This window comes from Nyctereutes procyonoides, unplaced genomic scaffold (assembly GCF_905146905.1).
Source record: "Nyctereutes procyonoides isolate TBG_1078 unplaced genomic scaffold, NYPRO_anot_genome, whole genome shotgun sequence".
In the NCBI taxonomy this organism is placed as follows: domain Eukaryota; kingdom Metazoa; phylum Chordata; class Mammalia; order Carnivora; family Canidae; genus Nyctereutes; species Nyctereutes procyonoides.
Window position 1 is genome coordinate 63,060,789 of NW_026575043.1, and position 137,373 is coordinate 63,198,161.

The 137,373-nt window shown below is 51.6% G+C and overlaps 2 protein-coding genes across 6 annotated transcripts in view; both read left to right on the top strand.

Moving 5' to 3' along the window:
• Positions 1–49,982: 49,982 nt before the first annotated feature.
• Positions 49,983–120,389, top strand: SFSWAP (splicing factor SWAP). 2 transcript variants are annotated; one of them, XM_055323306.1, is made up of 18 exons: positions 49,983–50,325; positions 52,840–53,009; positions 53,591–53,722; positions 58,186–58,271; positions 63,827–64,052; positions 65,014–65,120; positions 65,533–65,665; positions 80,611–80,848; positions 81,952–82,083; positions 82,869–82,962; positions 84,070–84,238; positions 89,843–90,073; positions 91,091–91,281; positions 101,195–101,460; positions 107,946–108,071; positions 118,543–118,707; positions 119,857–119,929; positions 120,067–120,389. In XM_055323306.1, exons 1-18 carry the CDS (start codon positions 50,108–50,110, stop codon positions 120,130–120,132), a joined length of 2,823 nt encoding a protein of 940 aa, XP_055179281.1. In that variant the 5' UTR covers positions 49,983–50,107; the 3' UTR covers positions 120,133–120,389. The 2 variants fall into 2 exon arrangements, with proteins under 2 accessions (XP_055179281.1, XP_055179282.1); XM_055323307.1 differs by having other exon boundaries at positions 50,187–50,325; positions 52,840–52,962.
• A 7,075-nt stretch (positions 120,390–127,464) lies between these two features.
• Positions 127,465–137,373, top strand: part of MMP17 (matrix metallopeptidase 17) — a 22,643-nt gene continuing 12,734 nt past the window's right edge. The window contains exons 1-2 of one of the 4 annotated variants that reach the window (XM_055322720.1): positions 130,896–130,947; positions 136,658–137,373. The exon at positions 136,658–137,373 is cut by the window's right edge and continues 2,180 nt beyond it. Coding sequence is in view for 2 of the 4 variants with exons in the window: in XM_055322718.1 (XP_055178693.1) it covers positions 130,798–130,947 (150 nt within the window). In the remaining 2 variants the exon portion in view is untranslated. Of the gene's footprint in view, positions 127,473–130,750; positions 130,948–136,564 lie in introns of those variants that run through there. The other 3 variants (XM_055322719.1, XM_055322718.1, XM_055322721.1) reach the window with 3 other exon arrangements.

Consider the following 137,373-nt stretch of genomic DNA (forward strand, 5'->3'; position numbering starts at 1 on the left):
GGAATGCCCTGCCCAATTTTAGTAATTCATATAAGGTCCCAGTAATCAACGGAGTATGTACTGACAAAAAGCAGAAACATAAGGGAACAAAAGATTCGATCCAGAAGGAGCCCCGTGACACTGTGCAAACTGACTTTTCACAAAGCTGAAGGGCACGTCAGCAGAACGAGCATAGTCATTGGAACTAATGGTGTTGGAAAGATTGGACATTCACAGAAGAGATCAAACATCAGCCAGAAACCTCGTACCTTATACAAAAATACCGCAAGAGTAGACCACAGACCAAACGTTCCCCAATTGGACGGAATTTACTAAAAACCATGGAATTGTAGGCTCCGGTAAGTCAACGTGCGGTACGCAGTTTGTACGTCAAACAGTACGTAGAAGTACCAGGGCAGACCTGCGAGAATGGCCAACATTTCCGACCTGTGCCACAGGGAGCTGCGTGGCTGCGAGCGGCCCGGAACTCTCATGCCCTGCTAGTGATCCTGAGAGACGGTACGATTCCAGAAAAGTACTGGTGGCTCCTTAAACAGGCACACACGTCCATGCGACCCAGCCAACTCACTCCTAGATTCTCACCCAAGGAAAACGAAAGCAAATGCCTAAATAAAACCAGGTCCCCGGATGTGCACGGCAGCTTCATCCGCAACGAGCCACACCGGAAAGGCCTGAACGTCCGCCCACAGCTGCACAGATCTACAGGCTGTGGCACACCCATATGCAGACTTGCACAGCACGGGAAGGGGGAACCACTGACACACAAGTACATGGATGAGGCCACAACCATTATTTTGAGGAAAAGAAGCCCGAGTGAGGACTGATCGCAGGCTTCTGCTTATTTAAAAAGAAACCCTAGAAAGTGAAATGTGTGATAGCGACGGCACCCAGAGTGCTCGTCGCCAGGCAGCAGGCAGGGGTGGGAAAGGGGAACAAGGGCAGACGGAGGTGATGACGATGCTCATCAGGCGGACTGTGGGGATGGTTTCACACGAACACACACATGCCGGAGTTCTCAGCGTGACTTTTGTTTCATGCCCGGGGTAACCCAACAGAGCCGTGAGAAACGAGGACAGAGGCAACATGGAAGATTCAGGGCTTTTCTCAGCAAAGCCGAGTGCCAAAGTCCAGCCTGCGTGAACCGAAGAAGCCCGCGCTGGGCCTGGGTGTCCGGCCGGTGAGCTCTAGGCAGACGCTGAGGGTGGAGGGCCACACCGAGGGCATCTGGGCCTGCCGGAGCCACGGCTGTCCCCCGCGACTGCTGCGGGGGGCACTGATACCTTCCAGCGGCGACCAGACCTTCCAGCTGGGAACAGGCTGCTGGGGGCTCGGCCTCTGCAGTGTGGACAGCTGGGGGGTCCGCGGGCCTGAGCATCTGCAAGTAGGACGAGCAAACCCATCGTTCCCACATCCGGGTCGTCCAGCTGTGGACTCTGCCGAGTGCCCGCCCCAGGAGAAAAGCCTCTGGAAGGGCGACTGGTTTTATTTCATGCGGGAGGCCTAGTCCGTGGGTCTCAGGCCGGAGAGCTGTCACTCAGGGCTTTCTCCCTGGCAGGGGCAGCTGGTCCGGGCTTCCAGGGAGGCCATTTCCGGCTCAGCCCTGACAGCTCATCATCCTGAAGGCAGGAGCTCTGAGCTGAGGGCAGGTGGCCTCCAGGCCGTGGCCGCAGAGAAGTCATAGCTGGAGGGGCACAGGTTGATGCTCCCAGGGAGCTCAGCAGGGCGCACCCCGGTGAGCTGGGTGGGATGGACGTGGCTAAGCCAGGTGAGGCCCCTGGTGATCAAGGGGAGCACCCCCTTAGCCCGAAGGCCCGGGGTCAGCTCTGCACGTCTCCTGACCTCTCGGACCAGTGCGCGGCGGGCAGGCTCCTTTCACAGTTCATCAGGGAGTGTTTTCCTAGATGTGGTGACATCCTTCTGCAATGGGCCCAAACACATCGTGCCTCCGCCCAGTGTCAGGGGCAGCAGGGCACACGCCTGGCCGGCTGTGTCGGGGGGGGGACAGAATACTTGTGAATCCCTCCGAAGTCCTCTAGCCTCCTCCCTAACGCGGCATGTGTGGGCCTGGGGCCGCAGGCAGCGCTCACAGCCCAGTCCTGCCTGTCCCCCCCGCGGCCTGGAGGCCCTGGCTCTCACTGTCCCTTTGAGGGGACGCGATGACTCCTGATCCACTTAGGAGATTGTGCTGCTTCCTTCCTATGACGATCGGATGAGCACAAAGCATTTTTGCCAGCTCCTTACAACCTGCCACAGGCTCTGCTGCCTCAGGGGTCCCCAAAATCAGTTCAGAGCTGGTGGTGAGGATTAGGAGTCTCCTCACCAGAAGCGCGGTGACTTCTCCCACGTCTGACATGTCACCAGCTTGATCAGATCATCCCACTGAGGACGGTTTTCTGGGTATGCCCTGCATCCGAACAGAAAGCTCGCTATACCCTGATCCCTCCCGGAGGACAGGCAGCGCCCATTCTGTCCAGGAGCCTGGGCTGGAGACTGCTCTCTCCCGCCAACCCCGGAGCAAACCAGGTCTTTCCTATAACACAGTCACAGAACCTCCGTAAGCAATGATGATGTGTTTACTACACGGCTCGCAAATTAAGCGTCCGAAGAGCAGGGTGGCCCCTGCATGGCTGGTGTCCTGGGGAACGCGGCAGACGCGAGGCTCCACCACCTGCCTCGGAGTTGCCGTCCCAGTGGGATGCGGGGCCCAGGTCCTGGCAGGACAGGCTCGCCCATGTGTTCCTGGGTGCCCAGACTGAGGGCGAACCTTGTAGGTCAGCTGTTGCCGCAGAGCGCTGGGTGACACATCGCCCTCAAACAGAGGCCGAAGCCAGCAGCCCCGTGTCCTCACAGGTCGGGCGGCACACACAGATCTCACCACACACCCCAGTTAGCGGCGGCTGCCTCTGGCCTGGCCTGGTCTGAACCTGCTCCGGAGTCCCTGTGCCACGCGTCTCCTATCCCCGGGGACCGGCGAGGGAGCCCAGGTATGTCCTTCTCCTGACAAGAGCGGGCACGTGTGTGGGTCCAGGACACATCGGTGGCTCTTCTGTCCGAAGCAGGGAGCCGGCCCCATCCCTTCAGACTCCGTGTCCTGGTCCAAGCACCGCACATGTGCCCCCTCAACGTCCGGGCACAGGTAGGACGCACAAGGGAGGAAGATGAGGGGAGCATGCAACCTGCCATGCACTCGACCCTGCACCTCCGACCTTTTCCCCAGGTGGGCTGGGTCCTGCTACGAGGACACGGACAGGACTGAAGGAGAGGAGGGCATCACAGACGCAGACCATCCCACGCTGTTCTGAGCCGGGCCGCCCACCCTGTCCTGGGAGTCGGGTGCGCGAGCATGAGGTAGGGGGCCTGCAGTTGTCGCGTGCTTGGACCAACTAGATCTTCATTCCACTTCTGAGCGAGGAATGAGCCACAGGAGTCTTTGAGGGAAGGAAGGGGTTTTCTTTTTGGTTATGATTTACTACACGCAGGACAAGGGAGCAACGTTTTCCCCTACAGACAAAATCACACTGTCACACCTGCCAAAGACGTTTAATGTCCTAATCCAGTGTGTTGTCATCCAGATTACACTTCAACTTTCCCCGAATGTCGACAGAAGTTTTCTGTGTCGGCGTCATACACAGGGCCCAGCCAGGCCCACCAGTACTGTGAAAGCTGATGATTCAAGGGACAGGACTCCCCCTGGGCCTGTCCTCCCACACATGGCAGCAGAATGAAGCCACTGGGGGTGGGGGCGGGGGGGTAGGCGCGAATGGACGTCCTTGTTTCACAGCCTCGGTGGAACTGAATCCCTGAGCCAGGCCAGCTTTTCAACCACGGATGAGCCGACAGGTGGCCCTGAAAGGGCAATATTGCCTTCATGAAATCACAGACACCTCCGCTAGCCCCAGAGAGGACTCCTCAGTTGTGTGAAGTTGTCCCACTTGGGAAATTTTGCTCATCGGCTTCTCCCCACGCCTGGCAACTTCTAGCACAGAAATCAGCAGCAAATCCACCAAAACCGGCGAGTATGGGGTGTGGCGGGTGTGGCTTATGGTTGTTAATTCTAGGGATCCCTGGGTGGCGCAGCGGTTTGGCGCCTGCCTTTGGCCCAGGGCGCGATCCTGGAGACCCGGGATTGAATCCCCCGTCGGGCTCCCGGTGCATGGAGCCTGCTTCTCCCTCTGCCTGTGTCTCTGCCTCTCTCTCTCTCTCTCTCTCTCTGTGACTATCATAAATAAATAAAAATTAAAAAAAAAATTCTAAGCAAACAGACTCGGACCCGCAGAGCAGTTGAGCCACCCCCAACCTCCCACATGAGGGCTCCTCTGGCAGAAGCATCCTTCTCAGCAAGTGCTGCCCCAGGACACCCCCCTTTCCCAGGCCTCACGGTGTCAGCCCCATCCCTGCCTAACCTGGAGACTCACAGGCCCCCCTGAGCAAGACCCAAATATAGATGCTGCACAGGTGAGAATATATTTATTGACCTGATCTCCAGAAGCAAAGGCCCGCAGAGGATGGTGGACGGTAGAGGGACCACACTGGGTGGCAGGGAGCTCTCGCTGATGACTCGGGCCTCCCGCAGGACAGCTTCCCAGGGGAGGAGGACACAGTTCTTGAGGGATAGGTCTCCTGCCCCATGGGACTCCAGGTGGGTCTGCAGCTGAGCAAAGGGCTCACCTGCAGCCAGGCCCTTTCTGACCTCAGGGAACATTCCAGCAGCCAGCACCGGATTTCTTGCAGAACTGCAGACACAGAATCTGAGACCGGATGAGGGGCATCTGTTTCCTTGCTGTGTCCACGTGAGGCCCGCTCCCCCGGGAGTTTCTCCAGGGCAGATCTCACCACGTGCCAAGCTCAGAGGCCCCGAGGGGAGCTGATCAGAGCCAGACTCAGCCCGACCCTTCAGGGGGATGAGCTGGAGCTTACTGGGCCCCTGATACGTGCCAGGGCCTCACGGGCACTTCAGGTGGGAGCCAGCAGGAAGCAGCCCGCCCCGAGACCAGGCAAACAGGAGTGACGTGAACAGCTGACAGGCACCCAGGAGTCAGCACGTAGTTACTGGGGCCCCGTGTGGACCCAGCTTTGTGGGAAAAACAAGACCGAGGCCCAGATTGAAACATTCCGCAGATACACATTATGTTGTAGGGCTGGTGGAGTCTGCAAGTGCTAGTTTTTAAAGCAGTAACAAATAACCTCGGATCTCAGTAGTTTACAAAACAGGGGCTTCTTCCTCATGCTTCATGTCCATTTCTTCTTGGCTGTGGATTGATCCATATCATCACCACTCCACAACCCAGGCTGATGAGGCAGTGTCTATTTGAAAGAGTGCTGCTCACTGTGCAGGCACAAAAAGAGATGTGGCAAATGACACACCGGCTCCTACAGCCTCTATGCTAAGGGACACCCACACTGCCTCTCACCTTTTCTGGAGCAAATCCAGGACAGAGGCAGGAGACCTCCTTGGGCCTGAAGCTAACAGAGTGCGAGGTCTGGAGACACTGCAGCCACTCTGCAGCCCTGAAGGGAGTCTGACAAATGGAGCTGATTCCAGACAGGAAATGAGACAGTGACACAGAGAAAGAGGTCAGGCCCGACGGTACCACTGCGTCTGAATCCAGCTTTGCAGAGGCCAATCTAGCCCTGGACTTCAGAGTTCTAGCTGCAGCCAACATTCAGGGATCTGCCTGGACAGTCTCCAGACACAGGACAGGCAAGTGAAGGAGCCTCTGATACAAGATGATCTCCTCACAGGCAGAGACTGTGGACCAGCACAGAGATTAGGGGCTCTGGCCTGGATTTAGTTGGCCTGGGGTGAAACCTGGTTTCTTCACTTGCTACAGGCAAACCTCCACCTCGTGTTCTCTAAGCCAGAGATATAATAGAGCAGACCTCACAGGACTGCTATAGGATGAAGGCGATCAGACAGGTAAATGCCTTGTGCCTTTAAGTGCTCAGGAAAGGTCAGTTTGGCATGTCCCTGGGTCCCTAACACTCAGCCCGGGGTCCAGAGTGAGTGGTTTCTAAAGAAATGTACAAGGCAGCAGGTCACTTACGTGCTATGACCAACGTGAGGAGTGGGACCTCAGAGAACACGTGAGCATGTCTCCTGGAAGAGGCAGATCAGGACCTGATGACCAAGAAACAGTGGGATTCAGATGGGAAAAGGGAGATGGGGCAGGGTCTTATCCCTCTGAGCAGTGATGAGGACAGATGGAAAGGCTTCCTGGGATCCGGTGTGCGAGCTCCATGTCACAAAGTACAGGTGGAAGGGTAAGAGCATGAACTATTTTGGCATCATTCAGTGGAAGAAGCTGGTTATGGAATACCATGTACTGTATTATCCCATGTCTATTAGAAAAAATATGTTTTACCTATCTTTGCAAAAAACAAAAAGGAAACCATCTAAGTACTACTACTGACCATAAATTACTAGTTGTTTTATTCCACAACATAATTAGTTTTATTTTCACAATATAAGGAGAGTTATTGCTGGCTCCCTTGTGACTCTCTCTTGATCATCACAGCCATGTAGTTTCTGTGAGCTATGCCGTGGACATTGAGAGACCAGGAATTTCAGGTGATAGACACCTCCTGTGGCTTAAAGCCCACTGTCAGGGCCACTGCGGGACCAAAACAGGCTGTCTCCAGTTGTCCTAGAGAGATGCTCAGGACACTCAACTGGGAAAGTCTACCCAGCTGGAGGCTCATCTTCTGGATCTTCAGGACTGTGCTGCAGGTGGTTCATGTCAAGATGAGACAGCAGCAGTGCTGTGAGCTGCTGGAGAGAGATGCTAGAAGGAGCTTCATGAGGTGAACAGGAAGGGAGCCTGAAGGATGAGTGTGTTGACAAAGGCCTGGGGGTGGGAGGTGGCATTCTGGGGATAGCCAGGTGACGACAGAACCCTAGTGACGAGGACCAGGGTTATCCATGGAGATCAGGGGGGTGCTGTGCATCAGAGAATGGCAAAGCACAAGGACTTGGGGCCAAGCTGTGGGCATGTGTCTAGGTTCTGCAGCTCACTACAGAGTGAGCTATGCAACAGGGGGTGACCCTTTTAACCTCTCTTGCCTCAACTTCTTCATTCAAATGGGACGGCAAAGGAAGAGATGCAAAACTGAATAGGAAAATTCAGTGAGGGAGACAATCCACGAGAGACCCTTGATTCCGGAAAACAAACTGAGGGTTGCCTGACGCGAAGGAAGTGGGGGGTGGGGTAACTAGATGATGGGCATTGGGAGGGCATGTGGTGTGATTAGCACTGGGTGTTACACACAACTGATGAATTCCTGAAATCTACATCTGAAACTAATAATATATATTAGCTAACTGAATTTAAATTTTAAAAAATGGGGATGGCAGGGACATTATCTTATGGACCAATGATGACGACAAAGGAAAAATACACTGAAGCACTTAGAGCAATGCCTGGGCCATGGTAAGCACCACTTCAGTGATGGCTGTGACAGTGCTGGTGATGTGCCAACACTGATTAGGAAGATAGTGATAACAGTAATGATGGGGACTGTGATGATGACGATGGCAACATGACAATGACAGTAACACTGACGAACGGTGTTACTGATCCAGGACAGATGTCCTGTCCTTCCAGAGTCGCCCTCCAGGACAAACACTGAGACTCCCAGAGTCACCTAGAAGGCCCCGAGGGTGCTGCTTACTTCCAGATGCAACAAAACAAAAACAATCTCAATAAATAAGACAGATGTCTTTACAAAACAGTATTCCTTGTAAGGGCAACAGGAAATGTAGTTTAAAAACAGAATTTCTTTTAGTCAAGACAAAAATAATGAGATCCCACAGAATTATAATTTAAAGTGTATTACACAATCCTCTCAAACCTGACTTCCTTCCCTTGTAATTGACTCATAGCTTAGACTTGCCTGCGAATAAATAGTATTTATAGTTAATTATGAAAAAAACTAATGCCCCCACTAGCTCTGTCAGAAACCCCTGCTAACGGACAATAACACTGCCATATCACAAACCTAGGGTCACAGCACATGGCAGCCCACTCTGCCCGGAGGACAAACATGCCAATGCCAGTACACAGTGCCCTGGGTTCAATGCTTGTCACACCAGCCCCAGCCAAAAACCCATTAGCATTCGACCCTTACTGTAGGGCAGCCTGGGAAACTGGGCCCAGGGACCCTCCCAGGCAGAAGCAGCAGCTCCAGCACCCATCCGGCCTGGGGCAGTGACTGCTCCTTACAGGGTCCTTCTCCCGAACCGGCCTCCACTGGCTGGAGGGTGTTTAATTCAGTTCAAAGGTTTCGTGCAGCACCGGAGACCAAAGTCGGGCAGGCTGGGTTCATGTGTGCAGCTCCAGGGAAACTCGGGGTCCAAGTCGCCCCGTCTCTGCCTCTGCAGGTGTGCGTGAACGTATGACTCTGGATTTGCGCGTGTGAGGCCCGTGTGTGCCCCGGGGCCCAAGCGTGCAGGGTGTGCCCGGGCACTTGCACGGGCCATGTGCGTGCTGGCGCAACCTCCGGACCACGCGGGTTTTCTCTGGACGGGTCCTGACCGCCCGCCCTCCCCGCCGCCCCTCTGAGCCCGCGGCAGGAGGGACCCGCTGAGCATCTTCCGGCTCCCCGCTCCCCAGCAGTCCCTCCCGCGGCCTCTGCGTCGTCAGGTCCCACCTGCACCGACAGGGCCCGGGGCTGGACCAGCGGACACAGCACAGGGCAGGCGCCCCCAGGCGACCGTGCACGCACCACACCCGCACCCGCACCCGCACCCGCACCTGCTGCACACGCGGCCCCGGACGCCCGAGGGCGGGGTGGTCCGAGCAGGCGCATTTGCAACACGCTCCAGGAGGCCGACCCGGGCGGGCGGTGTGGACGGCCCGACGCTGTGGGGCCCGTAGCGGGCAGAGACTCGCGCTCGGCGCTTTGGAAGGCCGCTCTGCCAGCCCCCGAGCTGCGGCCGCGTCCCCGCCCCAGGGCCAAGGCCCCCGGCGCCAGGGCCCCGCTGGGCTCCCTTCAGGCCTGGAGGCTCACAGGAGGCGTTGGTGGGCGGGGCTGGGTGCCAGGGAGGCCGGGAGCAGCGGGAGCTCTCCCACCTGGGTGCTCACTCAGCATCAGGGACGTGTCCACTGTCCACGTGGGAAGGGAGCCCCGGGAACGGGCTGGGCCCCCTCTACGCGGGTCCTCCCACAGGCCGAGCTGGGACAGGACCTGGGGGCCCCGCCTTGCACCTAGCGCACACACGGTCCCGCCCCAGCGCACCAGGCCCACCCCACCTGCGTTTCTGGAACATTCTGTCCCACATCTCCATCCCTGCCCGGCTCCGTGTCACACCCTCAGGGAGGCTCCGACGTCCTGAGCGGGCACCTCCAGCCCCCATTCCAGGACCCCTCACCAGGCCCTGAGCGCCGACCACACTGCACACGTGGGTCCCCACTGCCCTGCCTCCTTCAACACTGTTGTGCCCAAGATGGGGAATCCGAGAAACCGATGCAATGACTCGAGGGTTTATTTACAAGCTCGAGCCTGCGTCCAAGTGGACCCGACGCAGCGGAGCAGGGACTTGGACCCCGAGACTAAGAGGCTCAGCAGCTTTATAGGGGCCAGTGGCCCATGGGATACGCAGAAAGTTGCAGTCATGCTGGTCCACTCGCAGGTGGCCGACTGAATTACGTGTTACCTTAAAGTACCCATTTGAGCTGGCCTATCACTGAGCCGGATTTCCGGTTGGGGTGTGCCCTGGGCTTGACTGGGGCGGGGCAGTGCCCTAAGTGATAAGCAGGTCAGCGCAAGGCGGGTGCAGCCCAAAATAGAGTCAGTCCTGCTCTGCTTGTCCAGGGGCAGGGGATTTTGTCCAATTTCCTGGGTCCCACAACACAACATCGGAGACAGGACGAGTCCTCCCTCACCCTGACCTCAGGGCCCCAGCAGACCCCCCCAGATCCCCACCTCGGAGGCTCGGGTGCATCTGGTGCATCTTCCACACAGACCGCGGCTCCTCGGGGAAGCTGTCCTGCATTTCCCCAGCAGGTCCTGCCCGCAGGCTCCCGACCTCAGAGCCTGGCCTCTCATGGCTGCCTGGGGGGGGGGGGGGGCAGGGCCGGTGGTGACGGCAGCTGCGCAGACTGGTGACCGGTCCATGGCCTCTGAGGGCAATAGAGCGTCCTCTGAGACCGCTGGGGCAGCTGGTGATGCTTATGCTGGTTTGTCCCCAGGAAGGCCTGGGGCGGGGGGTCTCTGGCAGGACGTGTCCAGTGGGGGGTCGAGCCCGCTTCCTCCCTTGTGTGGGATGAGGGGGCAGCAAGGAGAGAGGACGGCGAGACACCTGCATCCTGGGGTGCTGTGAACATCCCGGGAACATTGAAGCTTTTCACCTGGGTCAGCTCCTCACCTTGGGGAGTTCCAGCATGTTCTATTGATCACCTGGTTCCCTTCTGAGCTTGGCGCCAAGGCACTACATTATCCAATTTCTCATCCACCTGAGCCACCTGAGGCTGAGCTGCAGTCATTCCAGCAGCTGTAATAAATGGGCCTGGTGGAGGATGGTTATAGGAGTGCACAGGGAGCCATAGGAAGCCCAAGGATGGTGAGCACGTTGCTATAAATAATAGTGCTTTCCACAGACCTTGTCTAGAGGGACAGATTTGCAGGGGTTTCCTGAGGTCTTCTAGAAAGCAATATTCTGAATCTACAAAATAAACCCTAAGGTGTTATCTGCATGCCACCGGCCAATGCGTGGGTTTATAGAATATGTCCTCTATGCAGGTCACCTGGGGCTCAGTCAGTTGCACACCCAACTCTTGGTGTAGGCTCAGGTCATGATCTCATGAGTTGTGAGACTGAGCCCCACCTCAGGTTCTGAACACAGCAGGAAATTTCCTTGAAAATTCTCTCCCTTGGCCCCTCCCCCCACTCGCTCACACATGCTCTAAGAAGAAAATAAATCTTTAAAAAATAAAGAATATGTCCTCTATGCACGTCTATTTAGGCGGTGGGGTTTGATTGACTGATTACACACGGGAGTCATCAATCAAACTGCTAGGGTGCTGAATCCAGACCTCCAAACTGCTTTACTTGGACTCAGCATGGTCTGAACTTTTTTTTTTGTAATTCACATGCTTTCAGGTGGGTCATGTGTTGCCCCCCCCCCCACAGCGTATTCTCCTACACCTAGCCGTTTCACAGGTGTATGTGTCCTGCCTGGTCTCTGTGGACATGTGGGTTTGCAACCACTTATTAAGAGTCCTTGAGAGGGGAAATAGGGAGCCCTCATCAAGAGCACATCTATTGCAAAAGAGAAGATTCACATTTTTTTTTGACAATTAATTGTGCAGCCTTTCCCACTTGTCTATTTTTTATTCAGGTATAATTAAGTGTTATGTTTCAGGTGTGCCATGATTCAACAGTTCTCAGTTTGCATCACGGTAAGTGTTAAGCTTTTATGTGGGGTTTGTTTGTTTGTTTGTTTGTTTGAGAGAGAGAGTGAGAGCACGGGAGAGAGGGGCAGAGGGAGAATCTCCAGCCGACTCCACTCTGAGCACAGAGACCAACCTGGGGCTGAACTTCATGACCCTGAGATCATGACCTGAGATGAAATCAAGAGTCAGACGCTTACCTGACTGAGCCCCCCAGGTGCCCCCAATAAGTGTGCTCTTAATCGCCATCACCTAGTTCCCCATTTCAATAAAAGATATAAAAAGTTGAGTTTGTACTGCAGGATAGGGAGAACACAGTTTGCCAACCAGCATCCCTGTGGTGGCCCCTTCTTCAGGAACCCCCCAACACCCCCCACACACACACTTGCTCTCTAGCTGCCCCTGAAGTCCAACGTCTCCCTCTCCCACCCTCCAGGGGACTAATGAAGCCATGCACGCCAAGAAACCGGAAGTGGGGTGTTTATTTTACCTCCACTTCCTCTTCTAAGAAATTATATTTGCCAGCTCAAAGCACAAAACATTATCTTCATGTGCAATGAGAACCATGAATGTTAAATCAATTCAGAGAAACTCAGAAACGAGTATCAAATGTCTAGTGTCTGGTAGATGCCTTATGGCAAATGCAAGAACTCTAGGGGTCACCTACACAGCCTAACCCTCAGGCAGGAAACAGGGCTTCATCTCACCAGAACTCCTCAGTGTGGACAAGAGCAAAGTTAAATAAACCAAGAGGTCTTTGCCACCATTGTCTGATGTTCCCTTCCTACTCTCCCCCAGGGTGCCAAGAAGGATGACGGACAGACATAGCCACCTACCCCCTTCTACCCCATCCCATCTCCACATGTCCCATCCCATCCCCCTACCCTCACCTGCCGATCCCCCACATGCCCCCTCCTATTCCCCTACCCCTACCTGCCCCCTCCCATCCCATCCCATCCCTCCTACCACCACCTGCCCCCTCCCATCCCTGCCCATCCCGCCCACCCTCTTACCCCCTCCCACCCCCACCTACCCCATCCTATCCCATAGTAGTAGCGGTGCTTGCTGTTCTCCGAACCAAAGACCTTGATGACCATGCTGTAGAGATGCAGCCCTTCCACCAGCATCCACGCAAAGGCACTCAGGAAGAAGTAGTGCAGGAGCATGGCCATCACCCGGCAGGGCACCTGGGATCAAAGACACAGAGGGGACCCCTCCCTCGGGGTGAGCGTGGGCTGTGCGGGGCATCTCTGGCCTCTGTCCTCCTGCCCCACCCCAGGGGACCGGAGGGGAGGCGGAGGGAAGGGCCCCCCCCCCCCCGCGGCTCAGGCGGGGCACGTGACTCCCACACACTGATTGGTTCAGGAGAGCGTGGGCAATCAGGCCTGGCCAATCAGCATGAAGGCTCCTGCCCTCTGCAGCCGGGTTGGCCGGGGCTGGGCACCACGTGAGCACAGCAGCCCAATGGGTGGGCTCCGGGGGAATGGGCGGAGCCTGGGCTCTGTGGACACGTGGGGGCAGCAGCTGCCCCAGGTCCCTAAGCTGGACCTGCTCCCAGTCTGGCGGCTCTCTGGCCATGTCCTTGTGGGGCCGGGAACGGGGTGGGGTAGAGGGAGGAAAAATAAGAAGTTTAAACATCACCTTCAAAAATTACAGTAAAGAGGGGAAAATAAGAAGAATTAAAGACAGGGTCGGGGAGGGTGTGATATCTGTCGGGCACCCCAAGCTCTGCAGTCACGGTGCTACTCCCCGACATCAGCTCATTCTAGGGAAGGCATCGTGTCCCCGGCATCTGGCTTCCCAGACAGGGCAGAACGTGCCCAGTCCGCCCCAGGTGCGCACAGAGGAGGCAGGTGTCACAGGTGCAGCGCTCGTCCCCATGGCCCCTTCCCGGGGGCGTCGCTCACCCACCCACCGCTCCGGACCGACCCGGGGGTCACCCCCAGTCCCCCGCGGGCTCATCCCACAGGCCTGTCCCTCCAGCAGGACCTCGGAGCCCTCCCCCGGGGCTTCAGACAGGCGGGCCAGGGGTGACGGGAGCCCGGAGCCCGCAGACCTGCTTCCCTTCCGTGGCCTCGCCCCTCCGGGGGGTGAGTGGGGGGCTTGCACAGGCAGCCTTGGCGTCACTAGACGCCTGATCAAAATTCGGAATTCCAGGCCCCACCCAGAGCTACAAACCCAAACCTGTGTTCTTTTTTTTTTTAATTTTTTTTTATTTTTTATTTATTTATGATAGTCACAGAGAGAGAGAGAGAGAGAGAGAGAGAGAGAGAGGCAGAGACATAGGCAGAGGGAGAAGCAGGCTCCATGCACCAGGAGCCTGACGTGGGATTCGATCCCGGGTCTCCAGGATCGCGCCCTGGGCCAAAGGCAGGCACCAAACCGCTGCGCCACCCAGGGATCCCCCCCAAACCTGTGTTCTAAGAAAACCCTGAGTGTTGACGCCTCCAGAGAATGAGGCTGGTTCATGCCTGGTCCCCCTATGGCACCTGCGGGGCTTTTCAGCGGCCCCTCCGCTCCCCTAAACCTGCGAGGGAGGACCCCGAAGCCCAGTAGGGTGGAGCTCTCCCTGGCAGCAGCCACAGGACAGGCAGGAGGTAGCCAAGGACCCTGCTGGGTCCCTGTGATAGGTGTGTGCCCTGACAGATGGTACCACAGGCAGGCAGAGGAGACAGAGCTGGGGCATCCTGGGCTAGCTCCCCAGGGGGCCTGTCCCTGTGGGAGATGGCCCCAGACCTCTGCCAAGAAGACAGCATGATGCCTGGGTACCACTCCCGTCAGGGAGGAGCCCCAGTCAGCCTGATTTTACCAGAATCCAGGGCCTTCTGACCCGCTCTTGTGGGGAACAGCTAGTCTTGCCTAATAATTGTGTTCTGAGAAATTCTGAAGAAGGAATGGGGCCATCCCATTGAGTTTCCCATATATGTAATCCCATTAGTGAAGACACAGAGGGCAGGTGTATGGCTGCAGAAATGATTCTTTATTCCTCTTTCAAGTTAACTCCTGGGCACCTTACTGAAAGGGATTTCAGGCAGCATCACATGGCTCTGTCTTTTCCAGCTCAACGAATCTACATCAACAAGCAGTTCAACCTTTCTAGAATCTTCCCTGACTTTCCGGCTTAAGGATTTTCATAACTGGCTCCTACCCTGGCTCTCTGTTCTTTTTGTTTTCCTCCCTCTCCTACTGGATTTCCTTTGGGAGAAAAGACCATTGTCCCTAGACATGGCTCAGAGGTGTTGTTCTTAATGTCCCCACCCCAAACCAAGAGGTGGGCATGTGGCTCAGACTGTCGCTCACTCACATTACTTACTGTTCATGAAATGTTCATTTTTAGCATGGATAACTTCAAACCACTTTCAAATAAACCTTTCCTGGCAATGAATAGATGCGATTTGCTGCCACAAAGACACCCACAGCGTGTCTAATTCTGGTGTCTTCTACATTGAGTGGTGACAGATTTGGGGGAAAAGATATATTTAATCATAAATACCTCTGCGACTTCATTTTTTTAAATTGATTGACTGAGCTGCCTCCCTTCTTCCCTCTCCCATACACTCACACACAGAACTACCTGCTGAACATTTTCCCCCTTTGCTTGTGCCACCACCCAGCAGATCCTCCCACATCACAGAGGAGTACAGCTTGAATTTATTTCTCCATACCCAAGGGGCCGAGAGGAGGAAGCCCTGCTCACAGGCCATCCAGGGTCATGGCTGCTGTCATGCAAGGGCATAATGTTACCTGAGTGTTCAGGAGGTAAATGACATCATGCATGAGGGACCCGAAACATCCTGTAGTCACCAGCCCTCCAGATGAGTAACAGGAATGTTCCAGAATAACAGCTGCAGAACCTGACTGAAACTCAGTCTCTAGACACTATGTTGGTGCTAAGCCCGCACCTACACTCAGAGCCTGGCACTTTGTGGATGCTGACATCTCACAAGGGATGTGATAGAGGAGCCCCAGCCCTTTTCTAGAGTAAGACAGGGGTGGGCTCAGTCAGGTCACTACCAGAGTGGCCCTCTGTGTGGACGTGCCTGAGCCTTCCCAGGACTGGTTCCCCCCGTCCCTCAACAGCCTGGGAGTACCAAACAGTTGCAGCAACTCAAAAACATCTTTGTGATGAGAGGCTCTGGTTGGGGCCTGGGCAACAGCTCCCCTCAAGCCTGGGAAGGGTGTCACTCAGAGGGATGCTCAGCCCGTGACTCCTCATGGGGACAAGACCCACCCCCACCACACCCAGGGGCCCATTCTATCCTGTGTCTCCACCTGACAGGCCACCTGACAAGGAGCCAAGCCTGCCACTGCCTATGGATATGGAGCATGGGGGGAGCCGTGGACCCCCCCCAGGAATGCTCAGCACCAGTGAGGGGTGAACACTGTTCCTTGTGACCCTGTGTGTGCCTTTCTGCACACAGCCCACATGGGCCCTAAGACCCACACTCCCTGGGTTGCTCACTTTTCCAGGGAAAACCATAAGCAGAGTTCCCCTAGGGCTCCAGGCAGGGTGTCACCTACACCCTGAATCCTCCCTGATATGTCTCTGCTCACGAATTCCGCCAGCTGCTCCCTAGGGGTGTCCCCCATGGCCACCTCCTGCACTCTCCCTCTGCATAAAGCCCCATAGGCTGGGTGTGCAGCATGATATTAGGAGGGAGACTGACAGATGTTGTTTCAGCATAACCTGGGAGTAATGGAGAAGCAGTTCCATCGCTCCCTGCCCTCTCCTCCCTTCCCTGATGGAGTGCTCATGGAGGTCAGCCTCCAGGATGAGTCTCTATTTCCCACACAAATAGGCCCTTGAAGGGAGCACACACTGGATGCTCAGCTCAGCCCTTGAGTCCTGCATACCCAGGGCAGACCATCCACACTCGGGTGCTCAGATGCCAAGTGGGCTCTGGACATTTGGACAGCAGTGGTGGGACAAGAAAACCCCATGTCTGACCCACTAAATGGAGTATCACAGTTCTAAAAAAAGGAAACCCAGAAAAATTCCTAAGTTGAACACAGTCACATGTGGACCATATGTGAGTGGTGGAGAGGTGGGCAGCACGGGGACACTGAGGACATGCCTGAGTGCTGTGCTCACATGCACACAAGGTCCCCTCCACCCCAGGCTGCATCTGGACCACAGGCACCCTCGTTCAAGGCATCAGTCAGGTCATCCGAGGACACCCTCAAGACCCTGACACAGGCCCCTCACCCCTTCCCCGTCCAAATGTCGCCTGAACCTCCACCTCCCCCAGCCCTTCCAGGCCAGAGGCCCCTTTGAGCTGGACTCAGCTGGACGTGGGTCTGTCCTGTCCAGGGACACATCGGGAGCACACGATGCAGACGTGTGGTGCCTGCAGGAGCTCATGTCTGTCTTCAGGTGACAGCCCAACCTCCCCACCTGCCTCTTCCGTCCACCTGCAGCTGAGCACGGCCTGGAGGTCAGCACGTACCATGGCCAGCCCGGACCAGGTCAGAGATGCGCACTGAGCCCTGGGGACCAGGGGCCGTGGGAACGTGGGGCTCGCACAGTCCAAAAATGAGTTTCCCTGTTTTTTTCCGCTGCCCTGTGGGATTCTGGGACACTCCAGAGGGAACTGAACTCCCAGTGCGATCCTGCAGGGCCTCCCCCATCCCCTGTCCTGAGGACTTGGGACCCCCAGTGGGGAGCTCACGGTCAGCACGTCTGCCGGCACCTGGGGGAGGGGGCGCACATGGGGGACGGTGCTGGCAAGTCCCACATGGTCTGCAGCCCACCTCGAGTCATCCCTGGCCCTGGTGACACCGAGTCCTGAAGCTTTCAGGGAAAAAGGTGCCAGACGGGGCCAGACGGGACCCTGTGTGTAGCATGGAGCAAACCAGGGGAGCCAAAGTGGGCAGGAACGTGGAGGTGAAGGCAGCTGTGCGTGCACTCTTGTGTCGGGGCATGACCGCCCCAGGGACAGCCACATCCCTGGACATGCTGTAAAACCTTTCATGGTGCCTTCTGCCAGCTCCTCCCCTGCTCAAAATAAATTCCGGGACCATCTTGAAGATACGGGACCATCATTTCAGGCACAGGTGTCCACTGCACTTGCTGCTCCCGCTGGTGGTGGCACTAGGGTCACTGTGATGTGGCCAGTGAACACCATGTGGGGACCTGCCAGCAGGAGAGAAGCCCTGGGTGTTCTCCACAGAGACAACAGGGAGGCCTCACCCACCCTCAGCTGGCCCCAACCCCTCGTTTGGCCCCACCTCCTCTCATGGTGACCCTTGCCCCACCTCAGGTCACAGAACCCCTCCACTCCAGTTCTGCTCCTCCTGATGGTGCTGTCCGCCCACCTGCATGTCCGGGCCCTGGCCACAGTCCCCTGCCCATGCTCAGGCCCACTGTGACCCTGGAGCACTTCTCAACCCCTGATGCTCCCATCACCCCGGTACCAAAGCCTGATTCTCCAGTAAGTCCCCATCCCAACTCACTATCACCCATGTGGATTTCCACATGAATTTTAGAATCAGCTTCTCCATTTCTGCAAGAAGGCAGCTGGAAGTTTAATAGACACTGCACTGAATTTGTAGATTACTTTGGGGACTGTTGCCGTCCTAACAATGGTAGATTCCAGAACAAAGCAGCCTTCTCTCTCTCTGGATACTAATAGCAGAAGAAATGTTCCAGCAGCAATGATATGGCCCTCACTTACAATAAAGAATGGGCCTTTTGGGAGGCCCAGGGACTCGTTTCCTGGAGAGAGTGCTTTATGCAGATGGCTAGGCATCTGGCTCTGAAGAATCTATATATTAAGGGGAACTTTAGGATTTAAAATAAACACAGACCTGACCCACCTTCCTTATACTCCCCAATCTTTCCTGCAGTTTTCTCCGCACAGACAATGGATCAGGTCTACAGTGTACTGAAGGGTGCAAAACTAATAATCAGGAAGGAATGGAGTGCAGAGAGGTGATGGAGATGGGTTTCCACTCTAATGAGATGGCTCCTGTCTGGACTGTATTCACTGAGGCACTGGCCCATCAGAACGGAGTAAGGCCAATCAGGTCATCTCTCAAGAACTCGGCACAGACAGAACAGTATGTCCAGCTGAGGATCTGTCCTTGTGCCACAACTCCTGGCCACCCTGTTGATCCCTCCACCCCAAGAAGGTGGGTCAGGAGGCAGAGGTGCCTGGAGGTGCCAGTACCACACCCACTTCTGCCTGCACGACTGGACACCCACTTTGAGCCAGGGCAGTGTGCTGGTACAGGAGCCCAGGGATGCGCTGCGTCTTTGCAGGAGTGTCAAGGCTTCCAGGTCAGCGTCTGCCCTCCTCTGACTGGGGTTTACTCCAGGACTAGCTGAAGCTTCAGCCACAGAGTGATGCAGCTATGCCTGAAAGACCTGACCATATAAGCTGGGGGGTTAATTTTTAATAGTCAATTGATGCTTATTGTAAAAGATGATCAGTCCTCACTGTTCACTATGTGTCTCATCCTTGAGATTTTGGAAAGAACATCATTTTAGTTACATAGAGTATGAGTTTCCTGAAAACTTTGAGCTCTGTATTTAAGGTTAGCATCTGGGGATAAGTTTATAGCATTGCTTGCTGACTCCTGGCTGTATTGGGCTCCTTGCCCCGCTCTGGGTAAAGAAGAGAATGGGGAGGGCCCCTGGGGAACGTCCTTCATGCCCTAAGCTGCTTTCAGGCTGACGTGGGGCTCAGAGCCCTGATGCATGCCCAGGACAGTGCAGCAAGTGGTCAGAGCCCAGCCGGACAGGTGGGGTCCCAAGGCTGGTGCTGGCACAAGAGCTGTGGTCCTCCAGGGGTCCTGGAGGTGTCCTCACTGCCAGAGCCGTGGCCTTCTTTTTCGTAAAGCAGGTGAACTGTCTGTTCTGGGGGGTGGGGGGGTATTTTCAACCATTCATCCAGTTCCTATAATGGATCCGTGAGGTTCTGTCTCTAGCAGGTCGCAGGCCACGCCGTTGGGGACTTCCTCCATCCCAGAGGTAGCGCACAAGGCCAGGCCCCAGCCAATCAGCGCCTTGCCCTCACCGGACTGATGATTGGCTGAGACGCAGGGGTGTGGCTCCCTCAGGACCAATCAGGAGCGAAGACACTTGGCAGCTGAGTCCCTGACCCCTCTGTGCCTCCTGCCCCCTCTGCTCCCTCTGTCCTCCCAACCTCCTCCCTGCTCCCCATCCTTTCCTCCTGCTCCCTGGACCCTTATATCTGCGAGGCCACCACCGCCCCCATGGCATCGGAGCCAGATGTCCCTGCCCTCTCTTCCTGGCCACCAGCCCCTCGCCATACCCACTTCAGTAATCCCACATCCACTTTCGCGCGTGACCCTCCAAAGGAGCACAGCCCCCGACCTCGATGACCTGCTCGCTGCCACACACCAGGGCGAGTCCGCGGCCCTTCTCTGTTCCCCGCCTACCGAGCTCTGCTGTGCAAAGAAGAAATGCGCTTCCCAGGCCTTGCCACAAGCCGTGAGATGGCAAGTGGGTGCTGCTGCCAGTGCGGGGTGTGTGGAAGCTGTTGCATGCCCTGGAGCCTGAGCAGCCGCTGGGAAGAGAAGCAGGGATGTGGGAACCGTCCCTCCGCAGTTCACAGCCCATTGGCCAGAGCGGGTCACGTGGCACAGCCCCTGGCTGGAGCCTGAAGCACATGGCCCTGGCCTGCGGATTGGTTCCTTGGGCCCGGAGGGTTACTGTGGTCAGTGTCCAGCTGTGGTCCAGATCCTCCGTGTAGAGAGGCAAGGTTGGAATGTACACGGCCCGCATCCCCCAGATGGTCAGGACCAGGCCCTTTTTGCCCGACTGCCCCCCACTACTGCAGCCTGGTTGCTTGTCCTACATGCTCCTGCCCATCATGGCTCTCAGGGTTCCCTTTGAATTTACATCCCCGCACAGTTAGAACCCAAAGCCATGACACTCTGCGTTCTCCTAATGGTAGATGAAATCTCCCCATGACCCTACAAGGGCACGTTGCAACCTATCTCCACTCACGGAGGGAATTCCAGACTGTGCTTACCTGGGCCTCCATGGGCTCTCCCAGCTCCAGCCATGCTCTGAACACCTGGGAGGTTACCCAAGGGCAGTGGGGGTGGGCTCTGCTGGGGCCCAAGGAGAGGAGGCGCAAAAGGAGCGGGGAGAGCCCTGGGAGACTTCACAGATTCACTGGGATGGGTGAGGAAGCCCTGGGAGGCCACCAACGGAGGAGAGCGTTCCCCTACTCCCGGCAGCAGATGTGAGTTCCTGCTCCAGCATCCACAGTACTCCCATTCTGCAGGTCCAGAAACTGAGACACAGAGAGGTTAAATATCCCTCCTGAGGGCACCTAGCAAATGGGCAGAATGAGGATTTGAGCATGGAGCAGCCTCTTCAGGAATTCCCACCCTCCCACTCACTGTGTTTGGAGTCACAGACTCTGTGGAGGACAACTCAGAATGGAGGGGACAGGGTGCAATCCAGAGGAGCAGGGTAGGGAGACGGGAGGGGGGAGAGGAGGAGAGACAAAGCCGTGGCCACCTCACAGGCTATCTGTACTATCATCTGGGTGGCTGCACAACTCCCTTCCTTGTGTGTAAGGGAACATCGCTCTTCAGACACCCCTGTGAGGATGCGGGGGCAGTTTACATGCACACACGGAAGTCCAGAGAGGTGCGGTGATGTGGTTGGTGCACAGGGCAGAAAGATGGACAGGGCCTACATGGACACTGGGCTCTGCGACACTGAGCACTGGCCACTACATAAAATTACTTACAGTGAATGCTCCTCAGTCGCACCGCTGCATTTTAGTTTCTCAGTAGCACACATGTCTGTGGCTACACTCTGGACCGCACAGTTATGTAGGGTAAGTGGAGATCCCGGGGAGTCTGAGCAGGGAGGGCTTGGGTGACATATGCTGGGAAGGGCCCCTTCAGACTGCTGCGGAGAAGCGGGAGCCGGTGTACCTCACACAGGACCCAAGACTGGGCATGAGAGAAGTCCAAGGTAAGATTATTACTATCTTAATTGGATGAGTGATCAAATTTAATTTTTTATTTTAATGATATGTTAATTAATGAATCATCTATGACAGTAAATAGACCCCCTTGATGGAGACTTCCCTAATGGCCATTAACCACCGGTGACTGGGGAGCCAGCAGCAGGGATGGGAGGAATCTCATGACAGGCATCATTTAATCACATCTCATTATAAATAATTCACTGGCTGGGGCCACTTCTCCGGGCTGGGGCAGAGTTACTTTTGCTACATGTAGAGTCTATTTACCGGGTGTGCTGGAGACACAGATGAAGCAGAAAAGCAGGAGCCAGGAGGAGCGGTGCAGGCATAAGGTCCTGCTGTCCAAGCTCTGTCTGCAGGCCGAGCCACGCCCCTCTGACCATCCTAGGAGGATTGGGTGATCTTTTTAAACAGTTGGGCCCACATAGAGCTGGAAGTACATTCACTCCACCTCCCCTTTGCTAAGCTGGGTGCATGCATTCGAGGCATCTCACTGCTTTTGCTATTATACAAATGTTGGCAAACTAGCTATGGGGAATTCTAGGTGGTTTTGTTTTCAAAAGTAGTCAAACAAAATAAGTATATATTATGCTTGGCCCATGGCTAACTTTCTAATTAATAGACAGCAGTTGAATCATCAAAAGCAAGTAAATAGATCAATAAATATGCATGTGCACATGTGTTCAGAGATGAAAAGCAGGAGCTGAGATGGGACCCAGCAGAGTGATTGCCAGCCAGGAAATGAGCACAGGGCCAAGGGTGCAGGTCCTAGAAGCAATGAGGATGCAGGAAGTGGAGCTAGGTTAATATTCCTGCCATGGCCCCCAGAAGGGCAGTGAACAGAGAGAGAGGTCTTGAGTCTTGTAGGAGGCAGGGGTTTGTCTCAGGCATCCTCTGCCCTACATTGGGAGGTAATGTTTCTTCTCTGTCCTCTTCAGGTTACAATGGGTCAGTGCACATTTAGGTCCATGCAGGGGGGCACGAGGGCAGGGGGAGGGGGCCCTATGGAGCCTGCCTATGAGCTGGCAGCAGGGTGGGAGGTGGCAGCGGCCTTGGAGAAATCTGCCCACATGACCTCAGCCAAGTTGTGCCCTGGGTAATCAGGGATGAGCCACCTAGAGTGTATGTTAGGTGAGGTTCCCCAGGTGGTGGCACTCAGCCACTTCCCCCTCCAGGACGCTCTTGATCCTCCCAGCTCCCTCAGAAGTTTCTGCAGACCTCAGACCTATTTCCCCTTTGAGTCCCCAGATGGAATCTTCTCAGCAGCTCCCTCCCAGGCAGGCGGGCCAGCAGAGTAGCTTCCAGGGCCAGGCTGGGCGTTCTGTGCTGTCAAGGGTTCCGAAAGCCGCTGGGACAGCAGGGTGGAGATGGTCCTCCCGACCCACAGTGAGCACATGCCCGGGATACAGTGGCGGAACCAGATGTCATTTTAGTGATTCCTTTCAAGAGCTTGAAAGTACACAACCGAGCGATTTTTCTCACTAAAAAGATGCTTCTGAGCTTAAGTGTGAGGAGATAGGACCTTTATCTTGAATGTCCTCAGAGATGGCACAGATTCGGAGGCACAGACTCACAAGGCTGCAGACTGTAAGATCAACAGCAGTGGAAATAATGTTAATATAACTATGAGCCAACTCAGCAAACGTTTATCAGCCCCTCCCCATCATAACACTGTGCTGGGCATTCAGGGGCTTGTGAAGACGTGTAAGGTGAGGTGTTCGAAGGGTGATAGATAATAGTGAGTCAACATTCGATATAGAATGTGAAAGATAAGGTAATATGTATTACAATGCTGTCCCCAACTAGCTGGTAAATTTAGGAAGTAACTGGTCTTGTCAGAAACTGACTTTCTGAGAGCTCCCTGCCATCCCCTATCTAGGCGGAATTTGGGGTTGACAGGTATTAGCAGGACACCTTCGTGTTAGGCATAGTCTCCTATCATGATCCCACATCTCCATGAAGTTTAACCTAAGAGTTACTTTTGTTACTGGAGCTTTGGAAGAGAGTCATCTGTGAGCAATAGAAAACTCGAAGAAATGAAATTGTGTTATACCAGTTTTGGTTTCAAGAAGCAACCATTCTCTGGGTATGTGTCTCTCTGCCTCTGTCACATACATGCAATCTTCTCTTTCTTTCTTTGTCCAAATTTCAGCATCTTCTACCTCACACTGGCTCTTCCCCATGAACCCCAGCCACTGACTTCCGTAGAGACTCATTCTTCCAACATAAGGCATAAACATCAAATAGGTAACATCTTTCCCTCTGGATTTGAGTTCAGAGTTCTCTATTTGGTCCAGTGGGTGTTGGCGGTCCCACTCTAGGTAATTACCACGGCGAGGAAAAGGAGTCTATTGAAAAGATAGAAACTACCTAAATAGGAGAAGCATCGTCCAGAATGAAATGATATGGTGCTTACTATTTCAGGGACACTATGATAAACAGTGGCTGCATGAGTGAGACATTGCTGAGTGCCCCCATGTGGCCCCATCTCACTTGGCCCTGTCCTGGCAATTCTATGTGTGAGATGCTGTTTCATTCTTAAAACATCATTGCAGGGCAGCCCAGGTGGCTTAGTGGTTTAGCACCACCTTCAGCCTAGGGCATGATCCTGGAGGCCCGGGATCGAGTCCCACGTCGGGCTCCCTGCTTGGAGCCTGCTTCTCCCTCTGCCTACATCTCTGCCTCTCTCTGTGTGTCTGTGTCTCTAATAAATGAATAGAATATGTTTTTTAAAAAAATCATTGCAAGGTGCCCTAATTTGCAAGTGACTCTTATCCAGAGAGAAACAGTTGATTTTTCCATGCTGCTTCGCCTGCTAGGTGGTGGGACTGAGATTCTCATCCAGGCCATCTGCCTGCTATGCCAGCAGGGATGACAGGCACGGTTATTAAACTTCTGCCTTTAATGGTCTTCCTAGGACGCTCACAAGTTCTTCTTCTCCATGACGACATCTCCTAACTGCACTCAAAGGTCTCTCTTAACACTTTTCACCTGTTTTCTCATGCACACTCATTATTGGCTTCAGATACTTCTACATGTTTTCATGGGCAGAGGAGGAGTAAACAGTGTCAGCCACCTCTGATGAACAGTGTATGTTCCTGCCACAAGGAGAAACAAAGTGTGACTCCTGACCTTTGGGAGGAAAGATGAGCAAGCACACACATACACACTCACACCCAAACACATACATACCAACGCACACTCACACATGCACCCATGTGCACTCAACACACACATATACACTCACATGTGTGCATGCATATGTGTGCACGTGCACGCCGAGCACACTCAGACATGCACGCATACACTCCCACATGTACATATGTGCACGCATTTACACTCAGTGTGCATACTCACGCATGCACACATAATCACTCACACAAATACACCATCAACTTTGAGGAGTCACCTGAGTATTTTAGGTTCCCCTTCCTTTTGCACACACATCTTCCTCCCCTTGTGTCTCATGCAGCCTGAGCTCAGGCACTATGTCACATTTCTTCCTGGAGGAAGGGAGCCAGTACACTCTGGCACACTGAGATGGACATGCTGCATGCTTTATTAATCAATGCTTAGCTCAAAGGAATGGCACCCCTAATAGCCAAAGGCCACTAAATATATGAAAACAAGATAATATTGGTCAGGAACCAGGTCTTCTCCTGTCCAGCACCACTTACATTGGTGATGACTGTGTCCCCTATCTAGGGTTGGTCCTGCATACCTGATGACACTTTAAAAGCAGCATGACATCCATGTGCATAATGTGAGTGAAGAGGAAATTCCAAGTCCTGCTAGCCCCCAGCTCTCCAGGACCAGGGGGTGGCCACTGATGAGTTGAGGGCTATGGCACCACGCCATCCATCCACCCAGCCATCCTTCCATCCATCCATACTAATCAAGCTCCCACTATGTGCAAGGAAACGCTCCATCCTGGTGTGCAAAGAAGGATAAGAACTGGAGGTGTGATGGTCAGAGGCCAGACTGTTACAGGAACAGATCTTTGACTTATTTATAGCTCATGTGAATGTCATCAAGGTCATGCATAAGGAGAAACCACTATGTTGAATGCTGCCAGCTGCTGTGCCAGAAGGAAAAGAGTCTCTAGGAGTCTTGCATGGCAATTCAGTGCTTTAACTAGATACGACAAGTGTCATTTGCATTCAAAACTCTTTGGCAGTGTATGTTCTCACTCATTTGGGGAATATGAATAATAGTGAAGGGGAATATAAGGGAAGGGAGAAGAAATGTGTGGGAAATATCAGAAAGGGAGACAGAACATAAAGACTTCTAACTCTGGGAAATGAACTAGGGGTGGTGGAAGGGGAGGAGGGCGGGGGGTGGGGGTGAATGGGTGACGGGCACGGAGGGGGACACTTGACGGGATGAGCACTGGGTGTTATTCTGTATGTTGGTAAATTGAACACCAATAAAAATTAATTTATAAAAAAAAAAAAAACTCCTTGGCCAGAACCAGTCACTGTCCCCGCCCAATCACAAGGGACTTGGAAGTGCAGTCCTTCTATGTTAACAGAAGGTGAGAACCAGGCATACCTGGCAACTACCACTGCTATGCCACCTGGAGGAAGTGGGCTGTTTTATCGTGGTTTCTCCTCTATGCTTTCCAGGGCTTGTACCTCACTCAGACCTGGAGCTCAGACTACCTTTCTTTGCCAATAGTTTGGTCCCAGGGTTCTCTCAACGGAGAATGGGAGTCCTGCATTGCTACTTCCCTGTATGCGCAGTCCTGTAAGGACCAGAAATGAGTACTTATTGATGATCTATACCTATGGGCCACCCACTGTGATGAAGACTTTGACAATTCCTCACCCCACAGTCCTGTGCTGGATGACTTCCCAAGATGCCCATGAGTGACTTTTTTCCTGGGGGACACAGATGGTATGAGGTGACTAGGATGAATGTATGCAAAGGTCTTCCAATGACTGCGGACTTGCCTGAGACAGGCAGCTCATCTGCTGTGAGAGACTTGAATGTGGAAACCTGAAGATTTTACAGGAATTATCTTTAATTCAAATCCTAACACTTGGTTTCTTGTTTCTCTGAAACACTAGGTTGAAATGTGTCACTCACTATTTCACAAAAGAGGAGGCAGACTTGTGATTGAATATCATGGAACCACCCTTCTGTCTTTTTTTTTTAATTTAATTTTATTTTTTAAGAGTTTATTTTTTTAATTTTTTATTTATGATAGTCACACAGAGAGAGAGAGAGAGAGACGCAGAGACACAGGCAGAGGGAGAAGCAGGCTCCACGCACCGGGAGCCCGACGTGGGATTCGATCCCGGGTCTCCAGGATTGCGCCCTGGGCCAAAGGCAGGCGCCAAACCGCTGCGCCACCCAGGGATCCCCACCCTTCTGTCTTAATTCTCTCCACTATTTTGGTGGAGATCTTTGGTCCTCAGGTTCAGTGTGGGGTCTCCTCCTGGGGGTGGGGATGGCAAAGGAGCTTCTAAGCCCATGGCCTCTAGATGATATACTTTACCTCTTGGCTGCAATTCCCAGGTATGAATGAATGAACCAAATGACCTCTGTTTAGGGTTAGTTATTTTATTTTATTCATAACGCCAATTTATTTTTCACAAATGCCATCAGTAGTTCACATTCCTCGCTGTCTATTACATTGCAGTGGGAAGAACCGCGGTCCAGACAGGTATATGCCCCACCTCTAGATCTCACTGGCCAACTGTCTCACTCCTCTTGAGACTCAGGGACCTCCTCTGCTCAGTGACATCATCACACTTGGCTCTCAGGGCAGAGATGAGGGTTAGGGAGGATGTCAGCTGATCAGTGTTGGGTGGATTTCCATTTGTGGCTCTAGCCTGAGAGTTATGGGGCCTCTAGAAACTCAAAGGTAAGCCAGGGTGTCTTTAATTCGTTTCCCCCAAGAGATAAGGTGTTCTTTACCTTCTTTACTTGCCCAGAGTGAGGAACATAGTTGGGATGCTTTGGGCAGCAGCTCTGGTTGACTTTATTCCAATATCCTTTTAATCTGTTCAGAAATTGGATATATCGTTTTTAAAACCTTTCACGACACTGACCAAGAATACTAACCAGGGTCTTATAAACTTGCAATATTCAAGTAGAAGCTCATTTTTTGCCATATTCATGAAAAGGATCAGAAGTGCCCACTGGGTGTGCCTGGGTGACTCAGTCAGTTAAGCGTCCAGCTCTTGGTTTCAGCTCAGGTTGTGATCTCAGGGTCATGAGACGGAGCCCTGCATGAGGCTCTGCATTCAGCACAGAATCGCCTGAGAACCTCTCCCTCTGACCCTCCCCTCTGCTCTCTGTGTGTGTCTCTCTCTCATAAATAAATAAATAAATAAATAAATAAATAAATAAATAAATACAATCTTTTAAGGAAAGAAGGAGCCATCCCACTGAAGTCAAGAACCTAGTAAAGATGCTTGATATCACTGTGATGAGCAGAATTCATTGGAGACTGGGGATAACACATGAGATAAGAACAAAATGTGTAAATATTGAAAAAAGAGACATGATCGTCCATATTTACAGAACATATGATTGTGTACATAGAAAACCCAATTAACCAACATCACAAATCATTAGGACTTAAAGAAAAATCAAAATACTAAAATAAAATCTGCCTTCGTGATCAAAACTTACCAGTTAGACAATTCAACAGAAAAAGTAAGTTTCGCTTTCCAATGGCAGTGAGACCTTCAACATCCATCAGCAAGCCTGATGAACACATGAGAACTTGACAAAGGTGCCTGTAAAACAGCCCTGACAAAAGGATGCTGACATTTTCTGTGTTTCTAAGCAGAAAGCCTCAAAACTATATCACTGACCGTTCTTCCCATTTTAATTTGCATCTCCAGTGCAACACCAGTCAAAACCTCAAGACAAAGTTTCAGGGATGTTGACAAATGGATTCTAAAATAAAATGAAATTAGTCATCAACCTCACATCATTTCCAAAAGTAATTTAGAGGGATCCCTGGGTGGCGCAGCGGTTTGGCGCCTGCCTTTGGCCCAGGGCGCGATCCTGGGGACCCGGGATCGAATCCCACATCGGGCTCCCGGTGCATGGAGCCTGCTTCTCCCTCTGCCTGTGTCTCTGCCTCTCTCTATATATATATGACTATTGTAAATAAAAAAATAAAAATTAAAAAAATAATAATAAAAAACAAAAGTAATTTAGATAGATTGAAGACCTAAATATAAAACAAAACTGTAAAAAAAAATCATTGGACAAAAATATAAGAAAATGTAACTTAGAAAAAAAAGAAAATGTAACTTAGACAAAAAAACATTGAACAAGAAAAAATGCAGAAAAAGACTCAACTCTAGGAAACAAACTGAGAGTCACTGGAGGGGGGGGTACCTAGGTGATGGGCATGAAAGAGGGCACGGCACGTGATGTGATAAGCACTGGTGTTACACACCAGTGTTACACACTGATGAATCACTAATTTCTACTTCTGGAAATAATAATAATACAGTGTATGTTAATTAAATTGAACTTAAACTTTTAAAAATACAGAAAGGTAAAATAAAGAACATATAAACTTGACTACACTAGAATTCCACATTTCTGTATGACTGAAGACAAAGCTGGGAGATTAACCACAAACTAAGAGAAAACATTCACGCAACATGGAAGGAGGGGTTCCTGCACATAAGCAGCCCAGCAGAAACTCCGGAAAGGACATATGCACACAATTCATGGGAAGGAAATTACAAACAGACATTTAAAGTGGTCAACTCGGGATCCCTGGGTGGCGCAGCGGTTTGGCACCTGCCTTTAGCCCAGGGCGCAATCCTGGAGACCCGGGATCGAATCCCAAATCGGGCTCCCGGTGCATGGAGCCTGCTTCTCCCTCTGCCTGTGTCTCTGCCTCTCTCTCTCTCTGTGTGTGACTATCATAAATAAATAAAAATTAAAAAAATAAATAAAGTGGTCAACTCAGGGGGCACCTGGGTGGCTCAGTCGGTGAAGCATCTGCCTCCTCAGGTCATGATCTCAGGGTCCTTGGGATCGAGCCCTGCATCAGGCTCCCTGCTCAGTGGGGAGTCTGCTTCTCCCTCTCCCTCTGCCCACCCTAACCTCCCCTCATGCTCTTTCTCTCTCTCCACTTTTCGAATGAATAAATAAATAGGAAAATAGAAATAAAATGGTCGACTCGGTATTAATGACGGAAAACAAGTTAAAACAAAAAGTTTTTTTCACCTGTTTGGCAAAAACAGAAATAATAATATTATCAAGAATTTGAAAAGAAGTGTGGAAACAGGATTCTTTTGTTGTCAGTGAGAACGTTTAAGGTTGAAGAGCCTTTCGTAGGGAGCGATCTGGCCACGTGTATTAGAATAGAAGCCACAGGCGCCACGTGGTTCACCAATTCTGCTTCTCAGAATCCACCCTGGAGAAATGTTCACACGCAGGCAGAGGAGGCAAGGATTAGGGTATCCACAATGATGTTGACAGAAATAATGACAGCCTGGAGGGAAAAAACAGAATTACACATCTTGCAAGGGTTCACCGCAAGATTTGGTTATATGATGATGAGTCTGGGTAGATCACGTTCACGCTACGGGGACTAGATGGCCCTGGGAGCTCGGGGTCGCCCCACCGTGTGTGGGATGGTATGATCACAGAAGGAGGGACAGAGGGGAAGCTGCCCGCGTCACTGCAGTGCTGCGGCTGGATCTGGATCGGGGTCAGTGAGTCCTTCCGTGATGTAGGGGGCTGAATCCCAGGAAAGCATCTTGCCCTGGCTCGGCCAGGACAGCACAGCAGGCAGCAACCTGACACCGCTGTGTTGGCAGAGCTCCAATTGCTGTGGAACTAGCATTTCGGGTGGTCTGTCCCATGTCAACGGGGATTGGCCGCCACTTGCGGGGATGAGTGGGGAAATGTAGGGCATCCTTTTCACTGTGGTTCCATCCTTCCCCATATTGTCTGCACACTGCAGGCATACAGTTCGTGCCCAGAATGCCACCTGGGCCCTCTGCCCGCATATTGGGCCCACTGTCTTCGCATGCCCATGCTGAGACTCAGATTCATTCCCCACTGAAGTGTGAGGCAGAGGGATTGGGGAGGATTACAGGTTCCGCTCTTTGAGCACATTTTGAAATTGTAATGAGCAGGCTTGGAGATGCATTGAGTGTATTTGATGTCGACAAGAGAAATCACCCCTTTCCAAGCCAGCCCTGTACTTTCATAACATGCATCAGATCAATGTCTGGAAAACAAACAGTCACCAGGAGACCCGAGAACCATCCTGGGGAGGGGGGAGCCACCAGGGGAAATGCTGTGCTAATTAGCTGAGCGAATTGCACAGTTCTGTCCTCCGGGGTCAACCAGAAGGCTCTGCAGAGTACACTCGAGTACTGAAGACTTACAGGACTAAATGGGAACCTCCCACAGCCTCAGCAGGTGCCCCCCACAGGAAAAGAACACAGTGATGTCTGAGCCCCTAGAACTTTGCTAAAAGACGGGGGTCTGTGGACCAGCAGCATCAAATCACCAGGAACTTGGAAGTGCAGAATCCAACCTCTTCCCTCCATATATACCCCCTTGGGGATTAGAACCCCACTGGGGTCAGGGCATGTGGTTGACCAGAACAAGTCTTCATTTCCCGGCCACCATTGCTGGTGAAAATGTGACCAGTGCTGGCTAATGCAGTGTGAGTAGAGGCCATGAGAGGAACTTCCAGGTCACACCCTGAAAGGAGTCAGGTGAGCCCTCCCTCCCAGCATCATGATCAGTGGCATTCCTGTTATGCTTTATTAAAGTCCAGAATTGACGTCAGAGGGCAGACCCATATTAATTGTTCACGAGCCACTGCTGTTTCCACCTCCTGGGGCGTTTCTGGGGGGACCCAGGAGCTGCCCCCGCAAGGGAGGTGGGTCTGGTGTCCCGGGCTCCTATCTACACTCCGACTATAACAGTGTGGACGGGGAGGGCAGAAAGGTCGGAGCCTGCTGGTTACTAGGAAGCTGAGGCGTCTTTCCTCAAGTTCCACAGGCCTTTCTCACCTTTTCCCACACATCCCTGGTCCTGATGCCTGGGCCCTTCCCCGTCCGGTGTGCGTGGGGCTGGGCGCGGGGGCTCCGCACACAGCGCACACACCTCGCCTCCTCGGTCACACACCGGGCGGGCCTCCTGCTTGTGCGCCCTTCGTCCTCTCCCCTCCCTGCGCCCTGCCCTGCGGAGCCCACAGTGAACCCAAGGCCCTGAAACCACGTTCTGTCCCGCGTGTGCGCTCTGCTGCCCCCAACAACCAGGGGACCCTTCTCTGCCGCATCAACTTCAGGACAAAGCTTTGTAAAACCAGACGCCCAGCAGGAGAGAGGAAGTGTAAAGAAAGTCATTTCCTGGCAGAGTTTCCACTGGGACGCCCTGCCCAGGAGATGGAGTCAAGCCGGAGGGAGGCCTTTGTGACCAGGCCCGACTTCTTTTTTTTTTTTCCCCATCAATTTTCTTTCTTTTTTTTTTAAATATTTTTATTTATTTATGATAGTCACACAGAGAGAGAGAGAGAGAGAGAGGCAGAGGCACAGGCAGAGGGAGAAGCAGGCTCCATGCACTGGGACCCCGATGTGGGATTCGATCCTGGGTCTCCAGGATCGCGCCCTGGGCCAAAGGCAGGCACTAAACCGCTGAGCCACCGAGGGATCCCTCCCCATCAATTTTCTTTTTTCTTTTCTTTTCTTTTTTTAATAATAAATTTATTTTTTATTGGTGTTCAATTTGCCAACATACAAAATAACACCCAGTGCTCATCCCGTCAAGTGCCCCCCTCAGTGCCCGTCACCCATTCACCCCCAGCCCCCACCCTCCTCCCCCTCCACCACCCCCAGTTCGTTTCCCAGAGTTAGGAGTCTTCATGTTCTGTGTCCCTTTCGGATATTTCCCACACATTTTTTCTCCCTTCCCTTCTATTCCCTTTCACTATTATTCATATTCCCCAAATGAATGAGAACATACACGGTTTGTCCTTCTCCGATTGACTTACTTCTGCCCAGAGGTCAGGGGTGGGGTGGCCGTCACCGCGGGGGGCCGTCACCTGGGGCCAGCTCTTCCCAGGGTGCGGGAGGGGCAGGGGGGCCGGCGCTGGGGGACGTCCCTGAAGAACCCACAGGGCACAGGGCAGCATCGAGAGGGGGTGCATTTAGAGGAGGATGCCGCTTGGGGGGGCTCCCTCTGCTCCGAGCTGCCCTCCCCCGAGCCCCCGCAGCCTGGTCAGCGTCTGGGTCCGGGCGGGGCAGCCGTGCACGCGGGGGACCTTCCCTCCCCAGGCTGGGCCGCCGTCTTGGTCAGAGGATGGCACGTTCCCCCAGAGCCAGGGGTGGCTACGGAGGCAGAGCATCCGGCCCGACCGGTGAGGGGGCATTTGCTCTGCACTTGCCGTCAGCAAAGCCCTGATGAGCAGTGGGGAGCTGGGCTCCTGTGCCTGGTGCCCACTCCCCAGAGGCCAGCTCTGCTGCCTGTGGTGGGAGCTCCTGTAGGTCACTGGGGGAAAGCTCTGCGGTTTGGGGCTCCTTCGGCCCCCAGGGAGGTGAAGGGGCCTGAGATCGGGGGTGACTGGGGGTCTTGGGACATGGGGTGGGCACACCTGGGGCCCTTCCGGCACCCGCTCCTCGTGCCGAGGCCTTCGTGGGGCCCCGGGACTGCAGGCTGCGGACAGGTTCCTGCAGGAGGCTGGGGAGGCTCCAGGAGGTCCCCCGCCCGCGACACCCCGTCCCCAACAGCCCTTTGAGCCGAGGGCAGCGCTGAGCCCGGGTCTGTGGACACAGGCGAGCAGAGCAGCTGGGATCTTGTCTGTCCAGGACGGCACCTTCCCGCCCCACCCTCCGTCCCGCTCTCTGTCCCCACCACGGCCACTCACGGACAAATTGGGATAATCACCACGGTCATTCTCACAGGGGCCACCCTCCCCAGCGTCGTGCTAATCACACACGGTTTGAAAACAAATCCATGAATTAAAACCTTTTGACAGGCGGGAGGAATGCACATGGCACCCAGGGAATTAAAAAAGAAACGGGGAAAACGTAGGCCTTATTTCATCCCGTGTCACAAGATGAACGTGTTGCTCAGGCTCATACATTTTGGGAAGGAGTTTTTGTAAAAATATTGCGAGCTTCAGCACGTTCTCTGCCTGCACAGCCGGACGCCAGATCACAGCCCCCTCAGGCCCAGAGAAAGCCCTCTGGGCCCCTGGATGCAGGGACGCGCTCCCTGTGACGTGAGCGGGACCCTCGGCGCTGGGTGTCCTGATGGGCCCGCGCCGGGACGCGTGGACTCGAGACGTTTCCCAGCAGCCCGTGACTCAGGGGGGAGCTCGTCCCTTCTGGGAGAAGCTGACACAAAGGCCACGAAGGATCGCAGTGCTGACGGATGGCGGAGAGGTATCATGCTCCAGGGGAGACGTCCAGAGACGGGCGGAGGCAGGGGGCTGCGCCAGTCTCCCCTGTCAGTCCTTCCCACCCCAGCACCGTCCAGGCCGTCCCCTGATCGGACGAGGCCCACCCTTGGGCGGGGGTGGGGGCAACGTGCTTTACTGATTGCCACTGACGTCACAGGCAGCCTCATCCGGAAACAGCCACGGGGACATCGACCGCATGTCTGGGCACACAGCCCAGCCAGGTCGACACGTCAACTGTCCACCAAGACCCCGCCCTGTTTGCAGAGGCCACCGTGTCTCAACTCTCTGCTGGGGAGTCCGTACCTGATGGGAAGCTCAGGACAGGGAGTCCGGCAGGACGCAGAGGGCACGGCTGCTCCTGGCTCGGGCTGTGGGCAAAGCCAGGTCCCGGCAGAGCCATGTCCCCGCGGAGGTCAGCCCCGTGTAGACACGGCTGGAGATGGTGGCGGGGAGCCACGTGGGAGCCGTCTGCCTGTCTGTCCATGTGTCTGTCCATCTGCCCATCTGCCCAACTGCCCGCCTGTCCTTCTGCTCGTCTGCCCATCTTTCTGTCCATCTGTCTTCTTGTCTGCCCATCTGCCCGTCTGCCCATCTGTCTGCCAGTCTGCCCGTCTGCCTGTCTGTCTGCAGGGCCCCCGTCCTCACCCCCTGGATGCACTGGCAGCAGCCGCTCCCCGCGGGGGCCCCGGTGTCCTACTTACTCACTGACACGGAGGCGAAAGTCCCAGTACCCTCGTGCGTGCCAGTGCCAGTGGCACATCACAGATTAGGAGGAGCCGTGTCTGCAGCTCAGAGACGGTGGCTCCACCTCTGGCCCCGGGGGCAGCGGACGCTCGGGCCTGGGATGGTGCAGGGACCGAGGGCCCGTCCCTCTGTCCCAGCCGGCCCCCTCCCCACCCCGTCCCCCGTCCTCTCTGGGGAGCGTGCCTCCGAGTGGGGGGGGGGGACACGGTCGGGCAGGAAACGGTCCCAGCGTGAGGGCGTCGGGAAGCCAGAGCATCTGGAAGCCCTGGACGCCGGGACGAGGTGCAGACAGGACGGGGCAGCAAGGTAACGGCACAGAGGAATTTCAGACCGTACAACGCGCACCAGAACAGCTACACCAGTACTCACCGAGGGGCGCCCCCACGCGTCCACACTGCTCCCTGGGCGTCACCCAGGTCGTCAGGGCTACCCAGCGTGTGGCTGTGTCCGTGGCTCAGGGGGGGCAGGCTGAGAGCCCAGCGCCGGCCTCGTTGCCCCGGGTCCCAGGGCCACCGACCCCTGAGCCTCGCTGTTGGCCTCCTCCTGCCCCAGGCCCGGAGAGGGAAAATGAGGGCCTGCCCCGCCTGCCGCCCCGCGGATTGGGCCCTGCGTGCCAGTGCCCGGGACACACAGAAGCTCCGTCAGGAACCCGCCCAGGAGCCGCCCCTCCACCCCCACGTCCTCCTGCAGGAAAGGCCTCAGCTGTGGCTCGGGCACCAGCTAGACCAGGGCTCCCAGCCTTCTGCCAGGGCGCGCGCTGGAGGATGCTGTTCCCGGGCTCCCCACATTCTCTCCTGGGCCAACGAGGGTCTGAGGAGCCCAGAGAGGTCATGCGGGGTGGGGTGGGGGTGGGGTGCAGCAGGAGGCCCTGAGTGCCAGGCAGCCTCAGGAAATGTCACTCTCCACAGCTGGTATTTGAGCTCTTCCTTTTCAGCACTCCTGTCCCTTCTAGTGATAGCCTTCCGTTTGGGGGTGAACCCCTCCCTGCTGTGGGTCCCTCTGGTCTAGGTAGGGCCCTTGCTGTTTCCTACGTGTGAATTTTTCGACCTGGATCACAGAATAATTCATAGCAGTCCTGACCACAGTATGGTTTGGGTTTAGGCACATGACCTAAGAGTCCTACTAGGGCACTGGCAGGAGCTATTGAAGATGTCAGTGCTTTTTCTTGAGAGCATGTGAGGTTGGAGGTCCTGCAGTACTGGGGAGGTCACAGTGCGGGGTGGGGGTGTGCAGGGAGGGGGGCCCTGTGTGGCCTGAGGCAGAGGCCCATGCAGAGGAGGGCGAAGCAAAGGAGAGAGGGTAGCTTCCTGATGGCTCACCCAGGGCCAGCCAGAGCATGTAGATTCCTTCGCAGTGTGCAGCCAGTCCCCTTCACATGTGGACGGGGAGCCAGCCCAACACACTATCCATGAAGGGCCAACCAGGAGCCTCAGGATGGTGGCACTCCCCGCCCCCGCTCTGCTTCTGACCCCCACAGTCACCGCAGGAATGAAGTCACCAAGAGCAACTACCCCAGCAAATCCCCTCACTTGTCAAAAACCCAAAGTTCCCAAACTTTCCCACTTGGTGATTTATAAATAATTGCTCATGAGACCCCCACATTGGGTCTGAGCAGCAGGACAGAGCCAGGTCCATGTGGGCCTGCCCCTGCCCAGCACAGCCCACCTGTGGGAGGCAGCAGTGTCCCCGGGGGAAGGGCTGGCTCCGCCACAGGCTAAGCTTTGGGTGGGAGCGTAAGTGAGAAGTCTCTTCCCTGAAGGAGGGGTCTTCCCTGGGAGGATCCTGTGCCACCTCCTCTGTCCTGCTGCCAATGACAAGAGGGAACTCCCTGGGGTGGTGGCGATGACATCACAGCCTGCAGGCAGAGGGGGTCGGGTTCCTGTGTGACCTGGCCGGGCCCTTCTTGTAGGTAGATGTGTGCCTGCCAGTTGGCCTGTGCCCGTTTCTAGCACTTTTCACTGAGGAAGCTTGATGGATGCACCCGGGCTTAATCACCGGGAGGCAGGCCACGTGCTCCTACATGGAGACCACCGGGTAGGCAGCAGGAGGGTCACTGCGTGAGAGCGCCAACAGGAACAGTTAAGTCCTCCGGTTCACTAAAACCCGCAAACTACATCTATCGACGTGGGTCATTGGGAAGGGAGTCTCCTCCGTCCCTGCAAAGGGGAACACAGGAAACCCCACACATGAGCGTGTCCTCCAGGTCCTTGCTGCCTGGTGAGCATGGAAGCCATGTTCACCTACAGTGCACTTGAAATAAAGCTTAGAATGTGTCCAATTGGGAAAATATTTATCCATGATCAAAGAAATGTCACATAAAAATCTGTTCAATCGCAGAAAATGGCTCTGTCCTTGGCACTGACCCCAGAAGGCAGGAGGGCCTGCCCAGAGCAATGGAGCTGTTAGTCTCCATCCTGCTCACTGGTCATTTATTGCTTCCTCCCCTGCCTTTGAGGTCATGTCCTGGTGGGTGGAGGGTGGGGGGTGCTTCCTCCCCTCTGTGTAGAGTCCCTGCCAAGTGATGGCAGAGAGGAGCAGTTTGGGGAGGCGTGGCCACAACCCTACCGGGGCCCCATCCCCTTGAACATCAGCACACTGGCCACAGGGGACAGCACAGACAGGGTGGGTGTTCTCTGGAGGGACCTGACAGGGAAGGGTGGAGGGCGGGTCTGGGGACAAGTGGGGTATTTGGGGAGGAGGAGCCTTTCCCTCTGCCTATGCTCAGGCATTAAGCCACTCAGGAGAAGGCCCTGTGACCTTCCCGAGACGGCTCCCCCCTAGGCATGCTGTGACACCCAGAGCCTGGTCTGTGTCCACATCTCATGGTGAGCTAGACACCTCGACCCCCGCCCCACCGTGTCCAGAGGCTATGAGGCAGCTCTCACTGGGAGCCCTCAGTCAGAGGACACAGAGAGGTACCTGTGGGAGGAGTGGGTGCTGTGGATCTCCCAGGACTCCAGGGAGGCCAGAGGGAACAAGAGGAGAGGTGGGAGGTGGAGCCTGGATGCCCGAAGCAACTGGGAATTAGGACGAGCCATCCCTGGAGGGAACTCGATCCAGAATTTGAGATCTAAGGCTCATCTGATCTTCTATAAACTCATTAAACTTCCATTTTAGCCACATACAGCAAGTGGTGCTCATGGGCCAGCATGCTGTGTCCTAGTCCTCCTCCACATTGTCATGTGGCCTCACATCCACAAACCCACTCAGAGGCGACAGAGCAGGGCTTGGCCTCAGTCTCTCCGACCCCAAAGTCACTGATGTGCCACTTCCCTCATGGGGCAGGAAGGAGGGACTGGGGACATGTGTCCATCAGTCCATGAGGACAAGCAGCCAGGGCTCCTGGAGGAATGGCCAACTTGAGGCCTGGGTGGGAAACAGGTGAGTGGGGTGTATCTTGTGGGCCTGGCCGGGCTGGTCGTGTACCCAGGAGGTCAAGATGTTTGTATGTTAGCTTATGTTGGGTTTACTTTCTCCCCAAGTCAAGTCTCCTGATTATAAAGAGTCCACGGGACCTGGAGCAGGGACTTTAGCCACCAACCAGCAGTGGTCTGAACATGAACACGCTTATACATCCTCATGTGCATCTGCACATCGTGTTTCTACAGACAGCTGCACGCTTCTAGACATTTCATAAACCTCTCAGTGCCCTTGCTACGGGGAGACAGCAGAGTCCCATTGCACAGATGCCCCACGATTCAGGTGTTTATTTATCAGCCTTTTGTTACAACAAATAAGCCTACGATGGATGTCCTTGCACAGACGTCCTTGTGCACATTTCAGCATTATGTGTAAAGCACGCGTGGAATGCTCTGAGAGTATTGCACAACAATTTACTTAAAGGATCCCTATTTTTAAAAATTACCTCCAATTTTTCCACCATTATAAACAACATGGCTATGATCATAAATCTTGCACACACTCCTGATTACTTCCCTGGGATGAATTTCTAGAAGGAAGCCCTGGAGTGCTTTCAACCTGAAGCTGCTTCCAAACCATATCGCAAGGGATGAGTCAGGGCTGCCCTGCTTGGTAGCACAGGTTGTGCACTGCTCAGGATGCCCCAGGCAGGGGGGTGTGGTGAGGAGGAGTCCATGGCACCCTTGGCAGGTATCTAGGTCCCCTGGAGCAGGTCCTTTTCGTAGTCTGCATGGAGGTGCTGGCAGGGCCCAAGCTGAGTTGTCAGAGGCAGAGTCTGAGGTTACAGGACCCCCTGACAGAGACCACCGCCCTCAGGCACCAGAGAGCCAGGGGGTGGGTCAGCTCCAAGGACTGTCCAGTCTCATTCAGGTGACTCTGTGCACTGCCCAGGGTGAGAGCAGTGTCACCTCCCCTCTGTCACCATCCCCTGGACTGTCCCCCACCAGTCACCAGCTAACTCTGACGCTTCACCGTGAAGGCAGGGCCCATTGGTAGTGACAGTGGTCATCACGGGCCTACGGAGCAGGTCCTGGTGGGTGAAGACAGGCTTTAGGCAGGGGCTCTTCCAGGACGATGCTCTGGACCCAGGGGCTGCCCAGTCCGCGTGACCGTGGACAAGGTGGTGGGGCCCTGGGCCCCTGTGTTTGGAGACTGGGTGTGCCGACCTCATGCAACCTCACAGCCCCGTCTGGGTCCGAGGTGGCTCTTTGGAGATGATGGGCTTTTAATGATCACCTTTGGCCCTAACAGCTCAGTGACTAAATCTCTGAGCAAGAGAGAGACAGAGAGACAATGACACGGAGAGAGACAGAGACAGACAAGAGAGAGTCAGAGATAGAGATGGAGACAGAGAGAAGAGCCAGCACCAGGATTGTCCTCAGGAGGCTCAGGGGGACCTGCCAGTCCCTCTGGCCTGGGGAGGTGGGGCCTGGCAGGCAGATGATCTTGCATTTTCGTACTTCCTTCCTCTGCACAGAGACCAAGACCAAAGCCAGAGAGAAGGGAGGAGGGAAGGAGGAGAAGCCGCCGGGGGTCTGCTCTAGGGACTCTGAGGCCCTTGGACCTAATGAGGGCATCAGACCCGTGAGAGGCCAGAGTGAGAACCGCTGAGTGGGTAGGCCTGGGATGCAGTCTGCTACCCCCACCACCGATCCCCCCCACACCCAGCTTCCCCAGGGGCTCTGAGCTATCACAGTGGTTAGAGTATAAAGACCTGAAGTATGCCTCTAGCATTTGATAATGGGCACTGCCCCTTGCCCCCTAAGTGCCATGCACCTGACCTCTCCTGGACTCCTCCACAGACCCCTCAGGACTTGGCCCAGCAATGCTGAGTGGGGTGACAGGGGGTTGGGGGTAGAGCTGCAGTGTCCACAGGGATAGCCACACCCCTGCCCAGAACAATATCTCCATGCCAGATTCCTATTCTTCAACATAAGTTTCCAAATACGTAAATATTGCTTCAGATTTTTTTTTTAAATCCTCTATGGGCTTTGAGCCATCCTAGACTGAATACAAAATTCAGGGAGTTTACAAGTAGACATCTCTACTCTCAAATCCACCCATGTCCATGCCCACAAAATTCTGCAGACCTCCCTTAGAGCTTTGTCAGGTCCCTGGATCCACCAATTTTCTCTATTTACACATCAGGTACCCTGGGGGTTCTGGGTGGGCTGGGTGGAGCCCAGGCACATGAGGACCTGGACCAGGGAGTGCTCAGATGGGGTTTGTCCCAGTAAATCCCCACTTGCTCAGATGACCCTGACGCCCAGCTTATAGGGAGGCGGGCAGAGCCGTACCAGCCCCGGAGGGGAGGTTTACCCCCAGCATGTAGAAAAAAATGGGATCCAGAGAAGGCTCAACTCTCCATGAAGAGTGTTTCCTGGGTACTGGTGCAGGAAACAACCCCTATCAGCCACCATTTACATGGTAATCAGCCTCTCAAAGGCGGACCACCCCCTGCACACCTGCGTCTAGTTCCAGTACACGAATCCTGCAGGCCCTTGGCAGCCAGATTTTCCTGATTCTGGCCCCGGCCCCATTGCCTCTTTATCTCTTAGGTGGGAGTTAGCCTGTGGTGGGGGATGGGACACCCCTCTTACCGTGGAGCACATCCCTGCAAGGACGCCCTTCTCAGGGGACACCCCAGGACAGTGAGAGGGGCGGGTGCTCAGGTTTTCCTTGGGGTCTGAGAAGTGCAGAGCTCCCCCAGGTCTCTCCGCCAGAGCCCCCACTCTGAAATGCTATTCTGTGGGCTCAACCCCCTTAAAGCACTCAGAGCAGAGGCTGCAAAGTGCTGGCCTGGAGGAAAGGTGCTTTATTCGGTCTACTTCTTCCAACTTAAAAAAAGGTGGGGGGGTGTCACATAAAAACCAGACTTTCGGCTTCTCCCAGAGCTTATGGGCATGACGAGGGTCCTCTTCTAGAGGAAGGCACCATCCACTCCCAATCCCCCTTCCAGCACCAAGGTGACCCCACGTTCATTGTAGGCCTGGCCCCTGCAGGCCTCTCGGTTTAATACCCCTGACTGAGGGGAGAGGACAATTTGCTGGACTTTAAAAACAATCGGGTTGTTTCAGGAAGATGTAAGGACATAGAGCTCGTCCACAACTGGGCTGTCACATCTGCTCCCTATGGAAGGAAACCGTTCAAGTGTTGGGCTCAGTGCTTCAATGCTTTATTTGTCCCTGGTTTGGAGGAGGATTTTTTGTGTAGTATGGGCTCGTCTGAGGATGCCCCCAAACACATGCAGTTTGAGGCCACCAAAATTTCAACTGATCCCCTTCAGGGTCCATTGACAGCAAAGATTGTAACCTGCTACCATGCCATTCTACAAATGTCTTGATTCCCCACCCTCTGAGATGGTACTCTGTGGCCCTAAAGTAAACTCCCCAGCAGCATCTGAGGCCAGATGCTCTCTGCAACGGGGCTGCACCCAGAGTCGGCACCGTCATCTCTACACCGACCCTGGGTCTCACCCCATCCCCAGTCCTAGTTTCTGATCTTGACACTTGCCTATGCCGCCACAGCTCCAAGATGACCATGTCAGCTGCCCTGTTCAGCAGCAGGGGCACCTGGGTGCAGCTCCCAACATGTGACTAGGAAGTGCCCAGTGACAGAACAACCTGGTCCAGAACCACGGAAAAGTCTGGCGGTATCTATGCCAGCTGACCACCCTACAGCCCATCCATTCCATCTGGAGGCGAATACCAGTATAGCTCTGTGCACCAAAACGCAGGCATAAGCATGGCCATAGCAACAGTACCTGTAATAGCCCCCAAGCGAAAACCAGTCAGATGCCCATAAACAGCGCGGTGGATAAATAAAATGACGCTATGATCACAATCAGATATTATTCAGTGGTGAGAATGAATCAACTGGAGAGGAACCTGATATAGATGACCCACAAATGTCATAATGAACAAGACACCAGATACGGAAGAGCACATGCTATATAATTCCACTTATCTAAAGTATAAAAACAGGCAAAACTTCTCTACCATGAGAAAAACCATGGGAATAATCGACTTTAACAAGGAAACAAATCAGTATACCACGGTATGTGGAAAATACCATATAATTTTTAAAAGAGTTTAATAAATACTTCACCAGAAAATACATCTGGAGGCCTACTAAGCACAGAAAAGATGCTCAGCATCATTCGTCATCGAGGAAACACAAAACAAATCCACAGCACAATACACACCCACTAAAATGGCTAAAACCACCAGGACTGGCCACCGCGCCTGCCATGCGGACGGATGACAGTACAGCCATTTGGAAAGCAGTTTGGCAGTTCCCCAGAAAGTTAAACATGGAGTTACCACACGGATTCATTTTCGAAGGCTGCTGTAACAGATGACCACAAACTCAGTGGCTTAATGCAACACAAATATACTTTCTTATAGTTCTGGAGACCAGAGGTCCAAAGTGAGTCCTAAAGGGGCTAAAATCCGGTGTGAGCGGGGCTAGTTCCATCGGGGCCTCTCCTTTTAGAGGCCACGGCATTACCCCAACCTGTTTGCGTATTCCCAGGGTCTGCTCTCCTGACTTGGACATTCCCACCTTCCTCTTTTTTTTTTTTCTTAACAATTTTTTTTATTTGAGAGAGAGAGAGCGCGCATGCACGTGAGCATACGCAGGGGGAGCAGCAGAGGGAGAAGAAGACTTCCCACTGAGTAGGGAGCCCAACACGGGACGGGGCTCAATCCCAGGACCCTGGGATCATGACCTGAGCTGAAGGCAGACACCTCATCGACTGAGCCCCCCAGGTGCCCTTGCCTCCCTATTCTGAGGACCCTTGTGATCACATCGAGCCCACCCATATAATCCAGGCTCGTCTCGCCATCTCTAGACCTAACTTCATCACGTCTGCCAAGTCCCCTTGGTGGTCTGAGGCCATGGTCACAGCGCACATGTGCACACCGATACAGCAGCATGTTTAACGGGAAAAGATGCAGCAGGAGCTCACAATAGAAGACATGGGGCAGTGATAACCAGGAATCTGTGGACCACACAGAGGTAACCTGAAGTCCCACAGGGCACCTCAGGCCCAGGTAACATCTGACCCCAAATTTATCACGATGGTTCAACTGAAATGCTGCCTCACAAACGATGCCTCAGGTTCAACCCAGATACAAGACCAACAGCAACTGGTAGGTGAAATGATGACTGGAACAATATGGCGAGTAAAATAGTCTCCTATCTTTAAATGGTGAATTTGTGCAGAAGGTGACCAAGGTCTCGGGCATAACATGGCTGAGCCACACCAAGCCCCAGAGCCACCTAACCTGCCACACACCCGAGCCAAGCGCCAGCCCACGCAGGGAAGAATATGTTTCCTGATCCGCTTATCCACAATGGTCCGGAGACTCAATGGTCCAAAAACTAGATTTCAGGAGAACAGAAATCCTAGACTAGGGATACATTAGGGATGAAATGGGCCGTTGCGGGGGAAATCGGAGCCTATGCTGCTGACCTTGTGGTGGTTTCCGAACTGAGCAAACAGTACTAGTGGAGAGAGAAAAACAGAAAAGAAGGGCGTTGTGTTTGGACTTCGGGGTGTTGTCATTCTTGTTTTGAAAGAGTACTTATTCTTCCTGAGCTTTCAAAGCTTCTGGAAAGAACATGAAGGGAGAAGGCTGGGCAAAACAAGCATTGGTTATTAAGGGCTGAGCATGTGACACGTTCTTTGTCTTGACAACAAAACGTCACCAGCTGACGCACACACTGCCGTATTGGGCACAACCCTAGTCCATCTTCATTCTCGGTGGTTACAATACCTGCTTGAAGATGAGGCTGGATCACACTGTGACTGTCGCGGTCATAATGACAGTTTCGGAAGGAGAAAACGTCCTCCGAGAAAGCCCTCCCTCTGCGGTGCGGGTCTCCCAGCTGCGTGCCTCCCAGACGGGGGGGGGGGCCCTGCTCCCAGCGCCAAGCCTGGCAGCCAAGGCTCACCACTGTGGGCAGGAGCAAGGCTCGGGGAGGCCGCCCGCGATCTGCAGTGGTGGATGCTCACGAACGCCATGTGGCACCTCCTTCGTGAGGAGGCTGCTAACAAAATTCAACTGACCGAATTCTTAAAGTCTTTCTGGCTTTATTCAACGATCCATGAATCAGGCAGCATCCCTCCAGCAAACAGGAGCTCGGAGGAGCTTCCACAGGAGCAGGGAGCAGGAACAGGCCATTACACCACACAGAGAAGTGGGTTGGTGGGGCGCCTGGACACTCAGCGGGTTAAGCATCGGACTCTTCAGTTCAGGTCATGATCTCCCCACGGCAGGCTGTGCACTCAGTGGTCTGCTGGGATTTTCTCTGCCCCTCCCGCTCATGTACTCACTCTCTCTAAATAACTAAAATTTTAAAAATATATAAAAATACAAATAAAAGTGGGTTGGCTATTGTGACGTCACTCCCCCTCAGGGGCAGGCAGGGGTCTGAGACAGATGACCTAACTACAGCCGACCAGATGGGGCCTGACTCCCTGGTTGACGATTCCATTTCTGGAGATCTGTCATTGCCCTGGTTTGGGGACCCGAGGCTTAGTGTACATGGCTGTACCCGAGGCCTGTCACCTTCTTTGTAACGGGGCCTCGTAAGGACCAACTGGGGGACACATGTGCGGGGCAGTTAGTGGGGTGAGGGTGCTGGGGGGTGATGGTGGTGGTAGTGTGCCTACCTGCCTTGGGGTCAGGTTACAAAGGGTACTGCCTGAAGGCTGTCTCCAGGCCCCTATTCCAGCCAATGGAGGCCCTGCGTGGGTGCCGGAGGGTGGGAGGCCCCCCCCCCCGGCTACCGTGTCTCTCCCGCAGGTGTTGAAAGCACCTCTGGGTCCCAGCGTTCCGGAGCCCTCTCTCTCTGTGGTCCCAGCCTCGGGTCCCTGCTAGTGCCCCCACAGACCTGTTCCTCTCCCGCAGAGCGTGGCTGGGGCTCTGGGCTGCCTGGGCCAGCTGTTTGCAGCTCTCCCCAGGACTTTATTATTTGTTCAGGTTACTGACTTCTTTCCCCGATTGAAACCTGATTGACAAAGAGGCTCCTCAATAATAGGAGCCTCTATTTTTTTAAAAGATTTTATTTATTAGAGACGATGTGGGGGGCAGAAAGAGAAGCAGGCTCCAAGCAGGGAGCCTGAGAGAGAGAGAGAGAGAGAGAGAGAGAGAGAGAGAGAGAGAGAGAGGCAGAGACACAGGCAGAGGGAGAAGCAGGCTCCAAGCAGGGAGCCTGACGTGGGACTCGATCCCGGGACTCCAGGATCACACCCTGGGCAGAAGGTGATGCTAAACCACTAAGCCACCGGGACTGCCCAGGAGCCTATATTTTTAAACTGAGCATTTTCAGATTTGCAGATTTAATGCCCCTTTACAGTAATTCTATGTTTATGTGCGTTCTCCTCCCATTTGATTACATATTGAGCAGGAATAATGTAAAACATGGCTGCTATGGCTCGTTGGGCCTCCCAATACCCATTCTTTGTTAGTAAGAGAATCTTCCTTTTATTCAAGGAGGCAATGCATCTCACTAAAAACACAGCTCTCCACTCTATCTGGCTCCTGGAGGATGCCATGTTTTCTGCCACTGAACAAAATTTCCAACTGACAAAGGGTCATTTATTCTTGTGGACGTTGGGATACAAATCCATGTTTTCTATTACCCAGGAGTTTGGTCCTGCAAAAGGCACGCATGAGCCTGACACATAGTGGGTGCTCAGGCAAGATGGAGTGAGGGATTCACTTTTCATAACCCTGGATCCCAACTGGGACCCATTGCCCATCACCTTGATTTACTGCATTATTCACGGGAACTCTTAACAAATGTAGAAGATCAGATCACATTTAGTTGAAAAGAACAAAACTGCAAGAAAATGGACCTGGAAATCTAGACATATAAACCCGTTTCCTGTGACTATTCACTCCCTGCCTCTGCCTATCACTACAGGTGGTTTTAGGTCAGAGGCATGTGACTAGCTGGCACGCAGACAGGAACTCTACTACCTAGATTCTTAGTCCCACTTGACAGATGAGTAACGAGATCAAAGAGCTCATTTGGCTGGACGGAGCCAACGTCCACAGCAATGGAAAGGGCTGCTATCCTTCTGCCATCACCTCGGCCAAAACCCACCCTCCCTGTATGACTCTGGGCCAAGCAACGTAGTCCTCGGTGGGTGGGAGGCAGACAGAGAAAATCTCAAGTAGATACCCTGCTAAGCGTAGGGCCCCATCTCACGACCCTGAGATCATGACCTGAGCCAAAACCAAGACTCTGACACTTAACAGAGCCACCCAGGTGCCCCTCATCCATTTTAAAATTATTTTTCTTATTGATTCGTACAAGCTCCTTAAATATTCTCCACTTCTCCCACTATCAACAACAAAGAATCCTAAACAAAATGTTAGCAAATCAAATCCAGCAATGTATATATAGAAAAAAAAATCTATGACCAAGGTGAGATGATCTGAGAAATCCAAGGTTATTTTAACATTAGAAAATCAATGTAGGGGTGCCTGGGTGGCTCAGTCAGTGAAGCATCTGCCTTGGCTAAAGTTGTGATTCCAGGGTCCTGGGATCGAGCCCTGCATTAGGCTCCCTGCTGAGCAGGGAGCCTGCTTCTCCCTCTCCCTTTGCTGCTCCCCCTACTTGTGAGCTCTTGAAAGAACAAATAAATTTTTTTTTTTGAAAAAGGGAAATCAATGTTAATTCACTTATCAGATTAAAAGAAAAATCAGGGATCCCTGGGTGGCTCAGCAGTTTAGCACCTGCCTTCGGCCCAGGGCGTGATCCTGGAGTCTCAGGATCAAGTCCCACATCGGGCTCCCTGCATGGAACCTGCTTTTTCCTCTGCCTGTGTCTCTGCCCCCCTCTCTCTCTCTCTCTCTCTCTCTGTGTGTGTGTGTGTGTCTCTCATGAATAAATAAATAAAATCTTTAAAAAAATCAAATAGTCATCTCAATGCAAAAAGGGCATTTGATAAGATTCTACTTCCATGATTGTCTAGGTTAGAAATCCAAACCAACCTGCAGATAAAGAACAAGAAATAATGAAGCTGGGATGCCTGAGTGGCTCAGCCATTGGACATCTGCCATCGGCTCAGGTTGTGATCCTGGAGTCCTGGGATCAAGTCCTGCATCAGGCTCCCCACAGGGTGCCTGCTTCTCTCTCTGCCTATGTCTCTGCCTCTCTGTGTATATCATGAATAAAATCAAAAGAAGAAAAAAGAAAGAAAAGAAAAGAAAGAAAAGAAAAGAAAAGAAGCCAAGCCAGGCAGCTGAACACAAAATCACGGTTTAAAGACGGTCTTCCCAGCAATAATCAATCTGCAAAGTGGGACTTAAAAGGGATAATGGCATCAAAAAGTGACCTATCTAGGAACATATCTAACATGCTTAAGATTGTTATGGAGAAAAGCGAACACGATGAGACTTTTAAATAGATTTATGCCAGTGAACTAGAGGAGCAAACACTGCGATCAATGTGTGAAGGCTTCTGGGAAGAAGTGGACAGGCCAACTCTAGGATTCACCTGGAAATGCAGAGAACCAACTGAGATTTTTTTTCTTCCCGTTTTCATGCTGTCATGAGCCCCTAAACCGATCCCATAGGCAGCGGTGGACTGTAGCCCACAGTTCAAACACCACTGAGCCAGTTCAGCACCTGACACCCCCTCCCCCCAACACACACATGCTTCAGTGCTTCCTTTGAAAACGCTTGAGGAGGAACGGACACCCTTGGGTATCAGCTCTAAGATATCCAGCAGCTTTCTGAAGGACAGAGTTGTCTCCCGTCCCATCTCCGTTTTACAGAGAAGAGAGGCTCGGAAAGGGATCAGGACTAGCTGAACCCAGAGTTAGGAGCACACCCCAGCTCTTCAAAACCCCATGCCCAGCTGTAAAAGTCACCCGCGCAGGGTCTGGAGGTCCTTCCAGAATCCCTGTAAAGTCAGAGGAGCAGTGGAGTTGGGCTCTGAGTGTTAGGCCCTCCCAGTTCCCTGAACCCCAGGAAAAGCTCCAAGCAAACCCAGCATCCCCCCCGCTGCCCGGGACCTGCATGTGCCCGGAGCAATCAGGTGGGGCTTTCCAAGCAGTGGAAGAGCTGTGGCCCACCCCTCAGTGGGAGCAGTGCAGCCCGCCAGAGCCACATAGGACAATGGCTTGGTCACGTTCATTCTTCACATACGAATCTATACGTAAGCCAACTGTGTGCCAGGCACCGTCCCAGGCACTGGGAATGCTCAGGTGAAGCCATGAAAACTCTGCTCTCCTGAAGCTAATACTGGAGTAGGGGAAGATGGTGCTACGTATGGGACCTGGTGTCAGGTGGTGGGGAGTGCTCCGAAGAAGGGCCCAGCAGTGCAGGACATGCTGCCGTCAGGCGGCACACGCACCTCCAGCCAGGCTGACAACGGGACAGAGCTGAGACCTGCAGGGGAGGGAGACCTGTCACATAAAAACCAAGGGAGCGGGATCCCTGGGTGGCGCAGCGGTTTGGTGCCCGCCTTTGGCCCAGGGCGCGATCCCGGAGACCCGGGATCGAATCCCACGTCGGGCTCCCGGTGCATGGAGCCTGCTTCTCCCTCTGCCTGTGTCTCTGCCTCTCTCTCTCTCTCTCTCGCTGTGACTATCATAAATAAAAAAATTAAAAAAAAAGAAAAGTAAAATAGAAATAATCCAATTGAAAAATAGGCAAAGGATCTGATAGACATTTCTCCAAAGAAGATATACAAATGGTCAATGAATGCATGAAAAGATGCTCAATATCATTAGCCCTCAGGGAAATGCAAATCCAAAGTGCAATGAGTAATTGCTTCATACCTACCAGCATGTCAAGAATTAAAAAAAAAAGGGATCCCTGGGTGGCGCAGCCTTTGGTTTAGCGCCCGCCTTTGGCCCAGGGCGCGATCCTGGAGACCCGGGATCGAATCCCACGTCGGGCTCCCGGTGCATGGAGCCTGCTTCTCCCTCCGCCTGGGTCTCTGCCTCTCTCTCTCTCTCTCTGTGTGTGACTATCATAAATAAAAATTCCAAAAAAAAAAAAAAAAGAAACCAAGGGAGCGACGCAGCCAAGGACATCACAAGAGCAAAGGTCCTCAGGTAGAAACTGCTTGTGGCTCCGTGTTTAAACCCTAGGACCACTCCTGCACACCCCCCCACCTGAACCTTACTAGCAGGAGTCGGGATCCTACGCAGGGATGTGGGCCGGAAACCGCGACTTCACTGCCAGGTTTCAGCCCGGCCAGAGAGAGCTCTGGGCCCCGAAGACCGTGCTTCTGCCCTCCAGGCACCAGGCCGTCAGGCCGGAAACTCCAGGTTGGACGAGAAGGTGCCGCTGTCCTGCGGGAAACACCGGTGGGGAACCAAGGCCCAGGGGCAGCTATTCGGGTGGCCGTCACCCCACGTCCAGGTGGCCAGTCTAGGGCCAGGCCCCCTTCTCTCCCACAGAGGCCCAGGACCCCGGCGCCCGGGGGGGGGGGGGGGAGGGGGTGACCCCCAGGACCCGAGTTACCAGGGCCTCAGATCCGTGAAGACACTGCCCTGGGCAGGGCCTGGCCCTCCGACCTCGGAGGTCCCCAGCCTCCGGCCTCCGGCCCCAGAGCTCCTCAGCCCCGCAATCCCCTAGTCTCCCAGGCCCAGCCCCAGAGCTCCCGGGTCCCGACCCCCGGGCCCGGGGAGGTCTCGCCCGGAGCCACCGCACCCGCGCAGACAGGTGGGGCCCCCGCGAGCCGCGCATCTACCTGCGCATCCCCCGCCCTCCCCCTGCCCCCCCCCCGCTCCCCCCCGCCCCGCGCCCGGCTCGCCCGGTGCAGGTAGCGCGCAATCCGGAGCCGCGCTTTCGCCACCGCTCTGCCCAACCGTCTGAGAAAACGGACGCTACACTTGCGCCGCCCCCTAATCACATCCCCTCCTACCGTGGCGACGCCTCCGAGTGCAAGCAGCGAAAGCCAAAATCCTTTCCGGCGCCTCATACAGCTCCGAGGACTGGCGAATCGGCCGAACCTGCTCGCCGGAAGTGGGGCCGCCTCTCGCCGGAAGTTGCGCTTCCTCCATTTTGTCGCCCGCTATGGCGGCGATGTCGAGTTTGGGGCCGGGATTCGGCGCTCTTGACTGAGGGGGTAGGCCGGGCGGAGGCACTGGGGACATCCGCACGGCGCAGAAGAGGACCAGCCTGGACACCGGCGACGCTGTCATGTACGGCGCGAGCGGAGGCCGTGCCAAAGCCGAGAGGAAAAGCGGCACGAAGGAGGAGGCCGGGCCCGGCGGTGCCGGTGGTGGGGGGAGCAGAGTGGAGTTGCTGGTCTTCGGCTATGCCTGCAAGCTGTTCCGGGATGACGAGCGGGCCCTGGCCCAGGAGCAGGGACAGCACCTCATCCCCTGGATGGGGGACCACAAGATCCTCATCGACAGGTCGGTTCCTCCCCCCACCCGTCGGTCCTCCCCTTCCCTCGCCCGCTTAATTTCGTCTGATGTTGACTTGATGGCCAGGACTAAGACGGGGTACGGTGGAGCCAGCGGGGATGTGGGGGAGCCCTCCTCTGTCCTTACGTCCCCCTGGCCTTGGAGGGGGGGGGACGATGAAACCCGCCCTAAGGCACTGGCTGGAGTTGCGCGCCGCGCCTGTCGCCGGAGGGACCGTCTCTGCTCCTGCAGCCCCTCGCGACCCCTCGCCCCGGTCGCTGGCTCCAGCTGGCCCCTCCACGCGGTGGAAGCTGCGCCTGCCCTGGCCCCTCCCGACCGGCGTCCCCACGACTCGCGTGGGGCACGCTGAGGCCGCGCCGCTGAGAAGCCATTGGGCCCCTGAGTGTGCCCCCGGGGGCGCCCTCCCCTGCGGAGCGCCTGTGTCTTGCCGGCTTGACCCTTGGTTCCGCCCGCCCTCCGCCCCCACCCGGGACAAGCTGACCGACCTGACGCGGCTCAGCCCCCGGGGTCAGGTTGCCGGTCCGCGGGAAGCCGGGGGACCTCAGGCAGATACACCGGCCCTCTCTTAGAGGTAGTGCTCTTAGGGCTGGTTTCGATGTCCCTTAAAACCGAAGGGTGGAACCGGGGCGCAGACGTGTTTCTTCTCAAATCAGACATGCTTTAGGTAATCCCCCCGGAGCGTGTTTAGCCGCTGTGGGCGGAAGGGTCCTGGAATTGGGGATTCCTGAGGACGTCTGATTCGAAAAGGAGGATGGCATTACATGGTGTAGGTCGTTTGCTCCCCTCCCGTGTTTTCAGTTCCCCCTTTTCTTCCCCTCCTTGGGGTTCTTGTTTTGTTGCTCGGTTTGGTTTTTTGCGGGCTTGGCAACTCTGCTTCTGGGGCCTGGACTGAAAAGCAGACGATGACCTGCCATTTATCTGTGGGATAGTCTCCCTGAGTGATCAGTCTGCCTGCCATTTGATTAAAAGCTGGATTCTACAAAGCCCTGGAACATGACCGTAGGGATGACCCCTGAGCTGGCCGGAATGGACATGTTAATGACCGAATAGGCCTTTTTACATCCCCGACGTTTCTGTTTGGAGTTAGATCTAGACAGCAGTGACTCTTGAAGGGAGGGTTGCCAGATCAGGCCTGGACCTGACACACCCCCGCTCTGCTCAAACGTGCCGTGCCTTTAAGTTCTGACTTTCATTGACCGATGTTGCCGGTGTTGTCAGGCAGCTCGCTTTTCCAAAGTGTTACTCTCGATAGTTGTCATTACTCAAGTCTGGTGAGCAGTGGAGTCTGAGCTTTTTATACAGTTTTCCATATCATTCTGTATGCGATTGGGAGTTAGGTTTTCCAGAACTAACGGGGAGCAAACGCTACACATGTACATGTGCAATATTTTCAAATAATGATCTACATTTGTAAGTTAAGGAGGTTTACATCAAAGTAGAAATAATTTTGGAATTTAATAAAGTGCAGTAACTTGGCTACTCTGGAATTGTGAATTCTGGCCTTTTTTCTTTTAATGTCTTTTTTTTTTTTTTTTTTAGTTAATTTTTCAGCGTCATTACAAAAGTCAGCATTAAAAAAATCAGGCAGACTTTTGTTTGTCTTGTTTGTTTTTGTTTTCACAGCCTTAAAGTCTGAGTGTTTCTAACTCACTCGTTTACTATTTGATATTGCACATTGACAGCAGCTTCACTGAATCTTTTTGTCAAAAGCATAACAAAAAGTGCTCTTCTTATTCCTAATTTGGCTGATGTGCCTATTGGTCCATGCAAGTAAACATGGATGTGTCTTAACGTATGTTATTTTTGGGGGTATAAAGTTTAGAAGAAGATGTTTATACTGCACCTTCTAATAGTTTTGCTCTGTTTCCAGTGAACCTCCTTAAACTGCATGTATATGTCACTGTTCCTTTGTATGTGTGTCTCTCTATCACATAACCCAGCACTTATTTCCTCAGCCAAGTGGCTAGGGGGCGAGCCTAGCCAAGATTTTACCTCCAATGGACGCAAGTTTCTTTGGTGAAGATCTCTCCTGAGAGTTCGGGACTAGCAGAAAGAAGCGAGGAAATTTCGACCGTTGGGTTCTTTCGGATAGGTATTTATGTATTCGGTTTGTGTGAATGTAAGCTATGATATTTGACTTTTCAGAAATTTTTTTTTTATTTTTTATTTTTTTGCAAATGGCATTGAATGGTTGACCAAACCATAAACGGTAAGCACTGCCAGTGAAGTGGGCACCATTTATGCTATTAAAGGATTGTTTACCTTTAATGATAAGTTTTATCATATTATACAAAGGAATTTAGACTTTGTTAAGATAACTTGAGATTAAAAGTAGGTGAGATATGACTAGCCAAATTAAATATAAATCTGAGAAGATTTTTTTATGTTTGTTTTGATATTTTTATTTCTTTATTTTAATCGGTAAGTATGTATATAAAACATCACACACAAACCAACCTAGAGGTTAACTTCTTTCCTTTGACCAGTGTGTTCATATTACAGATATGATGGGCGCGGTCACCTGCATGACCTTTCTGAGTACGATGCTGAGTATTCCACATGGAACCGAGATTACCAGCTCTCTGAAGAGGAGGCACGAATAGATGCCCTGTGTGATGAAGAGAGGTATTTAGCCTTGCATACGGACTTGCTTGAGGAGGAGGCAAGGCAAGGTACTGCTCAAGAAAAACTTACTTAAGCAACAAACTTTTTAAAAATTTTTTAAGTATTTAAAATTTACTCCCATTCATTTTTTTATACTCACTCTTTCTGATATTATCTTGACAGTACCCAGTGGATTGGAAAAACAGGAGTCTTTGCGTTCTGAGAGGACCTCAGGATAGTTTATATATAGAGCCACAAAGAATTTTCCCAGCTTTTGAGGGCAGACTGGGATTTGAAAAAACAAAAACCAAACTCTTTAACTGTTCTTCTTTAACAGTATCGTATAAACTAAAATTGATGTTCTTGTCTTTGCCTTAACAATCTTTAATACAGTTCTTAATCCCCAAATTTCTCAGCAGGAAGAAATTTTCCACAAAAGACGTGTATTCTGCTATCTGTGGTAAACATGTACTGGCAAAAGTACATATTAATAGATGTGAGGTGTGAATTTTTAAAAGACATTTTTGCCTCAAAAAGAGGTTGAGAAAAGTGTGTTGTATGCTTTACTGATAGCTACAACTTTAGAAATATATAAAATTTTCTCAGTTAATTTCCATTTCTGTTAATAAAATTCTCATTTTTATTCAAGAGGAAGAATACAAGCGATTGAGCGAAGCACTGGCAGAGGATGGGAGCTATAATGCAGTGGGATTCACTTATGGTAGTGATTATTATGACCCCTCAGAACCGACAGAGGAGGAGGAGCCTTCTAAACAGAGAGGTAAGGGAGGAAAGCTGCCCCGCAGTGACATATACTGTTGGAGGTATATACTGCATACATAACAGTGGCATCTTCAGATGATAAGTGTGGACATTAAGTAATTGTAACGTTGCTGTACACAGAGCATTAGCAATACTCCTTAGGGTAGAACAAAGCTGGATATTAGAAAACAAAGTGTTTGTGGAGGTGGAAATTGAATGCAGGCTGTTATCTGCCTTTCATTTATCTCTCTTTAACTTGGATAACTGGAAATTACTCAGTGTGGGTTCTTTGTTTCTTAGCTGGTAATACGTGCATTGATATCTATGGCAATTTGTTCTTGGGGCATTGAGAAGATAGGTGTTAACTACCCTCGTGTGAACCTGATTCTTCACATCCTCTCCACAAATAAAATAAAGACAGGGCTCAGTAGAAGGACGCCTTTGGGGTCACCTGCTGCTCAACAGAAGAGCACAAGACGTCGTCCCACTTAGGCTTTGTAGGAGCCGTGACGTGCACTGTGTCGTACGGTAATATTTATATGAAATTGAAGATTTTAAATTCTTCTCTGGATCGACTCTAGAGACCTTGAATGTGAAAAAAAAGTCGTGCTCCCAAAGTATCTGTGTAGTACAGGAACGAATATTCTCAGTCACTTTGGTAAGCTCTGAGAGCACCATTATTATAAGCCTGCATAATGATCAGACGTTAAGTATCAATAATGATAACACGAACCAGAAACTTCAAGGCTAGAGCACTACACTCAGGCATTCTGTTTAAGGGGAAGGAGAACTTTATGGGGCACCTGGTTGGCTCAGTTGGTAGAGCACATAGTCATGTGATCTCAGTCTTGATCTCAGGGTCATGGGTTGTAGCTGTACGTTGGGTGTGGAGCTAACTTAAATAAAAATATTAAAGAGAACTTTAGAAACTATTCAGATGTTTAAAATATTAAAGTCACACATACAGGGATTTCATTTTAGAGCTAACACTCCATTATTTGGGACTTAATTGGTTTCTCCTTAAGTTGCAGACTGGGCAGGTGTCACCTTGACAGGATGTAGGACAGTCTTGACAGGGGCTTCCTTGTTGTCCTTCCCCTCCTCCTGCTCCTTAGGTCGTGGGCAGACATCCCTGCTGTGAAGCTCTGTCCCAGGAACTTGTGAAAAGACTTCTCAAATGTCATTGGAACTATGTTCAGTTAAAGCCTTGTTAAGGCATTTCACACCTTCAGAAGTTAGGACTCAGTGGAGATGTTCTTGTAGGTCCAGCCAGTAAGCGCTCCTTCCTTTATCCACAGTGAGTCACTCATGTTAGGGTTCTGGATAGTTTAGAGCCTGTTGTCTAAACAACCACGTACATTATGTCTGTTTTATTTTATTTTTTTATTTTTTTAAAGATTTTATTTATTCATGAGAGAGAGAGAAGCAGAGACACAGGCAGAGGGAGAAGCAGGCTCCATGCAGGGAGCCCGATTTGGGACTCGATCCCAAGACTCCAGGACCACGCCCTGTGCGGAAGGCAGGCGCTAAACCGCTGAGCCACCCAGGGATTCCCCCATTATGTCTGTTTTAAATATGTAGTATTTTTTTTTTGAATTTTTATTTATTTACGATAGTCACAGAGAGACAGAGAGAGAGAGAGAGAGGCAGAGACACAGGCAGAGGGAGAAGCAGGCTCCATGCACCGGGAGCCCGACGTGGGATTCGATCCTGGGTCTCCAGGATCGCGCCCTGGGCCAAAGGCAGGCGCTAAACCGCTGCACCACCCAGGGATCCCAAATATGTAGTATTTTTGATCAGAAGGAAGGAAGACATACTAGAACTTTGTATGTGAATCATTGAAATTTTTAAAGGCCAGATGTCTTTTGCAAGATAGAGTGATAATCTTTGGGAAAACCTTAATATTAGTTTCTTTTTCTTTTTTTTTTTTTAATTTTTATTTATTTATGATAGTCACATAGAATGAGAGAGAGAGATGCAGAGACACAGGCAGAGGGAGAAGCAGGCTCCATGCACCGGGAGCCCGACGTGGGATTCGATCCCGGGTCTCCAGGATCGCGCCCTGGGCCAAAGGCAGGCGCCAAACCGCTGCGCCACCCAGGGATCCCTTAATATTAGTTTCTTAAGAATGTTAAGATAAGGGATCAGCAGACTACCACTGTAGGCCCAACCAGCAGGTTTTTGTAAATGAAGTTTCGCAGATGCACAGCCACACTCATTTGTTCACACAGTGTCTGTGCAGCCTTTGTGGCTCAACAGCAGAATTGAATAGTTGGCCCAGAGGCATTGTGGCCAGAGATGCTTACCTTCTGGCCTTGTCCATTGTCCGGAAAGTTGCCAACTTGTTACACGTGTCAGAGTGTCTCAGTATAATTAAACTTTGTCATAATTACTGCAGTTTAAGAATTTCAATGTGACTTAGTTTCTCTTTGAAGTTTTACTATGCTTTCTCTTTACCATAAAGTTCTCTTTAGTGTTTTGTAACTTTTCTCTTCCTATAATCACGTTCTCAGTACTTGGCTTTATATGCTGATTAATTTTTTTTGAAGATTTATTTATTTGAGAGAGAAAAAACGTGAGCAGGGGAAGGGGCAGGAGGAGAGGGAGGATCTGAAGCAGACTCCCTACTGAGTGTGGAATCCCAAAGTGGGGGTGGATCCCAGGACTCTGTGACCTGAGCTGAAAAGAAGAGCAGGACATTCAACTGACTGAGCCACCCAGGTGCCCTGCTGATTAATTTGTTTTTTTTTTTTTAATAAAAGTTGGGCCCATGTGAAACTTATGTCTTGGCTCATAACAGTTTATGCAAACTTCGATGAAATGCCACGTGTATGTGTAAAACACATGTACACACGTAGTCTTAGAAGTCAGTCTGGTGCCTAGTACACTAACAACAAAGTTTTACTTCAGTGTTGCATTACTTTAAAAAAAAAAAGGTTTTTTTTTTTTTTTGTTTTCCAGTGCCATCAACAGGTCTAAATATTCCTTAATTTTCAAAGTTACTCTATTGTCTTGGCATGTTTGTACATTTTAAGCTTTGTATTTCAAGCAGGCAGTATGGTGCCCTTGCATCTGTGAATCACCCCCTCTTCCTTTTGCATGTCAGAGTCTCTTGATTCTTTTTATCATTATTAAATACCCTTTTTATGAAAAAATAAAATTTGAATTTATTTGAATTGCGGTGGTTGTATTTCATTCTGTGCCACTAACAGCATCTTTTCTGTAAATTAAGGTGTAAGGATGGAGCAGCTGTGTATAACCCACCTGTTCCAAACAGCTCTTGATTTAGGCGCCTCTACTTCATGAGCAGCGTCACATTACAGAAAGGCGGTTTAAGAGAAAAATTGCCATCATTCTATCATTTTAGGGAGATACAATAAAGTCGTACTTTCATACATACACCTTTGGCGCCACGCCCAAAGAGACTGAAATTCGAAGTTGCTGCTTGATGTATTGTAAACTGATGTCTCTGGTGTCCTCTAGTCACACCTTGGCATTTGGTCACTGGAGCTGGATAGTGGGGCTGCTGATCACAGGAAGCTGTTAGACCCTACTGGATCCCTGGTTCTTAGGGGAGAGTAAGGGTGCATAAGCAGAAACAGGCGGGGCAGGGTTGAGTAATTATTACTTAGCAGTAATATATAATCTGCCTGTATCTCATCAGATGAGAATACCCAGGTTTTCAGGTACAGTGAAACTTGCTTAGAATTCCTTCTGGCTTCGTCCAAGAATTAGGTTTGATAGGAACCTTGAAAATTGTTCATCAGGAAACTACATACTTGGTGGAAACATTTGATGATTTAATATTTACTTAATGTCATTTTTTAACAGAAAAACTTAAAGTAGATCTTGAAATGCTAGGTTTTTGTACATTTTACTATGTCCTTGTAAGTAGATAATGACCTGCGTGATTGCAAGGTGATGTGCAGGTCCTGTCTAACAGCCAGCAGACAGGCGTGTGTGGAATGAAGTGTTTATAGATGGAAATGGGAAAGAAGCATCTGATTATTTGTGGTAGGGAGGTGTAGTTTGTATGAATGGAGGAGTCCTGGCAGATATACTTAAGGACCTGACAACTTCATGGTGAAATTAGCCCACCATCTGGGGATTGAGCACCCGAGCTGTGCCTCCCCGCTGGCGATCCCGCAGAAACAGCTTGAGAGGGTCTTTGTGCAGGTTGAACACACATGCATATCAAAGAGCTGGGGGCTGGGCACTGCTCACCATGGTCTAAGTGCCTGCTAGCAGGGCACATTGTAGGGAGACGCCCACTGCCAGGTCTCCTTTTTTGGTGGCAGGTGGTAAAATCACTCACCTGGCATATGCTAGAGTAGAAGAGAAGATGGGAAAGTGTGTGTGATGATGGGAAGATGAAGAACCGGGTAATGCCACTCGCTGCTGTCCCTCCATTGTTGCTCACTCTGGGTGGCTGCCTTCATTCCTCCTCATTGTTCTGAAGTTTTATCTTTTCTTTTTATACAGAAAAAAATGAGGCTGAAAACCTAGAGGAAAACGAGGAGCCTTTCATTGCCCCTTTGGGGCTGAATGTGCCGCCTGACGTGGAGCTGGTATGTATGCTTCCTGTTCACGGTATTGCTGTCGTTATCACTGGGTTGGGGCTCTACTTGTGCAAGAGCCCAGGCGTAGCTATGACAGCTTTGCAAGTTCCTGATGCTTTCAGATGATTTGTGGGGACAAAACCACACCTCACCCACTATTTTCCTCTTATGGGAGGAATTCCAGCAGAATCGGTAGACCAGAGCATCGGGGACTCAAGGAAATGGCTCTCAGAGATCATAGGGTTGAGTGCCCACGTTTAGCAGCATGGAGAAACTGAATCCAAGTTAGCAGTGAGGACACTGTTAGCCACATTTAGGCATACAAACAGTCTTGATCAAGGCAGCATGGCTTTCAGGGCAATTGCTTTGTCCTGGTTTTGCCAGGGTGGCTTTTGTGGGCACCTACATTAAGTGTCTTAACCTTAGATTTCCTTGGTAGTCTTTCACCGGGACTTCCTGGCCCTTGTGATTAAGGCCCAGCAGCATGTCCAGGCCACCCAGCACCCTGTGAAAACCTGGATGCGACCCCTCTTGGCCTGAGTGCTCTCCCGCTAGAGCCTGGCATAGCTGAGTGGTTCATGCTCCCCTTGCACCAGTACTTGAGCTGCGTGAGGTTGAGGCTGAGTTCTTGGGAGGGGGGGGGGGGCCTGTCTCCTACACTCCCCCACTGTGCTAGCTGCTCTGTATCTCCAGTGTCATGTAATGCCCACAGTCCCCATATGATAGCTGCTAGGACCATCCTCCTTTCACAGGCCAGAAGAAGGGAAGACAGTGGCTCTGTGGGTGGCAGGCCAAAGCTCACGCCCGTGGCTGGGCCATTAAGCCTTCAGAGTCCCCGTGCTTCATGGAATGTTTGCATGTTTCTTGGGGACAAGTAGAGTATTTGTGTTGCACATGCACACTCAGGCAGGGGGAGATGTTGGCCCTTGGTGTGGTTCACCTGTGTTGTCTTCCTAACTGAATTTCCAGGGCCACGGATGGGGGGGGGGCACTCGTGGAAAGAGCCTCCACCCTGTTTGCATTTATACCCTCACACCTCTCCTTCCTTCACTTTCTCTTTGTGCAAGTACACGTAAGAATGTCTGGGTATTGCTGGAAATTATTTACTGCTTATATATGCTTCCCCATTTCTAGCATTCAGTTAAATCTGAGGGTGGCATCTGAGCATTTGATATTCTAAGACTTGTGCTAATATACTTTCAGTGTGTTGTTCAGAGTTATATTCCTACTTGTTCTGGAATGCGCTATTTAGTCTGCATGAGAGACCCATTAAAAATCGGGTTGCTCAGGGCAGCCCCGGTGGCAGTGGCGCAGCGGTTTAGCACCACCTACAGCCCAGGGCGTGATCCTGGAGACCCTGGATTGAGTCCCACGTCAGGCTCTCTGTATGATGCCTGCTTCTCCCTCTGCCTGTGTCTCTGCCTCTCTCTCTGTCTCTATAAATAAATAAAATCTTAAAAAAAAAAAAAATCAGGTTGCTCCCTTATCTATATTTAACGTTAAAAGTTTTTATTTAAGGTTAACTATATAGAATCTTATCTATTTTTATGTGAAAATTATTTTTAAGCTTTTATGCAGATATAAACTTGGAAGTATAATAGATTTTATTGCATTGTTTACTTTCTATTAAAATATTTAATGGCTGTGTATTCTCAGCCAGAGAATCACTAGAGTGTTTAATGGTCTGCCGGAGCTAAAAATAGTCACTACCCATTGGAGAGCAAAATAGTAATTTGCTTTCTTAATGTTAAAGAGTTTCTTGTGATATTATTACAGAGCGGCCTCTTGAGTAGGAAATTGTCTGATTATGTGGAAACTGTCTGAATGCCTGTTGGGGCGCTGGTGTGCAGGCCTCTTTCCTTTGTGCTGTTGTCAGAGCTTGGGGGCAGCAGTTCCTTGTCTGTGATTGACAGAGCGATGTCTGTTATGGTGGGGGTATAGAACACAGGGGTGCTTGCCTCAGGACTTTCGTGTTGGTGATTAGATGCTGAAATTGCTGGCTTGTAGGTAGAGGGGGGATTGTTGCCTCCATGCGCAGGGGTTGCCCTCACTCGGTAAAGAAAGCAGGCACCTTAGGGAATTCTTGATGTTTAAACTAGGCTTTTGGCTTAGAGCCTGGTGATTACAGGTCTGTGGGGTTTGTGTGAAGAGTACAGAGTAGTTAGAAATCATGGCACTCGGGGAGGATGTTGGCAGGTGCTAGAGATGGGGCACCGCTGGTGCCGTCTTCCTCGATAAGACCCCAGCAGCTCTCCTGACTCCATATCCCACTGGACCCTTCAAGTAACCTCACAGCTTTGTTTTAGCTTTTCACAGTAATTCTGTGTATGTTTTCTTGTTTCACAAGAAGTAAGGACCTGTCTCCCTGTGTAGCCTGGCATCATTTGTCCCAGCATTGTATTTTCAGCCATCTGTTCTCTTCTCAGGCACCTGGCCCGTCTTGGTCACCTCCTGAGTTCTACATATGCCTGGTCCCATTTCTGGGTGTCCTGTGCTCTGTGCCAGTTTGTGTTATGTCGTGTTGGCATCCTCACACCTGGTGCATACCTGGAGTACCACTAGGAAGGTGGAGGAAGTGTCACTCGGCCCCCAAGCCACCGCAGGTGCACCCTGTCTGGTCAGCCATGGGACTGGAAGTGCTGCTGCCCCATAGACCCTATTAGAAGTTTTTCTGAGGGAAACATGCTCATTTGAACATACTCGATGAACCAAAGGAAAAGCAGGGAAAGATTCAGTGTGTGATTGCCATCGTGGCAACATTTCTGTCTCTTGGATTAGTAACACCACACAGGTTTGCTGAATGAGTGCTGTGTACCAGGCCCTGTGCACGGTGCTCTGCTTCTGTTCTCGCTCAGTCCTCATAGTACCTAAGGGAGCAGGTGCCCTCCTTGAGGTTTAGAGAGGTCAGAGTAGTTGCCCAGGGTAAGCACGTGAGGCCTGCAGCTCCAGCCCGGGCCTGGCTCCAGAGCTCTAAGCCACAGAGTTAGGCCTGACTGATTGTTGTTCAGATTAGAGTGTTATTTTCATCATAATTCAGAGGTTCTGTTGCCAGAGTTTGGAGGTGGGAAGCAAAAAGAAATGTGACTTATTTCTGCATTCCTGTGGAGTTCTTGCCTCCTCTTTGGGACTCGGAAGGACATCGCCTGTGTGATGAGCATGTCCTGCGTGTGCCATGCATGCTTGTTCTCTAGACGCCTTGTCTTTTACCATCTCTTTGCTTGCAGGATGCAGATCATATTTATGGAGTCAACATGTATCACTGTATCCCATTGTAGCACCAGGATTTTGAATTTTGTTTTGGAACTCCCTTCCCACCCCTAAGATTTTAAAAATATTTTCCTGTTTCCTACTGTTGTTTATCGTTTTTTGGTTTTTTTTTTTCTTTCTTTACTGTTGAATTGTGACTTGATGTGATATTTATTTTGGGCTGTGTGTGAAGTGGGTATTTAATCTCTCCTCCCCTGATCATGATGGAGGAGAGGGCTGGCCCACCTACTCCAGGTGTTCCTCCCTCATTCACCCTGCCTTGCACTCCTGTGCCACCCTGTCCTGCCCCCTCCCGCCTCTGGGGTCTGAGCTCCAGCATTTTCCAGAGCTCTGAAGAGACCTTAGATTGGAGTGGGCTTTCTCACCTCCTACACTACTCTCCCATTTCCCAGCATCTACACAGGTTTTAGAGCTATGTCAGTGTAATTTGGGAGGACCAAGGAGGCATTAGTCTGCCTTGGGCTCAGTCACTTTCTTAAACCAAGGTTTCCCTGTGTAAGTAAGCCAAGCGTTGCCCCTTTATCATCAGTCTTTCTAACACGTGTATATATGTATATGTCCTTGAAGTGTCACTTTATAGTGGGGATAAGCTTGATAGTAAATAGAAAAAAAATCTATGTAAAAGTCGTATGATTAAAAAAAAAAAAACAGTCGTCTGATTAAGAGCAAACGCTCTTTCCACAGCAGGTGCTTGTATGTTATCCACTTGCTCTGGGAGCAGGTCCAGAAGTATACTCGTCACGTGTTCTGTTTCTCCATGGTAACCAATGCTTTGGAGCTGCTTTTTAGCATTGGTGTTGTATCATAAATAGGCCTCCTTTTAGATTTTAAACCAGCAGGTTAGTTTGGTCAGCAGAGAATGCCTGTCATGGAGGTGATTTTAGTTTCCTTTTAAGGTCACTATTCTGAATTCACTGTTAATGATTGATGTGTGCCTGGAACACAGTTTCAAAGATTAATCTTGCTATTAGCCTGAGCCATTGAAAATCTGCCTCAGGATCCATACTCCAGGCACAGTGGGCCTTTGACGTAGAATCTAGTTTATTTTGGGATCAGTAAATTTTTGGAGCGGGGTGGGGGGGGGAAATCAGTAAATAACTTTAATTGTATGTACTTATCGTATTTTAGTGTGAAGGACTTTATTAGTTCAGGAATTAAATTTGAGAATTAAGGTGTTTATATTTTATGAGGGATATGGTTCTGGAATTACAGAAAGCATTGTGAATATTTAACCACCCATTTTTAATGAATAATTTCCCACTTTATTCGCCTGTAATTTCCAAGTGTTAATCACTTTGTTATTACTAAAGGCATTTTTCGGAGCATGGCTTCCAGTGTCTGGTCTGACAGGCTCGATTTGTGGGTGGGAAGTGCCAAGCATGTCATGTAGTGGAAGTAACTTAGCAGCAGCATGGACAGGAAACCAGCAGGGTCTGATTCCTATGGTAACCTCACTTGGAGCCAGTGCTATGATTCACTCTGTTCCTGTGAGCAAGCCCCTCCCTGTTCTGGCCAGACCACACCCACCTGGTGTGGAGGTGAGTTAGGGGCAGGAGCAGGTGAGAGCAGGTGACTTTCCTCAGATGTCCAAAAAGGCTATTTTCCAAACTATGAAAACTAGTCCCAGCTAAGAAGGAAAGAGGAATGATGTGTAGACCATTGAGAAACTAGGTGAACGTGTACCCCCTCCCTAGAAAAATGCAGGTGTACCTAATTTGCATACAGCTTCTGAGGGTTCACAGCCTCCAGCCACATCACAGAACCTTGTTAAGGACTCGTGTTAACATGGAGGTACAGTGACTTGGTGTAAAAAAGATTGCCTCAAGTCGGTTCTGCTCAAAGCTGCAGTGCCCGGCCTTGGTCCATGAATTTTCTTGCCATAAAATACTGCAGAATCCAAAAATAGACCCAAGTGTCATGGATCCAGGGGCTATCCCAAGGTCTGTTCAAACTGGGCTATTCTAATTGAAATGTTTCTCTCTCTTTCTCTCTTTCTTAAAGATTCTCCTCACTTATTTGAGAAAGAGAAAGCTCAGGTAGTGGTGAGCAGAGGGAGAGAGACAAACATAACTCCCCAGTGTGGGGGGAGGGCTCGATCCCAGGACCCTGAGATCATGACCTGAGCCAAAAATCGAGAGTCCACTGCTTAACCGACTGAGCCATTCAGGCAGGCACCCCTTGAAATGACTATTTCATATAGTCAACAGTAAAATCAGATTATTTTTCTGTGTTTTAAGTCATGTGGCCAGTGGAAAAGATGAAAAATTGATCACGTGAATGTGTGTGTTTTTTCATAGCCACCAACAGCCAAAATGCATGCTATCATTGAGCGCACAGCCAATTTCGTGTGCAAACAGGGAGCACAGTTTGAAATAATGCTGAAAGCCAAGCAGGCCCGAAACTCTCAGTTCGACTTTCTACGTTTTGATCACTACCTCAACCCCTACTACAAATTCATCCAGAAAGCCATGAAAGAAGGACGCTATACGGTGCTGGCAGAAAACAGAAACGAAGAAAAAAAGAGTATGTGAGACTGTGTGTCCTGTGTGGACGCAGGGCATGTGCGGGATAGCCTCGGGGAGGGGATAGCCTGCACTGCAGGACTTCCAGAATGCTCATGCAGCCCCATCACTACATCATGCTAATTAACCCTGCTGGTGCACCCAGAGGATGGGTAAAGCTCTTCCTGAGTGAGTCTGGAAAGTACACCAGGTTCTTAATTAATATTTCCAGAGATAGTGAAATGGAATTAAATATTGATGCTATCAGAACATAATCCTCTGGCTTAGAAATTTTTCCTCTCATTTTGGCTGTTTACCATTTCCTGGAGAAAGGAATAATCTCCTGCTCCGTGGGATGGGTGCAGTGGTCCGTGCATGTGGATTTAGGGCCAGGGTTAAGTATATGTACACAAAAAATGGAACAGTTAATTTCTCTCTACCTCTTTTATTCATTTCTACATTCAGGTTGTTTTTATTAAATATCTAAATTTGGAATTCTTACTACAAAGGCCAGTGAATGATTTCGAATAATGTGCAGGGACGACAGTTTGTAGTACCTGCTGTTGATTTTTTTCTTTTGAGCTGAAACCTGATTTTTCAAATCATTTGTACGAATCTTGCTTACAGATCTCATTTTCTCCACATGTTCGTTTTTTAAACTATCTGTTCCCATTGTCTACCTTTCATCAGTCAGGCCTTTGTCCTTTTTCTAAACAGTTAAAACACAGTGGTTCCAGACTAGGGGTGCCAGAAGGGTGTGCTGGTCGGGCGGAGGGCACGCGTGTTCTTGTGGCCCCTGCTTTCTGCTGAGCGCCTTGGGCCACTGTGCCCGGGAGCTGTTTTCCAGAGGTGCCTTTGGGGCAGATAACCACCAAGTGGTAATCTGCAGCCCTGCCTTTGTCTGCTTCTCAGTATTTACATCATGTATTTGTGCCCTCTCTCTCCCCCACACCAGAATCTTGAAACACGCTTTTGCTTTCCAGAGTCGGGGGTCAGCTCTGATGATGATGATGATGAAGAAGATGGAAGTTACCTGCACCCGTCTCTTTTTGCTTCCAAGAAGTGTAACCGCCTGGAGGAGCTGATGAAGGTTTTGATTCTCTGTGTTTTTTATGCTGTAACAAAACTTCTGCTAATCTAGTTTTGGGAAATCTTTAAGCGGCTATTCTTTTGTATCTTATCACTGACATCTGTTGTGCATTTTCGTTGTTGACTTGGTGACTGACACTTTTATTGGTGGCAGTTTAGTCCTGCCCAGCCTTCCTTCCTTTCCTGAGTGGTTACTAGGAAGATGGAAGCCGTCTATTCACTCACTTCCTCTGGGAGTGGAGTACAGCACAGTAGTGCAGGCCCTCTGTGTGTGTGTGCCAAGGGGTTTCCTGGAGCATGTCCACCGTGCCCTGATATACCATGTTCTGTGGTTGAGTTGAGCCTTCTTGGCCACAAGCATTCTCCGTGACTCAGAACAGGAATGGTGTGATCATGATCCTCTCTGTCTGCAGCCTTTGAAGGTGGTGGACCCAGATCACCCCCTGGCCATGCTGGTCCGTAAAGCCCAGGCTGACAGCCCCGCTCCTACCCCCACCACAGCAGACGGCACTGCGCAACCCTCCCAGGTGGAGTACGCCACGGACTGTGAGTACCTCTCTGCGTGTCTCCTGGCCTGCACCCAGCTGTAGAGCTCAGCCAGTCGGGCAGCGTGATGGGTATACATGCAGTGCGGGTCTGCTAGAGGTGCTGGGGGGACTCGATCCCTCAGGTCTTCACGTTTAGTCATCTTCGGCATGTGGCCTCATCCTTTAGCTTGTTACCTAATGTTGACAAATGCCAGCTCTGTCTCCAACACTAGCTGTGCCTTCCAGGAAGGATAAAGAAGGGCAAGGGCAGAAAGCAGACTGTGCTCATGACTTTGCCCTTCTTCGAAGGACTCCCCCTTCCCCCCACCCAAGAAGCTATGCCTGGTGCCTCCCTATAACCCTCACAGAAAGGATGGTGTTGTGTGGTCCACCTGGCCTGCACTGGGGACTGGAATTGGCCATGTTGCAGCCCTAAACAGAGTCAAGTTCTGTTAAGAAGCACAAGGAGAGCAGACTTTGGTTGGCTTGGGGTGCTGTCATGGTTGCTTTCCCGCAAAGGCCATGGCTCAAGCTAGCATGTGACATGCACTATGGAATCACAACTGATTACACTTCCTGCCTTTTCTGGCTGATTGCTAGCCTTTTGTGTTTTTAATTACTGAAAGATTATGGACAGAAGGTAAATCTTGAGGTTCTAGTCAAGTAATCATTTCAAAGTATTTGATCTCAGTCTCGTTGTCCAATCTTTTTTAAGTTACTTTACTTAGAAGTTAAACATTGAGCAGGAGAACAGCCTCTAGGATGCCTGCAGGGATTTGTCTGTTGTCCTTCACCGGCAGACCTGATCAGATGATCCACCCATAAAGTCGTCACTGTCAGAAGGCAGAAAATCAGCCCGAAATTAATTCTTTTAGGACGTAGGCTGCTCATTATGGGAGTGTCTGTCAGAAATGGTGCCATGACTCCCCCACCTCTCTCCCAGTGCAGCATGTAGCAGCACATGACTCTGATGTGCTGAAGTCACATTTGCAGACTTTAAAAGTCAGCTACTTTAGTGAACTTAATGTGCATATCCTGAAAAAGCCTCTTAACGGACTTGGGGTTCGAAGTGCTCAGACAGGGAGTGCTGTGTGGATGCTCAGCCGCACAGGTGAATTGGGAGTCGTGAGGGAGCAGTGGAAGTTTGCTGAGTGGGATGTCCCTGAGTGTCCTCGTTTTCCTGTTTTAGACCTGTCATTGAGTTTTTGCGTGTTTAGTGCCTTGTCCGTGTGCATCCAATAGATCCGTGAAGCTATTACTGTCTTGCACAGGAGAGGAGAGGAAATTCAGGGGCAGGGTGACCATTACCCAATCATTCGCTCCGTTTATCATGGGTGCACATACCTTTAAACTCGAGGGCAGCAGCAATGAGGCGTGTCCCAGCCCCCACAGCACTGGGTGGGAGGGGGGTGCGTCCCTGCTCTGTGACTCAGGCTCTCTGCGGTGTCCAGAGCCCCATTTACACCAGTCCCTCCATGGACAGACATCAGGTGCACCAGGTTTGACTTCTACCTGGACCCCTGCCCACCTGCCCCCAGAAGTGCTCCGTCAGGGGGTGCCAGTTAGTGACAACTTCTCCTCCACATGCTGTTGTTTTGACAGCTCTCTGGTACCCCACATAGTGCAAGAGTGATAGGCAAGTGTGCTTGGTGTCACAGCCTCACAGCTGAACTGTCTAACCCAACAGAGACAAAAGAATCCATGCTGACAGAACCCATGGCTGCATACTCATGGATTGCTACTGTGCCAGAGGCAGGGACCAGATTGCAGATTTTGCAGAGAAGCAAAAAATGTAAAATGTTTAGGTGAAATATCTCAATTTACAAGTGTCAGCAATGAATTTGTATTTTGTAAAAATATAAGGCAGTCAAAGGAAAGCACATGACAAAGTCAGTGCTGCTTGTAGGCATCCCCCTGCATCCAGCCTCTGCTGTGCATGTGGAAGGGGGCATGGGCGTGAGGGCAGTGAGGTAGAGGGCTGTCACATAGTTTTTCTGTGGAGACTGCTCAGCAGTGCTCAGTGCTGCCTAGAGGCTAGGGAAGGGGGCTGTGAGGTGTCCAGATTTCACATAGATACCTCGTTACCAGAAGTGAGCACTGTTTCACGGACGTGGGGAAGACAGAGGCTGGACTGCAGTGGGGCAAGAAGGAAACAGGGTATGGAAATGGACGCCTGAGCGCAGACCCTCTGAAGCTTGGCTGTGCAGGGGAAGAGGGGCCATGCCTAATGAGGAGTGAATGTCCCTCTGAAAGCACCAGCCCTGGGGTCACTGCAACAGCCACGTGTCCAGGGCTCATGAGGTGGGAGGCCTGGATGGTTAGACACATACTGATCCGGTTTCCAGGAAGAACCCCGAGCTTGAACTTTGAATCCAAATCAGAATAGTGCCTGGCCCAACAAGCGCATGAGAAAATGCTCTGCATCACTGACCATCAGGGAAATACAAATCAAAACCACAATGAAATCCCACCTCACACCAGGGAGAATGGGGAAAATTTACAAGACAGGAAACAACAAATGTTGGAGAGGATGCGGAGAAAAGGGAACCCTCCTGCACTGTTGGTGGGAATGTGAACTGGTGCAGCCACTCTGGGAAACTGTGTGGAGGTTCCTCAAAGAGTTAAAAATAGACCTTCCCTACGACCCAGCAATTGCACTGCTGGGGATTTACCCCAAGGGTACAGATGCAGTGAAACAGCAGGACAACTGCACCCCTATGTTTCTAGCAGCAATGGCCACAATAGCCAAACTGTGGAAGGAGCCTCGGTGCCCATCGAAAGATGATGGATAAAGAAGATGTGGTTTATGTATACAATGGAATATTACTCAGCCATTAGAAATGACAAATACCCACCATTTGCTTCAACGTGGATGGACCTGGAGGGTATTATGCTGAGTGAAGTAAGTCAGTCGGAGAAGAACAAACATTATATGGTCTCATTCATTTGGGGAATATTAAAATTAGTGAAAGGGGGGCAGCCCGGGTGGCTCAGCGGTTTAGCGCCGCCTTCGGCCCAGGGCCTGATCCTGGAGACCCGGGATTGAGTTCCACATCGGGCTCCCTGCATGGAGCCTGCTTCTCCCTCTGCCTGTGTCTCTGCCTCTCTCTCTGGGTCTCTTAAGAATAAATAAATAAAATCTTTAAAAAAAAAAAATTAGTGAAAGGGAATAAAGGGAAAGGAGAGAAAAAGTGAAAGTATCAATGAGGGTGACAAAACATGAGAGACACCTAACTCTGGGAAATGAACAAGGGGTAGTGGAAGGGGAGGTGGGTGGGGGGTTGGGGCGACTGGGTGATGGGCACTGAGGGGGGCACTTGGCGTAATGAGCACTGGGTGTTACGCTAAATGTTGTACGCAAATTGTACTCCAATTAAAAAAAAAAAGAATAGTGCCTGGCACAAATAGAGCAGAGCACCTGTCTTCACGGTTTCAGAGATGTTTGATTTCATCTGTGGGTACATTCTGTGGTTACCTAAGAAAAAGCAGCAAGGATGTGAAAAGTTTGAAAAGAAGGCACAGTAAAGGGAAATAAGCGGTAACAGGTAGTAAGTGAAATCTTAGAAGACATCCCAGGGCCTGACTAGTTTAGTTGGTGGTTTAAGCAAAATCTCTGGTAAGAACAGATCTGAAACATCTCGTAACTTAAACACAGTGTGTGCTGTTGACTAGTCGCATAACGTGTCTTTACCCACCCTGTGCATCGTGCAAAGCTGCCTCTCTGCTCTGGGTGCTGTGCAGTCAGGGGAGTGCTGACGCCCCAGAGCAGACGTTGGGTTGCAGTCTGTGACTTCATGACTCTCACACCCACTTCCCCTCCCTGTTCCACATAGTCTTGTAAGCCGTTGACCTTTTGTCCATTTGCATAAAATTTAATTAAATATGTGATTACAGAAGTTTAATTGGAAAAAAACATTTCAGAGAAGAGCTCTGCTATAAGAGCAAACAGGCCCATCCTGCTGAAGAGGAGCCTCACTGCTGGCGCCCAGCAGGAAAACCAGGAGCATCTTTGGAGGGAATGTGAATGAGAGCCCTGAGGCAAAGGCACGTTTGGAAGTGGGTAGGAAAGGAAACATGGCAAAGTAGCAAGGAATGGAGACTCCAGGAAAGAGCCATGGATCACAGGCCCTGGTAGAGCCTCGCCTTTTACCCTGCAGGACTGTGGCTTCCAGGCAGCGGTGCCGGGTGGGGCAGCGCTCAGCAAAGGAAGGAGACTTTAACTGGTGAAGAACTATCTCCTTTAAGCTCACAGACAACATTATATTCTGCTAATAGAATAAAAAAAATTTATCAAGCAGAAGAAATGCCTAACACACCAACAGCTTTTATAGTCAAATGGGGGTGGGGGGGAACTCCAGCAGAAACACAAGCTCTACACTGTGAATAATTCAGAAAGGTACAAATGGCCATGCAGTTTTTTTCAAAGGTTTCCCTTCACTGCTCACCCGAATGGCTTTTTATTTGCTGGCCTTACAGCCTGATTCCTGGAGAGCGCGGGCCAGTGTCACAGCACACGTGTGAGGGTACACAAGACTGTGTCATAGTCGGGAGGCCCACCCTGGCTGGCACATAAGAACACTTGAGAATTTTATTTTTAAATTTTTATTTTTTTAATTTTTTTTAAGATTTTTGATTTATTTGTTCACGAGAGACACGGAGAGATAGGCAGAGGGAGAAGCAGGCTCCCTCGGGGAGCCCGACGCAGGACTTAATCCCAGGACACCAGGATCACGACCTGAGCCAAAGGCAGGCACTCAACCACTGAGCCACCCATGTGCCCCACACTTGAGGATTTTAAATCTTGGAATAAAATCAAGGTTTCTGGATTGTTGAAAATGTTATTCATGTTAAGTTTTAATTCCTTGATAATTACAGAGGTTAAAGGAAAGCAGCACAGGTGGAACCTACCGTGCCATGTGATTTTCAGCTGCGTCACAGGCAGAGAGGGAGAAGGCTGAGAGGCATGCCCTTCCTGCTGGTGGGAGCGTGTGTGGCTGTCAGAACTCAGTATGCACGTGCCTATGGCCCAGGATTTCCTACTGTAATCTGCAAACACGTAAGGAAGGAGCTACAGGAATACTCATCACAAGGGAGATTTCTAGTGCTGGTGGGAGACTGAGATCCCCTTGTGCCCTTAGGAGAGAGGACGGAGGGGGCAGTGGGGACAGCTGTCCGTCCGCACAAGGCGGGACCAGTTGCAGAGGGGCAGGTGTCAGTGGAGACCTTCATGTTGGGTTCGGATGTGGGATAGATGTGGAGGGATATGTCTCCACCTGGTCATGTGAGAGACAGCCTGCAGGAATGGGACTCTGTGGCAGGGGGGCCACTCCATCACCTGCCTGTCTGCGCCGCTTGGACCATGTATGTGGGTGACTATCTCTTTCCAGAAAAAGTGCAATCAATGGGATGCTTCTGACACTGCTCAAGTATTCTGAAGCGGCTCTTGGAGGGTTGTGATGTGAACACATGGTTTCCTGACCATCTGTTAGCCACCCCCATCCCAGCTCTTCCCCGAGAGAGCCTGGCACCCGCTGGGGTCACCAAGCTTTTCCAGCTCTTTTTATTAGCGAGTGGTTAAGAATTACTTCAGGATGCACATGGCCATTCTTTGTGATTCTTTCTGATGAGAGATTTTCCTGGATATAGGCAGCCTCAGAAGAAAAGCATGTGTTTAGTTTGAAAGAATTTTTTTCTAAAATCTCCTTAAATACAGATGTGTAAAACTAACAGTTTCTTCCTTTTATTAGCCTGACGGTGATTTTTTGTTGCTTGGTTGTCTCCTGCTGTTTGGCTCTAAATCTTTGCCGAAGAGGGTCATAAATGCAGTTAATTATGCAGGAAAGCATAATACTGAAATACTGCCCACTGGTAGAGCATGCAGTTTTTTAAAAATAAAACGCCAACCCAGTTTTTAAAAATGTTTTATTCTATAAATAGCTGAAGTGAAATCAAATTGTGTCGTGTGGCTAGACTGGATATTTTCTGGCTTCTGCTCTGGTGTTTTTTAAAATGTGATTTTTGCTGCTGTTGTCATGGCATTCCTTTTTTTCTGCAAAATCATGACCTTCAAGTGCTTTGCTTACCTTCTAAACCGCTTCTTAAAAAAAAAATGTCTTTATTGTAAGTGAAGTAGAAGGAAGAAAGTAAAATATTACCCAAGATTGCACCACCTAGAAACAGACATTTTTAGCACTGGGTGAGCATCCCTGACTCAGTGGGAATCACTGACATGATTGAAGAGGCAGGGGAGAGCAGGAAACTCCGGGCCAGGGGTACAAGGTAGTGTTTATGCAGAATAGGCAGTAGAAGGTTGGGTGTACAGATGGAAATATTTGTGTAAAGCAGAAGTCTTTTTAAGTTTTACTTGAATTCAGCAGAAGAACCTATAATCAAAAATCAAAGAAAGGTAATTGCTGATCTTCAGATAAAAGTTTCTTCCATACCTCAGGAATTCAGTTCTATAGATTAGAATGTTAAAGATGTTGAGATGATTATTTTTTAAAGCTCTGTTTTTATCCTAGACACCATTAACTGAAACTGGAGGAAATTACTCATAAGATGCCGCCAGTAACTCCTGATTTTTAGGAATTAGTATGTCTGTTGTAAGAGTGTGAGTGATACTGACGTTGGGTCTATCCCACGCCCCCCCAGCTAGCTGGCCTCCGTCCTGGGGGTGAGGGCTATACCAGAGTGCCTCTGCTCCACTCTCGTGGACCTGTGTTGTGAGGCTTCTACTCATGCATCCTTGTGTGCTGGGAACTGCCTGCCTTCCCCACTGTGCGGAAAGGGGTAAATCTTTCTCTGAGGTGTTTGTAAGCTGCTGTCCAGCCTGCCTGGTCTCTCCTGTGCAAAGAAGCCTGGCTCGGCCGGCTGCTGCCCACAACCAGTTGTGTGGGGCTGCTTGGCTTTCGCTCATTGCTGTTAGGTGCTGTTCGCTGAGCTCCCCCATGTGGGCAAGCACCCAGGTGAACGGTACTGTTAGGCGGTCGCATGCCAGGTTGAGTTCTGGACTTGGCGCTTGCTGTGAAGAGGAAGGGGCCACTTCACTTTCCCCGCCCCCACATTCAGGCAGGATGCCTGGTGACCTGGGGCGTTTCCCAGTCATCCTGGGGCATGTCCTGCACCCTTTCAGAAGTTCGGCTCTCATTCTGGGAAACTTTCCTCATGTGCCTCTCGTTGCCAGTTCTCTTCTAGTTGTGAGCTTCTCTGCTTAAAAGATATCAGTGTCCTTTTGTTTCATTTTTTTCTTCTGTACCATTTTCTGTTTTGTTGTGCCCTGGTTCTCCTTGGTGTTTGGCGTGTGTCTGTCCATCTTCTTCCATGTCACTGCTTTCTTAGTCACATTTGTCCGCTGCAGTTTAAAGTGTGTTGGTTCCATAAAAGTGTGATTTGGGGGCCTCTGTTCTCTCAGGGCTGCAGCGGGCTCTGCAGACTTGCTGGAAGGTCCCGATGACCTGTCAACGCCTCTGCCATTGCAGCTGGACAGGTGTCTTGGACAGGTGGTCGCAAGGGGGTGTGGCCAGGCTGCATGAACACCGAAACTTGAATTTCCCAGAACGTTTATGTCATGAAATGTGTTGTTCCCTCCTGTATAAACATGTCAGACCCTCTTTGGGCTCTTCCAGACTGCACAGAGACAGGCATCAAGTGCAGTCACCACACAGCATAGCTCGGCCCCCTCTGTCTCAGTGGTGGCTTTCTTTCCTTTTCTTTGTGCTTGATAGAACTGTCTCACTCGGTTCATCTGTGGCTCCCAAAATTCAAGGTTGCTTGCATTCCGTTTCCATCCAGACTGTGGTCTTGGCTGCCTTGCCTGGCTGTGGGGGCCTGCATGGCTCTGCGCCCTTTCCTGGTCATCTCCCAATCCTTTGCTCTGGGTGCTTCCTCCTTATCCCTGTTCCTGCTGCCTTGGAGATCCTAGAACCTGTGTTTATGTAACAGGCCTCCAAACCTAATACAGTACTAAAAACTTGAAACTTTTTACATGAATCACTGATAAAGACTTTAAGTAATGGGTAGAGACAGGCCTTCTAAAAGAAGGTTTTATTTGCCAGAAAGAGAGCAATTGCCAGTGGGCTAGTGGGATCCCTGGGTGGCTCAGCGGTTTAGAGCCTGCCTTTGGCCCAGGGTATGATCCTGGAGTCCCTGCATGGGCCTGCTTCTCCCTCTTCCTGTGTCTCTACCTCTCTCTTTCTCTCTCTCTCTCTGTGTGTGTGTGTGTCTCTCATGAATAACGAAATAAAATCTTTTAAAAATAAAAAAATAAACACTGGGCTAAAGTCCCTGAGTCCTGTGTTTGTAGATATAAAACTGATTGGTTTGTGCAGTTTCCTAGCTTTATAGATGACATTCTGCATCACTGCAGAAGCTGTTCAGATTTTCCTAGTCTACTTTGGTGACTGAGACAAGGCTTCTTTTGTGGGAGATTTTTTTTTTTTTTTTTTTTTTTTAACACTGGGTTGTCTGGAGGTCATAGGGAGTAATTAAAAGGTGACTGGGAGGAGCTTTGTGGTAACAAGTAATGAGTTTGGACATATTCAGATACATTGTGAGATGATCCAAATAATAAAAACTTTCAAGTATTTGGGGAGATGGGCAGGGCATTAATACTCTTTTACTTAAAAACTGTCAACTTTGAATCACTTTTTTTTTTTTTTTTTTAAGATTTATGTATTTGAGAGAGAACACAAGCAGGGGGAGGGACAGAGGGGGAAATGCAGACTCCTCACTGAGCAGGGAGCCCAATGCAGGGCTCCATCCCAGGATGCCAGGATCATGACCTGAGCCAAAGGCAGATGTTTAACTAACTGAGCCATCCAGGCACCCAGATCATTATGTTGTACACCTGAAATTAATTTTTAAAAAAATTTTTTACACCTGAAATTAATTTATATTGTGTCAAGTGTACTAAAAAATTTTTTTTGCTTTAAAAACACAACTGTAGGGGAGGTGGGCCGGGGGTGGGGGTGACTGGGTGACGGGCACTGAGGTGGGCACTTGACGGGATGAGCACTGGGTGTTATTCTATATGTTGACAAATTGAACACCAATAAAAAGTAAATTTATAAAAAAAAATTAAAAATAAAAACACAACTGTGAACTTAGCATTGTAGGGATTGTTGGCTTGACTGTGGTTTCCCCAGGACATGAGATTCTATATTCTGGAGAGCCAGCAGATCAGCACCCTGCCTGAAACACAGTGGTCAGAGGGGCCCTTCAGGAACTCGCACAGATGGTCCAAGTCCATGAGGCAAAGCTGGAAGTCTTGGGGCTGGGGTGAGCAGTCATCGAGTGAATGAGAGGAATACAAACCTCAGTAATATTAGAAATCACTGTTGAATTATGTTCTTGGGGCCTAGTGTTTGACTTCTCCTGGAGTAAAGGTCCTCAGTGTGAAGAGAGCATAGCTTTTTTAAGTGTGAGCAGAAGAAAGTCTCCAGTCAAGTAGGCTGCCTGTGAGATTGATACTGACCAGGATCTGAATCTTTAGATGCTGATGAAAACCTTTGTTAAGGTTTATTTTCAGCAGAAGGGATAGTCTTACAGAGTCTTATGTTACATAGCGAAATCACCACGAAAGTGACTTATTCCACTGGTCTGTCAGCAGGTGACTACCCGGGAAGGGCGCTCTGGCTGTGGTCCTGCTGTGGTGGTGAAGAGTGGGGCGTTTACAGGGAAATCAGGCCCTCCCACCCCAGTGTTCGGGAATATGCATACCATCCTCTCCATGGAATCCACCCATGTCAGAAATCTCTCATCATATGGTCACAGAAGGGAAGGGAATACAGGAAAGCCCACATAATGGTGGGGAGTGAGGACCAGTGTTACTCCTGTGACTTTTTCATAGGCTTGAAAATAGTTTTGAAGTTATTAAGCATTGAGGTTGTAAGAGCATCTCTAAACAGCCCTTCAGAAAAGTTTGACTTTTGGAAAACAGAAACGTTCCAGTTTGTGGAGAGGAGGGGCTGGCATAGCCAGGGTGACCAGAAGCTGCCAGGTGGGCAGTACATGGAGTCGGGGGGGACACACTGCATTCTTCATGAAGAGTGCCATTCTTGCCATTCATATACTTGTATTCATCTCCTTCTCCCAAAAGCCCACTCAGATATTTTTATTATATTTGAAATTTCATCCAAAATTCATTTAAAAATGCGTGGGAATTAGTTTTTTCTTATTCTCTGAGTATCTATATCATGCCCCCACAAAGAGTAGTAACATACTTACCGTCTGGCTCTTTTTGGAAACACCTGCAAGCCCCTGCTCTATCCCAGAGTTGGTGAGAGACTTTACTTGAATATGAATGTCCTCATTTTGTTGATTTTTTTTTTATAGAAGCCCTACGGGCTTTAAAGTTAGTTATAGCAAAGACCAGTTTTAAAATCCAGCTCTTAAATATGTTGTTGTTTGCATTCTTAGGAAATGTTCCCACATCCTGTCAATACAGATCTGCGTCTATAGCCCCAGCCTCCCTGCCTACTTGACATCGCCCCTGGGCTATACGGTGCAGGTCTCGAATCCACACAAATATTTTAGTTCTAGAATGTTTGACAATGCCCTCATTCTGCTCTTGCATATGGTAGGTAGTTTGAACAGGCCTACAGTTGTGCACTGAATACTGTCCCTGGGACTTTGGAAGGTTTGGGCCACTAGGACATGGTGGCCCTTGCTGCTGCAGAGAAGCCTTCCACCATTCCACTTCTTATCCTTGTGCATGTAACTCATAGTCACTAGCAGATTGGCATTGTGCTTGTGCCATGCTGGGACAAGGCTCCTTCCATCATGGACATAGGGAGGTCCTCCAAGCCAGGGGCCTGAGGAGAATGGGACACAGGAGCGGTGGGACAGGAGGCAGGGAACTTGGCTTGGGCCCTGGGTGGGGAGAGATAAGAGGGTTCCAGGCAGGAGCAGCTCTGTCTGGTCCAGGCAGGGCTCCTGGAGCCTTAGAGCAGGGGTCTGGGAGGGAGTGTACAGTGCAGCTGACCCACCAGGAGGAGGCATGGCACAGCCACCTCCTGAGCCAGCAGGTGTGTGAGGAGGAGGCAGGGATCCTGATCTGGACCGAGCCCATGTGAATCGTTTAGGAGATGGCCCGGTGGGGGTGTGGAATGGTCAGTTCATTGTGGATAAGTTCAGCTCAGCTAGAGATAGGACTTCTGGAATCCTCAAGCACAGAGAGGACTTAAAGCCATTAAGCTGACGGAAGGTCCCTCAGGTGCATGGGGAGGGCCATTTGCTAGTCCGGTGGAGGCAGCCCAGAGGCCAGGTGCTCACCTGGGCTTGGACAGGTAGGGCAGCAACATGCAGGCCCGGCAGCTGTCTCATTCATGGCTGCCGCTCACAGACGCTCCATTGGTCACATTCCCTCGTTGTGACATCTTGTATGAATAAAATAGATTGGTTTTTTAAGATAAATTGTTTGCTCCACAGCATTTGCTAAAGGCATTTTCATGCTTTTTTTTTTTTAATTTATTTATGATAGTCACACACACACAGAGAGAGAGAGAGAGGCAGAGACATAGGCAGAGGGAGAAGCAGGCTCCATGCACCGGGAGCCCGACGTGGGATTCGATCCCGGGTCCCCAGGATCGCGCCCTGGGCCAAAGGCAGGTGCTAAACCGCTGCACCACCCAGGGATCCCCCGGCATTTTCATTCTTAATAGAGACACATATTTGTCTTCTCCAAACTGGCTCTTTACACAGAAGGGATTGCTCACCAGCCTCCTGATCTACGAGAACCCTTTAAACACCAGGATTCCCTTCTTGGAGTTAAATTTATATGAGATTAAGATCGCATGAAATGTCAGCAAATTGGCTCTGATTTTTGTGGAAAGCCAGTTGAATAGAAGGGGTTTGGACGGTAATTAGGCATGTTTATCTGACCTTGTGTTACGTCGCTCTGTATGTTTCTGAGCAGGTGCAGAACTGAGAAGGAGGTGCACTCGGATGTGCTTTACACTCTGAAGCAGCTTGATTTTTTTCATAACAGCTACAGTTGCCCTTACAAAAACATAGGTGCCTATTGGAACTTCCTTCTTGGATTCATCTGGAGTAGGTATTTGTGGTGCTCATGATGCCAGTAACGCCATTGGCATTCAACTTTCTTGTAAAACCCACTCATCTTTCAAAAATTCAACCTAAAATCCGGAGTACAGCAACCCTAGTAAGGTGTGTTATGTCACGGAAGCCCAGTGGTAAAGAGAGTGGGAGGAGCCCTTTGGGACTTTGCACCCTGTCATGAAGATGTGATGATGAGCTTAAGGAAGCACAAAACTTGGTGTTCGTGGGAATCGCTGAGTGACTGCACTCTAATGGTCATTTTAAAGGGTCTGTGGCTTCAAGTGCATTCACTCTATAATAAGAGTGATGAGTCAGTGAGCCCGCATATCTTAGCACAAGGGTGTTTGGGAAGGCTCACAGGCCTTGCTGGCAGCTGGCTTCACTTACTAATGCTGGGCAATTGCCGGCCATACACTGGAAACCTCAGATGCTAGCAGTGCCATGGCACTGCTGTTTACAGGGAAGCGCCCTGTGCAAGCAGGGGCCCCTGGAATGGACAGACCTTAGGTGGGGGAGGTACTGGCAGTCAAACTTCGGGAGCTGGAGGGGGAGGGGGAGGACACGTCATATAGAAGATACTGTGTGGATGTGCTGGCGTCAAAAGTGAGGGAGCAAGGTGACCCAGAGTGGGAGTGAAGCCCAGAGGCTCTGGGAAAGGCGAGGCATGGGTGACGGGCTGTGGTTCACCGTCACTGTCACACCCGGGCCCCAGAGTAACCCATTGTGCTACTACCTGCATTCCATAGCAACAAGTCTGCTGGCCATTGAGCCTCCTCACATCTCACTAGACAGTGACATTGGGTGGCTGTCAGCATTGTTTTTTAGATAAATGGAAATTATGAAATTTCCTGTTTGCCTTTGTGAAGTGTGATGAAGACTCTGCTAGAAGCTCGCTGCATGTCTGAGAGGGTGGAGTGGGCTGCCTGTGCAGGCCTGCTGGGGATGCCAGGTCAGGGTCTCCCACTGCGTGCAACCTCCTGCTTTGGTCCTGGCACAGCCTAGGTCTGGGGTGCATTCAGGTTCAGGTGTGTGCAGTCTTATTTTCATACCTGGCAACAAAGCCTTCTGTTTTTTAAGCTCAGCACTCAGAGTTTCTGCTCTGTCTTAGCCAGTGCCCCTCAGCCAGTATTCTGAGGGTGGATTCCTGAGATAATCTGCCATCTTGCCAGGAGTGCTGTCTTTAACACTGTTTTGATTTAGCATGATGGTCACTTCAGGAAAGTCCTATGAACTGATGGTTAATCTGCGTATGAATATTTTCAAAGGGACAATGCTTGGTTTTGAAAACCATTTATTCTGTTACATGAAGAATGCGTTACATTGCAATTGCCTGACATACACTCTTAGTCAAAACCTCTAAGCTGTTTTGTTCTTGTGAGTTCACATGGCTCACTGGTTGTGGCTGTGATTTAAAGTGTATTCTGGCTTGATGTCAGACTGACTATCTGGACTGACAGGAGTGGAGTGTCCTTCCACTGAGATGTGACACCCTGGACTAGGCAGTAACAGGAGTCCCACCCCCTCTCCCAGAGACGCTGGACTACATACATGTTGTTCTCCAAGGCAGGTCAGGGTTAGTATGCTCTGTTCTCACCGAGGCCACATCGTCTCCCTATCTGTGGGGTGGCTCTGCCTAGGGACTGAGAAGAAGGACTCTGGTAGCCTGATTGCTTAAAGGCGGGTACATGGGAACTGCAGTTCCATTCCTACAAGGAGGATGCTGTACGTCACAGGCATAGGCTGTGTGTGAACGCCTCGCTTGGTGAGGAAAAGCTTCCATTGGAAACGGTGCATCCATCTGTCCATCCGACTAACGCTGCGTGCTACATGCTATAGAGCGAACATACCTTCCCTGCCATCCCCACTGCCTCAGCCTCCGCCTCCAGCCAGCAGCTTCAGGTGGTCCCCGCCCTCCTGCAGCAATGTGATTGAGAACTCTGTGGGGACCTTGTGTCTTACCATAAACTCTCAGGATGCCATTGTGAATATGTAGCCATGGCTGGTATGTGACATTGAGAGAGAACAAGCTGGGAGTTCACACATGCAGGTAACAAGGAGCGAGCTGTTAGCAGCTGTGGGTGGGCCTGCAGCCACTTCACTGGTCCCTGGTTCCAGCCTCAGGTGGTAAGGCTGGGGCCTCGCTGCTCATACTGCTGTCCCACTGCTGTTTGCCAGTGTAGCACACATTGTTGGGAGCCAGGGTCAGGGTGAAGCATCTGCTCTTGCTAAATGTTCTTGTTTTAAAGTTAACTAATTGAAAATCAAAATAAAATTCATTAATTGGAAAGATTTTTTCATTCTCCAACAAAAAGGAAATTAAATCTCAATGTAGTCAGAACCATTTGCATATCCACAATTCTTAATTGGATCATTGGTTCTCCCATGATTTAGCTGGTTTTGAATTTTTCCAAAAAAAAAAGAAAAATAAGCTTATAGGACTTTTAATTATTGAAACAGTGGGCTGCTGCCCTGCAGATACTTGCATGTGCCCAAACTACACAGGAAGCTGTTGTACATTGCTGTCTGTGACGGCAAAGCCACCCAATGACCTGTGTCCGTGAGGATGTGGTAAATACACTGCCACACATTGGGGGGCCAGGATGCTGGTTACAGATGCACGCACACAAGGGAAGTGTCACCCAAAGGAAGTGCAGCGCCCAGAAGATAACTGGGAAAGGAGCAGAGCGCTATAGCTGCATGCGTGCTCATCAGCACGGTGGCCAGCTGCTGCTGGAGAAGACTTTTTTCCTGTCTGCATGTTTACTGCTATTGTCCCCAGGGGTGCCCCAACATTGCCTGGCTCCTCCACATCACGTGTCCGGTGGGCAGCCCTTTCTTGTATCAAAAATATAGAACACAGTGTAGTTGCAGATGCACAGAAGTGACATTGCACGTGTCTTTCCACAGCGACCGTGGCTGCCATGTATTACAGCTACTACATGCTGCCAGATGGCACCTACTGCCTGGCACCCCCCCCACCGGGGGTCGACGTGGCCACTTACTACAGCACCCTGCCTGCTGGTGTGGCTGTGCCCAGCTCTGCTGGGGTGACGGCCACTGCCCCACCGCCCCCTGGGACCACACCCCCACCGCCGCCAACCACAGCAGAGACGAGTAGTGGGGTGACCTCCACCATCACCACAAGGTATGCTCACTTCTTCCCATCGCCTGGCACTTCTCTACTCTCATTCAGGGTCTTCAGTTTGCGTTTCGTGGAGGGTCTCTGTTTCCTGAGGGCTTAAGTATCCAGATACCCAAGTTACAGAGTTGATGGTGCAACAGAAATTGTCATGACATGAACACTTAGAAAATTAATTCCCACTCAGCACCCCCATGTCACCCCCAACTCCTGCATCCTCAGCACCCCACTACCACCCATAACCCCCACGTCTTAGCGTCCTGCACCCCCCATAATCCCCATGTCCTTAGTGCCCCACAACCCCCATATAACCCCTGCATCCTTAGCACCCCATGCCGCCTGACCCCCCTACATCTGGACTTTCTGACGTGCTGATATCTCAGTTGGGCACTACTGGGTAAAATCAGGGTAAAATGAAGCTGCAGTTACTTGTAGGAAACATAGAATTTTATAAAGTCCGTAGAATTGACTCCCAGAAGCCATGGGCAGATGGGGGCTGGCCACCAGACCAGCTGAATGTCGAACAAAAACCACAGTGGGGCAGGGATGGACCCCAGCATCCAGAGGTCTGTGGGGTAGGTATGTTGTCGGCACTTTGTTAGGGGCTCTGGATGCCTGTGGTTGATATCTGACAGAACACATGGGTGTTCTGCATGGTGACCCACCTTCTGACCGTGCTGAGAAACGGGACATGAGGTGAGGATGTTGAGCTGCACTGCCCACGTTCTCTGTTTTAACGTGAAAAAGAATCAACAAGTAACTTATTCTTGGTTGCTTCTAAGAATTGGCTTATAACTGGAGGGAAACATTAGGGGGAAAATAAACCTGTTTCCACGGTTTTAAGTCTCATTTTCCATGAAACCCCATTTTCACTGTTGGCAATAATATTTTGGTGCTTGTTCAAGGAACTGACTTTGATGAGCTATTTGTAGTTGAAGACATGCTCAGAGCCTCCTTGCATGTGTGTGCGTGTATGTGTATGTGTGCGCGCGTGCGTGTTGGGGTGGCCTGGGACACCCAGAGCCCTCTTGTAGCGTGCTCCACTGGTGCACCTGCTGGCAGTCTCAGGAGGTCCCTGCCTGTGAGTGTGATGAAGCCCTTCTCTGCAGTGCACTTGCTCCCGTGGCGGCCATCATCCCCCCGCCCCCCGACATTCAGCCTGTGATTGACAAGCTCGCAGAATACGTGGCTCGGAATGGCCTTAAGTTTGAGACCAGCGTTCGCGCCAAAAATGACCAAAGGTGAGAACAGAATGTGGGTGTGTGGGTACGCATATGCATTGTACTAAGCTTGTTTGTAGTCTAGCTACGTAGTTCTTTATCATTTTTACTCCCTGTTTATGTCAGCACAGCTTATATGGTGAATTGCTTACAGTTGTGTGGTGTGTTTTTGTTGGTTTTGTTTTGTTGAAGTAAGAATGATGAAGCTATCTAAAACAAGGCTGGGGTTCATGCTTTTCAAGAATCTGCCATTTGGGGGGGTGGGGACGGGTGAAGCAGGTGATGGGGATGAAGGCGTGCACCTGTTGTGACGAGCACTTGGTGGTATGTGGAAGTGTTCAATCATTACACTGTACTCCTGAAACTAAGATGACACTGTATGTTCACCAAGTGAGCTGAAAATAAAAACTTAAATGTATATGATATATATGTCAGATAGAAAAATAGTTTAAAAAAATACATACGTGTTTATAAACAAACACAAAACAAAGAAGCAAGGGGAGAAAAGTCTGCCATGTAATCAGCGCTCCATGCATCAGGTATAAGACATCCAGCAGTTGCATGGATCCCTGTGACCACCAACAAACGGTTTAACCTCCCCATGCTTCAGTCTCCCTTGCCCAAGGAGTGGGTAGGATCCAGCCATCCTACTGCGCACACAGCTCTTGTGGTAATGGGGCTTGAGTCTGTCATTGGAGAGCGTGTGTACGGTGTCTGCTTGCAGCAAGCTGTCAGTAGTAGCCCTGGTTGCTACTCTTGGCACATGCGTGTCTGCGCTAATGATTCGTCCTCATCTCTGCTCCTAGGTTCGAGTTCCTGCAGCCCTGGCACCAGTATAATGCCTACTATGAGTTCAAGAAGCAGTTCTTCCTCCAGAAGGAAGGGGGTGAGAGTGCACAGGTATCTGTCTGCAGGGATCTGGGAGACCAGGATCCTCAGTATTGTCTGGTGTATAGGTGTAAGAATAGTTTGTACTTATTCTCAGGACATAGCAAACAGTTCATTGGTTCTACTCTGTCTTGGAGGGATGTGCCCAGCAGATGCTCTCTATAACTTTTCGTACCTCTCAGAGTTGAAGCCTGGTTTTGGGGTTTATTGAAAATTTTATCCCTATTCATAACTAATTGATGATCAGCATGTTCTAAACAAAGAATCCTATCTCTTTAAGCATTTGATGTTTCGGGGCTATTATTTTTATCTTTAAAATTTTATTTATTCATGGGAGACACAGAGGCAGAGACATAGGCAGAAGGAGAAGCAGAAGCAGAATCCCTGTGAGGAGCCCGATATGAGACTCAATCCCAGGATGCCAGGATCACAACCTGAGCCGAAGGCAGATGCTCATCCACTGAGCCACCCAGGCATCCCTGGTTGTCTATTATTTTTAACAGCTTTTAGTGGAGGCCATGTACCATACTTCTTTTGCATTAAGATTTACATCTGTACATAAATCAGAAGTGTGTGTGCTCACAACTAACACTGGCGCCACACAGCGCTGTGCGCTGTCCATGGTGTGGCTTTTATCCTGGGGGCAGACCGCCCCCATGCAGCGCTCCCACATAGGACTCTTAACACCTGCTGGATGCTGCTCCTCCTGTCCTTGTAATACTTTCTCCTGCTCCACTCCCTTCAGGGGCCTGACATTTTGTTCAAACCTATTCTGGTAGATGTTGTAGGCCTTGCTTATCAGTGGCTTTCTTCAGACTGTTATCTGTAATTGCTCAGACTAAATAAAAATGATTCATGTGCAGGCAATGGGCATGATCTGATATTCTGAAAGGATTCTCAGGCATCTGTCTCCAAAGAAAAGACAGTGAGTGGTTGGTCCCCAAGACGGTGTTAGAGCCTTTAGAAGCATTCTGTCCTTCCAGAGGGGAAACCTCCTTGTGCTCCTCTCTGTTGTCTTATATCAGAAGGTGGCAAGCCTGAGTTTCAAAGTGAAGTCTGTCTGTGACATACCCCATGCAGTTTCTAACAGAGCCATTGATAGTCACGTTTAATCTCTAGGCTGTGTCAGCACCAGAAGAGTCTCCTGCAGAATCTGCTCCCGAAAAGCCAAGTGATGGTGGGGAGGAAGGTGCTTGTGAAGATTCATCTGACGCAGGAAGAGGCGGCCCCACAGGGAAGAAGGAGGCGTCATCCAGTAAGACTGTCGCAGATGGGAAGCTGGTCAAAGGTACGCCATTGCCCATCTCATCCTCACAGATGTTATGTCAGGTCATGGAGGAGGGCGCCCCTAACCACAGGAAGCGGAGTTGCCACTTCTGTGAGGTTGCTGTGATAAAGCTTCCCTCATGATACTTTCCTAATTTGGAATTTGGGTCCGTTTGGATATGAGCTCGTCGTATACCTTTGTCTCATGGTCTGTTCTACCAAGTTTAATGGAAACGTTCAACACATTGCACAGGATGTTTCATACCTCCTAGGATGCCTGAAGCCACAGTCATGTGCAGAGAGTCACCAGTGAGATAGTTGTCTTTCTGTGTCCTGAGGCCCTTGACCAGGCTGTGCTCTGCTGCCTCCACTTTGTCACCTTTATGTTCTCTGAAGGGGTTTTTCATCTGTTAGGACCGGTATACACAGAAAGAGCCAATACAGTAAAATAAAACCGGTGGTGGGGATAGGGGAGCTGCCATGGGGCACATTAGCGGGGAAGTCAGTTTGGATCATACATATGAAGCTGCAGTGAGTCCCACATGGTGGGGATGAGAAACTATGGAGAGGAGGGATGCATGGTGGTATTGAGAGTGTCCCAGACACCCCAAGACAGGGCTGCAATCCCAGGCAGAGCCTGCGCGGCTGGAGCTGCATGCAGGCGCACACAGGAAGTGTGGTCAGAGTAGTAGGGGGGTGGGGGCCTGCGGGGAACAGCCTGGAAGGCAGCCAGGACCAGGTCGTGGGGCTCAGGGTCTTTGGTCCTCTTCAGGTGCCAGGTCAGAGAAGTGACTGTATCCAGCTGGTGACTTTGTAAGGACACCCCACAGAGGACCACCTAGAGTTGTTGCTGGGACTGATGGGAGCACATAGAGCTGTAGGAGAAGGGAGGCAGAGGCAAGCAAGTACAGGGTAGAAGGAGGTAGTGACTGTAGAAGTGCCGGTGCTTTCCATCGAGGGGCCTTGCTTTGTAGGGTGGTGATGTGGAGTAACCAGACCAGCCCCATGGATGACTGACCTGGGAAACTCTTCAGATCAGAAGACCACAAAAGAATCTTTGAGCCTCCCATTCCAGGACTTACCTAAGCGCACCTATGAAACTCTTCGCCCTTCCTGGACACTTGCAGACTCTCAATGAAATAAAGGAACATCATAAATAGAGAATAAAATCAGTTGCTGCAGATGTAAGGGAGGTACTTACAATCTGTGTTTGAGAAGAACAAGCAGCTCACCTGGAATTTCAGTTGTAGGGAAGAGAAGGACACTTTGGGACTCAGTGGTAGTGACCCCCAAACAGCAACAGAGGGACAGGTGGGAGGCCAGAGCAGCGGGAGCACCCAGGGGGCAGCATGTGGGTTGCCCGTCAGCCAGGGCCACCTCCACACTGCCACAATCATCTGGCAACAACGGCAGCTGAGACAACACAACCACCTTCCCTCCTGCTCCGCTCAGAGCCTGAGATTCGGCAGCAGCATGCCATCTCGCCTGATCTGGCCCGCGGTTCTGGACAATTGCCACACCTGGGACAGTCCAGAGTTGAACCTCCAAGCACATGGGTGCCTGGGAAACAGCGTGACTGAGTGCCAGGACCTGCAGCTGATAGTCTAACATGTACACAGGTTGCTTAGGAACAGCCTCCAGATGGTCAAATACAGCGAAAGCCTGAAAATCACACCAAAAGAGGAGACAAGTTGAAGATTGCTCTCAGATTCCAGGGGAGGAGATAGAGGTGACGGGGAAGCATCCAGGGAGAAAAATGGGCAGGTTGTCCCCCAGCTGGAGAAAAGGCAGATTGGCAAATCAGACCCACCTTTGTAGCATAAAGTAGCTATCTATAGTAATAGATAATTAAGGTGTTTCTGAAATTCTGAATGAAAAGTACTCTGGATGCTCTGGGCACAGACATTTACGATGCATCAACATTCCAAAATAATTAGAAAAAGTGAGATTAATGAGTATTTCTCCTCCTCTATTTTATTTTTAAGTAAGCTGTACATGCAACATGAGGTTCGCACTCAACCCTGAGGTCAGGAGTCAGACACTTACCTGATTGGGCTGGCCTGACACTCCTAGTGAGAATATTTCACGTCAAAAAATTATCAAATGCAGTGAAAACAAACAAAAACTTACCTAGCCTTGTATGCTTATGTGTAAAATGCGTCTGAGGAACACAGGAGAGGGTGAACAGCGCATGTCAAAGCAGGAACCAGCAGGGATGTAGGAAGAGGCCTATGGCACATTATGTTGTGCAGACTGGATCCAGAAAGAAGCACAGGGAAATATATAGCATACAATGGGTGAGGAAAATCAGATTTTCCAAGTCCACGAGAACAATACACATAACCCTAAATTTGTATGATTTTGAAAATAACTGAAAAATTGGGAAAGTATAAATTGATAAAACTATGTCAGGAAGAGGTAGCATGACAGATGTTAGGTCTGGAAGAACTTAGCATGCACTGCTCAGCGACATCCTGGGACACAGGCGGCAGGCAGGACTGTGTCGGGTCGAGGTTGTTCCTGAGAGAAAGAGGAGCCCGTGCCACCAAAGCCCCTTGGGAACACAAGGCAGCCTCGGGCCCCAGGCTTAGCAGCAGTCTTTGGGCACCACCCCTGGCAGGAGCAGACAAACCACCCGTCTCTCTAGCAGCGGACATCCAGCAGGCGCCAGTGTGTCCACAGCGTGGGTGGTGAAGCTTCTCCAGGGCAACAGTAACTGGCCCTCCCTTATGGAGGACAAATAAATTCGGACTTCTACCTCACATCCGACAACAACAGTTCCAGACAGGTTATGTATTTAAACGTAAAAAGAAACATGAAGGGTCGCCTGGTCTCAGTCAGTTCAACTTCCAACTCGATTTCAGCTCAGGTTGTGATCTCAGGGTCCTGGGATTGAGCCCCACATGGGGCTCTGTGCTGAGTGCGTGGTCTGCTTGTCCTCCCCTCTGCTCCTCCCGCTGCTCACGATCACTGGTGCGTGCTGGCTCGCTCTCTCTCTCTCTCTCTCAGATAAATAAAATCTTTTTTTAAAAGCCCACAAAGTGGGAATCCCTGGGTGGCTCAGCGATTTAGCGCCTGCCTTTGGCCCAGGGCGTGATCCTGGAGTCCCAGGATTGAGTCCTATGTCGGGCTCCCTGCATGGAGCCTGCTTCTCCCTCTCTCTGCCTCTCATGAATAAAATAAAATCTTTAAAAAAAAAAAATAAAAGTACCACAAAGATAGAAGAAAATAAAGGTAATTTTTTTGTAAGAATTGAAGCCATAAATCCCAAGGAAAGAGTAGGAGGTCTGACGGGGGCAGAATCTGAATGAAATTAAATGACGAATGTCAAAACGTTGGTGACTGCTCACATGCAGGAGGAGGGGGAGTGTCCACACTGTAGGAAGAGCTCTCTGGCTGATGAGAAAAGACAGTGCAGCAGAAAAGTAGTAGACCCAGGACACAGGAAGATCCCTTACAAAGGAAGAAAGTAAATGCAGTTTTAAAGTCTCTTCATTAACAAAATGCTGGGGTTTTGCCTCTCAACTTGGTAAAGTTCAACATAATGCTCAGTGAGGTAGAAGCTCAGGGCAGCAAGGACTCTCACTGTCTTTACAAGCATAGGACGCGGTCCCTAGAAGACTGGCCGCTACACGTGGATGCCCTCACTCCCGGACCCATGTGGCCCAGCCCGGCGTCCAGCCCAGTACTCACCGCAGGGCTCAAGGACTCCTAGAAATAAACCCTCAGCAATAGTCGTGGAAAACAAATAAATTGGAAGTTACTTGGCCTTGTAGCCTTGGTTCCCAGTCTGCAAGCAGGGGGCCTGACAGCATCCCTGGTGAGGCTGCAGATTGGGTGAGGTGAGGCCCGTGGGTTATCCTGTTAGTCTGTTCCATTACCAAATTGCTTTAGAGTCTGCATCATGTAACTGTTCTTTGGCTTTGTGTTTTGCATAATGCCAAATGTCCATATGGGTGTTGTGTTATCACAGCTAACATGCTTTTGTTTTAAATGATGCATTTATTGATGCCTGATTTTCCCAATTTGGAGGAAGAGATGCTTTGAGAATGATTCAAGTTGTGTTGAGCTATAATACTGTAGCCCCAAATCCATGAGCTATTTTAATGAACATTTAAGTGAATTTTTTCACCTTTAAGTTCAGTTGATCCTGTGTTCATTAAAGAGTTCATATTACTATGAGCAATAAAGGGTTAATATTAATTCTTTTTCCTCATAGAAAATTTGAAGTGCAAAAGCAGTGTGCTGTGATGAGCACACTACCCCACTCCACCAGCCAGCCCCAGGACTGAGCTTGAGTCCACCCCCAGAGTCCCCAACCTTGTAGCATTTCATCCACAGATGTTTTAGTGTATCTGCAGAAGATAGGACTGCTTTTAACATAAGCGCAGTACGGTGGTTAATGTGGACTCTCCTGACTGTGTTGTGACCCTTGTGTGGTCTCTGGGCAGAGCTTGTTGTGCAGCAGCGCACAACACTGTGCAGGCAATACAGAGCTGATCTTCCGTTTGACTTTCCAGCTCTGCCCTTCCCAGCATTTAGCATCTGGGTGTCCCAAGTTTGACCTGATTGTGGACAGACGTCGTTGTATGTCAGGGGTCTGGAGTGGGGACCTACTACAAGGCTTGCATGGCTGTGGTGCCATACAGTGCTGATAGTAGGACCCTCGAGGGCCAGCTGGGCCATACCCCTCCCCACGTGCGGTCACCCACAGAGCTGCCGTTCTTAGGGACAGTTTCAAACATGTACAAAAACTGCGTCGTGTGATGAGCACACCTACCCAGAACCTACTTCCTACATTCTCAGAGTTAGCTGATTTGCGCTGCACTTTAAAATTTCTTTTCACTATATTTTACTTGAATATCCTTCGTAAACAGTAATTCATGGTTTTTAACAGTAAAATATTGTAATATAATCAATTAGGTATCATTACCAACTACCTTTACCATCGTGTCTATAGGAGTGAGTGACTCAGGAGTGAGTGTTGAGCGGATGAAGGGTTGGGGAAGAAGATTGTTTCCCCTTGGGCCTTTGTATTTCTCTTAAAATTTCCAAATATTCTTGAGAACATGGAACCACCTAAAAGTTTGTGACAGCCATAAAGTAGTCTGACACGATGCCCCACAGAAGTGGATGCCCCTTAAAATGTTTGCTGAATGAAGGAGTGGATCCTGTAACTTCTCCTTTGTTTGAAAAGAGTATTTACAGAGTTGGGATTTTTTAGAAATACCTTTTCATTAGTGGAGTTGCATCATATGCCTGTTTGACCTATGCAAATTCAGCCATATGCTAAGCCCAGAAAAAGAAGGAAAACCCCAATGAAAATTGACCCTTTACAAATGTAGCAACCCTGACTCGCACTCAGCACCTGCGTTCCTGGCAAGGCTTGCATGGGGTCCCTCAGTGAGCCAGCCCAGCCTCCCTGCATGCAGCGTGCATTTAAAACAGCCCACTTCGACAGCACAGGTGTTGCTCACTTTGTCTAGAACCTCCTCTGCGTGACATGTGGCTCGCCTCAGGACATTACCTCGCCAACTGATGATCCTGTGTGTGGTGGGGCCTGTGAGAGTTTCTGCTTTGTGCTTCCACATATTTAAAACTGTATCACCATTTTCACTCTTTTCAGCTTCATTTGCTCCAATAAGCTTTGCAATCAAGGCCAAAGAAAATGATCTGCTTCCCCTGGAAAAAAATCGTGTTAAGCTAGATGATGACAGTGATGATGATGAAGAAGGCAAAGAAGGCCAAGAAAGTTGTAGTAGTACTACAAACACTAACCTGGCAGTCGCCCCACCCTGTGTGGTAATTGAGGAGAAGCGGCCTCAACTTACCCAGGAGGAGCTGGAAGCAAAACAAGGTTTGTCAATACATTTTCACCTTCTTGAAAGAACAACAGAGCGTAAACACAAGATTAACACATTAAGCCAGCAGCACAGGGACTGAACTGGCCCCAGCCTTTGGACATCAGGACCATGGGGGTTCAGGCAAAGTTCTCTATTAGAGCAGCGAGCACTGCTCTTCCTTAAGCATCAGATGCAGTGACACTGGCATGTGGTTTCTACAGAAACGAGTCTGCCGAGAGTGCCTTCATCGAGGGTGGGGGCCTTTGTACTCTGACAGCAGCCTTGGGGGGAGTGCTCAGCGTGTGTTCCTGGCTCAGATCCTGTACCAGACAAGGACATGCCCTTTTGTGAGCCATCAGACCCTGCAAGGTAACACGGGCAGAGGCTGGTTTCCAGGCTGGGTCTCTCCTCATGGGTCCTGGCCAGCCCACCATTTGCCCCAGCACCACCAGCGGTATGTGCACAGGCGCCCCATAGTCTCCCTCCCCTCCCCCAGAACATATTCTGTTCTGCACTAAAGTAGTTCATTAACTCCAGCCTCAGCCGCTCACGTCTGTTCTCCCTGGGTCTGTATGTGCACGCATGGATGAAGCAGCATTTATAGATGGATGCCTTACTCAGGCCTGGCATTGTGCAGAGTTGCCCTCTCAGCAGGCTCAGCTCTGTGCATGAGTCTAAACTGAGCAATGTGTCGAATGATCTGGAGTCGACACTTGTAGCACAGCATTCCTTGTCAGAGAGGAGTACTTGTGCCGCATGTCGATGAGCACCACCCTGAGGTTTCCATGATTCCAGCTCTTCCTGGTATGGAATCCCATCAACCTTCTGACTGATTTTGAAGGTGAAATATTAAAAATACTAATAATATACATTTTGAACTAATTCTCTCAAATTTCACTTTGATTATCCTGAAATTTTAGAACTGCATCATATTTCATGACCCTTTTATGCCTGTGAAAATTAAGACAGCAAGGTGTTTATAAAATACCACGTGTTCTAAACCTCACTTTCTTCTGTGTTTATTCCTGAAGCAAAGCAAAAGCTGGAGGACCGACTCGCGGCTGCTGCCAGAGAGAAGCTAGCTCAGGCATCTAAGGAATCCAAGGAGAAACAGCTTCAGGCTGAACGTAAAAGGAAAGCAGCTTTATTTTTACAAACCTTAAAAAATCCTCTGCCAGAAGCAGAAATCGGAAAAGTTGAGGAAAATCCTTTCAATGTAGAGGTGAGTTGAAAATCCACATCAGCATTCCAGGTAAAAGCGAGTGAGGGTGGGTGCCTCTGGCCCAGGTGCAGGATGTTGGCAGGCCCTGCTCTTCCCCCATGGGGCTGGCATGCTTCTCCTGCCCCATGGCAGCCTCTGAGGGCTTCCCTGGAAGGAACGTGCATCCGCCTGGGGACATGCTCTGCCAGAGCACTGATATCTTGGGTCCGTATGAACATCAGTAATTAACTTAAAAAGCAAAGTAAGATGTGTTCACAGGGAAAAAATTAAAAAAAAAAAAAATGCGTTCACGGCCACGTTCTCTGACAAGGAACCAGCCTTCCCAGCTCCTTACTGAGCAAGGGAGTCCACTTAGCCCCACACACGTTTCCTCCCATACCCCTGGGCTCAGGACAGGGCCTCTCCATGGTCCCCAGCTTGCCCTGCAGTGGTCTTGCCCTGTAACTTAGAAGGGGCTATGCTCTTTCACTTTTGATCACAGTGATGATTCTGAGAGTCTGGGACCATCACTCATTGCGGATTTGGGCTGTAGGTGGCCACTAGGTCTGTTTGTTAGGTAGGAACCAGCACCCTGCATGTCGGGCTCCTGCCTCCTGCTGCAGGCCAAGCTTGCTGTCTCCCATCTCAGGTTGGTCTGGAGCTCCATCAGGGACAGGCAGAGTCAGACACACCTCCAAGGGAATGCACGTGGCTCTTGGGGGCAGGGGGGCTCTGAGTGGGTGGTGTGTGTCCCTGCACTATTCTGATGCCGTCTGTGCGCTGAGAGGTGTAGGTAGTGGACATCTGCATATGGACGTATGTAACCATTATATTATGTGGTCACATCTGTATTTCTTAACAGTGTTGTGTTTTGTTTTGGTTTTTTTTTTAAGATTTTATTTATTTATTCATGATAGACACAGAGAAAGAAAGAGAGGCAGAGACACAGGCAGAGGGAGAAGCAGGCTCCATGCCAGGAGCCTGATGCGGGACTCGATCCCGGGACTCCAGGATCACGCCCTGGGCCAAAGGCAGGCACTAAACCGCTGAGCCACCCAAGGATCTCCAACAGTGTTGTGTTTGAATGAAAACTCGGTCACAACCAGAATTGTTCATCGTTAATATGCAGTTTTCCCCAGTCTACTGTGTTACCCCTCACAGCTACCAGAATTATTTCCCTATAAACATCAGATAGGCTGCAACTTCACTTTTTCCCTGTTGATACGTAGATGGCACCTCCCGTCCTTGTTGGGTTTTGTTTTTTTTTTTTTAAGGTTTTATTTATTTATGAGAGACACAGAGAGAGAGAGGCAGAGACATAGGCAGAGGGAGAAGCAGGCTCCATGCAGGGAGCCTGATGTGGGACTCAATCCTGAGACTCTGGGATCACGACCTGAGCCAAAGGCAGACGCTTAACCGCTGAACTACCCAGGCATCCCACTGTCTTTGTTTTCAGGCATGTGTTCTGAATCTGTAATATGTAGAAATGAGTGTGTATGCTTCTTGTTGAAGTCACTGGATCAGTCTTCTTGCATATCTAGTGGGAAAGATTGTAGCCCCTAAACTATTTCAACAAAAACACGATAGTGTTAACAGATGGTAATAAATGTCTTTGATTGCTTTGAAACAAAAATACTTTTAATTACATTGGCAATTGTCATAAATGAGATTCAGCCTCCGAGTATTTTAGCCTAAAGCAGCTTCTGGAGACAGGTTACCCAGCCTTCGTGGAATGTTTTGTGCGCACTTCACTTGCGGGTGTTGAATCCTGGCATGCATGGGGCTGTGAGAGCTTTTGGGGCTTGGCCTCCACGTGCCCAGCATGAGGAAAGGGGGGGTCAGTCAACAGAAATGGGTGACACCCTGGGTCTGTGTGAGCAGCTGTATGTATGGAGGGCAGCGTGGGGACACCCCTCAAAAGGCCTGGCCCAAATCCTGGCAGGACTTGCTGCAGTTCATCTGCCCCAGGGTGCCGCATTATCTGCTTTCACTTCTGTTAATGCAGTGCATGCACATGATATAAAACGTTCACATGTGAGGGAGAGGCAGTTTTCCCTGCTTGTATGTTCTTGTTTTACAATTCCTATGGAAATACCAATATCTTACTTATTTTAGGGCTTTTCGTGTAAAATAAACATACGTATGCTTTATCATTTTAAGCCTTTTTGAGCACATAGTTCAGTGACACTGAATACACTCCCATCATGTGCAGCCACCACCATCCCCCTCCGGGACATCTTCATCCTCCCAATGAGGTGCTGCCCCCTGAATTGCTGATGACCCAGCGCCTGGCGCCCACACCCATGCTATCCATCCGATCAGCCTGGCTGCTCTCAGGGCCCCGTGGATGAGGAGCCTGACAGTATTGGTTCCTCTGGGACCAGCTTACATCACTTCTCACTACATCCTTTAAGCTAAAGAATGCTCCATTGTATGTGAATGCTGCCTCTTATTTCTGGGGTATTCTCAAGGGAAAACCATCAGTTTCTATGGGTAGACTTAAATATCACAATAATAGGATCACATCCTGTGCGTTATTCTGGCATACGGGTCTTCTCACCTCCTACAGAGCCCATTCCTATCCGTGCTGGGGTTGTGCTTGATGAGTGTTTATTGAGTAAGTAGCTGTCAGCCCTGTGCCAGCCAGTCTGTGGTGGGCATGCAAGCTGTTCCTGGGTCTTAACCACTAGAACCATGCTGCTTTAGTCTGTTCCTGTGTCCTGTGCACTGACTTCAGTGTGTGTGTCCATTTGGTAAATCCCTGACCGTGGAAATGCTTTTAAAATTTCATGCGCTGCTAAATTAGCCCCTAAAACGATCATAGAAGTTTTTGTCTGTCTCCGGGGGGCCATGAAACCCCTACCAGCCCCATTTGTCAGCAGCCTTTGATTCTTGTCGGTCTGACAGGTTGGGAAGTTTGGTGTTGCCTCTATTTTTAGCTGTTGGTGACACTGACTGACTTCATGGGCTGCATGGCATCCTGGCCCCTGCCCCCCGAGGGCTAGCTACCCTTGTAGCCACCCTCACTTCCCCTGGCTGTCTACCTGACTCTCCTGTGACCAGTATCATAGAAGCTTTTCCTTTTTGTCTGTTGTGGCTTATCCCACTTGCAGCTGGTTCAGCTTGAGGAGCATGTACCAAACCACCTGATCCCTCACCTTTACCCTTGTATTAAAGGCTACCTGGCGAATACACCAGCCTCCACCTGCACCTTGACCCTTTCTGTCCCCTCTGCCCACTGAATGTGAGGAGAGGGCATCTTATAATCAGGCACAAGCTTATGTGACGCCTTAAAGCGTGTTCATCAACATGGACAGGTACTGACCATACGTTGTTAAGCAGTGTGTGAGATACAGAAAAGCATGTATGTGAGTACTACTTAGAAATCCGTGTACACATTGTGCTTTTGGTGTGTGTTCTTGATCCAAAATGAAGAGAAACGAGAGGTCTTAAATTTGAGCCCCTTTGAGTTATCATGTGGTCATTTGTACAGGAACAGCTCATTTAAAAAAAATAATAAAAATAAAGTAAATAAATAATAAAAAGGAACAGCTCATTTCAGGACACCCTTTAAACACCAGCAATTTGTTGAGGTTAACAATCCATAATGATGCCAAGTTTATAGGCCCAGCAAGAGTTCGCAAGGAAACGAGAACAAAGATCATTCTGGCCTCTGTTGTATTTAAGGTGCCAGGACACTTTGGAAGACAGATTAGAAGCCTGTTTCTTATCCAGTGACTACACGATCACGTGTCCACCAGCATGGTCTTGCAGCACACACAGCAGCTGTGACTAGATGGGAGTGTGGGTGATGCCCTGGGGCCTTGGGAGGTGGAGAGGGGATCTGGGCAGGGCTTTGAGGAACCTTGATAATGCTGAGAGGTGACAGAATAGAGGGGGCCTTCCAGGGCCAAGGACCTCTGATTGGTGGAGGTGGGCACAGCCCTGTACCCAGGTGTCTGGAGGAGAAGGCACAGTTGGCATGGTGATGCAGCAGCTGTCTGCTGGAACCAGAGTGGGACACAAATGAGGAAGAGCATTTCCATAGGAAGACTGCATTCTGTGTGGACATAGATGACTGGGTAAGACCAAGGTGCCCACCCACAGAATATGCAGAGTCGTCTTAGGAAAAGCATGGGCACTCTGCTCCTGGCTGTGGGCTCGCTTCAGAAGAGGAGCTGCCATGCAGGCAGGACACGTTGCTGACGGGCAGTATTAGAGGGTGCGCTTCAAAGTCTGAAATCTCAGACTTATAGTAAAATCTGGAGACTTATGCAGAACTGCCTCATTTTTATAGTTAATGTAGTATCATTTCACAAATGAGATTGTGTTTTAAAGTACGTGCTCATCTGCTTTGAGCAATTCATTTTCCCCCAGCAGGCCACAATAGTTGTCAGTTTTGTGCTAATTTGTTGGCAAATACTTCATTGTGATCAAAGGACTGACTAGTGTCATTTCCCAATATCCGTAAGTTAGGGAGAGTAAGTTTTCAAATACTCTCATAATTTTCCAAAATTTCACCTTTGATTTCTCCCAAACGCCACTCAGATCAAGTCTGTGTCCTCCCCTCTCCCGTGGTGGTTTGTACTTTGATCATTTTTGCTGGGATATTAATATTCCATCCCAGAAAGGCAGCTCTGCTCGTTTGGTGCTGGTCAGCATGCACGCCAGTGGCTATGCCTCCTGAAGGCATTTCCTTTATTTTGTTTTATTTTTATTTTATTTTATTTTATTTATTTTATTTTTTATTTTATTTTTATTTTTTATTTTATTTTATTTTATTTTATTTTATTTTATTTTATTTTATTTTATTTAAGACACAGAGAGAGAGAGGCAGAGACACACGCAGAGGGAGAAGCAGGCTCCATGCTGGGAGCCTGATGTGGGACTCAGTCCCGGGACTCCAGGATCATGCCCTGGGCCAGAGGCAGGCACTAAACCACTGATCCCCCCAAAGACATTTCCATCAGCCTCTCATTGATGACATGTACAGAGGGTTCGGCCAGGTACCTTCAGACACAGAGCAAGAGGTGTGGAGCCGCAGGCAAACTCTCTTCCAGGGTCCTTGTGTGTGCCATTCATGTTAGCAAGGCACTAGGGACTCTGGTGAAGCCAGAAATAGCATTTATGTGGAGTTGTTTTCAAGGTGCACTGTCCATTATGGTAGCCTCCAGCTACCCATGGTTAATTTAAATGTAACTTAATAAAGATTAAATAGGGGTGCCTGGGTGGCTCATTTGGTTAAATGCCTGCCTTCGGCTCAGGTCATGATATCGGGGTCCTAGGTTCAGCCCCGCATTGGATTGGGCTCCCTGCCCAGCGGGGAGTCTGCTTCTCCCTCTGCCTCTCCCACTCCAGCTTGTGCATGTGCATGCACACTCTTTCTCTCTCTCTAAAATAAATAGGTAAAATCTTTTTTAATTACATAAAATTCAAAATTCAGGTCCTTAGTCATACTAGCCACATTTCGGGTGCCCCAGGAGCCACTTGTGCCCAGTAGCTAACTGCAGTGGACAGACAGCACAGGCACAGAATGCTTCCATTGTTGCCACAAAGTACAGAGTAAATAGTGAATTGGGTATTAATTTTATTTTCTAGTGCTTTGAAAGTCTGGATTGCTGTACTGGTCAGGCTTTGATTTCACAAGTCAGTTTCCTCCCCCACATGGCTTAAGGAAAACCAGTAGAGACAGGGGCTTACATTCTGAGTTCTGAGGGTGGTATAGCTCACTCGGGGCTCAAAAGGTGTCTCAAGGATTCATCTCCAGGCACAGCTTCCCCTGGCCAGCTGTGTCCTCCCACTGTGCTGCCTGCAGCCCCTGACTCCCTTCATCACCCACTAAGAAGGAAGTCCTGGACAGCTTGCTTCTTCCTGAATGTGGCATGATGACCAGGGAGGTGACACAGCCTGGTCTGTCTCCTGCTCAGATAGAGGGCACTTCCTCTGGAATTCATGGATTAAGGGGGCAGACAGGGCCATTGCCCCCACAGATAGTATTTACACAAGTAGGGAAGCAGGTTTCCACTGCACTTGTCCAGACATCTTATTTCCGTTAATAGTTTGGCAGCTCAGTTGTTATCATGGGTCCACAAGACATACTTCTCTCTATAGTCCTTGAATCCTGTCTTGCCGTGTAGCAGGAAGCCCTCCATGGTAGTTGGAGAGGCTGGTGATGTGCTCTTGTCCCTTAGCGAGCGATAGGAGCACCTGCCCTTCTGTTCGCAATGACTAGAGCCTCAGGCCTCTGCCTAGACCTTCCGAACCACCCCTTCATCACCATCATCCTGTTCATGCAGAACAGCCATGGCCCATAAATCTCTCGAGATGGTGCATCTTTGAGCTTGGTACTAGCACTTGGTTGCAGGGGGAGGCATAACTGTGGCTTAATTCAGCTCCTTCCCAGGCTGCTGGTGACCTGCATGAGGGTCATACCAAGCCTACTCCTTCCCTGCAGAACACAGCTCATCGCATGGTGATGTGGTTGTGGGAAGGTCAGGGCCTCTTTACCTTCCCAAGTACGTGGCAGCCACTCAGCTTCAAAAGTGGTGGAGATGTGGAGGGAGGGCACCAGGCACTTGTGCCCTGGGACTAGCTGCTGGACAGCAGTAACTGGGCAGGTGGTATTTGTTACCTTTTGTTTTGTTTGTTAAGTCTAATTGCTGAATTTTTAAGTATTCTCTTGGTACTTTAAGCTGGGGTCATCACAACCCTTAGTTCATTTGGGGAAAGCCCCCCCATTGTTGCTGATTTTCTCTTTAATGGTGAACAATAATCATCAGAATAAATAGATCCCATGACTCGATTACAATTTCTGTTTTGAAAATGTTGCTTTAGGGACACCTGGGTGGCTCAGTGGTTGAGCATCTGCCTTCAGCTCAGGTCATGAGTCCCAGAATTCCGGGATCGAGTCCCACATTGGGCTTCCTGCATGGAGCCTGCTTCTCCCTCTGCCTCTCTCTGCGTGTCTCTCATGAATAAATAAATAAAATCTTAAAAAAAAAAAAAAAAGTTGGTTTAATTACCCGTTGCCTCAAATGGAGTACTAAACTTCACCCACTGTGAAGCATCGCTAATGACAGGCAGTATGTTGAGATGAAGACAGAGAAGCAGTACTAAGTTCAGAGATGGGAGCTGCCAGGTTGGCAGTAAAAACGTAAAGAGAAATTCAGCCCATGGGGTGCCTGGGTAGCTTCGTTGGTGAAGCCTCTGCCTTCAGCTCAGGTCATGATCCTGGGATTGAGTCCTGCATCTGGCTCCCTGCTCCCCCTTCTCCCTCTGCCCCTCCCTCGCTTGTGTTTGCATGCACACATGCTCTGCCTCTCAAATAAGTGAATAAAATCTTGTTTAAAAAAAAAGGAAAGAAACAAACTCAGCTTGAGAGCCACGGCACACACTTTGTGCCTCAGGCTGCACTGCAGCCCTTTCCCTCATTTCAGTGGCCAATGGCCATGTCCCTAGTGAGTGCCATGGCTCTGTCCCGTAGAAGTACAGAGGGAGAGTCCTGAGAGAGATGCAGCCCTGGGTTTCCCTGGGAGTCCCAGGGCCTCCTTTGCTGGTCTCAGGAAGGACCGGAGGTGGCTCCACTGCACTCCTTCCTCTGTCTGTGGCGTCAACACTCACTTGGCTTTCACAGGGGCCTTGTATGCCATCTCTGGGTGCTAGGTTTGTCCCCAGCTTCAGTCTTGCCTTTCTTGCAACATGAGTCCCTAATTCATTGGGAGTTTTTAAAACTACCCCAAGCTGATTTTCCTGCTGCGCAGCAGCTGAGTTCTCCCGCACTCTGCACACCTGTACCGTGCCCACAGCACCAGGCGGGGGCTGGGTGGCCTCCCTTTCCCCAGCCTCTATAAAGCTGCAGAGCTTCCTGCACTGGGTTGGGGTATCGTGTAATCTGTCACGGACAAGTCTTGACCACTGCCTGAGCCCAAGTGAGTGTTCTCAGACATGGAGGTCAATTTCCTGTCTAGGGTTGAAATGGGCACCCTGAGCCAGTTTAGGCCAAGCTTTAGAGACAAGCCCACAGTGCTGCTGCCATGGAAGGTGGGGAGTGAGGACCAGAACAGGTGCCATGCAAGGTCTTTGCCCTCCTCCTGCTGGCTTCCGTTACTGCGTTACCGTAGGTGGAAGAAACTGCTTGGGACAGGGCACTTTGTGAACAGGACATGTTCTCGAGCATCTCAGTCTTGCTGGCTTGTACATATGCCCCCTTTGGGCCTCTGTTCACAGAAGGGCAGGTGGGAGAGAGTGACATGAACATCAGCAGGAAGTGGGGACATGGCCAAGGGGTGAGCACATCTCCATTTGATGAGCACCTTGCTTTTTTTTCTCAAAGCCAAAAAATGTATAGCTTTAGCAGGAAGCACTGTCCCCTCATCCAATAGGCCTTGTCCACATGAACCACAGGAACCCAGGGAAAGGAAGGGAGCAGTTGCACAATCCCACAGACCCTGTCCCACAGGCACACCCCTCCCTCTGGTTCAGCACCGGCCTTGAGCTATTCCAAATGCAGAGTCTCAGTGTGTCTTGCAGTGTGTAGTGTTTAATGGCTGCTGGTAAAGCTCACTTAAAGTGAATTGAGGAGTGACCTTCTTAGGGACAACAGGCAGACAGCATGTGGGATGGTGTTGGGGGTTCGGGTTTTGGTGGGGTTTGAGGTTTTTTGGTTTTCTGTAAACTCATTATTTTATGATGTGATGTGGGCAAATGTTAATGTCAGTGGAGGTCGGATTACCACCTCATTTTTAAAGGTTGAGCACTCTTTCACTGTCCAGATGCACCCTGTGAAACCGCCTTTGACGGTCATTTGGGTGGTTTGAAGGTCTTGGTCATTACAGAGTAGTGTAGCACAGGACCTCGGGCATGCATCCTGCACACTTTGGATGAATGCTCTTCAGAAGAAATTCTCGGAACTGGCATTGCCCTGGATAATGCTCACAGCTGACCAGCTACCCACCTCTGAGTCTGTGTGCTGGAGTTCCCACTGTGGGGATTCAGGGTGAGTGGCCCCTCTGTGTGTTTCCTGTGGATGAAGGGGTTTATGGTGAACGATCATTGAGTGCAGAAGTGTGCAGTGTGCTAAATCAGCACATGCAGACTGGGTCGTGGCCATGGACTCACCTAGTTAAGGACTGCCACGTGTGCATTGTTTTCCCTGACGATACTGAGCTGTGACGGGCGCGCAGCACCATGTGCATGAGATCCACGACATGATTACTTCACTTAGGTGTATTGCAAAGAGATGACCACAGGGTTTAGTTAATATCCCTCAACTCACACAGGTACAGGAAGGAAAGAAGGAAGGTTTTTCCTTTTGACAAAGTTTTTATTTTTTTTTTTAATTTTTATTTATTTATGATAGTCACAGAGAGAGAGAGAGAGGCAGAGACACAGGCAGAGGGAGAAGCAGGCTCCATGCACCGGGAGCCCGATGTGGGATTCGATCCCGGGTCTCCAGGATTGCGCCCTGGGCCAAAGGCAGGCGCCAAACCGTTGCACCACCCAGGGATCCCTTTGACAAAGTTTTTAAAATCAAACAGGAACCTCTTCTGGTTCAAGGCTTTTTTAAAAAATTATTTTCAGATTGATAGATTCATAAAAGCATAATGCTGGAGGTTTGAAAATGTCTCTATCCCTGGAAAGTCACAATTATTTTTGAAGGAACAAGCACGGCTTTTTTCCTGACACCGTGTCCCTGGTACCATGTTCGCTTCATCAGGTCGAGCGCTGCCGGCGGGGGAAATCGTCATGTATACTCCTGGTATCTGCAAAGCCACCACTTCTGCAGAGATACGAGGGCAGTATTTTAGAGATGTGGTCCTAAGACACGTTGGTGCATTAAAGTGTGTGAAGGCCCCAAAGTAGAAATTGTATGTATGTGCATTTTAAAATGTCCTAGTTTCCCTCTTAATGTTCAGATGTTTGCTTCTGTTCCCAGGAAGCCAGTGTTGTGCCCTGTCCTCTACTGGCTGGAGGCAGACCTCAGCCAGCTTCAGATGTTAAAGCCCCAGAAGGACCCTCCAGCAAAAGTAAAGACCCACCAAGAGAAGAGGAGAAAGAGAGAAAGAAAAAGAAGCATAAAAAGCGTTCTCGAACAAGGTCACGCTCCCCCAAGTACCACTCGTCATCCAAGTCCAGGCCCAGGTCCCACTCAAAAGCAAAGCACTGTCTCCCCAGCGCCTATCGGACAGCACGGCGCTCCAGGTGGGTGTGCGGGGCGCCCGTGGTACAGGCCTGACGTGGGTGCTGGGCCCTCCTTCCCCGGCGAGGTGGGGGCAAGTGCAGACCTTGGGAATGCTTCCATGCAGATGCAGCTTGCAGACCCAAATGGCGTCTTTCAGGTTGTCTTTTATTTTCATTTCATTTCCTTTTTTTCTTATTTATTCATTCATTCGTTCATTCATGAGAGACAGGCAGAGACATAGGCAGAGGGAGAAGCAGGCTCCCTGCGGGGAGCTGATGGAGGACTTGATCCCAGGACCCCCGATCACTCCCTGAACCGAAGGCAGATGCTCAACCACTGAGCCTCACAGGTGTCCCTATTTTCATTTCTAAGGCTCATCAATTATGGTCCAATTTTTTAAAAACAAAATATGTTTTAATAGATCTTGGAGGCAAGTCTAGCACACGTGTTCACTATCTGACTCACAAGGGTGGCATGTCCTGTCTTGTTGGAGTGGCCTTTCCCGTGCACATTCCCTTTACATGCATGCACATTGTGACAGAAGAAAGTGTGATCATGTGGGCTGTGTGCAGCTCCTCTGCACAGTGTCCATGGCAGCACCCACCTGTTCCCTCCATCGATTTCCCCTATGGCCTCCCGTAGGAGGGCTGTTAGTGCCTGCCTGAGAGAGCAGATGAAGACTTGAGGCCACAGATACAAACACATCCCCTAAAGGATAACAGAGTTCACTGCTCAGTGAGGCAATTCCTTTTTGTTTCAGGTAACTGGCTTGCAGGAAGTTTGAAAAGTAAACATCTCGTTTTAAAACCTGCATCATGCATTGGGATCTATTACTAAGTATTGAGTGTACTCTGCCGGCTTTCTCTCTGGTGCATCACTTGGACTCCTGGGATCCCGTGTTTCCTCTGTAATTGGTGCTGGTTCCCATTTCCCTGGGAAAGTGCAGATACCCTGCACTTTCTGTATTTAAAACGCATTCATCTATGAATATATCCTAAAAACAACAGGCTTTCCCTGTTTTTACCCAGACTGGACCTCAAAGGCTTTACAAGTATTGACACTTACCTATCAATAGTGAAATTGGATTTGCCTCCACGTAAAAACACTTGATCCTTGAGTGTCTGCAATTTTAACACTTTAGAAGTTCCATCATGACAGGCACACACCCCACACAGACACATACATGTGCACATACCATACATATGCACATGCAGACACACACCCATACACCTTGCTGTTTTGGGGTTGTTGGGTTTTTTTTTTTTTTAAGATTTTATTTATTTATTCATGAGAGACAGAGAGAGAGAGAGGCAGAGACACAGGCAGAGGGAGAAGCAGGCTCCATGCAGGGAGCCCAATGTGAGACTCGATCCCGGGTCTCCAGGATCACACCCTGGGCTGAAGGCGTCGCTAAACTGCTGAGCCACCGGGGCTGCCCCACCTTGCTGTTTTTTAATTAAATGAGCAACTTTGCTGATATAGTTTCAGTTTTTGGAAGCTCCCAGGAATTTATATATAAACATCAAAACATTTTAAAGTTTCTTTTTTGATAGTTTCTTATGCTATCATGTAATGGACATAAGTAACATAGGCCCACATGAGCCCTCTGAGCAATAACGTGCACAGTAAACTCCAGCCAGCTGTCCTTCACTGCAGGACTCTAGCAAAAGAGACCATAATTCCCTCCTAATCCCTAGTCTGGGGCCTGGCAACGATGAAAGCTCCTCACCTCACATCTTCAGTGTGATAGGGGTTCTGTTCTGACATTGATGTTCAACAGGTACAGTGTGAAGTATGGCCCATCCCCAGGGTTGAGGAGGACAGCATACTGGCCACAAACGTTTCCCCATATTGTTCTCTTTTCAAGTGGAATGCTCGTCTAACACTTTGAATTTTAAGATTCTAGGTTTTATGTTCTTTTTATTGACTATAACAGAGTAAGTCATTTTATGTGTTAAGACTTTTTAAATTATTGGGGGGGGGGTTGTTTGTTTTTTAAGATTTTATTCATGAGAGACACAGAGAGAGAGGCAGATAAACAGGCAGAGGGAGAAGCAGGCTCCCTGCAAGGGAGGATCCGGATCCCAGGATCATGCCCTGAGCCAAAGGCAGACGCTCAACCCCTGAGCTACCCAGGTGTCCCTTGTTTTTGTTTTTTGAGAGAGGAAGAGGAGGAACAGAGGGAAAGAGAAAGAGAATCCCAAGCAGCTCCGTACCCAGAGCAGGCCCCACAAGGGGCGTGACCTCACAACCCCTGCCCCACATCATGACCTGGGCTGACTGAGCCACCCAGGCATCCCTAAATGTTTTTAAAAAGATTCAGAGCTATGTATTTTATACACAAATAATATTTTATATTTTTCTGTATGTTCAGTACTGACAAATGCCAGAAGCAAAATTCTCATCTTTAGTGTGTAACCTTGAGTTACAAGAAGAAATTAAGTTTAAAATGTTCTGTGTATGAGTTCTGTGGTGGCAAACCGCCAGCTTCACCCTAATTTGACCTACAGTTAAAATTAGCTGTCAGGGAATGGGTGACGGGCACTGAGGGGGGCACTAGATGGGATGAGCACTGGGTGTTATTCTGTATGTGGGTAAATTGAACACCAATAAAAAATAAGTTTATTATAAAAAAAATAAAATGAAAAAAAAAAATTACCTGTCAGGAGAGCTGAGTTTATAACTCTCAAAGTGTTTCAGTCCCAGGGGCTGACTGTAGTTACGAAAGCTACTTCTCAGTTCACTGGCAGTCAGATCTCCGGTATCCGATGTTGCCGTTCATGTAGGATATCAAGCCAAAGTGCAACTTCATCATAAGATAATAAAAATTATGACACAAACCTTCAAAGTGTTTGGTCTTCCATGATGTTTTGCCTTGAAAGCTCATATGTAGCGATGCTTTTTGAAGCCAGAGCCTGGGACTGAAAGGAGAAACCAGATGGCCTTTGGCCCAGGGACGGCTCCTTCTACCGGTCGTGGCTCAGAACAGCATGTCTGCTTTGTTTGGTAACGCTGCGTGTTTTCCTAAGCAGCTGTAGACCTGCTTTCTCAGTCTAGGCTCTGCCAGTGCTGATAACTTCCTGGGCCCCAGTGGACTTACCCTGCAGCAGGTTCAAACCGAGAGGGGTTGGTATTCTCGGCAAATGAATAGTTGACATGTGAAAAATTTGGTTTTAACCAAACATTGAAGTTGCTAATGATGCTGTTATAAATTTTTCTTTAACTCTGTCTTTTCAGATGGAATTACCCATTACAGACGTAATATGTACATAGGTCCTAATGAGATTTGTTTCTTAGGCCTGACACACAACTTAAATCAATTGTTTTAAAAAAGACTCCTGCCAGCTCCAAGCAAAATGCACATTTGTTAATATTTGTACTTGTAGGGTTCTGTGTTTGAAATGTATATTCTTTTATGTGTTAAATTACTGAAGTGCCTTGTAGGATGTAGAAAGTTAGGGTTAGAACACCCTTTCCTAGCAGAAGTGATCTCCCTGTGAACATAGGTAATGTCTGCGTGTCTGCAGTCCAAGAAGCCAGTTTGTCCGAGGTGTAGGTTGGTGACTCTAGGTCTCCAGAGGTGACCTGGTCATAGACGAACCTTCAGTTCTAGAAATCAGTATGGTGCTTCTCAGAAAGCACAGTGATTACCACACAGTGTTTAGTGTCTTTTAAATCAATATTAAAGTGTAAGACTTTTTCTCCTCTGTTTTTTTTTTCTTTTTCTTTTTTCTTTTTTTTAAGATTAATTTATTAGAACGGACGTGCAAGGCAGGGAGGGGCAGAGAGAGAGGGAGAGAAACTCGCACAGAGCCTGACTCAGGGCTCAATCTCATGACCCTGAGATCAGGACTTAAACCAAAATCAAGAATTGAACGTTCAACCTACTGAGCCACCCCAGGGCCCCACTCTGTGTTTTATGTTTATATCTCACTAGGTTCTGTGCCATAAATGGAATGAAGAAGTATTTATGCCGTTCGTTATCACCTAAAAATTCAGCTTTAATAGTTCAGGTCTTTTTAAAATCTTGTAAGACTAAAGCTTGAAATTAAGTTTGCTTTAAGAATATTTTATAAGGTCGCAGACAGCCCCAGTGGCGCAGCGGTTTGGCGCCGCCTGCAGCCTGGAGTGTGATCCTGGAGACCTGGGATCGAGTCCCACATCGGGCTTCCTGTATGATGCCTGCTCCTCCCTCTGCCTGTGTCTCTGCCTCTCTCTCTCTCTGTGTGTGTCTATGAATAAATAAAATCTTTTTTTAAAAAAAAGAATATTTTATAAGGTCGCCTTTCATGTTTGTTTCATTGGCTAGCTAGTGTTTAAGGGGTATCAAAATGGAGGGAGATTCCAGGTAGAATTCTGGCCTCCCCACCCCCCCACCTCGTTTTCAGGATCTGCACAGTCCCCAGCTCCCTCGGGATTTCTGCGTAGGGAAGAGCTGGAGATCAGAATGATGTTTTCTAAGTTATAGTAAACATTCAAAAACAGCTTAAGCCAGCAAAATTGGGGTAATGACCATCATTAATTTAATCTCCTCATCCTACATAAGATTCCCAAGAGGTGATGCTGAGCACTTAGTGTGCTGGTGAGGGCCAACTGTTCTTGTTCTGTGGAGCTGACCCTAACCCAGCCCTGCTGCTGCATGCCCACCAGGTGCTAATCTGGAGTGATAGAGGGGCAGGGATGGAGGAAGTGGGGTGGCTCTGGTGGTTAAATGTTGGAGGGAAGAAGGCTCATTCTGCCTTTATTTGAAAGCAAACTGTTATGACTATTCAATAAAAAGTATCTGTCTCATCATACAGATGATTTACTTATAAAATGAAACTCCTGTTTCTTGCATATGTTGTGGTAGCATTATTAACCACCTAATTAGCAGAATGAAAGCATTAGTGCTTCTTTAATTAAAATAAAACCTAAGTATTATTTGATGAAGCTTACAGCTGCCAAAAGTAGAATCAAGATGACCTCAGATCTACTGGTGACAGCCACTTCACCTCAGAGCCCTCTCATAGTCACTGCAGAGTAATGTTGCATCAGAATTATGAATTTACAGGCCTTAAAAACTTTCACTTTTCCTGATTATCAGATTTATTGTAGAACTCTCTGTGTAAGCATTCCACGGTGTAGAGGTCTGATTAAACAGAGCTTTCTCCCGGGCTCTGGGGACTCTGAGCCTGGAGCTCAGGCTGGGCCATTTACCAGGGGCAACAGAGTTGACTCCCAGAGCTCTTTGCTAAACGTCAAAGTGTCTGATTGACCTCACCCTTATAATTTGTCACATAAATCTTAGGAAAGACCTGGGAAAAAACACACAGTTGTGCTAGAGAGGACTCTAAGCCGATGATGGTTTACCTGGAGCAGGTTCATTCTGTGGCTGATCTTTTCAGGAGTGACTCAAGGTTTTCTCTGTGACGCAGAAGCATGGAATTATGATGATAAGCTGATCTTTGGAATAACAATGTGTGTATTTAGGAAGTTTATGATAATTAAAATGATTTGGTGTAGAATTTTTCATGGCAAAATCAAACTGCTCTTTGTATTATTTTTGAGTGGGTTGTCATAGAAACAGAAGGAAAAGAAATTGTTTTTTTGTCAGATTTCTGCTTATTCTACATCTTCCTGAAACAGTAATTTCACAGAGTGAACAAAAAAGAGGAATCCTTTTTTTTAAAAAAAAAAAGGAATCCTAAAGTCATCGTTATGGGACCCTCCTTGGAGGGCCTTAACCCCCAGTGGCTGAGGGTCTCAGTTGGGTGGAGCTCTGAGCACTGGAAGCCCTGAATGGACTATATCACTGCATGGATAGAGTGAGGAGGGTCTCCAGGAACATGGAAGGGGAGAATAAAATATTTTAACAGATGGTTTTGCATCCAAAGAATCTCCTAAACTTAAATTCTCATGAGAGATAGTATGTTCTGAATTGAATTGCTACGGCTGGTTGGTCATTCACACCGAGAATCTGTATGATTTGTATGAACAAGAGAAGCTTCCAGATAGCGCTCTGATTTCACTACGCTTTAGTTTCTTCCTGTCGCCAGCATTCAGAACAAATAGAAATAACTCACTTAGATTTCAGTGCTTTTCCTTATGTCATTTTGATCAAGATGTCAGTGAGCTGAAAATCCTTGAGGGCAGTAAAATGCACCGAGTGTAAGGATGGGAAGCTGCAGGCATGAGTTAACCGTAAATCACCTGGTCAGACCTGGAATCGGGGAGGATTGGTGCCGCTGACCATTTGGGCCAGCAACATGTAGCCTTAAGTGTGTTGTGCACTAGGTAAGTTTAGCGTTGTTGTGACACGTGTTCTGAAGTGGGAGCAAAGCCTCTATCTCTGCCTCTGAGTCTGGATTCGATTCTGTGTCTAGAGTAGTAAAGCCGGAGGGACCTCAAAAGGACAGATGTGGCACCTGTCAGCCCACAGACACAGACCAGGCTGATCATTGCCCTAGCATGGAAGTGATAACCTGGCATCCAGATGGAGTAAAACCCCTCGTCTTCCTATATCCAGGTCACGATCCCGGTCCCCTCGGAGAAGAGCACACTCTCCTGAGAGACGGAGGGAAGAAAGGAGTGTCCCCACTGCCTACCGGATGAGTAACAGCCCAGGCGTCAGCCGGAAGCGGACCCGGTCCAGGTAGGCATCTGTGAGTTCCTAGACACAGAGTCTGTGCTGTCAGGGAGTGTGAGGATTTGGCACACACATTTCTAAGGAGGGCTGGAGATAACCAGGGGAGCCACCCCCAGCAGATGCTCAGCCCTTAGCAGTTTTTCCATTACTCTTAGAGCTGACAGCACAGGGAGTTCCATCTCAGCAGAATCAGGATGGCATCAGGCAGGGCCCAGCACTAGCCCCTATGTCTGGCTACTCCACTGGACCCACACACACAGCTCCTTACTCTTTACCTGGTGACGGGGAAAGGAAAGGTAGGGATAGGAGACAAGGAAGTCAGAAGTTTGAGTCTTGAGTGAATCTCTGCTACTGCCCTAGTGGCAGAGCCACAGAGTCCTCATGGGGCCTAAGAGCAGAGACAGGCTCCATCCTCTGACCCCTTGACTGCTGGGACAGACCTGTCTTGGTTGTAGAGAGCTAGAGAGACTGGCTCCCATGTTCATTAAAGTAGGCCTCTCAGCCATGACGCCTGGCCCCCCCAGGCCTCCCATTCCCAGCCAGCCAGTGTCCTCAGCTCTTCCAGGGAGAGAATGCCAAGGCACCCCACTAAAAGCACTGATACCACACCAACTTGATGGGACATGTCTGGGCCATCTGTGCCTCTCTCGGACCTGCTGGCACCCCTCACCAGGAGCATGGTGGTGGACAGGGCCACAGAAGGGTGTTTCCCTGACAGCTTTACATTACTTAGCTTCTTTGTTTCATTCTCCCCAAAAGGGAGGGGTTCTCATTTCATATGTTCTTGCATGGGAGTTAGCCCAAGCCCCGGCTCTGGTGGGTGGACAAGAAGCATTGTTCTCCCCGTGACTGAAGTGCCCAGAAGAGGCGGGCGGGGTTGTGCACATCTTAGCTTGAGTTTCATAACTGCTGCCGAGTGTGTGCAAGTCAGGACACTCGGGGTTCCTGAGCCTCCCAGATGACAGGCCGAAATGACAAGTGTTAGGGAACCAGCCATCACCTGGTCCTGGCTGTCTGCAGAGGACATGGGCTGAGCAGCCTCCTGGTGCCCTTCTCAGTGGTGGTTATAGCGGTAGCAACTCTGGAAATACATTCCTAATGAGAAAATGTTCCTGTAATCTGGCAAGTTCTGTGATAGCTCTATTCGTTGGTAAAACGTGATCTTTCTCCTAAAGCCACAGAGTCAGCAAAGGAGCTGTGAGGCTGGCAGAGTTGAGCAGATGCACTGGATGTGCAGGCTCACCCTGCTCGCGTGCAGTCTGTGCCTTACCAGTCCTGCCTGAAGCACCCGCCCCCGTGCTGGGATAGCATGATGGAAATCCAAGTCCACTTGAAATCGTATTCCTTTACCAAGAAATTATTTAACATTTGAAATTCATCTTCACCTTCGGCGTTTGTAAAGGGCATGGTCTAAAATTAATTCCTTGTAGCAAAAGATCTCTCCCTACAGAAGCATTCTTGCTCTGCCCTCAAATTAACCTTGCATTAAAGAAGCTGTCTCTGGAGAAGATGGTGGTTCTATTAGGAATGGTGGGAACTGGTGTGACCCCATTTAATGAGCTTTAATGAGTCATACAAAGCAAGTGAAGTCTACGGATACAGAGCTATGCTACCTACCCGAGCAGCAGGATCATCACCCCAGGAGCCTGACTCTGGGTGTTGGGAGCTGTGCTACATCCAGTGGGGGCCCAAGGGAGGGCATGAGTGTAGGAACGTGGTCCAAGCATGTTAAACCAGCAATCAGCGTGTCCCCTGCAGCCTTCCACTCAGAGCAAGTGTAGGGCCACTGCTGTAATGTGACGGCGGGTGGCTGGTTCTCCTGCCAAGTCCGAGTTGCCCTGATCCTGTCTGATCACCCAGGCCCAGGGGGGAACTGCCTCCCACCAGAGTTGGAGGATCATTTCTACAAGCTGGTCTTTTGAGTGCCGCTTTCACTGACTTCTTGTTTTGACATTTTTTTAATTTGCTAGACAGTTCTGCACTTTTTTAAAGTCCAAGGAACACCCATATGCATGTAACCACTACCTGAGTTCAGCAGGGTCAGCATGTTTCTATTTGGCTGTCTTTCTTCCCTCCCTCCCTCCCTCCCTCCCTCCCTCCCTCCCTCCCTCCCTCCCTCCCTCCTTCCTTGGCGTGTGTATTGGGTGACTGACAAGTCCAGGCCAACCATGTTACAGAGGGTTAAGTTGTCTTACCTTGTTTCCATGGCTGGGTTCGTGCTAAATATTTTGGCAGGAGTGCCGCACGGGTAGTGTGTGACTTACCTTTGTGTCACATGAAGCGTCTGTCATCACACAGTGTCCATCTGTCCCATTATCAGTGATGCTGCATTCGATGGTGTGGTCAAGGTTGCGCGCCCCTCACAGGTCATCTGTCTATGGTTCCGTGACACAGCACCAACATCCCACTGCTAGCTAGCCACACTCTGGTTGGCCTAATCATCCACTGATGCTGAATTGGTTCTTATATTGGTGATAGCAGTGTGGTGGCTTTCACATCCCATCCCTTGTTCGCTAAAGGAGACACACACACATACCCCTTTGTTTGGTGTCCCTGTGGACTTTAGGTTTTGGAGTTTTGTTTTTTCATCTGTTGTACACGAATCCATCACCAGTATTACTCTGATGGCAGCATCCATCTCACATTTGTCCTTGTTTTTCCCAAAGCACTTTGTTGCTTTTTAGCACAAGATATTTCAGGCTTTGCTGGTGCTTTCCCTGCCCCAGCACTAGGGCCAACTGTTTATCCAGCTCTTTATTTTGGAGATCAGGATATGGTTATATTGAACATTATTTGAAGAGTAGAATGCCTGCAAATGTTTGGCCATTTTGTACCACAGCGCACCTCAGCAGGATGTCCGGTTGTTTTGTTACAGTAAATAATACATCATTGGTCAGAGGTGGTTTGCCATTGGACACTTTTGGCTCAGCACCACACGGGGCACATCACAGGTGTCGTGTGAATGGATGGGGCTGTGCTGTTATTACAGGCTCTTACACATTAAGTGTTCCCGATTCGCAGTAGACTTTGTCAGTGAAGCACACATGTCTTCATTCCCCAGGGCAGCCACTAAAAAGAAAAGGGAGGGGTGCCTGGGTGGCTCAGTGGTTAAGTGTCTGCCTTTGGCTCAAGGTGTGATCTTTTGGTCCTGGGATCGAGTCCCACATCAGGCTTCCGCAGGGAGCCTGCTTCTCCCTCTGCCTATGTCTCTTCTCCTCTCTCTGTGTCTCTCATGAATAAATAAATAAAATCTTTTTAAATAAGTAAATAAAAAGAAAAAGGAGGTAAGAGCCAACCAAGAGCAGACATAAGACAGAACCTTAAAAATGCTTCACTGGTTGAAAAGAAAGCAGAAAAGCGGGGAAGGGGAAGAAAAAGAATGAACAGACAACAGAAAACAAGAGGATCATAGACTCAACACAAGCCTCGCAAGTCTGTGTGTTAAGGGCAGCCCTGGTGGCCCAGCGGTTTGGCGCCACCTTTGACCTGGGGTGTGATCCTGGAGACCCGGGATCGAGTCCCATGTTGGGCTCCCTGCATGGAGCCTGCTTCTCCCTCTGCCTGTGTCTCTGCCCCCCCCCGTCATGAATAAATAAATAAAACCTTTAAAAATAAACAAATAAATAAATCTGTGTGTTAAATGCAAGCAGATGAAGGACTGATGATGAGGGAAAGGGTCTAGACAGCATTAAAAAGCAAAAGCTAGTGCTAACCTGCTTATAGAGAGGCTTTCAGTGCACAAGTCAGTTAACAAGTAGATGGGAAAGGACGATCATGCAATGCTCTGAGCAGGAAGGCAGGTGGCTGCACTGACGGGAGGTGCCACAGAGGATGGCCAGCCTCCAGTGGACATGGCTTCTCCAGGTGGGCACCAGGGGAGAGCACTTTTTAAGGTACTTGAAGCAGGGGTGCCAGGGTGGCACAACAGGTTGAGCGTCCAACTCTTGATTTCAGCTCAGGTCCTGATCTCAGGGTTATGGGATTGAGCCCCATGTTGGGGTCCCTGCTGGGCATAGAGTCTACTTGAGATTCTCCCTCTGCCCCTCCCCCAACTTGTGCACTCATGCGGCACTCTCTTTCTTAAAAAAAGAAGAAATACTTGAAGCAACATGGAGAGAGCTGGGAACAGGCAGACAACAAGACAGTGTGAATGTAGAAACTATACACCTCCACTGCACTAGCTCATCCACCTGCTGTTTGTATAAGGCTCCAGAAGTCCTGGAAGACTCAGATGATGCAGAGTATATCCCCTAACACATGGCAGCAAGTCTAGAAATCTATAAAAAGGTATCTGGAAATCCACCAAATGTTGGGAAGTTTTTGTCAAAAACAAAATCAAAGGGGAGAGTAGAAAATATTTTTAAATGAATGACAATGAAAATGTAACATAGTCAAATCTGTAGTGTGTAGGTTTGCCTAGAAGGAAGTACTAGTAGCTTTAAATGTATCTGAGAAGAAGAAAGGTCTAAAAACAATGATCTAATCCTCTGTCTGAAGCTACAGAAAGAGCAAACTAAACCCAAAGTAAGTAGAAGCGAGGAAATAATAAAGGTAAGATCAGAAATCAAGAAAATAGAAAATGCAAATAATCTTTAAGTCTATATGGAACCACAAAATACCCTGAATAGCCAAAGCAATCTTGAAAAAGAAAACCAAAGCTGGAGGCATCACAATCCCAGACTTCAAGCTATATCGCAAAGCTGTAATTATCAAAACACTATGGTACTGGCAGAAAAACAGACACAGAGATCAGTGAAACAGAAGAGAGAACCCAGAAATGGACCCTCAACTCTATGGTCAACTAATCTTTGACAAAGCAGGAAAGAATATCCAATGGAAAAAAGACAGTCTCTTCAACAAATAGTGCTGGAAAAACTGGACAGCCACATGCAGAAGAATGTAACTGGACCATTTTCTTATACCATACATAAAAATGACTCAAAATGGATGAAAGACCTAAATGTGAGACAGGAATCCATCAAAATCCTAGAGGAGAACACAGACAGCAATCTTTGTGACCTCCGCTGCAGCAACTTCTAGCTAGACATGTCTCCAAAGGTAAGGGAAATAAAAGCAATAATGAACTATTGAGACTTAAAAAGCTTCTACACAGCAAAGGAAACAGTCAACAAAACTAAAAGGCAACCTACAGAATGGGAGGAGATATTCACAAATGACATATCAGATAAAGGGCTTGTATCCAAAATATATAAAGAATCTATCAAACTCAACACCCCAAAAAGAAATAATCAAGCTTAAAAATGGGCAGAAAGTATGCTTGGGTGGCTCAGTTAAACATCTGACGCTTGATCTCAGGGTCCTGAGTTCAAGCCCTGCATGGAGCCTACTTTAAAAAGAGGTGGGGAGAGAAGACAGGAACAGATGTTTTTCCAAAGAAAACATGGGGATAGCCAACAGACACATGAAAAGATGATCAGCATCACTTATTATCAGAGAAATACAAATTGAAACCACCATGAGATACCACCTCACACCTGTCATAATGACTAAAATCAACATTTCAAGAAACAACAGGTATCGATGAGGATGTGGAGAAAGGAGAACCCTCCTGCATTGTTGGTGGGAATGCAAACTGGTGCAGCCAGTCTGGAGAACAGTATGGAAATTCCTCAAGAACTTAAATATAGAACAAAAACCTACAATCAGGTAATCACACTACTGGGTATTTACCCAAAGAAAATGAAGATCCTGTTTGGAAAAGACACATGCATCCCATGTTTATTGCAGCATTATTTACAACAGCCAAACTGGAAATAGCCCCTATCAACAGATGACTAGCTAAAGATGTGGTCTGTATATACACACAGCCATCAGGAATGAATGAAATTTTGCCACTTGCAATGAAGTGGTTGGAACCACAGGGTATTGTGCTGAGTTAAGTAAGTCAGAGAAAGACAACTATAGGATCTTACTCATCTGTGGAACTGTAGAAATGAAACTGAACAAAGAACAGACCCACAGATACAGAGAAAGAACTGGTGGTTGCTGCCAGGGATGTAGGAGGTCATGGAATGAGGGAGTCCTGGGGACGAGAGGCCCAGAGTCCAGTCACTGGTGTCAGTAACAGATGGCAGCTGGGCCTGTGCGTCACTGTGATTCGCCTGAAACTAGTGTAACACCGTGTGCTATGTGTACTTCTGCTTTTTTTAAGAAAGGAGGGAATAAAATAGGAAACAGCCTAATGGTAAAACTAGAAGATGGTTCTTTTTTTTTTTTTTTTTAATTTTTATTTATTTATGATAGTCACACACACAGAGAGAGAGAGAGGCAGAGACACAGGCAGAGGGAGAAGCAGGCTCCGTGCACCGGGAGCCCGACGTGGGATTCGATCCCCGGTCTCCAGGATCGCGCCCTGGGCCAAAGGCAGGCGCCAAACCGCTGCGCCACCCAGGGATCCCTAGAAGATGGTTCTTTGATCAAAAACTGATGTCTTTATTTAGATTTAGGAAGAATGAAAGAGCCTACAGACATAAAAAGAGAATTAGGAAAGAAGTCTTTTTCTAGTGAATTTGACAACTTGGGGGAAATAAATTCCTTGAAAAATACAAGTGACCATACTGACAGCAGAAGAAATAGAAAATCTAAATAACTTTGTCTGCCAAAGAATTTATTTATAATTTAAAACCACAAAACTCCAGGCCCAGATGGCTCTCATCATTGAATTCGAGCAAAGGTTCAAGGAAGAAGAGATACCAGTTTATAGACCATCTCAAAAGAACTTGGGGAGCACTCAGCAGCTCCTGAGGCACCATGGTTGTGGCTCCTGAACAAGACATAGGCTGGTGGGCGTGGGAATATCTGCACGTGTGCACACGGGAGGGGCACGTTCAGAGTGGTGTGTGCATGTGGACAGGGGCATGTGTGTTCTCAACCAGAAACGCTCAAAAACACGGGTGCACAGACCCTACAGAGTGCTGTGACCAGCAGCATATGCAAGGACAGGCATCCCAACCAAGCAGATCTGGCTCAGGACTGTGAGCGAGGTTCTTACGTCTGGCAGCAACCCTTGTATTCACTGTATCCACGGAGTAAAGGAGGAACTCATAGGACATCCCAGCAGTTGCAGGAGAACCAACACGATCTCCACCTGTTCACTGAAAGAAAACACTTTTTAAAAAAAAGTGTATTTTAACACTTTTTTCTTTAAAAGAAAGAGACTAAGCCCTGAGCAAAGGGAGTAGAAGGAGGCGTCTGGTGGGGACTGGGGCACACTCGCCACCTCCAAGACCAGCAGATGGGTGGTATTCGCTCTGCCACAGAATGCCTGGCCCAGACAACAAAGCAAGAGGAGGGGGAAAGGACATGTCTGCCTGCACATGCCAGCCTGGGACAGTGGGGAGGGTGACGTGGAACATCGAGAAGTACAGAAAACAATCTTTGCACCAAGAGCCTCAAACAACTGAGAGAAGAATGCTAAGAATCATCAGTGCACAGAGGCCCTGTGCTTGAGGCTGGGAGCTCAGTGTCACTCGGAGGTCTCTTGACCCCAAGGTGCTCTGTCCACGTGGTGCCACCCCAGCATATTCCACGGGCGTTTTATAGAAACGAGTGGACAAGAACTCTGCCGTCGGTGTGGAAACACCAAGGACTTAGAGTAGCCACAGCTACAGAGTTAGGGGGCACTTACTGCCAATTCTGGACTCACCAGGTAGCCACCAGGTAAGACCGTGATTGGACACCCTCAAACGGTGCGATTAGCAGGCGGTTCCAGAGGAGAGCTTTGCAGCGAAACTTGCTCTGACAGCTGGCTGTGCGGACGGAGGGAAGCAGCCTGTTCTGCAGGCACACAGCTTACCTCAACCCGGGTCACAGGCTCCCGGCGGAAGGTCCCTGAGCATGCAAAAACCCCACCAGAAGGGTGGAGAGTGCTGAGCGAGGTCTTGCTGAACTCCACTCAGGAGTCACAGCCAAGAGCATGAATAGGTAGGCCACACCCTGGGAACACTCGCGGTGTGTGTCTCCGACAAAGGCCCGTGTCCATTCCAGATGGAAACAGTGAGCGGGTGACTCAAAAGACCATCCATGAAAGAGTACACAGTCGTAGCCCATGGACACGGCCTCCAAAGAGCAGCTGGGTGCGCTAGCCTCTGTCGGGTTCAGTGCAGGCTGACCGCCATGGGAGCCTCACATGACACTAAGCACCTGCTCTGCCACCCTGCTGCCCATCCCAGTGTTCACCCTCCAGGAGCATTTGACCACAAAGCCCCGGATTTGTAACTGCCTCAACTGGCAACAGCACACATGCCTGTTCCGGGAGAGAGCACAGACGTAGTGTAGGTTGCCCCCACTGGTACTACAGCAGCAGGAAGAAGTACTCTGGGCACAAGGCTCATTGTGGCGGAGTGACAGGAGCCAGACATGGAAGCGCAGTGCTGCGTGATTCTGCTTCTGTGAAGTGTCCGTCAGTGGTTCAGAAATCAGAGCACTGGTACCTATGAGGGTGGGGAAGGGGTGGCAGAGCAGGTGCTTAGTGTCATGTGAGGCTCCCACGGCGGTCAGCCTGCGCTGAACCCCGCATGACGGAGGCAGCAGGGTTGGAACTTTATAGAAAGATGGGTGGTCTCTGATTGTGACACTAGTCTGAGTGTCCTGGTGTCTGCACTTGCCAACACGCATCCAACAACACTTAAGACCTTCGTGTTTCTCTGGATGTGAAGTGTACCTCAGTTTTTCTTTTTAAAAAAAAAAAGGAATGAATGGGATGCCTGGGTGGCTCAGCAGTTAAACATCTGCCTTCTGCTCATGGCGTGTTCCTGGAGTCCCGGGATCGACTCCCACATCGGGCTCCCTCCATGGAGCCTGCTTCTCCCTCTGCCTGTGTCTCTGCCTCTATCTCTCTCTCTCTGTGTGTCTCTCATGAATAAATAAATAAGATCTTTAAAAAGTAAATAAATAAATAATAAAATGAGTTTAAAAATGAAAAAGGAATGAATGACTTAATTCCTGAAGCAAATGCTGAGGCAGGTTTGCCATGTGACACAAGCTGTATTCAGACTGAACCTGATACACAGCCCGTGATTGCTCACCTGCTCCTTAATTCGTGTGCGTAACCACAGAGACCCAGCCAGATTGGGGGCTTACACCATTTTGGACTTGTCACAGGCTGTGGAATATTTCATTTCTTTGTCTTTGCAGCTTGCTCTGAAATCCTAGCACAGGCTTACAGACATAAAAACCACACGCAACTTTTGCGGTTGACAAACTAGGTGTGTGGTGTGGTTCCATGTCCATGTGTCCAGTACTGAGGGCAGCCTCTCCATTTATAGACCTGTTTTCCCCTGTGCTGGCTGTCAGGCCACCCGCCGAGACCCAAGCTCACCAGGGATGCTGCCACTTGCAGCTGAGGGGCGGCTCCTTGTTAACACAGTGGAGTCAGAGTGCCCCGAGCTGTGCTGCACTGGCATGTCCACTGGCTTCATCGGTGCACATGTGTGCCTTTGCATGAGAGCACTGTGGGGAGCCTGGGGGCAGGGCAAGCTCTCAGCCCAGTCCCCAGGGAGAGGAGGCATGTAGACAGGCCATAGGGTGTCCCCAAGTGGGGAAGGGTCTGTGAGCCGACCTGCATCCCAGAGTGGGCTGAGTGGGAATGGCCCAGTACATCATGCTGGTACATCATGCTCCCTGAAGACACACATGTTCCCACCATCGTGAGATCTCTTTGCCCACAGGACTCAGATGGGCACACGTGATGGCTTCATGACAGCACTCCCTACATACACTAAGAGTCTCCAGCAAGCACTTGGGTCACCCATAGGTCACCCGTCAGTCATGTGTGATGGGATACAGTTTCCAAACAGCAGGTGACCATCATTTCTGGAGGAAGCAGAGGGGCCGAGAGCAGGGATGCCTGGCACCTGTCTGGGCCACAAGTTGCTCTCACCTCCTGCATATGCTCTCCTTCTTAAGTGTTCTTTGAGGAGTCACAGGATCACAGGGTACAGTGTGCACTGGAGCTTTGCTTGCTGGGGGGTGAGGAGTGGGCTGGGATCTGGACGGGGACAAGGTGTCGGATGGATGGTCCTCACAGGCAAGTTGGGCAGAGTCAGCTGCTGGGCGAGCAGGGATGGGCTCCACGGTCCCAGGAAGCCAGGTCAGAGAGCAGAAGCCGTTGTGCACATGGCACTCGGCTGTAATACTTCCTCATCTCCTGCCGGAAGTCCTCATCACGTAAGCGGACACACGGTGTGAACAGCACTTGGTTGCTCTCCTTGGGTTGTTTAAATGCAGATAAAGTGCCGACCGTATTTGAGATCCCATAGGCCTCTTGAAGTGGGGATGGGCATAGAGAGTGGCCTGCCTTCGCTTCTGTGTGACTTTTCCTGCATCTGCCAGTTGTGAGCTCAATAAGGAATTAGCATGTATGGACACCTAAACCTGCCAGCTGTCCCTTGAAAAACACTCGAAACTCCTCGTCCAGAGCCCTCTGTGTCTCTGTCTGAAACTACTTTCCTTGCAGAAGCCCCCACGAAAAAAAGAAGAAGAGGCGCTCACGGTCACGGACCGAGTCCAAGGCCGGGTCCCAGTCGGCGTCCCCAAGCAAGCAAGCCACACGTCGGCACACGGCCCACTCAGCCAGCATCTCTCCCGTGGAGAGTCGGGGCTCCAGTCAGGAGCGCTCCAGGTAAGCCCACCTTGACCCCACCCCAGGGCTCCCCACTCCCCACATCCTCCCCACGTCCTGCTCAGGCAGTGAGTAGGAGGTGGACACTGCAGCTGCTCAGAACTGGGGTCAGATCTCAGGTGTGCCAGCCCACCAACTCCCCCTGGGCCCCACCTCCGGGCAGAGAGAGACCTGGAAAGCCCGCCCTCCTGGTGGCTGTCCCTGGGCTGAACAGAAGTGTGAGTAGGGGTGGGGTGGGCCGGCCACCTCCCTCAGGTGCCAACTAGAGGACTTGCCACCATCTGATCCACTGGAAAATCGTGCTTTAGCAGGACAGCAGCTGTTCTGAAACCACCCGACAGTGGTGCCTTTGTCCTCGGCAAGGGCTGTGTGCAGTGGGCATGATCGCAGGGGAGGCAGGCACGGGGGTCCACAGTGAGTGCGACATAGACTCCCCCGACCCCCACTCCGGTCACACCACTCACCCCCACACCACAGAAGTTGGGTCAAACCAGCACTGCAGGACTGGACAGGCCAGGTGACATCAGAGTGCACTGCTGTCACGTGAGTGGCCTATGGGGCAGCACAGATGTATGTGTCCCCATTGCCCATGGCTGTTAGAGGGCTTTTTCCCATAGGCCTTGAGATCCCATAGGCCTCTTGAAGTGGGGATAGGCATAGAGAGTGGCCTGCCTTCGCTGTGGCCCCCCACCCCCCCCACCCCCCACTGCACACCCAGAGCCAGGGGTTCGGAATGAGGCTCACTCACTGGTTACAGACATGCTGCCATCGTCCATGTGAGTCACAGGCCCGAAACCGTAGCGCAGGCTCGTCAGTAGGACAACGCACAGCTCACTGGAGGTGGGCAGAACCTAAGACGTAGCTTGTTTGAAGGTGCAGGTGAGCGATTGTGTGGCGGGGTCCCGGCTCGGTGAGGCCCCGGCTTTCTGCTTCCCCCATCCTGCCCTGTCCATACGTGCACCTCCTGGGGTGCTCACAGGAAAACGTTTTCTGAATTAGGCTGCATTTTACAAAGTACTTCAGGCATCTGTAGCGTGACATGTAAAAGCAAAATAATATATTTATATAATCTCTTTTTTAAAGACACTAGTAACAAATAGGACCTAATGTCTATTTTTTAAGCCTGTGACCTCTCTTTATTCATATTAGGGGAGTTTCTCAGGAAAAAGACGGCCAGATCTCCTCAGCAATTGTCTCCTCTGTGCAGAGCAAAATAACTCAGGTAAAGCGATGGCCCCCTCCCCTCCTCCTCTGACCCGTAGGGCTACAAGGTCCCCACGCTGGGCCTTCCTGTGCCTGCAGGCCGCCTTCCAGGTCTGAGCGGGAAGCCACAGGGACCCCGTGCGTCTCTCTGTGCAGGACCTCATGGCCAAAGTGAGGGCGATGCTCGCTGCTTCCAAGAACATGCAGACCAGTGCCTCCTGAGATGCGGGGGTGCCACTGGCCCAGCGCCAGGCTGGGGGCCGGAGCGCCGAGCAGCTTCCACGCACAGACCATCGATCGCCGTCCATCCTCCTCCAGGGACTCCTCTGGGCAGTTGGTGGTTTTTGTAAATTAATTTTTGATGACATTTTCAGTTTAAGATTTTTGACCAGCAGTCTCTTACCTGTATATTTGTAAATAATATCATGTTTCTGTGAAAATGTATTATCAAATAAAATGGGAGGAAAACACCTTTTCTAGCCAGCGACTGTGGGCAGTTTCTTCCTTATTTGGCCTGTCAGTGTGTTTTTACCATTTGGCGTCTGGCATTGGATTCCCGTCCCGTCCTTACATAGGCGGCGACCTGTGGACAACATCCCCCCACCCCCCAGGCAGCAGGAGGAACAGGCACCTGCGATCTGTGCCCCGTGTCCCCCAGAGTCACAGGGCTGGAGAGCACATCCCCCCTGAGCCCTGCCCAGCTCAGCCCCCTGCTTTCCTGGCACTGGACCAGCATCCCCCTCAGGCAGGAAAACGCAGACTTGCTGCCTTGCCCAGGATCTCAGGCCACCATGGGTGCCAGCAGCCCAGATCGCATGGACAGGCTGTTCCTGGCCTGGGTTTTAGTCAAAACACCTCACATGAGGACCTGCCGGCCCTGGCGGTGGTCTGAGGTTGGGAGCCCCGTCTCTTCACCAGGCATGCGGCTGGCCCCCATTGGAACATACCAGGATTCAACCCGCAACCCCAATGACAGGCCTGACCGGCAGAGCGCGTCCCCAGCAGCATGAGGACCCGGCTGCAGGAGCTTGGAGTTTGATGGCAAGACCTGCCACCAGACAGCTCTTCCCAGCTGGGTCTGCGCCCTGGGGCGCCCTCCCCAAGGTGGTGTGAGCCCAGACACTGCTGTCTCTGCTCGTCATCTCTAATTAGGAGTGAGAGGAGCAGCTTCTCTTATATGGAAACATCCATTTATATTGTTTTCTGGTGAGTGGACTGTGACCCTTGGCTGGCGGTGACTCTCGAGCAGCTTTACCATGTTGCAGTGCTTTGAATGTCCTGGTGAGCCCTTTTCGGCACAGTTTATTTTTAAATCATTTTCTTCCAATTTCTCCCTTACCTTTGGTTGTAGGTTTTTATGTGCAAATACTGCTTTTACAGGTAATTGTTTTTCTCACAGCCTTGGGCAGCCCGAGCTGTGCCTCCGGCAAATCCACTTTGTCCCTTGTTACTTGTTCCCGGCACTGTGTCTGCAGGCCACATTTGGCTGTGTGTCATTTCCACCTGCAGGAGCCAGAAGTGAGTGTGGGCAGGGAGCCACGATGCTCAGCACGGGGCATGTGTGCCCAGCGGTGCCTGCAGTGGGACCCTGTCTGCATCTGTCTGATACTGCGCCTGGGAACATGGCAGGGCCACCTTGCAGCCCAGAGTATGCACAGCTTTGCACAGACACGAACACCCCGGAGAGCCCCCACCCCACCCCAGAGAGGTACGTAAGGTGAGGTTTGTGCTGGGCGCTGCCACACAAGGAGAAGAGTGGAGGACCCCACAAAGGACCTTCCTGGCCCGTGGGATTCTGTGTTGGGCCAGGGAGGCGTCCTCTGGCCGCACAGACAGAGAAGGACACATACAGGACACCTTCCAGGTCTCCCAACTGCGCTCTGCACACTCACACTTGCTACAAGGGAAAATACTGGCAAACGTGACTTTCTGCAGTTTGTGCAGTGCATGTTTCTGTGTACACAATGCATCCGTCATTCCATGCCACCAGTGCTGACCCTGAGTGCCAGCCCAGGCTGTTGTGATCTGTGATTACAGGAGAGGCTTTAGGGGTAACCACACCACCTCTACCCTCCCGATCTCGGCCCCTGAAATCCATGTGGGACAGCTTATACGCGGTCTGCCACAGAAGACACTGCCGTCGGCATCAGGTCAAGAGTTTTTCCCCCTTTTTTTTTTTTATTTTTTATTTATTTATGATAGTCACAGAGAGAGAGAGAGAGAGAGAGGCAGAGACACAGGCAGAGGGTGAAGCAGGCTCCATGCACCGGGAGCCCGACGTGGGATTTGATCCCGGGTCTCCAGGATCGCGCCCTGGGCCAAAGGCAGGTGCCAAACCGCTGCGCCACCCAGGGATCCCGAGTTTTTCCCCTTTAAAAAGATTGTCTCATGATGAATTTGCAGTATTTTTACTGGATTATTTTTAAGTCTCTTAAATGGGTAATGAAACTCTTCTCCAAAGAGTTTGCAAGGCCAGCTGTTGTGCCTGGGGTCACAAGCTCTCCCTTGCAGCCTGTGTTGGGCCATCACACCACGTGCTCTGCCAGATTCCCAGAACGAGACCGGAGCTGCCGGGAGGGCCTTTCGCCGAATACCCAACACACGGGCAGGCGGGCAGCGGCTCCAGCGGGCGCTTTTAAGTGACCTTTGGCCGTTGGCACAAGTGATCAGTTCACACAGTGAAGTATTATTCTCATGGCTCCTGTGCGCCCTCCTGGCATCCTTTCCTCAGACGCGGCGGACAGGAGGATCTGCTCTTGGCTGCGCAGCCCCCACCCAGCCCTCCTCGTGCACAAGGCGGCATGCCGCTCACCAGCTTCCTTGCCTGCTGGCCGTTAACGTGAGTGAGCCTTTGCGCCGTTTCATGCCTATACGTGGCAAACCCCTTTATTGTCTTAATAAACTTGGTAGAACAATTGTGGATCTGTGAAAAAATCAGGAGCCCAGTGCAAAGCCCTCTGCCATCAGGGCCCACCTGCAGCGTGGCACTGGTGTCAGGGTGGAGGGCCAGAGCTGCTGTGTATTAGGAACCAAGGTCCACACTGTTCACGTGCCTTCCTTTCTACCCGCTCCCCACCTCCAGCGTCATCAGAGCAGCAGGGAAAAGCGCAGGTGAAGCAGGTCTTCTCGAGATGGGCCCAGGGGACACCTGCCCCACTGCCCCCACTGGCCCAACCCGGCAGGCCGTGGCAGCTCCATAGGGCAGATGGGCGCCAGCAGCCGCGGGCAGGTGGATGTGGGCCCAGGGCAGCTCCAAGAGGCCTGGGAGCCAGCGGAGCTGGGGAGCTGCAGCCCTTCTTGGGCTTTTCCAACAGGTAGGACTCACGCTCCAGCCCAGGCTCACACTGGGCACGGTGCCGCATGCTCCCCCAGCAGGAGAAGATGTAGCTGGTGGGCACAGGCCAGCCCCACAACAAATCAGGTGCTGCTGCCCGAAAAAGGAGCAGAGGATGCAAGCCTCCAAAAACCAACGGTTTATCCCATCGTCTAAGGAACCAGAAGGTCTCCACAGCTTCTCTGACTCCACAGGGCTTGCCAGTGGCCGACACCGTCTTTCCATCACAACAGGGTGTGGAGCTGGGGTAGTGTGGGCTTTTGTAGACAGGGTGGAGCAAGGGGGTATCTCTAAGCAGAGATACAGGAACCTGCTAGAATGCAGTAGGGGAGTGCGCCGCAGGGCTCTGGGCTGTGGGTGCAAAGGTCCCGAGGCAGGGATGTGCCTGAGTGACAGAGGGAGAAGGGGGAGGTCAGCAGCTTCAGCCATCTTAGGGGACAGAGGTGGGGACGAGGGGCCTGGGCAAGACCCGCAGGCCCAGCCAGGAGCTGTGATCTGTCTCCCATGTGTAACAGGAGCCCCGGACCTGAGTAAGGCAGGTGGCCCCACCCCCATTCGTGTGGGGAAGATGGTCCAGACTCCGATTTAGGGAGCAGCCTCCCGCAAGGCAGGGTGTGCAGAGGCAGATAGGAGGTGCCAGGGTGTCCCGGGCAGCCATCCCAGACCGCAGGGGCTCATCATCTCAGTTCTGGGGTTTGAGGGCCGGGTGTGGCACGCATGGTGGCTCCTGCTGCTCCAGCTGCGGGTGCTCCCAGCTGAGGGCTGCGTGGCTCCACCTCTGTCTCCCTCTGGTCTCCCTTCTCAGGACGCAGTTCTGGATTCGGGGCCCACCCGGATAAGCCAGGACGGTCTCACCTTGAGATCCTTAACTGTGATCCGTCTCTAGCAGCCCTCTTCCCCAATAAGCTCACGTTCTCAGGTTTGGGGGGATGTGAATCTGGAGAAACACCATTTGCTGCACTTCAGGGGCCCTGGAGGGAAACTCCAATAGTGCAAATTGGCCGCGGTAGCTCCCAGGAGTGCTGGGCTGAGTGGGGTGCAGTGAGAGAACTGGCCCCAGTCTGCTGCCTTCCCAGCGCGGCTGGGCTCCTCCAGACACTGGCCAGGAAGAGCGTGTCCCATGGGCCCGGCTCCCCTGCCCCCAGGGGGACGCCCCCAGAGCCCAGGCCCCCACCAACGGGATGCCCTGCCCGCCTGAGGTTCTTCCTATCCGTGCACTCTGGGATAGTGATAAGACCGTGTCTCTAGGTCTAGAAAAGCCCTTCCCGTAAGTTGGAAACAAAGCACGTCCTGGTTTGCTGGGCAGCACCTCCTCCAGGAAGCCCTAGGAAGTTCCGGTGCCCCTAGGTTCAATGGCATACAGATACAGAAACTTGGCTTTTTTCGGCTTCGCAAGGAGCAGCCGCCAGTCACACAGGGTGGCAGAGGGCAGGGAGCAGAAGCTCTGGGGCCTGGAGCTACCCTGATCCCCTAGGGGTGAGCACAACTGAGTGGTGTCAGTAGCTTCACAGAAGAGCACCGCTATCACGACCCTTCAATTCCAGAATATTCCACTTCTCCCAGATGAGCAGTTGCTCCCGACCCCTCCCCACCCCCAGCCCCTGGCAGCTAGTCCACGTGCGGCGCCTGGACGTGCCTGTTGTGCAGTTGCTGCTCGTGGACTCGTGCCGCACGGCCTGTCTCTCCAGCCTGCAGCAAGGGGCACCCCGACACCCGCCGCTGTGCATGTGCCACCTCCTGGGCATCCATCCACCAGCCAGTGGTCACAAGGGGTGCTTGCACTTTGCGGCTGCTGTGAATGACACTGCAGGGACACTCTGTGCCAACGTAGGTGTGCCGCTTCCATGCTGCTTCAACTGGGTGGGGACCGGGCACCCCGCACAGGGTGGCTGCGAGGACCTACCCACAGGGTCTGAGGCCCTGGGAGGACAGACCAGCCAGCGGCGGGGAGGGGATGCTGAGCTCCTGGGGGCCATGGCCTGGGCGTAGGGACCAAGGTGCAGCGCAGGCTTGCGGAGCTGGGATCAGTCTCCAAGTGCAACGGGACACCATGGGGACCCTGACTCTCATGGCCACTTTGCCCACACGAGCCCCCCATGCCAGACCTTCCCATGACCCCTCACCCTCTGTCTGGGCTGAACTGTGTCCCCCTCACACCCACACAGGGCCCTAAGCCCCACAGTGCAGGATGTGAGTGTGTGTGGAGGTGACAGGTGAAGGGGGGTCACGGGGTGGGCCTGTCCCACAGACTGAGTCCCCGCGGAGAACAGGGCAGGACGCAGGTGTGCATGGGGCACAACCCCAGAGGACATGGCGGGAAGACGGCTCCTACAGCCCAGGGACAGCCTGGAGAGGAGACAGGCTGCCGCCCTGGGGCCAGGACCCCACACCACACCTGGACTGGGACCCCACGCTGCACCTGGACCCCACACCGCACCTGGACTCAGCGCCGCACCTGGATGGGACCAGGGCCCTGTTCCTCAGGAGGGTGGGGAGCACTCGCCGTGGTGCTTGTCATGCGGTGGCCGGCAGCTGACTGCGGTGGCGCGAGCCCCGCTCACGGACCCGGATTGCCCCTGGGGCGCCACCATCCTGCAGGCTCTGCGCCCACTGCTTGGCACCCGAGCAGGACAAAGGCAGGCACTGGGACAGCCCCGGTCCTGGCACAGGTCCTGGCGAATCTTGGTCCCAACCCCGTCCCCGCCCCTTCCCGGACTCCCTTCCTTCGGCCTCCCTCCCCCTCCCCCTCCTCCTCCCCGTCCTCCGTCCTCCCTCTACCCGCTCCTCTCCCTCCCCTCCCCTCCCCTTCCTCCCTCTCCCTTCTTCCCCCTCCCCTCCCCCTCCCTTCCTCCCTTTGCCCCTCCCCCTTCCTTCCACCCCCCCCCCTACTGAGAAATATCTCTCGTGACTGAGCAGAGGGATCCAGCGAAGCCCAGTGGGGTCTCGGAAGGCAGCTCAGAAGTCACTAGTGAGTCCTTGGGCCCCATCTGTTCACGAAGGCGGACACAAAGGCATGCTCTGTCTCCAGGGGATGGGAGTCCCTCCCTGAGGGCGGGGGCGGGGGGGGGGTACAATTCAAGGATGTTTTTTACTTTTTTATTAAAGATCTACGTATTTGTTTGAGAGAAAGAGCGCACACGAATGCGGTGTGCACTTGTGCCCAAGCCAGGTGGGAGTGGGCGGTGCAGAGAGAGGGGCAGAGCGTCCCAAGCAGACTCCCCACTGAGCGCAGAGCCCCATGAGGGGCTGGACCCCACAACCTGAGATCATGACCTGAGCCTCTCAGGCACCCCTGCAAGGCATGTTTTAAAGTCACCTCCCCCCCCCTCTCATTCCACCCCATGGCCTAGAGACTGCCCCAGGGACCTGGCACTGGCCATCCTGCCTTTGCCAAAGTGACTGTCCCCACATAATGCTGCTGTCCTGCCTGTCCCCTCTGGCACTCTGTCTGATATAATACAGGTATTCTTCTCTCACTGCTCCGAAGCCAGAAGTCGGAAGTCAGCCTTGCTGGGGTGAAAGCAGGTGCTGGCAGGGCTGGTTCCTCTTGGGACTCCAGGGCAGGGTGTGTGGCTCTGCTGGCCCCTCCAGCTCTCAGAGGCACCCGGCATCAATGGGCCCCTGGCTGCATCACTCCGGCCACTGATTCCCTTGTCACAAGACCTGCTCCCCCCAGCTCTGAGCCTCCCCCTCCTGCTGTCTGATGACCCTGGGCCCACCAGACTGTCCAGGACCATCCCATCCAGGATCTTTAACCTGACCACATCTGCGAAGCCCCTTTTAGCCACATAAGGGAACATGCTCTCGGATTCCAGGGGTTAGGACTGGGTAACGCGGGCCGCTGTTCCTCACTGTGCATACTCAACCTGTCTACCCGCCTAGGGCAGCAGCCTCACAAGGGCAGGGGTTCAAGCAGGCAGCCTGAGCCCCGCCCTTCTAGAGTGAAGACACAGGGCCTGGTCTAAGGGCTGCCACCCCCTCGAAACCCTGGTCTCGGAGAAGGGACTGTGTTTAAGTCAACCTTCTGTATGCAATACACATAATCATACTTCTTTTGTTCTCATTTTTATTGATTTTCAGTTACACAAGCCAAGTAGAAATAGCTGCTCCTGGTAGGAGTGTGAGACAGGCGGAGAGGCTGAAGGCTGTCACCCCTGCCACATCCTGCTGCCCGCCAGCCCTCTCCCAGGTCCCTGGAGCAGACCCCAAGCAGAGGACCTCAGTGATGGTGACTGATGGTGAACCCCTCAGGGACCCACCCTGGAGGACCGCCCCCCCCCCCAGGAACTTAGGGATGGGAAGGGCAAGAGGTGCCCGAGCCGGCACCCCTGGATAGCACAGATCACATCTTCCCTGCATTGTCATGAGCCCTGGCTGCCCAGGGGTGGGTGTCCCGAAGCCTGAGCCCCCAGGACAAAGTGACAGGTGCAGGCGGCACAAGGGAGCACCCAGCAGAGGATGAGGTGATGTTCAGGCCCAAGGTTGCTCCCTGCCCTCCTGCCTGAAGTCATCACCTGCACTTTAGTGGGTTCCTTCCAGTGCTTTCCCTCTGCTTTTATGCACGCACACATGCATGCACACACACAGCCCAGGAAAGCTGCAGCCCCCGTCCTGGCATCTCAGCAAGCCCGAGCCACAGTCCAGAGCTGTCCTTCATCCCAGGATGGGGGCCGTGGGGCCAGCCCTGAGCCAGTCACGTGGCTGGAAGATGGTCAGGAGGGATGGGCCCATCCTGGCTTCTGTGTTCCAGGTGGCGGGGGCCCGCATCACAAACCCCTGGGCTGACAGGGTCAAAGGGGGATTTTCTAAAGGACGTTGGAGGTGCTGACACCAGAGAAAGGAGCTGGATGGCAGGGCAAGGCTGGATCAAGAGCTCAGATATACATGCTTGTGTGTGTACATGGCAAAGCTAAGCACCTAGTTGTTTTGTGGGGTTTTTCTGATTTCTCACGATTTGTTTTTTTCACTCAACAATACATGTGCATGGTCCCACTGGTGTGTCTGGATCTAGTCCTTTCTGACTTCCAGGTACTGTTCCATCTTTGGGGCAGTCAGTCCAGGGCACCACCAGCTTACATGGCACCTCACGGGTCTTTCTCCAGCAGGACACCCCCCCTCCCCACTCCAGGAATCACAGATCGGAGGGTGCCCGCCCCTGCACAGCTGCCTGGGCACACGGCCCTGATTTAGCAGGTCAGCCCTGAGTGGACACTTGGGCACTTCTGATGGTGACCTGGTATGTCCTGTGTTTGCCTTCTCATGCAAAGATGGGAGCATTTTTCTAGACAGAACGCTAGCCAGAAAATGTACTTTTTAAATTTTAATAGCTGCTCCCTGATGGCCTTCCAGTAAGGCTGAACCAGCTGGTACCCCCACCCAGGGGCAACAAAGTCCCCCCTTCCCACTTCCTGGGTGCACGATGATATATCACTTTTCCAACATCACCCATCTGAGGGTAAAAAGTGGCCTCTCACCGGTGCTTGGATTCTGTCCACATTCAAATATCAGGATTCAGTGGCAGGCCTGAAGTGAACGCAGCAGGTGTGGTGCAGTGGCCCTGGCATGAAGTGAGTGACAGCCCCCCCCCCCCCCAAGTGCACCCTAGCCAAGCATCCTCAGCGCTCGCCGTGGTCTCCAGCCACCATCTGGACCTGCCTGAGGAGAACCACAGTCTGGCCATGCCTATATTTGTGCTGCTGAGGCCATACTCACAGCTACGTCTGTCCACCACCATCTGGAATTAGCCTCCCACAGCATCCTGCTCCAAGCCCTCGGATGCAGGAAGGGCTCTTCCACAGGGGTGGACTGCTCCAGCCTCTCTCTGAACTCCTTGATCCAGCCCTGCCTGCCATCCATCTCCCTTACTCCGACTTCAGCACCTCCAGTGTCCTTTAGAAAACCCCCTCCTTGCCCAGGTCTATGCAGGCAGATCAGCTCATTGCCATCCTCTGGCCACACGCTTGGCTCAGAGACAAACACATAATCCACAGCACCCAGCGAAAGACAGCACAGGGTCTGTGGCTTCCTAAGTGTCAGGATGTTAACTGCAGCTGCTCTGCACCGTTTTTGCTGCTGGAGAAATCTTGCCAGAGGATGAAGCCAACACAGAAATGGAGGGAGGAACTGAATTCTGATCTAGTCTTTTGCAACTTGATCTAGCCTTATCTGACATCAATACGCCCCAGGGTATCCCAGTCTAACAATCTTCTCAATGTCCTTTCCTTGACTAAAACCAGTTTGAGCTGGTTTCTGCCACTGGCAACCACGTTGTTCTGATGCAAAATTTGAGGATGTGCCCGTGAAGGGTCCCTGTGTGCCAGAGGCCTGGTCCATCTGAGCTGTTCTGAAGGAGGTACAGAATCTCCTTGCTGCAAAGGGGGCCACTGAGGCTCCCACAGTAACAGGGAAGGATGGTGCCCAGCCCTTGCCACTCCACGGCCTCCACGGGTGACTGGATACAGCGAGGCGTCTGGGCCTCAGTTTCCCTGTCCGAAGGCAGCCGCAGCCGTGAGCAGCGGGTGTGGGGGCGAGGCTGGGGGGCAGCTGTACACTAGCAGGATGAGAACTCTCACTCGGGTGTAGGGGATCTGCACCTGAACCTCGCAGCCCCCCACCCCCCGCAAACCTCAAGTTACTTCATTTCTCTGGGCCTCAGTGTCCTTGTTTGAGAAGTGAGAACGGGGATCCCGGGGTGGTGCAGCGGTTGGGTGCCTGCCTTTGGCCCAGGGCGCGATCCTGGAGACCCGGGATCGAATCCCACGTCCGGCTCCCTGTGCATGGAGCCTGCTTCTCCCTCTGCCTCTATCACTCTCTCTCTGTGACTATCATAAATAAATAAAAATTCTAAAAAAAAAAAATCAAAAAAAAAAAAAGAGAAGTGAGAACAGCCCGTTCCGTCTCCCGAGATGCTGATAAAGGGGCAGCTGGACAGGTGCCCCGCGCGCAGCGACCTCCCGCAGACCTCGGCTTGCACACCCTGCTCTGGCGCCCAGGCCGCGGAGACGAGCGCCCGCAGGGTCCCGCCCCCGCCCGCCCCCGCCCAGCCTCCACCCTGCTTCCGCGGCTCGCGGGCTCCACCAGGCGGCGGCCGGGCGCGCTGCGACTGCCGTTGGGGTGCCCCGCCGTGGCCGCGAACCCGGGCTGAGGGTCGGGGCCCAGGGAGCGCGCGGGCGGGCGGGCGGGCGGGGAGTCGGTCAGTGCCCAGGGGGCAGCCGGTCCGGTCCGCGCACCCTCCCGCCGCCCCCAGGCCGTGCCCCCGCCGCCGCCGCCCCGGGCCCCAGGGCGCGCGCGAGGCGTGGGGTGCGGGCGGGGTCCGGGCGCCCGCGCGGGACGCGGGGCCTTTAAGGCGGCGGGCGGGGCGAGCGCGGCGGCGTCATTAGCATACATTAGCATGCCCCGCCCCGCGGCCGGGAGGCGGGGCCGGGCTCGGCGGGGAGCGGGGAGCGGCGCGCGGCGGCGGAGCGGGGCGCACGGCCGGAGGGCGCGGGGGCGCGGGGGCGCGGGGGCGTGAGAGCGCGGGGACCTGACTGCTCGCCGACCGCCCCGCGAGCGGCATGGGGCGCCGCGCCGCCCCCGGACCCGGCCCGCCGCCCGCCTGGCCCTGGCCCCGGCTTCCGCCGCTGCCGTGGCTGCTGCTGGCGCTGGCGGCCCGCGGGGGCTGGGGCGCGCCCGCACCGCGCGCGGAGGACCTGAGCCTGGGGGTGGTGAGTGCGCGGCCGGGGCGCGGGGCGCGGGGCGCGGGGCGCGGGGCGCGGGGCGGGGGGCGCGGGGCGCGGGGCGGGGGGCTGAGCCCGCGCCTGGGAAGGGGCACCGAGTGCTTTCCGCGGTCGGGGCCGCCGCCGGAGCCCTGGCCAGTGGCTTGGGACGGCCCCGGGGGGGACCTCGGGCGAGTGGGACCGCGGGCGGGCCGCTGGGGACAGTGCGCCCCGGGGGAGGGGGGGCGGGGCGCGGCGGCCGGGGCCGGGGACGGGTCTGGCTGCGAGTGCGGGCGCCCCGGGAAGCCGGTGGCTCTCGCGGGTGCCGCTGTGGGGTGTTGGGGAGCAGGAGGAGCGGCCCCCAGCCCCCCGCGGGCATGAACCTCGGCCCGCGCGCCGCCGGGGGGACCAGCCCGGCTCTGCCTCCCCTGGGCCCTGCCGGAGCGCAGTGGGGTCCCCCTCCCACCCCGGGCTCTGATGCAGCCCCGCCGCCTCCCCAGCGCCCCCTCCGGTGACACTGGCCGTCCTAGGGGTGGCGGCCGCGGCCTCTTCCCGCGCCTCTGGACCCGAGGGATGACACCAGACTTTATGGGCCTCCCCCAGCCCCCACCCCACCCCACCCCCGTCGGAAAGGCCAGGTGAGGGCGCAAGGGGCCGTGGGGTTGGGACGGTTTCTTCTGGGGCCGCCGAGAACGGCGGGGGTGGGGGGCCCACATGCAGCCGCGGTGCCCCAGGGGTGCTGCTGCCGTCGGCACTTGCAAGCTGCATGTGGAGTTGAGCGGCGGAGGCGCCGGGATGGGGCGGGGGCAGCCGCAGCCCCTGATGAGTTGGCAGGACTTGGCCACAGGTTCCGCAGAGACAGGCTCGGCCTCCCCCGCCCAGCTGGCCCAGCCTGGAAGCCCTCTGGGAGGGCGCAGCCACGGGCCCTGCCGGCGTGTCCAGACTCCTGCCGGCCCCGCGGTGGGCTCCCTCCCAGCCAAACGGCCCCTGAGATTGGGGCACCTCAGGTCACCCCCCCCCCCCCCCCCCGGCCCCCTTGTAGCAGGGGTTTCCTGGACCTCCCCCTCCTGGGGTACATGATCAGGAGCAGCGTGTGTCTGGGTCTGGGCAGATGGTGACAAGAGAACCCTGCTTCCACCCCAGCTCAGAGAGGCCCTGCGCCCTCCGCTCTGCCCAAGTTCCAGTCTCAGGCCTGGTGCAGTTCTGGTTTCTCTGTACCCGCCCAGGGCCGGCGGGTTGGATCCAGTGCTCCCAGCTCAGGCCTGGCATCCCGTTCCCTCCCTCCTTAGACTCCCCAGAGCCCCCTGGGGTGTGTGTGGGGGGTGGTGCGGTCACTGCCGAACCCAGTGGCTTGCACTGGGGGGTGGGGGTGGGGCAGCTGGTCAGCCTGGAACCCCGGAGACAGCTTGGCTTTGGCATCTGGTCCAGTGGGAGGAAACGGAGGGTCCTGCCCCTGACCCAGGAGGCCTTGGAGCCAGGGAAGGCCAGGACCCCCGCCCCCCACCTCCTCCATGCTGCAGCCTTCCTGCCTCCTGCCCACGTTGGTGGGTAAAGGGCGGTCTCTGGTGGCCTTTTGCAGAACAACACCTCAGAGCACAGACTGGAGGTGCAGGAGGTCTTGGAGACAGGCAGGATTTAGGGGGTGGGGGTGCTCCTTCCCACCCTCACGTCCACCGCCCAGGGCCCTCTGACTCTGCATATTCAGCTCTGGGGTTGCCGGAGAGTAAAAGGGGCCCTTTGTCGGCGTGAGCCAGCTTCTGCCAGAGTGAGCCCAGCCCAGCTTTAACACAGGGACAAAGCCCTGGATTGAGTCCCGCTGTGCGCAGCCAGTGAAGGACTTTGAGGCCGCCCGCAGGACCTAAGAGTAGGCTGTGCCCTCCTGGTGTTGGTGCCTTGAGTCCTTCTGGACCTGAGCTTTTTTAAATTTTATTTCTGGGTAGGTAACACCCTTAGCAAGATATTCAGGCCCATCAGGAAGGGTCTGAAGGAGGGATTCCACGGTCTCTCTCCTCCTGTCGCTTTTCTGGAAACCTTCCAGGGTCGTCTGGCCACTCAAAGGGACCTGGGAACCTGGGCCTCTTGTCTTCATGGACGAAAGCCTGCATCCCGCTGCTCCTTGCCCTGCTGTTTTCATGTCCAAGTCTGTCCGAGCACGTTCCGTACGGGAATGTCAGGGGCTGCCTGGTGCTTGTGCTCACCCACTCGCCTCTGTGCACAGACGTCACATCCTCCAGCCAACTCTGGGCACGGGGAAGGCGGGCTGCTAATATTTTGCTAAACCAGCAGCGGTGCCAGACACTGTAGCCGCAGGTGACCATGTGTGGCCCGGGGCCCTGGAGCCAGGAAGCCTGGTGACAGGCATGAATGGGTCGTGCTGGTGTTGGTAGACCTGCCCACCTGGCCCCTCAGGCTTCTGCTCAGGCTGCTACTCCCAGCAACAAAGTTCCCATGACCCCAAACTACACCACACGCTGGTGGGTCTTCTGATCTTTGACACCCAGACAGGTCACTTGCATGTGGCTGAGATGGCATGCAAGGATGACCAAGAACAAGCCAGGCCCTCTCACAGCCTGGGGGCCCCCAGGGATGGGCAGCAGGAGGCCAGACAGTGGCAATGGTGGGTTCAAGCCCTATGTCTCCCTACTGGGGCAGGGGCAGAGGCAGAGGCAGGCAGGGTGACAGTTACCATCCTCCCCTGGTCTCAACCGGTGGCCCGTGGGTCCCTGCTTCTCCGTGCCAGCACCCAAGGGAGCCTGTGTACCCTGCATGCCCTTGAGACTGATGCCACAGCCCAGGCCTGGGGCCTGGAGTATCCCTGGCATCGGGAAGCTGCAGATACCCAGGCCGGGGCCAGACCGCAAGCCCTCCTCCGGGGTCCCCTCCCAGTGTCTGTGTGGGAGGCTGACTGTAAATGTGCCCCCCACCGCTGAGGCACTTGGTGTACTGTGAGTCCCCGCCCTGGAGCACTCACTGCCTTTGGGGCTCCAGCCCCCTGAGGGAAGTGTCTATAGTGCTTTTGTTGTGAGAGCCAGTGTGGTGGGGGGAGGGCTGCACCGGGGCCGCCTGTGCTCTGTGCACTGACTACACCCGCCAGCCGTGGGCCTGGGATGTGTTTCCCTCTCATGTGGGCCCTTGACACCGGTGCGGGGGTGGGGGGTGTATACGCCAGCCTGCGGGCCCCGGTCTCCTGTCTGTAAAACAGGGCTGTCGGGACGTTCAGGTGAGGCCTCTGAATCACTCGCAACAGTACCTGGCGGGAAGGTGCTTCCCCCAGAGAAGGCTGGAGAGGGCTCAGGGTTTGGCAGGGGCTTCAGTGCAGCACCTTCCGAGGTTCAAGTGTGCTCCGGGTTTTGCCTCTTGGTGGTGATCTGCGTTTCCATGAGATGCTCTGGGTGTCGAGTCTGTGCTTCGCTCGCGGAGGGTAATGCGTCTGTCCCATGTAAGCTGACAGCCCGTCTAGCTCTCTGGAGGGATGGCACAGAGTGGTCTGGCAGGATGCACAGCCCAGCTGCCCCACTTGCAGGAAATCAGATCCCAGGCCGTACTGGCTGCGCCTTCTGCGTACCTCCCTCCTGTACTCTGTGGAACTCCTTTCTCTATGGAACATCCCAGGCTGCTTCCTGCCCCAGGGCCTTAGCATCTGCCATGCCCTGCCCACCTCTGTGACCTCTTGCAGGACTTGTCACCTGACCAGCTTCTCATCTTTCAGGTGCCAGTCTGCCATCACCCCCAGGGACATTTTCCCTGACCACCACTTATTTATTCCCTGCACGCTGAAACGCACGTCCTCTCATAGCACAGAGGTTACGGGAATGGGCTCTGAATCCAGACACCCCAGGCACTGGCCCCAGCCCTGTCCTGTCCCATGCTGGTGAAGCGACTGCGGATACATGTCGTAACCTCTCTGTGCTTTTCTGTCCCCATCTGTACGATGAAGATAACAGTGCCTGCCTCTTAAGATTAACTTAGCAGGTACTTAGTGTCACTGCCAAGTGTGGGTTGAATTCTCTAGGCAGTGCACCCGGCCTCACAAGGCTTTGCCCTGGGGGTGTCATGAGCATGGAGCAAGCTGGTGAATGGAAGAGCACGTGCTAGTTGTTGGCTACTTGTTCGCTGTTGTGCGTGAAGCGCTCACGGTCTGGGGCCGCTTGGGTGTGTGGTCACTTGCTTACCCACGTTCTTTCCCGGGACGGTGTTGGCTCCCGGAGCCCTGTCTGCAGAAGGGCTCGCCCGGGTCCTCACTGTCCCCAGGGTGCCCAGCACCGCGAGCACTCGGTCTGGGTGCGTTGGGTGGATGGACAGTGAACGACAGGCTGTCCAAGGGGGACCTAGGAACAGCCCCTGGGGAAGACATGGGGGCAGGGAGCTCTCCATGGTTGCCCACCACCAGCTCCCAGAGGAACACAGGCACAGGGCTCCTGCTCTGAGGGTCCACCAGCTCATTTCCCTTCAGGGTCGTTAGCAGCCACCACCGGCTGTACACGTAACTGCAGCCTCAGTTTCCTGAGCTGTGAGTGGAGGTGCTGGTCACGTGACCCTAGAGGGGTGCCAAATGAAGGTGTGCAGGGCAAGCAGTGAGCTGTGCCGCGTGGGTACTGGCCTTGCTGTGCCACACTGACTAATAGTGTTTAGGTCCTGAGGGGTGCTCTAAAGCCTGCTTGAGCCACATCGTGGTGGCTGGGGTGACCGTCTGCACCCAGCATGGCCCCACTGCTGCCTCTGAGCCTGGACTCCCTCCTCTGTGCAGAGGAGCACCTGCTCCCCTGCCCCTCACGAGGCTGGAGGAGTCCAGTGGGAGATGGACCGCGCAGAGGAAGGGACCACCCATGGCCGTGGCCCCCAGCATAGCGGGAGACACCAGGCCAGGGCCAGTCCCAAGGGATCGTGTGTCTCCTGGTCACCACAAGCTTTAGGCTGTTGCTTGCCACGTGTAAGTGGGGTCGACAGTGCCCATGCTGTGGGGCCGTGGAGAAGACGTCACATCCTGCACACAGTAAGCACTTCTTGTGTGCCAGCTTGGTGAAAGCATAACAGCGCTGCAGCCCAGCCCCCTCCCTCCGTGGGGGCTCGCACCCCACTGCTGGGTCCCGTGCCCCCCTTGCTGGGGCTGGGGCTGCCCTTCCCCAGAACACAGGGGAAGGGAGGGGAGTTGCACCTGTTGGTACTGTGAACGGACACCCCCGTATGGCCCGGGATGAATGCACAGGGAAAGATAGGAGCCGGGAGGCCTGGGGCCTTCGTGGGCGAGCCTGGAAAGGCTGGCCAGATGTGCGGCACCCTGTCCTGCAGCGCTTGCCCTCAGTTTCCCCGTCTGTGGTAACGGCAGCTCAGCGATCCCTGGGAAGAGGAAAAGCACCTCTTCTGGGGCAGTGGGGGCAGCAGGACTGGGGCACCCCTACACCTCTCCTCCTTTCCCCTCCCTCCCCCCCTCCCTTCCCACCCCTCCCCACGGCCTTCTGGAAGGTTCACCTCAGCTGCTGCAGCCTGGTTGCCCTGGAGACGCAGTCGCTGTGGCGATGCGCAGGGCGGGTGGGGTGGGCGTGCAGGGAGGGGCCAGCCTGGCCTGGCATGTGCCCCAAGGGCTCAGTGCTGGCTGGAGGGGGTGAGGGAAGGATACCCCTGGGGCAGGCTCTTGGAGGAGGGTGCCCTCCGGGAGGGCAGGGGAGCAGCATCTGGCCCCTACTGTACCCTCAACTGAGGACCCCCTCCCGCCTTTCAGCCCGCAGCCCCTGGACCCCTCGGCTGCCCTGGAAGCAAGGATGCCCGGCCGTCAGGAACTGTGCATGAGTCCTCCGGAGATGGGGATGAGCTCGCCGCAAACAGCGAGCGCTGTCTTCTTAGCGCCCCCTCCCTGGATCCCCTCCCCCCTCCAGGGCCCACAGGCCCTCCCAGCGTGAACCAGGCCATCTGTTCCAGGCAGGCCTGGGCAGGGGCCCATTCCCATCCCCATGGCCACCCAAGGGCCAGCGGCTGCCAGCGCCCCCCAAACCCAGCCAGGGAGCTTGTCCTGTGTCAGACTCCTCCTTAGCATTTCCCCTGCTGGCTGCTGGGGTGCTCTCCTCTCCCAGTCTGTACTGTCCAGGAACGGACCTGGGACCCCCCTAGGACTGCAGGGTCTCAGGGGAGGAGAGAGCCACGGGCTTGAGAGGGACAGCATTGTGATGATGTCCGGGCGAGTCCATGCTGGGAGCAGGTGGGAAGTGTGGAGATATGTTCCCCCGGCCCAGGCCTGCGGGTGGGGGCCCCCGGCCAGCTGCTCAAGTCCGGCCCTCTTCTCAGGGTCTTGCACCTGGTGGGGGCTGCCAGCTGCTGTGTCCCGAGAGCCCAGGCAGCCAGGAGTGGCCACTGACCTGGGGGCAGTAGTGCATGTCCCCGGCCACAAGTGCATTCAAGCTGCCCCTTGCTCTGCAAGTTCACACAGGCAGCCACTCAGAC

Bases quoted from the DNA above. Each gene is read 5' to 3' on its own strand.
- SFSWAP (XM_055323306.1), top strand. From the start codon at position 50,108: ATGTACGGCGCGAGCGGAGGCCGTGCCAAAGCCGAGAGGAAAAGCGGC. The intron at 50,326-52,839 runs GTCGGTTCCTCC...TTCATATTACAG, and splicing joins CACAAGATCCTCATCGACAG to ATATGATGGGCGCGGTCACC. The intron at 65,666-80,610 runs GTGAGTACCTCT...GTCTTTCCACAG, and splicing joins GGTGGAGTACGCCACGGACT to CGACCGTGGCTGCCATGTAT.